The sequence below is a fragment of the Haliotis cracherodii genome, unplaced genomic scaffold (assembly GCF_022045235.1).
Source record: "Haliotis cracherodii isolate W230 unplaced genomic scaffold, xgHalCrac1.p SCAF_7, whole genome shotgun sequence".
Classification (NCBI taxonomy): domain Eukaryota; kingdom Metazoa; phylum Mollusca; class Gastropoda; order Lepetellida; family Haliotidae; genus Haliotis; species Haliotis cracherodii.
In genome coordinates this window covers 34357698-34501876 of record NW_027266330.1, presented here as the reverse complement: position 1 = coordinate 34501876, position 144179 = coordinate 34357698, and the positions used below count along the sequence as shown (strand labels likewise).

Genomic DNA, 144179 nt, shown 5'->3' with positions numbered 1-144179 from the left:
TTAGTGGTAACCATCGATCGTTCATTCCAAGCGCTGCTTAATACCACAACACGGTTTTCATAATTGCGGTAGTTTAGCATCACTTTTTTTCTACACGTTCTTATATTTATAACATCGGTGTGGCGTGGAGAAAGGAATTTTGATTGTGACGTATTTCAATCACGTGTTTCTTAAGGTCTTCTAGTCTTTTGGTATCGCTCGATGGTTTCTTTTTCAGCTAACACGCAGTGACATAGCTAAAATACTGTTAAACTTTGCTCATCCATCCATTTTATATACCTGTGTATTACCCACAAGGGTAGAATGATCATGTGTAAGAACTTTTCTATATATGCACATGTGCATTTTAGCGATTCTCAATGCTGATTGGTCAACTGAAGCAACATGTCACAGCGATTCATTGTTAAGAACAATACGATTGACGTCATCTATTGTTCGCGACGCCATAAATTTATTACATTGAGTTATCTGAAAAATAGGCAGCCTTTAGTGAAGTTTCTGTGTTGGACTGATATTTCATTCGTTTTTCTTTATTTTGTCTCTATAATGTCCAAAATATGTCTGTAATATGTAGTCTACCCTATTCGAAACTCGGAACAACGGATTATCTGCCCTCGTGAGTGAATGCTGTAAGTTGCTCACCAATGGCTCAGGATTAACGCCATCCATTCAATCAGAACAGATAATCCGTAACTCCTTGTGGCTTGTAATACCACCACGACTAAGCATCAGCAGTTCAATGTGATGCAGCGTTTAGTTTGATGACCAGAACGAAACAGTTCCGCACTTACTGTACAGAGCCACTCATCTGAACAATGCACTCATGCCAATGCGAATGTCCAAACACTATAAGCAATGAGACCTAGAGCCTAACATATTATCTGCGGAAGCTTGATTACACGAAACATTCTAATCGTGATATCACATTGCTCGCTTGATTTATCAACTTAACTGCGGGGCAAAAGAAAGAATACACAATGGGATTTGACCAACAACTTTCAAACCTGACTAAACTGAAAACAGTCTCCGACTTTAACACCCGTATTCAATACATCACTATCCACTGACCATTTCTTGTTTGTTCCGTATATTTTCTTTTACCCGACAGTTTAGATTGGTCTGATTATATTAAATGCAGTCCCTCAGTCATATTACTTCAGGCATCAAAACGAGTACAAACATTCTACAAATTGCTAATTATATTCGAGAGCTCTCTATTATTCCAAAAACATGCTGCAGCCGTCAAACACACCTGCTGCACAACGTTGGGTTATTGTCGGACACGGGATATTGATACAGATTCAAAGGCGATAATAATTATTAAATGTTCAATTACACTTTTCACAAACAACAAGAAGTAACTATAGTAATCAAAGTTAATACATTCCAAAGACGGGGTAGCTCCAAAGACAGACGAAGGGGTGTTAGGGTAGCCCCAAACACAGAAGAAGGGATGTTGGGGTAGCTCCTAACACAGAAGAAGAGGGGGTGGGGTAGCTCCAAAGACAGAAGAAGTTGGTAGGGGTAGCTCCAAAGACAGAAGAAGATGGGTGGTGGGGTAGCCCCAAAGACTGGAGAAGGGGCAATGGGGTAGCTCCAAGCACAGAAGAAGATGGGTGGGGTAGCTCCAAAGACAGAAGAAGATAGGTGGTGGGGTAGCTCCAAAGACAGAAGAAGATGGGTGGGGTAGCTCCAAACACAGGAGAAGGGACTGCGGGGTAGCTCCAAACACAGGAGAAGGGGCAATGGGGTATCTCCAAACACAGGAGAAGGGACAATGGGGTATCTCCAAACACAGGAGAAGGGGCAATGGGGTAGCTCCAAACACAGAAGAAGGTACTGCGGGGTAGCTCCAAACACAGGAGAAGGGGCAATGGGGTATCTCCAAACACAGGAGAAGGGACAATGGGGTATCTCCAAACACAGGAGAAGGGGCAATGGGGTATCTCCAAACACAGGAGAAGGGGCAATGGGGTATCTCCAAACACAGGAGAAGGGACAATGGGGTATCTCCAAACACAGGAGAAGGGGCAATGGGGTATCTCCAAACACAGGAGAAGGGACAATGGGGTATCTCCAAACACAGGAGAAGGGACAATGGGGTATCTCCAAACACAGGAGAAGGGGCAATGGGGTATCTCCAAACACAGGAGAAGGGACAATGGGGTATCTCCAAACACAGAAGGGACAATGGGGTATCTCCAAACACAGGAGAAGGGACAATGGGGTATCTCCAAACACAGGAGAAGGGGCAATGGGGTAGCTCCAAACACAGAAGGGACAATGGGGTATCTCCAAACACAGGAGAAGGGACAATGGGGTAGCTCCAAATACAGAAGAAGGGACAATGGGGTATCTCCAAACACAGGAGAAGGGACAATGGGGTAGCTCCAAATACAGAAGGGGCAATGGGGTATCTCCAAACACAGGAGAAGGGGCAATGGGGTATCTCCAAATACAGAAGGGGCAATGGGGTATCTCCAAACACAGGAGAAGGGACAATGGGGTATCTCCAAACACAGGAGAAGGGGCAATGGGGTATCTCCAAACACAGGAGAAGGGGCAATGGGGTATCTCCAAACACAGGAGAAGGGGCAATGGGGTATCTCCAAACACAGAAGAAGGGGCAATGGGGTATCTCCAAACACAGGAGAAGGGACAATGGGGTAGCTCCAAACACAGGAGAAGGGACAATGGGGTATCTCCAAACACAGGAGAAGGGGCAATGGGGTAGCTCCAAACACAGAAGAAGGGGCAATGGGGTATCTCCAAACACAGGAGAAGGGGCAATGGGGTATCTCCAAACACAGGAGAAGGGGCAATGGGGTATCTCCAAACACAGGAGAAGGGGCAATGGGGTATCTCCAAACACAGGAGAAGGGACAATGGGGTATCTCCAAACACAGGAGAAGGGGCAATGGGGTATCTCCAAACACAGGAGAAGGGGCAATGGGGTATCTCCAAACACAGGAGAAGGGGCAATGGGGTATCTCCAAACACAGAAGAAGGGGCAATGGGGTATCTCCAAACACAGGAGAAGGGACAATGGGGTAGCTCCAAACACAGGAGAAGGGACAATGGGGTATCTCCAAACACAGGAGAAGGGGCAATGGGGTATCTCCAAACACAGAAGAAGGGGCAATGGGGTATCTCCAAACACAGGAGAAGGGGCAATGGGGTATCTCCAAACACAGGAGAAGGGGCAATGGGGTATCTCCAAACACAGGAGAAGGGACAATGGGGTATCTCCAAACACTGGAGAAGGGGCAATGGGGTAGCTCCAAACACAGAAGAAGGGGCAATGGGGTATCTCCAAACACAGGAGAAGGGGCAATGGGGTATCTCCAAACACAGGAGAAGGGGCAATGGGGTATCTCCAAACACAGGAGAAGGGGCAATGGGGTAGCTCCAAGCACAGAAGAAGGGACAATGGGGTATCTCCAAACACAGAAGAAGGGGCAATGGGGTATCTCCAAACACTGGAGAAGGGGCAATGGGGTATCTCCAAACACTGGAGAAGGGGCAATGGGGTATCTCCAAACACAGAAGGGGCGATGGGGTATCTCCAAATACAGAAGGGGCGATGGGGTATCTCCAAAGACAGAAGGGGCAATGGGGTATCTCCAAACACAGGAGAAGGGGCAATGGGGTATCTCAAAAGACAGAAGAAGGGGAGGTGGGGTAGCCTGGTTGTTGCCCCGCTCGGCCGTCATACGGAAGGCACGGGGTAATTTCCCAATTCAGTTACAATGTGCAACGCCTATGTCTGGTGAAATACTGATAAAGGCGGTGTGAAACCTCACTCACTCACTCGCTCACCGTCACAGGAAAGCTGTTCAAGCGGTAAGTACAGGGAGGGTTCTAAAACTAAAAAGTGAAGCAAATTTCAAAATTTAAACAAAAACAAAATTTAACAAAAGCTGCAAATCAAACGCTCACGCAAAGACGCACACTAAGACACGCAAACACCCTCATACACAAATACACGCAAACACATACACACACACTAAAACACACACGTACATGCACGTACGGGATCTGTTTTGGCAGACAATCGAGATTGATTATTCTCATGCGTTGACGGTATATATGTGATATAAATTTATTGTCTTTGATTGATAACTTCCAATATATTTTTTTTATGTTTATGCATGTATACGCCCTATGGATCAGGTATTATTGGATGTTGCCCTCTGAGGAAATCTGTCTTCGTTGATACATAATACATTTCGTAACTAGTAAAATCAAAGCTGAAACACATTGGCATGTGCAACGTTGTAATGGCTAAATTACAAAAGCCTTTTTGTCATGATATTTTTGACAGAATGGCTTATTCTAAATCCCTAGCGTGATGTTGTTAATTACCACAGACAGACACGTTTCATAAACAATATCCATCTCACAAAATGGTGAGAAAAAAACCAAGATCAATATCCGATCTCTACCAGATTGAGTTAGGCATGGATTTGCTTTGAGGAATCTGACTTCAGACAGGGACGAAATATCAGGCGGAAATGAGAGGCCAGCCCAGTCGATGGTTACCGAGTTTGTGTAGTTATTTACGGAAATGCAACGAATTCAAATAGCACGAATCTTTTCTCCCCTCGAACAAAGTAATGAGGGCTCATTTACTCTATAAAATAGACCTGTCTCCCTGTGTTATCTTACAAGAGAAGACAAGTGGGGTTAAGCGAAGTGAGAGCGAGGCTACATCCGGTTTCTAGAACACTGATTTCCGGTTAGGGTGACTCAACGTCCATGCGATGATTTATTGCCCCAGTGTTTGGTAATATTGGCCAAATGAAGTCCTTTCGTCATCCTTGTCGACACAAGATGTAGTACTTGTGTAAAGTTGTTCCATTGGCAGCTTCTCCTTTAATCGTTGTGCCAAAACGAGTTCCTCGATTACATGTACACGTTTTATGAAACGAATAGCTTACAACACCTGCGAGTTTAACTTCGAAACCGTTTTGGAAGATTTTTATTCACTAGAATATATATAGACGCGGCAATAAAATGACAAGGAGGTCTTTGGGGTAAACTAATTCAATCTCCATGTAAAGTTGTTCCAGTTGCGAATCATTTGATCTTCTTTATATCAACGCTTGTCACTCAAAGGCAACAGAATAGATAGATGGGTGGATGGATGGAAGGATGGATGGATGGATGGATGGATGTATGGATGTATGGATGAATCTCGGTTTTGACAGAGACTGGCCACAGCATCGAGAGGTTCTGGGTTTCCAGAATTAAAATGGGACGTGTTCTATTTACATCTGTTTTATATTCATTCTACGATTCTTAGAGATGTTGTTTTTTTTGCAAATAGAACGTATGTATTATGATATATTAATGTTCAACTTATTTTGTTGTTATATCACATTTTTAAACATTTTTTTTCAAATATCCATCAGTATGTGTTTCCAAAACACAGAAAAGTAATAGGGAGAGCTTCTTTTCATAAGGCAGATGTAACGATAAAATGCCAATTAAAGTGTCTTAAAATGCAGCAAAAAACTCATACATCACCTACTGTAAACCTATCTAATAAAGTAAAGCCGGCACTTTGTAAAAGTTAGGATGAGGCTCAGCGAACAGCTTCTTGTGATAATTATCTTGTTAACATCTCATCACATACATCATTGACATAAAAAAGTGTAAACTGTTCTTTCTTTGCGTTTTTCTTAAAAGAGTTAATGACACATGATGATGTTATGAAGTGTTTTACACACAAGAGGAAGTTATACCGTAACGCTTGTCAACACCTCAAGTGTGAGAAGAAACAAGCATTCATCTTCATTTATCAAGATTACATACAAAAACTTAGGCACGGCCGAAACATTACATTGTTTTATTGCTTAAGTTAACCCGAAATAAACATCTTAATGTTTCCTTTGCGGGGATGTTTCAACTGATTTTCTTATTTGTTTTATTTGTTTTATTGCTTCATTCTGACTGTGTTTATTAAAGGCAGGTGCATACTAGTCATTTCAAAATGCGAAAACGAAAATCGACAATTATGACTTTAGGACAGTGGCTAAATACTAGTTTCTCGATGTTGTAATGAATGAAGGTAGAATGAATACATGTTGGTCCTTTCGTTGTTTATCTCCCCAGTTGAATACTGCGCCAGACTGGTACTTCATAACTAGCCACTCAGTGGCAATATAGAGTCAGAGCAGATTGACACAGAGAAAAGGACATGAAACAAAATCGACAAAAACATTTAAATAATCATAAGAAAACTCTGCTAAAATTGTGCGATTTATAAGTATGTGTTCATGAATCGCTATCAAATACTGAAGATACCACGTTTATGCGATAAGATGAATGTATCCTTCCATCGGTGGCACCCGTCACAAACACATGCAAGGGCAAACAAATTTCAACTTTGACACGCTTCACCATCAATTCCCCACAATAATTGCACCAACATGTTTACCTACCTGTCTTCGCTGGTATTATAATTGCTATAAGGCATTGTCAATCTCAAATAAGTAATTATGCTATGGCTCATTTATTAATTTTGCATCTTTCTTTTCATGTTCAGCCCAAAGGTGGTGGTACAGTGGCCTTGTGGAAAATGTGTTAGCCCAACAAGTCGTGTTTCACCTGTAAGGCTGGAACAGAACTAGGAAGGTTGGATCCGTTTACTGCCATTCTCTACACGAAGGTCACAAGATTTGATGAACGAAAAATCACAACCATTAGAGTGGGTGCCGTGATGAATTCCAGTTCGTGTTTTACGTCAAATATCTGGTTTGGATTCCCTACATGGGTTATGGATCGGCAATTTAATATTCATGCGCGACTGCGAGTGTGCGTGCATGCCTGCGTGCCTACGTGCGTATCGGTAACTGCGTGTCGGTAACTGCTTCAAGACAACACATGTTAAAGGATCCGTTATATCCCCAAACAATGTCTTATTTTGGAAAAAAGATGCACAATTATTTGTTGCAGTATTTCCCATAATAAATTCCAGCCCTCCCAGCCAACCCACGCCACCTCGAAACCAAAACGAACCTTCCATCCCTTACACACTGTGCTGATCCACGGAGACGCCATCACGACTGTCTATTTCACCAAGATCAATCCAACCACAAAAATCATTTATTTTGCCACCACAGTTTCTCACAAATGTGTGAATCCTTTTTTAATTCCACGAGTCATAAAAAAACTTAGCTACAACGCAACTGTGAACATCACACATTCACCCCTCTTGTCTTTTTAAAGAGTGCTTGACAACCCACCTTCCCGTTTGTCTAATTCTAGATATACCCCGCTTGGCATGGACAGTTCATTTATCACAGCCCCTTTAGATAAAAACAAACTACCCCTTTAATCAGCATATCCACCTTGCACTGGACGGGCGGATTAACTATGAGATTAAGGGATTATTTATAGCATACCCACAGGGTCGGCTTAGTCAGTTCATGTGATTACGTCCACGACATGCTGGTGATCGGGATCCAGTTGAAGGGTCCTATCAAACTGAATTAATAAATGTATATATCGACTTATGTTTTGTTAATGTGCTGACAAACGGGGATCACGTGACCCACTCGGGGTTTAGTGATAAGGCTTAAGAGAACACTTCACTTCTAGTACATTTACTCCCATATTGCCTACTTATATGATCAGGACATTGTATATTTACTTTTAACCCGTGGTAGGAGGTCAGGTTTCATTTGTGGCATTGTGGCAGAATTGCCAAACCGTAATTAACGTTCGTAACAGATTTATGTTAATAAGAATTAGCGACTATAACATGAGCCCACGGCCATATATTATTGATTTCAGGCTAGAACGAAGATAGTGGACGGTCAGATTTGTTTACTGTATTTGCTAGCATAGAAAACATGTATAACAAATGCTGAGAAAGCGTTTCATTGTGTTATTGTACATACAAGCGAACCGCCAGCCTTTTAGTAAGCTGTAGGGCACTACACATCCATGTTTGGCTAGAATTGAAGCAAACAAGAAATGATGATTTGGTGGGGATATATTTGATACTGGCATCATAGTTGTGATTTGGACCTGAAGTTTTTATCGCCGACTGTTTTCAACCTGTAAAGGATTTGAATCAAATCCGATTTTCAAGAGTATATTTTGTTTTGTCCCGCAGTTTAGTTTTTTTGTTTGTTGTTGTTTACCGATGCACTCAGCAAAAGTCCAACTATATGACGGCGGTCTGTAAATAAGCCAGTCTGGACCAGACAATCCAGTGATTGATATCATTAGCATCGATCTACGCAATTGGGATACGATGACATGCATCAACCAAGTCAGTGAGCCTGACCACCCGATCCCGTTAGTCGCCTCTTACGACAAGCATGGCACGGGTTGCTGAAGACCTATTCTTACCCGGACCGTCACTGGGATTGTTATCATGATAACCTGACACAATAAGGCAATAGCGTAGAGAGTTTGTTTGTACTTCAAGTCTTTTCGTTACAAAATGATGGGAAATCAATGAATGATCCTTGCTTGTCTTTGTCTTCAGTGTTAATGTAGCACTTCTCTTGAAATATTCTAGTATATTTGTTAAGACTGACCCTTGCAATGCAGATTATAGAGAAAGTTTGTTGTTGGAAATATAAGCAGAGATCCTCTTTACTACCTCATTATTTTGAATATTAAAATATTTGCAGTTTTTAATAATCGAAGGTAATGACAGGGTGTCAACAACATCCATACGGTGGAATATAATCGTGTAAAACGCAGAAGTTTGAAATGCAGAGTTGCGTCCCTTAGGCACAACAATAACCTATGATCGTGGGTTCGAATCCAGATTCGCCCTAATTATATAGGTAATATCTTGGTTATACGCACCATGCCTGTGCTCGTGGGTTTCACCAAAGCGGTGAACGTCTAAGACCTGCTTCACTGTAGGCTTTCGTACGACAGGAAACAGACACGTCCTGATGTAACTGAAATGCTGTTGAAATCAAATTCCTCACTCATCTTCACACTCGGTAACAAGTACGCCATTTCAGATTAATGGTAGCCTCGCAGTTAAAGCGTTCGCTATTCACGTCGAAGGCCCAGGTTCGGTTCCCCCACATGGTACAATACGTAAAGTCCATTGCTGGTGTCCCCTGCCGTGATATTTGTGCACTATTGCTAATAGCGGCGTAAAACCCAACCACTAACTCAAATAAAGATTCTACTTCTTGTCGAGTGACGCTAAGAAGACCAAATGCTATTCGACATAATGGAAACACAATGTGTGTTGTTTTACTTCGCTATATACCTTATTCGACAACACCGGATTCGATTTAACAAGTAAAGGTGTTAAGTTCCGACAACGCTGTGATAACATTCAATGTCAAAATATATCCAGTAATCCTTTCCAGGTAATAACGTAAAGGCCTGAGACATATTAACCGCCTTATCTCCAGTGAACGTTATTTTGGTATATGCCAATATCACATATTTCGTTAAGATCCAACAGATGATGTTAGTAATATTAAATGGATACATGATTGCGATAAGGATATGTGATGCGTGGTTATATATCACTGGTATGTATAGATGCGTCTGCTGGACCGAAAGAGATTTGATAACAGGTATGAAGCTCAAGATAAGGACATAGTTATGTACATCGTGCACTGAAAGGCTTCATTTAGCCAGCTTATTTAGTATGTAGGACAATCTTACAGCCCAGTCTATACATGATACTGTAACTGTAGCCTAGGCGCACGTATTGGTGACCAATGTCAGTGTAGGTCTAGACGCTTGTCAACACTGTCTCCGTGCCATCACTTACTAGTTTCTCATTAGTTGTATCTACATCGACAAACAAGAAAAGTGTTCTCTGAATGACTTGTTACAATTCCTTGAAACTCTTTTAGATTTGAAAATGCATCATATTAACACTCTCTCAATGAACTAAACAGCAAGGCAAACGAAAGTAGACACCCATGATTGATGGTGGCTAAAGATGAAACAAACAAGAAATGGTTAATGTATGTGATACGGGTGTCATAGTTGTGTTTTTTGGACCTTAAGTTTGCAATGTTTCGGGCCCGTTTTTAGACTTATTGTTTCGATAACGTTTGTAATTTTGTCACCCAATGTTTTTTTGTGCGTGGTTATTTTCTGCCTGGCAGTTTAAGAAAGGTTTAAGTGTGCCTGTTCAGCAGTCGTATTCTTCATGTACATCCACGACATACTGTAGATATATACTGATGAAAAATAATACCGGAAGATGTAAAAGGAAAAGTAGGAGCAGCTTGTCGTAAAAGGCGACCATGCTTGTCGTAAGAATCGACTAACGGGATCGGGTGGTCAGGCTCACTGATTTGGTTGATGCATGCCACCGTATCCCAATTGTGTGGATTGATGCTGATGATGTCAATGACTGGATTGTCTGGTCCTTACTCGCTTATTTACAGACCGCCGTCATATAGCTGGAATATCGCTGAGTGCGGCGTTAAGCAACAAACAAACAAAACAGTATGTGACCTTTAGGTGTTACCTGAAAAAAGGTTAAAGCTTTGTTAATTATATATATACACACACACAAAAAAAACAAACAACAACAACAAAACAACAACAACAAAAAACAACAAGAAAGACACACAAAAAAACAAACACACACACATACACACAGATATATATATTTATAGATATATATGGGAAATATGTTTTGCCTTTATGCACATAGGTTTTCATTTCCATACCCACATAAATGTTGAAAATTGTGAAATCATTTCTTCATAGCAACCTGCACGTTTAAATGCAACAGTAGAAAGTACATGCATCGTCTTGGTGTACACTGACGGAAATACATTAACTTCACCTAATCAAAGTCATGTGAGAAGTGAAACAACTATGATAACGTACATGTATATATAGTTCACTCCCAACTGTTTTATAGTCAGAGTTGTTTGGGTATCAGAGGCCAAGGATCATGCTGAAGCTAGTTCATTTCATTTTGTAGCCACAATTGAAGATAAAAAACACTGACATTCATCGATTACCTAACCACAGAAGATACAGCACCATATCGTAAACAAGCATTACCTGAGCTAGTACTGTTTTGCAATCAGTTTCTTTAATGACATGAGGAGCAAATGGGAATTTAAGAACATATTAAATGCTACTCTTGGTGGATACACGGATACTGAAAGGCTTCCTCGAGTGCTTAATTAACCGATTAAAACAAAAATAGCAGTTTCATGGACGAATTTGATTAAAATCATATAAACTTTCGTTATGTAAAACCTTAAAGCTAATTACCATCCGGATGCGAGTCAGTAGTCGGGGTAATGATGGATATAACGCTAATCTTAAAGTAATTGTCTTTGTTCTTATCCGTTTAATTATGATCATACGACTGGAAGTAATACTTGATTAAGATATATCTCGAAGATATGAACTCCTGTTTGGATGGAAGGGTGAGGTGGGTTTTATTCGCTGACTGATATTGATATGTACAGGATGTTATGAGTGAGTGAGTGAGTGAGTGAGTGAGTGAGTATGAAGTAGGTGAGGTGAAATATGGTCGCGTTCAAGATTATTGCAATTACATAGCTACGTGTATACACTTGTACGTGTTTGTGTGTGAGAGAGAGGGTGTGTGTTTGTGTGTGTGTGTGTTTGTGTGTGTGTGTGTGTGTGTGTGTGTGTGTGTGTGTGTGTGTGTGTGTGTGTGTGTGTGTGTGTGTGTGTGTGTGTGTGTGTGTGTGTGTGTGTGTGTGTGTGTGTGCCTGTTCTACTCCGCTCTACCACTAGGCCACGGAGGCGGTCGACTATCTAACATCGCATATATTCAGTGCGCATAATTTTCGCCCCGTGTAGATCCGGGTTAGAAGAGGTCTTCAATAACCCACGCTTGCCATAAGAGGCGACTAATGGGATCGGATGGTCAGGCTCATTGACTTGGTTGATCCATGTCAGTGTATCCCAATTGCGTGTATTGATGCTTATGACATCAATCACTGGATTGTCTGTTCCAGACTCGATTGTTTTCAGACCGCCGTCATTTAGCTTGAATACTGTGTAGGTGTTAAACAACAAACAAACAAATTTTATGAAATTTTCTCGTTTAGTTTTATGAGTCAGCCATGTAGCTCGCAACATCCGATGTGCTTTACATGACAGGTGTTGAAGGTGTATTTGTTTTTGTTCATGAGTCTATTGACATAGTCTCCACAACACCCAGGTGCGTGTGCTGTGTTATACTTCCTACAAAATTCAGTATTGTTCTACCGCCTTAATGAGATATATATCGAGTGAGTGAGTGAATTACATCGCGACGTGGCATACTGTCGAATAGAGAGCATTATAAATAGGAACGTCTCAGTAGTATAGTGGAAAGAGCGTATGCCCAGGGTGAGGAAAGTTGGTGGTTCGATCCCCAGTCCTTCATACCAAAAGATGTTAAAATGTGCTACTTGTTGTTACGCTTCCTGGCGCTCGATATAAAGGGGATAAAGCAAGACTGGTCGGTTCGGACTCAAGTATAACCTCAAGCGAACACTTGCATTGTAGCAGCTGAAATTGTGAATTGCAATTTACATAATGTAATTGCATGTTCAATTCCTTATCAATCACCTTGTCATTTAATTTTCTAAGTAACCCCTTACATAATCAGTCGTGATGAATCGTTCGTATCCTTGAGCTATTCATTTACCCAAGATTTCACCGAGAACGTATTCAAATTATTGAACAAAACTCTGACATATCATTTTTTATTCATTATTTCGTGAGTTTCCTTTTCAAACGTCAATCAATCATTGTTTATTTAAGACCAAACAGAATTTGAAATGATCCGAAATTTCTAATTACATAAAACATTCGACCTGGGGAAAATAGAAGAGACACAATTGAACCAGATATTTTTTTCAGCCTAATACATAACAACTATAATACACAGTGTGTAAAATACACAGTAAGCCTAATACATAAGAAGTATAATACACAATATGTATAATACACAGTAAGCCTAATACATAAGAAGTATAATACATAATATGTATAATACACAGTCAGCCTAATGCATAAGAAGTATAATACACAATATGTATAATACACAGTCAGCCTAATACATAAGGAGTATAATACACAATTAAAAAACCTGTAAAATACACAGTCAGACTAATAAAAAAGAAGTATAATACACAATATGTTTAATACACAGTAAGCCTAATACATAAGAAGTATAATACACAATATGTATAATACACAGTCAGCCAAATACATAAGAAGAATTATACGCTATATGCATAATACAAGGTCAGCCCAATACATAAGAAGTATAATACACAATTAAAAAATATGTAAAATACACAGTCAGCCTAATATAAAAGAAGTATAATACACAATATGTATAATACACAGTCAGCCTAATACATAAGAAGTATAATACACAATTAAAAATATGTAAAATACACAGTCAGCCTAATATAAAAGAAGTATAATACACAATATGTATAATACACAGTCAGCCTAATACATAAGAAGTATAATACACAAATAAAAAATATGTAAAATACACAGTCAGCCTAATACAAAAGAAGTATAATACACAATATGTATAATACACAGTCAGCCTAATACATAAGAAGTATAATACACAATTAAAAAATATGTAAAATACACAGTCAGCCTAATATAAAAGAAGTATAATACACAATATGTATAATACACAGTCAGCCTAATACATAAGAAGTATTATACACAAGATGTATAATACACAGTCAGCCTAATACATAAGAAGTATAATACACAATATATATAATACACAGTCAGCCTAATACATAAGAAGTATAATACATAATATGTATAATACACAGTCAGCCTAATGCATAAGAAGTATAATACACAATATATATAATACACAGTCAGCCTAATGCATAAGAAGTATAATACACAATATGTATAATACACAGTCAGCCTAATACATAAGAAGTATAATACCCAATATGTATAATACACAGTCAGCCTAATACATAAGAAGTATAATACCAAATATGTATAATACACAGAAAGTAAAGTATTCCGTTCGACAAGAGGAGTTCTGCAAATTAAGGTTATCATACATTCCTGTCTGTTGGTATACGAACGCATTATGTTAAGCTTTAAAACGACTGCGTGAGGAAAGATTTATTCTTTAATAACGTTATACATACCGGCCTAGCGGGACCGTGTTCTAACTTCGAGATATCAGGACGTTAAAATTGCAATGTACTCTTATAGCGATGTCAGATGATTGTGTCCGGAAAGGAAAGTTTGGGCCGATATCAAAGATCGAGATAGAGCTATGTTTCCAATTCGAGGTAAGCGGAATCATTTTGAATTATATAGTGAGGCGGTCGGGACCGGAGATGATATTATTAATCCGATATGAACACCGTTTTAATTTAAACATATTGTATTCTCAAGAAAAGGTTTGGGCAGAAACTATCACAACTTACCTACTCGCCTCTCCTACAGATTTACAGGTATGGTTATTTCAAAGACATTAAATGACAGACATGAAAGATGTGAAACATAGAAAGGTATGTACATTAACATTGCTCACTCAACCTATTTGTTTTCTTTACATAGGTATCCCTAAAGAAGATGTTTTCGTTGACATGATTAGCTAAAGCTGCAGTGCTAACTACCATCAAATTGATTATCATTACAGCTATTTTTTTACAATTAACAAATGAGTTTCAATTCGTTTCTATCTAAATGAAACAGTGGACCTTCATTGAAAACTTGATGAGATCCCTTGGCTTCTACATTGGCATTTTTTATCCTATTTACACGTTTTCTAAATAAATAATTCCTGTGCACTATTACAATATCTTAATTTTGTATATAAAAGTGATTTTTTCTGAGACCATATGAGATGATGCAAGTAAGTTTCTGTATACTCACCGTCCTTATTTGCATATGATATGGGGGTCTGGGTAGGGGGGCACAGGTGGCCAAGTCGGCTGAGGCGCCGCGATTCACTGTGCAGAGTTGCGTCCCTTGGGCACGCCAGAAACCTATGATTATGGGTTCGAATCCCGGTTTGCTCCGATTATGTTTCTAGGTTTGTCAGCACCATACCCATGCTCGTGGGTTTCATCGAAGTGGTAAACGTCTGAGACCTGCATCACTTCGGGCTTTCCTCCCACAATAAGCTGACACGCCGTGATATGACTGGAATACTGTTAAAAGCGGCGTTACTCACTCACTGCATATGATATGTACATTATTAGCCCAACACATGTTTCATTTAAGAGGGGCTGGACATGGCCTAAATTGCATGTTTGAATCTAGTCATTGGAGATACCACTTTCCCCGCCTGATAACACAGCCTATAAGATATAACTAGAAGACGCCGCAACTGGTCACTCTATTTACGTAGAGACATTGTTTCAATTTCACTCAGGGAACTAATTACAATGTCTAGACCTGGATGGGAAGAGGCAGCAGACTTTGGGGAGAACTAGTCCTTCTTTCAACCAAAGTGAACGACATGAACATGTTGATGACGGATATTTCGCCTGCATTGGATCCATTCGAAATGTCTGAAGCGAAAGGTCGCATCTTTATGGACAAAAACGTCTTGATAGAAAAATTAAAAGTTCTTTCTAAGAAAGAAATGCATTGATTTTCCATTCTGGTTTATGGTCATAGATTAAGAACCTTAAGTTCATTGTCAAAAAGCAGTAACGTGCATTAAGGATGGGATAACGCTGAGTGGTTGATGGATAAACATGAGATGCCCAGAGACACTAAACACATCTGCAGCATCTGAACCGTCCAGGATGCTGAGGAACACACCTTGGAACTTATGAACTGCATTAAATATGATCTCGATTAAACAACATGTTTGTGAATCTGTTATCAGGACGAACCAAGAGCAAGAGGTTTTCATTTACGTCTGCCTAATTACAAAGAGCTATCTGTCCTGAAGTAAATTCTCTTCGCGTAAACCACACCATGAAAAAACATATAAAGATCTATTTTGCCACCAGTTTACTTACAAATTACTTTTCAGTTTATTTAGACGCGTAGTTTGATAAGGCCCAAACTGATAGATGAATAGGTTCTTTGATACCAGACGTATGGTTGATATTTAAAAATGGTTTTCAATGTCAAATTATCACGAAAAGGGAGCTGAAAGCGTGCGTGATACTGATAACTGACTTATTCAAAACTGCGTTATTCCATCATTTATTTTACATGGATATCGTTGATCTGTATGGTATCTGTTTTGTATATAAACCAGATAAACACGTATCTCTACCTCACGGGTATAATTCATAGAAGAGGCATATTTCCAACAATACCACAATGTGTTATTCTGAAGGACCGTTATTATCTTTGTGTTGAGTTTACGAGGTGCATCGCATCTCCGTATTACAACGCCACTTTAAAACCAGAACATACGTTGGATACATCACTGATTCACAATGCGCATTGTTATTTGCAAGATTGAAAAAAGAAATAAAGAAGAAATAAATAAATTGAAAGTCTCAAATACCCGAGCCTGATCCTTGTGAAACTGGATGTAGATTCTGTGTGACATTGAACTTTCATCTGATATTAAAATGACACGTCACTCACTCACTCACTCAGTCGCTCGCTCTCTCGCTCACTCACTCACTCACTCACTCACTCACTCACTCACTCACTCACTCACTCATTCACTCACTCACTCACTCACTCACTCACTCACTGTTGATACATGTAGCTTTGTTTGATGGGACCAAGAGACCAGTTCAAAAAAATTAATTCCTTACGATTTGAAACAATCACCCACCCCCCACCCCCCCCCCCCCCCTCCCCCCCAAAAAAATACATAAAAATGATAATAATTCTCACATTGTTGTTGAATTTCCGAGTTCAGTGGCCTCGTCATCTGCCCTGTATTTGTGGAACGTTTATCGAATGTAGGTTTACTTACCAGGTGTTGCTTATAAGAACATATTAATGAAATATTATCGGTTTAGTTAAGTTTCTGTATAAAACATTGAGAAATCAGGTAACTTTCTGTAAAGCACATCAATTATTGCAATCTACATAGCTGAGTCATGAAGCTAAATTTTAAGATATCATAAAATAAATGCTACATGCATACATGCGTAGGATATATGCAATGTTACTTCATTGCCACTTCAGCGTGTCCATCGAACGTGTTTACTATGCTTTAAATGTATATATATCTCCGTTGCGATGACTATGTACATATGGAAATCTGTATTGACTGATATACACATGTGAGACTTGCCAACACATTCTCCCAGCATAATCGGATAAGGTTGTGTGAAATATCCTGGGTTGGAATTCACTCGCATGTCAGCAAACATCTACTTTCTAGTGTGGAGTTTCAGCGGTACAAAGGAGATCGACATATGTAGATAGGCATAGTGCTCCACGATCGAAAACATTGACTAACAATGTCCACGAGCTTCGTTAGGATGGATTAGGGATGGATTATGGAAATGTGCCAGGGTACCATATTGAGATATTCGTGTTTCATAAGAAGAATATGTGAAGTTACATTTTGTCTGTCTTCATAGAGTGACAAAGAGAAAGAAATGTTGGAATGATTGAGGAATATTTGCAGTGTAAATAAAAGCGAACATTTCTTTCCATAAACTTTTATTGTACGAATCCGGCTAGATTATAAGCATGTGTTTATGTAGTTCTTCTTTCTAACCTGTCGTTTTGGCTCTTTTAAGTGGGACTCTACTCCCAAATGCAGTCTATGCAAATAAAGACATAACCCTCTCCATATTCACAAGAAGTATCTACCAAAAGCAAACTCGACTGCACGATGTCGTATCGATGCGCGACTGTATCATGAGCATGTGTTATGAATCACTATCAATTAGTGATGATACCAGGAGTTCGTGAAAAGCTGAGCGTATCCTGCCCGACCGGTGACTCGGTCACAAACACATGCAAAGGCAAGTGAAATGTTCACTTGAATAAACACATGAACATATGATACAAGTCAAAATATGTAATTGCATCGGATATAATTTTGGTCACAGTTTACTTGGAAATGTCGTCCACTTGTCCTCCACTTTTTGATAGCTTTACCAAGGCCTCGAATGTTCTTGTAACCCTGATCAAATAACATTTGAGCACAAGTCATCTGACTAAAGCGACAAAGTTTCGCCTTCTCCTTCCGACTTGGATTCACCCTGGTTATGTTTCTACGTTTGTCAGCATCATAAGCGTGCGCTTGGGATTCACCAAAGTGATAAGACGCTCAGACCTCCATCTTTGCGTGCTTTCCTCCCTCGTCAAGCTGACTTGCCGTGATATGACTGAAATACTGTTCAAAGTATTTCATATTGCATAAGCATATTGCAGTGAAGCTGATGTCATAATTCCAGCGCCAAATATATTTATGGAAGCTATTACATTAAATGATACCAATTTGACATCATAAAGAATTAATGACATATCTAGGCAGTATTATCACGTATGGGATAATATGAAGACTGTGCCTTTTTACCAACGTTTGATAATGCATGTTGATAACGGTACACCGTATGCGCTTTGAGACCTACACGAACGTACTTTCTCATTTTCAGAATATACATGCATATACTATATATTCTTCTCAAACTAAGTTAAAAAGAACCGATTCTGTCATATTAAATTTCATGTTCATGGCATGAAAGATTAACTACAGTAATAAGAAAAACAAGTGTGTTCTTTTTAGTAATATATCTCGTTAAGAATTGTCTTTTATGTTATATGCATACAGAAAACATTTTCCTCTTATTGCGGTTCCAAAAACTGATAAATATTCGTCTTGCAATGTCAGCTTAGAAAGCAAGGGAGTGTCACACTGTCCCCGGTGATCTGTGAAGCTTGCAGGTTAACTAATGCCAGCGTCGGATGATGTACGTACGTTACTCGAGACGAGTGATGCATCATTCTCATATTATTCATAATTCAGTTGCCTACACGTTTTGCCTAGATACTGGCCGCCATTTATGCCACAGGGAACTGCTTCTGTTACAGCAAACCATTAACTAGCACCTGACAAACGGCGCTGCGTTGTCGGAAGAAAGTAATACATGGAAATTAATTGTGTTTTGTTAGGCTTTCGTTAGTTTTCTTTTAGGGATATTTTATCACAAACCCCTAAAATACTTTGCGCAATGATAACAATGTACTCAATTCAGGATAAAGTTCGTATTTGTACTTCGTCAGGTCGAGCTTCATCATTGTGGAGCTGTAATTCGAGAGCTGTTGTGGAAGGATAGATTAACAGTACTATTGCAGCTAAATTATTTTACAGAAAGAGCAAAGCTGAATCAGACGCTACTAAAAGTGTGAATTGTGTCTGAGCTACTTTTCATTTTTACAACAACGGTAAAAGAAGTTAAAAACTTGGCCCCATTTGTTGGATGCATTTTGTCAATTTGAATTTTGAATGTGAACGAATGTAAATGCTAAATGTGCGTGTGAGTGTTAGTGTGAGTGAGGCGGGTCTTGGCTCCCTTGAAGGGTTATTTAAGTCGGAGTGTAAGGCTGAAGTAGGATGAAAGTCCCCATTGATACAGACATTCGACGTAAGACCATGAACAAGGGAATGATACTAACAAACCTAGAAACACAATTAGGTCGAATCTTGGATTCGAATCCACGAGTTTGTTTCTGGGACGCCTACGGGACGCAACTCTGCACGGCGCCTTTGACTTTACTTCCTGTGCACCTTGATGTGCCTGTGGCTGCGGCTCTGGATATGACTGAGAACGTCACAGGATGATATTGGCACACAGGATTGTCCTTTCACAGTACATTTGCAAGTTGTCATAATTTCTGCCCCAGTTGTAGTCGTCTCATGCATTATGGTAGGGCATAACGAGCTCATCTTGTCGTTATTCATCTTACCAAATTTCCGAGTGATAAATAAACTTAAAAAATAACATCCTCGCAGCATCCTTGCATAAACGGTAGTTACAATTAATTTCAACACAAATACATGTGATAATTGAAAGCATTACAATAGGGTGACATATTCTTTCTGTAATGTTCTTTTAAAAGAATTGACCATGTATTGATGGATGCGTTCAGGGAAAGCTAGCGGAAAACCGTATTGTCATCCATCACATTGAACAGGGCTGAGATACAACATTCTCGCACAATTAGTCGTAATTGGATAAAAACTGATACTAAAAATGTTTGCGTTACCATGACGACACTTTATTCAATGTCAATTTTCACAAAGAAATTTCGCTTGAATCCAACTGAATTGCGAGATTTTAACGAGATAATGACAGCGATTTAGCGGTTCAAGAAAACACGACATCGATCCCTCAGTAATCGCAGGTACAGCGACTGGGCGGAGGCAAAGATAGTGATTTAACAAACCGCTGGATCTAAGTCATTAAAGAGAGGGATTTCGTTGATCAAAGCAAATTACTGATACACTTGTTAACTATTTTTTAAAATGCCACAGGGAATCGATTAATGTTAAAACTGATAACGATTAGATACACAACGTTTTTAACGTTTTAGCCAAAATACCAAATCGAATCTTCTTTGTCAATCATTTGAAAAGTGCTTTTGAATATGGTTGTAATAGTTATGTGGCAGCTCAACTGAGGAGACAAAGTTGTGCACGAGCATATTATTTACACAACGTTACATAAAGGAGTCCACGTATTACATAACTTGCAATATGAAGTGTTAATTTGGATCATACTCTTAATTAATTGGATATATATTGATATGTCAAGGAACCATATCTTATGTTGTTTTGTGTTGCAATATTCCAGCGAGTCTGGACAAGTCAATCCAGTGATTGACATCATGAGTTTCAACACGATGACATGCATCAACAGATTCAGCGAGCCTGTCGCCCCGATCCCGTTAGTCGTAGGGGGTTGCTGAAGAACAATTCTTACACGGATCTTCGCGGGGAATCTTATATTCATAGCAAATGTAATTAACTGCATGAGTCCCAGTATATTTAAATCAATGGCACGGAGACAGGATACATCTTCGTGGCAGGTATTCACCAATAAAATTTAAATTTAGCCAAACATCTGGTGAAGGTAAGCAACGTTGGTCGCTGTTATGTCTCCTCAGGCAAGTAACTTTGCTCGAAATATGCCTCTGTTTACCGAGCAGTGAATGGGTACCCGGTAGAATGAGATGGTGATGTGACTGTTACCTTTCCATTGACCGGGGTGATAATAATGTACCGCCATGGACTTTCACTTTGGAATTTGGTGTATTGAGAATAGACTAATTATTAAAAAGGAGGATCAGTTTTCAACACCCGTCTTTATCAGTAAGATAAGAGTGTTATATAATACACTGTCCTAAGCACATATTTGTATTGGAAGCCAAATATACCACGCACATGATCTACAGCAAGAGTCGAACCCGACCTTCAAACTGAAAGTGATCTTACTTCTGATCCACCATATTAGTTAACAGGACGGACCAACATGCATGCTTATCATTATCAGAGGCTGTCTGTGATAGAAGCTAAATAATTCCTTTAGAATTATCCTGGTGCAATGTCCATGGCGAATTGAAAAGAAGTTTGAACAAATAGACCATTTCCCGTATGCCACAATGACGACAAGAACATGTATGAGGTCACATGACCTAATACAAAAAAGAGAGTCAAATGTCGAGATATTCATGTTTCATATGTTATTACATCATCTTACAGAGTGGAATGAAATGAGTATGACAAGCTCTTGACAGTTATTAATTATACAGGCTGATTAAAAACTTATTTTTAGATTTAGATTTAGAGAATTGTCATGAAACGAAACCTCTTCCGTTAATGAAGGGGATTGTACCAGGTAAATGTGTCTGAATCTGTCAAATGGACATACAAATCTGTGGAATATGTACATGTAGTGTTAGAATGTGAGCAGATCATTTCCAGGGAGCTGCACAGCTAGATAGAACTGCAAGGTCGACAGTAAATTAACACCGCTAGCAACGGTAAGTACGAAGACGCTGATCATCAAAAGGTAATACACGTGTTGATTGCAGATCATAATGAAAAATAGCATTGTCTTCATTTGCCATCTAAAATACAAAATGTCATTTGTCAAGACGTTAGAATTTTAATGTGTATATCAATGATTTCGTGCTTTTGATATTTTAGATTTCAGTGTATTATCATTTCTGATTGAAGTTTATTGAATAAGAATTAAAGTAAAATCCGCTGTCCATCATCAATGGAACGTATTAAAATCGTAGTACCTTCTTCATTGGATGTATTAAATCCACAGTACATCCTCAATCATTGGAGGTATTACATCCAAGTACATCAGCAATCATTGGAGGCATTACAACCACAGTACATCCTCACTCATTGGAGGCATTACAACCACAGTACATCCTCAATCATTGGCGGCATTACATCCACAGTACATCCGCAATCATTGAAGGTATTACAACCACAGTACATCCTCAATCATTGGCGGCATTACATCCACAGTACATCCGCAATCATTGAAGGTATTACAACCACAGTACATCCTCAATCATTGGAGGTATTACAACCATAGGTACATCCTCAATCATTGGAGGCATTACAACCAAAGTACATCCTTAATCTATGAAGGCATTACAACCACAGTACATCCTCAATCATTGGAGGCATTACAACCACAGTACATCCTCACTCATTGGAGATATTACATCCAAGTACATCCTCACTCATTGGAGGCCTTACAACCACAGTACATCCTCAATCATTGGAGATATTACATCCAAGTACATCAGCAACCATTGGAGGCCTTACAACCACAGTACATCCTCAATCATTGGAGGCATTACAACCACAGTACATCCTCAATCATTGGAGGCATAACAACCACAGTACATCCTCAATCATTGGAGGCATTACAACCACAGTACATCCTCAATCATTGGAGGTATTACATCCTAGTACATCCGCAATCATTGGAGGCATTACAACCAAAGTACATCCTCAATCTATGGAGGCATTACAACCACAGTACATCCTCAATCATTGGAGGCATTACAACCACAGTACATCCTCAATCATTGGAGGCATTACAACCACAGTACATCCTCAATCATTGGAGGTAATACATCCAAGTACATCCGCAATCATTGGAGGTATTACATCCAAGTACATCCGCAATCATTGGAGGTACTACATCCAAGTGCATCCTCAATTATTGGAGGTATTACATCCAAGTACATCAGCAATCATTGGAGGCATTACAACCACAGTACATCCTCAATCAATGGAGGCATTACAACCAAGTACATCCTCAATCATTGGAGGCATAACAACCACAGTACATCCTCAATCATTGGAGGCATTACATCCAAGTACATCCTCAATCATTGGAGGCATTACAACCACAGTACATCCTCACTCATTGGAGGCATTACAACCACAGTACATTCTCAATCATTGGAGATATTACATCCAAGTACATCAGCAATCATTGGAGGCATTACAACCACAGTACATCCTCAATCATTGGAGGCATTACAACTACAGTACATCCTCAATCATTGGAGGTATTACATCCAAGTACATCCGCAATCATTGGAGGTATTACGTCCAAGTACATCCTCAATCATTGGAGGTATTACATCCAAGTACATCCTCAATCATTGGAGGCATTACAACCAGAGTACATCCTCAATCATTGGAGATATTACATCCAAGTACATCCGCAATCATTGGAGGTATTACATCCAAGTACATCCTCAATCATTGGAGGCATTACATCCAAGTACATCCTCAATCATTGGAGGTATTACATCCAAGTACATCCGCAATCATTGGAGGTATTACATCCAAGTACATTCTCAATCATTGGAGGTATTACATCCAAGTACATCCGCAATCATTGGAGGTATTACATCCAAGTACATCCTCAATCATTGGAGGTATAACATCCAAGTACATCTGCAATCATTGGAGGTATTACATCCAAGTACATCAGCAATCACTGGAGGCATTACAACCACAGTACATCCTCAATCATTGGAGGCATTACAACCAAGTACATCCTCAATCATTGGAGGCATTACAACCACAGTACATCCTCAATCATTGGAGGCATTACATCAAAGTTCATCCTCAATCATTGGAGGCATTACAACCACAGTACATCCTCAATCATTAGAGGCATTACAACAACAGTACATCCTCAATCATTGGAGGCATTACAACCAAGTGCATCCTCAATCATTGGCGGCATTACAACCACAGTACTTCCTCAATCATTGGAGGCATTACAACCAAAGTACATCCTCAACCATTGGCGGCATTACAACCTTAGTACATCCTCAGTCATTGGAGGCATTATAACGAACCGCAAATCCTGAATCATTAGAGGTATTAAATCTACAGTCCATCTTTAATTTTTTGGGCAAACAGAACATCCGCTAGCTCTCAATCCTTGGAGGTGGTAAATTTATAATCCATAATCAATCCTTAGGGGAAATCCATATCTATTCTCAATCATTGGAGGTATTAAATCCATATCCCCTCTTCAGTCCTCAGAGGTATTAATGCACAGTCAATCCTCAATCCTTGGAGGTGTTAACTCCGCAGTCCATCCTGAATCCTTGAACTTATTAAATCCGCAATCTTTCGTGAACCCTTAGAGATATTTAACCCGCAGTCCACCCTGAAATACCATGCTTGTCGTAGGAGTTGACTGGAGCTATGGTCTGATCACTGCGATATTGTGGCTCGCTGCTCATGTTATCATCCACTAGTTGGCCTCAACTGTGGGTGTAATAGTGGGATTCAACGAATCCAGTCCACCCCACCCGCTGGGCTAGCCTAGTGCGTGCGTCGTGATCTAACGAAAAGTGCCACATGACTCACTTCCTGAGAAACTTACCTTCCAATACCAGTACCTATATTTTATATCGTGCAACTATATATTTTCTTATTTAGTTGCAAACCGGACCAGCGAAGATTTTGTACCCGCCATTGAGATCAGGAATGGCGGCCAAAATTCCGTACCCTCTCAATGATTCCACCGATAAGCGCATTGAACGTTGCTTCATCGGAAATATATTTACACCTATTTCAAGGCAAGTGTTTCAGGAACCAAACAGTGTTGCAGTTTTCGTGGGCTTACAATTCATGTACATTATAACAGCGGTTACATTATAACAGAATCTATCAGGAAAACACTTTGAACAGACCGTACAACAGTCTAGCAACAACTCGATGTCAAAATCGTAATAGGCCGCAGCACAGAGATACGTTTAAAGCAGATAGCCTCGTGCATAAAGCGTTCGATCTGGGTTCGATTTGCCACATGAGTACAACGCTGGAGGTCCATTATGTTGCTGGAATATGCCTGAAAACGGCACCGACGGCTTTTACAGACACGTAACCGTGCCCTCGGCCATACAGCAAGGTCCACTGTACGATACCGACTATATCATTAGCGTGTTTGTTGTTTGAACCACTATCAAATTGTGATGCCTCCAGGTGTTCGCGAAAAGTTGAGCGTATCCTGCCCCACCGGTGGCACCTGTCCCAAATACGTCCAAAGGCAAGTCAATTGTTCACATAAACAAACACAGTAAGACATAGTACAAGTCAAAATAGGGAATTGCATCAGATATCATTTTTTTCACTGAAACGTCAAATTTGGAAATTGTTCCATATGTCGATCATAAAAACTTTCGAAAGTCTTACAAAGGCTTTGTATGTTGTAAGGCACTGAGATTATATTAAAAAAGATAGGTTAGCTATTACAAAGATATCCTGCCATACAATAAAATATAAGTTTTTTATAAATATTTGTGTTTGTACGACATTGCGTCTGTAGATGATTGGGATATAAGCACTTGATCCATCTGTAATGCGATGTTAATGGTGATTAAGAGTGTTATTGTAAACTCCACTTTACAACATGGGCCGCAATATTTGGCATTTACGATAAGATTTATCATTCCGTGCATGTTAACATGTCCCTGCACAGGATGCGCAGCCAGCCAAATCAAAACCGGCACATGACAATAATATTTTCATATCACAAATGTAAAGCATCACTTAGTTATGTCTACATTGTTATCATTGCATTATTTGCACGTGCAGAATGCGCTATTCTCGTGTGCGAGAACGAGATGACGTGAATGCCACGAAGGAGAAGCGAGGCACTTCGCTATGCAATGTATACATACGCGCGGAGAAAACATGCACTTAGGCCCCCTGTTGGTTGTGACATTTCACTTGGGCGACAAAAGGTGTAGTCAAAACAAAATCATACTCATAAACGTGAGGATCCATGACAACAAAACCACAGACGAGATATCGCTGTTGTTGTTGTTGTTGTTTACAAGCCGACCGCAACAGGCACTCATTTACACATTCGTCACATGCGACTTCTGCTTCCATGTGGAAGTCATCTATCTCCCTCCCAAAAAAGTGCTGATTGTATACATTCTTAAGGCGACTCTCCTGACATGTAATTGCGGTGTTTGTAAATAAACACATGCATTTATGTTAATTCTTGAAAGATATGTCACTGTCTTTGCCATCAGACAATACACAAATTGCAAGCATGCATTGAAAGCTCACAAGTAAAACAATGTAAAAAGTGATAGACATACCTCGCTATAACGCCCCTGGAAGTGAGGTGAGGTGAAATGGGGTTTTACGTCGCGTCCAAGATTATTGCACTTATATAGCGACGTGCATGCACGTGTGTGTGCGGCTGCTTGTACTAGTCCGGACTGATGACGATTTATAATGCAAGCCCACTCCGATACCATGCCGCAGTTTAAAATGAATAAACCACTCAGACACAGTATACTGACTCCGAGCCGACCAGTCCTTGTTTTAGCCCCTTAATGTCAAGCGCCAGACAGGGTAACAACAAGTACCATTTTTTAACGTCTTTTGGTATGACGCTGCCGGGAATCGAACCCCGGACTTTCAGCTCTCCGGGCGGAAGCTCTACCACCATACCACGGAGGCGGTCGCACCCGGAAGGAAAAAATAAAGAACATAATTCATATTCACAAAAAGCATGCCAACAGAGCGTTGCATCAGGTGTCCGGTGCATAAGGCCATTATGTACCTACATTTTAAGATGCAATAAAAACGCGACTGGCATTATTTGCTTGTTATGGAACAATTTAGGATTATTTTTTTAATGTGTAGTTTATTTTTCTCTCTCTTAAATTAACTTTGATATTTCAGAACATCATCGTGTTTTAACCTAAACCACAATTCCTCTAAGGAGGCGCATTATATACCTCTACAGACTTACGAGAAGTTATAATTTTATATAACTTCTCGTAAATCTGTAGAGGTATATAATGCGCCTCCTTAGAGGAATTGTGGTTTAGGTTAAAAAACGATGACATTTTAGTTCGCTTCAAAGTTGTAAGCATTTCACAAATAATAGAAATAATGACGAAATGATGAAAAAAACCTTCATATCATATCACAACAATTTTCGTTGTACCATGATCTAATGCAATCGAAAAGATGGATAAAGTTCTAGCTATATTTGAAACGTTTACATTTGAACTCTGTGTGTGATTATTTTCTTATATGAATAACGTCACAGGGAAAGATTCTTGCGTAAATATACTGCGTTTTTTTAACTCTAAAATATCGGAAATGCCCGGAGCTTTGACGAGTATGGTCCGGAAAGTGTTTGACTGACGTCATGTGTTTACACCGATTATCATTAACTCTTGTTTACTTTAGAGGGCCGAATAATAAATCGTTACGTCATGGCGTGCAGCTGTAATATACTTCAGGGCGAACCCGCGCCGACACGTCCGGTTTTTAACACACACTAAATTAACCGGATCAGCGATTGTCGTAACTATTAAGTCTCCATGAATTGGGCGCCATTAAGCAGTACTCGATAATCCGCGACAATTAACTCATTCTCTGCTATACTCATTAAAGATTAAAGGGAAAAATATTATGAACTTTCACTACTAAAGACATCAGGCTTAGCTACTTTAGTGACCTGATCGATAGGTTTAATCAGCTTGATGCATTTAAAGAAATGAGTTTATCTTGTTAACAATGTTCGATTAATTATATAAGTACAGCTTGGTGCAGTATATAGGTTTACGAACGAAACAATATCGATCGTGATCCTTCGATAATTCACTTTACGTATTCTTAATTTTTTTATGATTTACATAACATATAATTGGGGATTAAGTCCAGATAGCAGGGGGAATAAAAGAGGGATTACTATTGGGGCCTGGCTTTGTAGTAATTAGTCTGGTTGGTATACAATACTAGTACAACATATTGGAACTATAGTCAAATGTACGTTATGGATAATTCACGATAGGAAGGAAGGAAGTTTGATTTTGGTGTTCAGTGTTCCGGATCACTTAAGACTGTGAACACGGCTCAGCTGCACAAAGCAGCTTCCACTTAACTTGATCGTAAGTTTAGTCTTAGTGTCGCACTAATTGCCCTTACGCGAAGCCTCCTGGTAAGGTGATCGTAAGTTTAGCCAAAGTGTCGCATTAATTGCCTATACGGGAAGCCTCCTGGTAAGGTGATCGTAAGTTAAGATTATTAAGTTTGGTTCTACCTAACCTGAAGGTACTCACGGATTGAATAAGCAATTGAACAGTTTACCAAATAAGCGTAAGCTGACGATGACATGAGTTAAAATCAAGATACATGTAAGGCTGCTTTGTGAAGCCTAACCTTTATAACTTAGACTTGGGTTATCTTAATGTTTACCTAAATGGCTAAGGCTGACCTTAGCTAAAGTTTTGTTTTTTTTTGCAAGGGGGGCGCTTTACACTGGTTACGTGTGACTGGGAAACTTCGCTGTCCTATTACTGGATCGTCTGGTCCAAACTCGCTATCACTGGATTGCCTGGTCTGAACTTGATTGTTTACAGGCCGCCATCGTGATGATGGGTGCGGCGTCAGGCAATAAACAAACATTTACGTTTCAATGGAATATGTGTGAGTGGCGGGTGGAACCGGCGGAGGAGATGCTTACTCTTTTTGCAAACATATGGCGTCATCAATGATTCTCAGTGATCCATTCATATAATCTATACCTCAATTTTGACTTTAATTCATATGGAATCAGATTCGGCAGAAAATTGAGACTGACTATTATTCTTGCATTGGCGTTTTGAATTTATTGAGACACTCCTGTGGAGATTGCTGAGCAGAAGATGACCAGTGAGTGAGTGAGTATGGTTTTACGCTGCTTTTAGCAATATTCCAGCAATATCACAGCGGGCGACACCAGAAATGGGCTTCACAAATTGCACCCATGTCGGGAATCGAACCCGGGTCTTCGGTGTGACGAGCGAACGCTTTAACCACCAGGCTACCCGACCGCCCCCGAAGATGACCAGGATCTGGGGATCGAGTAATTCCAATATGTCGACTGACATGGAGCGTTGTTCATGCAGTCAACCATTCGTTTATCAGGTCCATTTAATCTAAAGCGACTCTGCCCTATTTCCCATATGTGTATACAATAAATGGATGAGTAACTGTTGAACCATTTCTTGGTATATTTTGAAAACTACGGTTTATACTTCCACCGAACTGACACAGTATTCGATAATTGAATCACACCTTTTCTCAGGATATGTTTGCAATGAAACAACGCGGTTGATACGAAGCCTTTATCTACACCGCACAGCATGTCGGTTTACTATGCAGAGACACGCCGGCTACACATTGTCCCGGTGCTACCGCCACTGCTGTAATCACTCCAGTGTATGTGGTGCAATCTGAATTGTCTGTGATGTCTTGTCTGACTGTAGGAAAGGTCAAAGGTGGCTGTGACATGTCTGAATCTGCTTTATTCTATATTTACTTTCTGATACTACAGATACTTTTGATTTATTGTATTGTCAGTATGCTATGAGTCTGGGCACGAGGTGTCTCAGAGAGAGAGGGAGAGAGAGAAAGGGAGAGAGACAGGAAAAGAGAGAGAGGGGAGGGAGAAAGAGGGAGAGGGAGGGAGAGAGAAAGAAAAAAAGGAAGAGAGAGAAAGAGGGAGAGAGAGAGGAAAAAGAGAGAGAGAACGAGGGAGAGAGAGGGAGAGGGGGTGAGGGAGAGAAAGAGACACAGGAAGAGAGAGAAAGAGAGAGAAAGAGGGAGAGAGAGGTATGAATGATTTAGAACATAACACATGTTTATCTTTTACCTATCTATATATTCCGGAAGGTCATCAATAAACTATTTGTTTCTTTGTCATATATTTGAACATATATCAAATGTTAAATCTTGCTACATGTATCACAGTTTGTAGCACAATCGATCAGAAGCGTTTTTGGAATCCATGTAATTTTTGAGGAAAGGAAATGTTATGCATAAAACTGCACTAAGTGAAGATCACTGCAGCAGTGAGGTGATGTGATTTAGGTCACTTTTATACATATATAGCAATATACATCTGCAGTAACTCATGTCATCCACAAACACATGCAACACATGCCTCCGACAGACACATGCCACCCGCAAACACATGACACCCACAAACACATGCCACCCGCAAACACATGACACCCACAAACACATGACACCCACAAACACATGCCAACCACAGACACATCCCAACCACAAACACATTCCACCCACAAACACATGTAACACATGCCACCCACAAACACATGCCATCAACAAACGCATGTCACCCACAAACACATGCCACCCGAAAACACAAGGAACAAATGCCACCAACAAACACATGCCACCCACAAAAACATGTCATCCATAAACACATGCCTCCCACAACAAATGCCACCCACAAACACATGCCTCCCACGAACACAAGCAACACATGACACCCACAAACATGAAACACGCGCGGCCCACAAACACATGCCACCCACAAACACATGCAACATATGCCGCCCACAAACAGATGCCACTCACAAACACATGCCACCCACAAACACATGCCATCCACAAACACATGCCATCCACAAACACATGCCACCCACAAACACATGCCACCCACAAACAAATGCCATCCACAAACACATGCCATCCACAAACACATGCCATCCACAAACACATGCCACCCACAAACACATGCCATCCACAAACAAATGCCACTCATAAACACATGCCACCCACAAACATGCCACTCACAAACACATGCCATCCACAAACACATGCCACTCACAAACACATGCCACCCACAAACACATGCCACTCACAAACACATGCCACTCACAAACACATGCCACCCACAAACACATGCCATCCACAAACAAATGCCCCCTACAAACACAAGCAACACATGACACCCCCAAACATGAAACACGCGCCGCCCACAAACACATGCCACCCACAAACACATGCAACATATGCCGCTCACAAACACATGCCACCCACAAACACAAGCAACACATGCCACCCAGAAACAAAAGCAACACAAGCCACCGACAAACACATGCCACTCACAAACACATGCCACCCACAAACACTTGCCACCCACAAACACATGCCACCCACAAACACATGCCTCCCACAAACACATGCCTCCCACAAACACAAGCAACACATGCCTCCCACAAACACATGCCTCCCACAAACACAAGCAACACATGCCACCCACAAACAAATGCCACCCACAAACACATGCCACCCACAAACACATGACACTCACAAACACATGCCACCCACAAACACATGCCTCCCACAAACACAAGCAACACAAGCCACCCACAAACACATGACACTCACAAACACATGTCACTCACAAAGACATGCCATCAACGAACACAAGCAACACATGCCACCCACAAACATGCAACACATGCCACTCACAAACAAATGCCACCCACAAACACATGCCACCCACAAACACATGCCACCCACAAACACAAGCAACACATGCCACTCACAAACACATGCCATCCACAAACACATGCCACCCACAAACACATGCCACCCACAAACACATGCTACCCACAGACACATGCCACCCACAAACATGCAACACATACCGCCCACAAACACATGCTACTCATGACTTTGCAACACAAACCACCCACAAACACATGCCACTCATGACTATGCAACCTACGCCACGCACAAACACATGCGACCCACAAACACATGTAACACATGCCACCCACAGACACATACCGCCCACAAACACATGCCACCCACAAACACATGCCATCCACAAACACATGCTACCCACAGACACATGTCACCCACAAACATGCAACACATGCCGCCCAAAAACACATACCACCCACAAACACATGGCACCCACAAACACATGCCACTCACAAACACATGCCACCCACAAACACATGCGACCCACAAACACATGCAACACATGCTACCCACAGACACATGCCACCTACAAACACATGCCACTCACAAACACATTCCGCCCAAAAACACATGCCAACCACAAACACATGCCATCCAAGAACATGCAACACAAGCCACCCAAGAACACATGCCACCCACAAACATATGCCACTCACAAACACATGGCATCCACAAACACATGTGACCCCAAAACACATGCCATCGACAAACACATGCTACCCATGAACAAGCAACGCATGCCACCCACAAACACACGCCACTTACAAACACATGCCTCCCAAAAACACATGCCTCCCAAAAACACATGCCACCCATGAACATGCAACACATGCCACCCACAAACACATGCCACTCACAAACACATGCAACACATGCTACCCACAGACACATGCCTGTCACAGACACATGCCACCCACAAACACATGCCCCCCATGCTACTGTTCAGCGCTCGAACCACGTAGACTACGATTATCCCAGGACTCTACACACACGGCGTGTCATAAATTACTTCTGGTAGGACGTGTTGCGTTTGGCAAGATGCCATCGTAATTACAGGCCAAATTATACAGTTTAACAATACCATGATACCACAATACTCCATGGTTCTGACTGGTACTTGTAATGTGTAGGGCATAGGTATGTAGATGTTAGAAACAGTAGTCCTTGAGCTCACTATGTCCTTACCATGCTTACATGCTTTTTTTATCCATATGACAAACATTTTTCACATCTTGCTACCTTTATCAATTATAGGATAAATTCGTCACGGTAGGTATAGGTGCCAGTGAATCAAGGGTCTCTGTGACAACCATTGCAACTGCCATGCATCTATGTCACACATACTGTCTGTCACATGTATACATTTGTCATGCCTCCATGTCACACATACTGTCTGTCACATGTATACATGTGTCATGCCTCCATGTCACACATACTGTCTGTCACATGTATACATGTGTCATGCATCTATGTCACACATACTGTCTGTCACATGTATACATGTGTCATGCATCTATGTCACACATACTGTCTGTCACATGTATACATGTGTCATGCATCTATGTCACACATACTGTCTGTCACATGTATACATGTGTCATGCCTCCATGTCACACATACTGTCTGTCACATGTATACATGTGTTATGCATCTATGTCACACATACTGTCTGTAACATGTATACATTTGTCATGCCTCCATGTGACACATACTGTCTGTAACATGTATACATTTGTCATGCCTCCATGTGACACATACTGTCTGTAACATGTATACATTTGTCATGCCTCCATGTGACACTTACTGTCTGTAACATGTATACATGTGTCATGCCTCCATGTCACACATACTGTCTGTAATATGTATTAATTTGTCATGCATCTATGTCACACATACTGTCTGTAACATGTATACATTTGTCATGCCTCCATGTGACACATACTGTCTGTAACATGTATACATTTGTCATGCCTCCATGTGACACATACTGTCTGTAACATAGAAACATTTGACAAGCCTCCATGTTACACATACTGTCTGTAACATAGAACCATTTGACAAGCCTCCATGTTACACATACTGTCTGTAACATAGAAACATTTGACAAGCCTCCATGTGACACATACTGTCTGTAACATAGAAACATTTGACAAGCCTCCATGTTACACATACTGTCTGCCACATGAATATATTTGTCATGCCTCCATGTCACACAGACTGTCTGTAACATAGAAACATTTGACAAGCCTCCATGTTACACATACTGTCTGTAACATGTATACATGCATCATGCCTCCATGTCACACAGACTGTCTGTAACATGCATACATCTATCATGCATCCATGTCACACATACTGTCTGTAACATATAAACATCTGTCATGCATTCATGTAACACATACTGTCTGTTACATATAAACATCTGTCATGCATCCATGTCACACATACTGTCTGTTACATATAAACATCTGTCTTACATCCATGTCACCTCGTTCTGTCTATGAACACTACTCCGTACATAGCTTAAAACGTCACTTTATTTGTGAGATAAAGTAATGTTTACATATTCCGATTTGTAATGTCCCGGGACCAACGCAGCATCATTCTCTGGATATAGTATATTTTCCTAAACATTAATATGTTGTAAAGAGAATGTGGCTAGAGTGAGTGAGTGGTTTTTCGCAATACTCCAGCCATGTCACGGTAGGAGACACCAGAAAACAGACTTCACACATTATACCCATGTGTGGAACTGACCCCGGTCCTTCGGCATGACGAGCTGACGATTTAACCACTAGGCTACCCGACCACCCTTTGTTATGAAGCGTCATTAGTGGTTAACTGGTGCACAGTATCTCATTCTAGCTTCAAATCATAGTTTTCAGCATTTGCCTATCATATCCCTAGCTTGATCAGTTCATATCTGAAGCAGTGAATGCTTAAGTTGTATGTACTCAAATCCTAAATGAATTATGTACATGTTCTTAACATATAAAATAAAAACACCATGTCGTGTTACCAATGTGTTGAATAGGCTTACCGTCAACGATGACTACTAAGGATCAAGTGATTCCTGTGTGTGACCTTGTTATTTTGTGTGTCACTGTCTCCTGTCGGTAAGGAATGGTTTCATTATGTTAACCATTAGGTTGTCGAAAGCAGGATCGGTTATTTGCAGGTCGCTAAGATATTGGTGGAATATTGTTGACGACGGTGTGCGGAAAGAAACATTCACTCATGCACTGTTTTTTGTGAGAATTGTGACATAAATATTGAAATGATTTATTCTTGACGACATGTGGTGGCAGAAGGTTGAAAGTAGGCCTTTATACGAATAATATCCTATTATATTACATGGCGCTGATGACATTTCCAGTGTTCTATCCATTTTCAATCATGAATTGAATGAAAATGAGATCAGAATCGAATGACTTTTCCTTTTTACTTCTCTTCTACACATAAATTCCCGTTTGAAGAGACATCTGTAAAGATCAGTTCAGAGGTGTTTGTTTCCCCCACGTTCAGATCCGCGATGAATGCAAACAAATTGATATTTCTAAATTGTTGTTTCGTATTGAATACCACATAAAATGTAGATTCCGTATTGTCACCATTGTGCAGTCGGGATCATTCAGAATTGGTTCCCACTAACATATTGAAGAAACATATTGTGAGTATCATATTCGCTCTTTGGTTGAACTATTGCCAAGACGATGTAAGATGCTCTTATGTGTAAACGTTATGGACTCAGGGAAAGACTTCCCGGACAACCTCATTGTAAAGATGGCCTTCTTCTAGCCGTAGTTGCGAAACACAAGGGATAAGTACACCAGCAAAGCATTCCTTTCATGCATCACGTTATATCTGTGTGCAAAGCTGTCTGTGAACTATCGATGCTCAGCCTACACAATGAAGTCAAACAACGTCTTTTCGGCTTTTCAAGATTTCAAAATGCATATTGATTAAATCCTCTAGACGACCATCATGATCTGAGATGAAGCTGAATCAATACAGAATATGAATATTCTAGCAATCTTTTGTTCCGCTTAAGTTCACATCTTTTTTTGAGTTTTATTTTATTGACCAGTTTGTTTTTTTATATTTATAAATCCATCTATGTACCTTTTCAACTTTATCTTTTTTTATACGGAATTCGACATATTTTCCGAAGGCATATATCGTTTATAGGCAGTTAACTGTCTTAGTGTTATAACTATCTTATTTATATTTAATCAAAGACAACTAAAAAGGCATTGTGGTTTTTTTTCAAGCTAAATGGCATACAAATATAGAGCGAATCCTTGAATAAAACATGTCCTTTATTTTTGGAGTTTTCATAATCGTATTTTTGATATTTTTTGAAACACTGTTAAATCAGAGTGGCAGTAACAAATTCATGAAAAACAAACAAACTAGAATCAGTGTAAGTATTGACACCAAGTTTTGGAAATCTGGAATTAATAATAATTGATGTTACATACTATAATGAATATTTTTACACTTACGCGAAGTTATGTTTGTCTGCAGTTTACTGTTAATGCCTTTATGTCCATATATCATGACACTCGTTCACACACCATCTATTTAAAGGGGGACCAGGATTATGGCAGTCCCAACAAGATTGATTGAGGTCATTCAAGGCCTCTTGGTTTATCTCCTGATTACAGTTTATGAGATACACCCATCTGGCAGTCAAGGAAAACATTGTACATATTTACATATACAACATTCAAGGCCTCAGCAAAGCCTTCATAACGTTTAATGGTAGACACGTGGACGGCATTTCCATCAGTGACAAAAATGATGTCCGATGCAATTACCTATTTGGACGTACCATATGCTCCCGTTTTTATTCAGGGTAATACTTCACTTGCCTTTGCATGTGTTTGTGACCGAGTCCCTGGTAGGGCAGTATACGCTCACCTTTTCACGAACACCTTGTATCATCACTAATTGATAGTGATTCAAAACACATGCTCATGATACAGTCGGCATCGTGCAGTAGAGTCTGCTTTTGGTAGATACTTCTTGTGAATATGGAAAGGGTTATGTCTTTATTTGCATAGACTGCATTTGGGAGTACAGTCCCACTTAAAAGAGCCAAAAAGATAATCGTTTGCCTACAGGTTAGAAAGAAGCACTCAGCTCTCGTCTTCACGATAACAATGCACAGACCCATTTTAATTAATGTACATTCACACGTTATGACCTATTGTTCCGGTATCGTGTGGCAATGTCACGCCAAAAAGACGTTAAAATATTCTTTTTGATACCCTGCTTAATGCTCGGCATTAAGGGGATTGGTGGTTTGAAAAATAACATGTGGTGCATTCATGTTAAACTTATCACATGCAGCATAGAGAATATTGCACACGAGGCACACTATATACTGTATATTGCAATTGATATACCTTATACTGCATGTGTTTGTGGGTGGCATGTGTTGCATGTGTTTGAGGGTGGCATGTGTTTGTGGGTGGCATGTGTTACATGTGTTTGTGCGTGGCATGTGTTTGAGGGTGGCATGTGTTTGAGGGTGGCATGTGTTGCATGTGTTTGAGGGTGGCATGTGTTTGTGGGTGGCATGTGTTACATGTGTTTGTGCGTGGCATGTGTTTGAGGGTGGCATGTGTTACATGTGTTTGTGATATACGGTAACTTCAGAATGGGATCTCAGTGAGCTTGCACTGGTAAAAGTCATGACAAGTTCAAGTAGGCAAACATATATATGCCCGTCGCTATGTAAATGAAATAAGTTTGAACGCCAAACCCCGTTTCACCTCTTTGGAGATTATGATACCTGGTGTTCAAGAAAGGAATAAACCTTTCTATGCCATCAGATACATAATACACGTGACCCTAGCATAACAACCACGTCCTTTGGACGCTCTCGGTGTTTGATATAAAATACACAACTCTTATTCTCGACGGTTGTATTACGTGAATGTGTGAATACATTTATTTCATACATGCATGCGAGCTTTTCTTTTTGGTTTCATAAGTGAATATGGGGTTACGCCGCAATCACACAAGAACCTGTAAATTACGAAAAGGGGCCGGGCACACCAATAGTTGATAACATGGGTGGCCCAGTCATCTAAGGCGACGCAATTAGCTGTGCAGAGTTGCTACCCTCGGACACGCCAGAAACATGATGGTGGGTTCGAATCCCGGTTCAGCCCGATTATGTTTCTAGGTTTATCAGCACCATACCCTTGCTCGTGGGTTTCACCAAAGTGGTAAAAGTCTGAGACCTGCATCACTTCGGACTTTCCTACCACATCAAGCTGCCACGCTGTGATATGACTGGAATAGAGTTCAAATTCACTCACTCACTCAAAATGATCGGTTCACAATATAAACAGATGAGCTAAAGCATACTGCATACCAACAATTACAGTAAGCTGTGTGGATGTCTGTTCCGCAGAATAGCTTCCCAGTACTCGTTCCAATGTCCTATTTTGCCTTTCAGAGTAGTGAAAACATATTTTACAGCTGACGACCGAGCACGTGCATGCTATGCTATAGAGCATAATGATACATCTGAAAGTTTGAGGCTGATCAAATGTATATCATCACATCTTATCATACAACATTTGTAATCATATACTTGTATACGTGCAATGAGATAAATCCACCATTCCGCTGGAGGGCGTCACGCCTTAAGAGCGCCCCCCTGCATGGATAACGAGCAAAACGAGCAATTCACTGTCGGGCTGATGATAGTCACTGCGCATGCTCGTCACAGGATACTGGTGTGTTTATGTCGATGGGTTATCGTTATCAAAATGTATGGGTTTGTAAATGAAATATACCGGGAATATTATTAAATATAAGAGTGAGTGAGGTGGTCTTAACGCCGCTTTCGGCAGTATTTAATGTTAGCGGTGCGGTGGGGTGCGGTGTGGTGAGGTGTGGTGAGGTGAGGTGAGGTGAGGTGAGGTGAGGTGAGGTGAGGTGAGGTGAGGTGAGGTGAAATGTGGCGGTCATTTTAATGTTAAGTGTCAGGTCATAAATGTTTACCACTTAACCCTTCGAGCATGGGTATGGTGCTGACAAACCTAACACAAATAAGGACGAACGTGGGATTCGAACCCAGGATCGAAGGAACCTGGCACGATTTAGCGACTGTCATTAGTGCCCCAAATAATTGAGTGAGTGAGTTGGGTTTAACGCCGCTTTTAACAGTATTCCAGTTATATCGCGGCGTGTCAGCTTAATTGTAAGGGGAAAGCCCGAAGTGATGCAGGCGTCAGACGTTTACCACTTCGGTGAAACCCAAGAGCATGGGTATGTTGCTGACAAACCTAAAAACATAATCGGCGCATACCGGATTCGAACCCACGATCGAAGGTTTCTGGCGTGCCCAAGGGACGCAACTCTGCACAGTGAATCGCAGCCGCCTTAGACGACTGGGCTACCCATGCCCCCTGCCCCAAATAAATATATGTCAAACTTTAGTATGAATTGTCATGCCCAACATCGTATCATGAGTTGTTTGAAGTACACAGGTATCCAATTTAGTAATTGAGAAATCAATTATACCATACGACAAGATGTTCACTTCATGATATGAGCAATGCTATTAGTGGAAATTGATTGGGTTATTTAAAAGAAATGGTAATTGATTGAGTAATGAACGCTATTTAAGGAAATTTGGTTACTAGGATTCAAACCCACACTACGTATACCGGATCCTGTCGGGTAAGGGGCGTAACTCTTCAGAGATATTATCGGTGTTTAAACCACTTAAATACATTACATCTTGTAACAGATACAACACAGTACAGCTCGGTATTAAGGGGCTAAAACAAGGACTGGTCGGCTCGGAGTCAGTATAGTGTGTCTGAGTGGGGTATTCATGTTAAACTGCGGCATGGTATCTGAGTGTGTGCTAGCACTATAAATCGGCATCAGTCCGGACTAGTGCAAGCAGCCGCACACACACGTGCATCTTGGGCGCGATGTTAAACCCAATTATACGTAAAGTCCAATGGAATCTGTTTCAGCAGCTAATCCAGACTGATAATTCTCTGGCGTTGATATTATATGTTGAATGTTAATATAATTGCAATGCATTGTACTTCCAGGTAACGAATCCGAAGCAATACAAGATTTACAAATGAGTAATAACATGTCGGTGATCGTTCTTAATTAATCAAAACACAATTGCCATGAACACGTTAATCGTAGGCTTCAGTTACAAACATATACATTTCAAAAGTATTATATATGGCCTAATCAGACCAGTAATGATGTGGAGTGAGCTTTCTTTTTAGTAATTCATATACTCTTATTGTCAATATAAAGGTTAATGACATTTTATGATACTTAGTTAATGATACCCTCTCTTGCTGTATGTCATAGAAATAGAAAAACGGTAACTACAGTTAGATTGTTCGTAATGTTCAAAGAGAAAATCAATACTTATCTATAAATATATCCCACCAATACACACAAAAGGATCATATGACATTGTATTATCATGGATAATGATAATAAAGATGAATGGAATAAAAATCCTATACCACCCGTCTGGAGTCGTGGTGTGTAAATATGCAAATTTTGTACAGATGCTGTTGTGGATGAAAGCCATTTCCGACTTCAGTGTTCTTTAAATGATGATATCCGTCGTAGTGACCTCCCGACCTCATTCAGTGATTGCTCTGCTACTAACTTGAATATTTTGCTTAACGATAATACCCTAGGCCCTATATTAGGTACAATGTGCTTTAAAATGTTCACCCATGGAAAACATTCTATCCTCCATAATTTATATAAAAAATTGTTTATATCTTTTATTAGTTTTTTTTCATGCATTTATTTATTTTATGTATTTTATTTCTTGGACTTGTTCCTCCTCTCTGGTGTAAACAAGTTCTGTATATATACTCATATCTTTTATACCATATGTGTATGTAATTTTAATGTTTTTATCAAGAATTGTTCTTGATTTTACTGTCTCTCATAATCCGTTTGGGTGGCGTCTGTAATGTGTTTTAATGTATCATGCATTTCATCTTCTTTATGTACAAATGGTGTGACAACAATATTCCTCTTTGTATTGCATTGTTGTCTGAAGTTAAAACTTACCGACCGAAAAACCCATTTGTCGTGCGAGTTCTAAACGTACACAAATTTGCAGTATTAATTGGATTATCGATATAACGCCCGTCTGACTTCAATCAAGTCTTCTAACGTCGAGTACGATGATAACCTAGCACACGGGGACGCCCACACCAGGTAGGATGTCACGTGTGCCTCCCTGGGACCAATTATACCCCGATATAACGCCGGTTGGCGGCACAAGCAACACCGACTGTAACGAACTTCAATTGACGAGAAAAATCAGTTCGTTGTATGCGAAATCATTTTTAATGTGAACAGTAATGTTAGTTTCCACGCCTTGGGATACATCGTTACAGTCAATATATCATCCGAAGTTCGATATTCAGATGGGATACATTGGATCGTTACAACCGATATATGAAGATCCGGGGTAGAATAGATCTTCAACAACCCATGCTCGCCGTAAAAGGCGACTGTGCTTGTCGTCAAAGCGAGTAACGGGATTGAGTGGTCAGGCTCGCTGACTTATTTGATGCATGTCATCGTATCCCAATTCCGTGGATCGATGCTCATGATGTCAATCAGTGGATTGTCTGGTCCAGACTCGATTATTAACAGACCGCCGCCATATATCTGGAGTATTGCTGAGTGCGGTGTTAAACAACAAACAAACAAACTCTAGCGTTACTCTTCTTAACCTGTGATATAGTCACATGTATGAACCATATATTTCAAGAATGATTCCTGTACACTAATGTTTAGTATAAATAAGAAAACGCATAACAACCACCATTATCACAACTCAACTGTGTGCACAAGAAGCTCACGGGGTGCTTCGTGAGAATGCGCTTTAATTCGATAACAACGGGGGCGGTCGGGTAGCCTAGTGGTTAAATCGTTCGCTCTTCACGCCGAAGACCCGGGTTCGATTCCCGTAATGGGTACAATGTGTGAATCCCATTACTGGTGTCCCCCGCAGTGATATTGCTGGAACATTGCTAAACGCGGCGTAAATCCATACTCACACACTCGATAACAACGTATCCCGGACGTTATTAAATTTTATATAAGTATTTCAATAATCAAAACTCTCTCTACGCATTGTTCTAATACCACGATGCCTGCGTGGCAATATTTCTCTGTTAGACGATAATGTCATATTGTCCGATATTCTGTAATAATAACACTCGTTATATTATCGATATTAACTGGATATAGAACCAAGGAAGTCTTCATTTCAGTTTCAGCCTTCTCAACTCGTAAAATGGCATCTGATAGCAAGGCAAGGAACAAACTTGATGGATAGCCGCGCAATAGTCGGTTTAATTACTCAGTTCCTGGTTCTACGTTTGTACCTGTCATCAACAATACCAACCCGTCCTTCGTTTAATATGACATCCTAAACGTGTAGTCTGTGTTCATGGGCTAGACAACATCGGTTCCATTTCGGATATAGCATCATCGAAAGATGATCAGGCATCTCTCAAGAATGATACTAATTAAATCACAGAATTCACTGCACATTCCTGTCATTTTATATAAATCAAACGAAAGAGGTACGGTCGCTCTGTTGAGTTGCGTATGTGGTAATGCTACAAAACATATACAGCTTGATATTGTGTATATATTCATAACCATAATATTTTCTAAAGTTTGGAGTTTGTTTTACTTATATAACGGTTTGAACCAAATTGACCCTCCGTCCGTAACGATCTACACAAACACAGGCATGTATCATTGCAGCGATCAAGGTATGCGGCGAGTAGTTTTTATGCCCGGTCGCGCTAGGTAACCACAGCGAGCCTCGCCGTATCGTTCCCTATGTACTGTGTATGGTTAGCAAGCATGAAGCGATTAGACGTCGTATACAATAAATCATGTATGGTTGTCTACAGATTCAGTTCGAATAGTCGCGACGTAAGCGTTACATATCTGCTCCATAAACTTTTCTAAATGAAAGTATACGTTTTAATATAACCGATTCATGATCACGCGAACAAAGAGACGTGATATACATACATGACGTTCCACGCGGTTTCTCGCAAGCACGATATTTTCTTCCCAGCTTTGTCGTTACCCATGTAGACCTATTTTTGTTATTCCGTATACATGCTAGCTTCGAAACAATAGCTTGACGCCTATGCGCTTACTCACGTCCCACGTATAATTACTGATCAATTCTCCGCCACTGGCTCGCGCTCGCTTCCATGTTTCGCCTTTCCGATTGGTCGCCTGAAGTCACGTGGTGTGTATTATTGTAGGTACCGCGAGCGACTCCACGCTTGAGAGGCTTTCAGTGAGAGGAGAGTAAACGATCACTGCTCTCACAGTAGTCGGTCAGCTAACTTGGGTCTCTCTCCCTTCACGGATTACACACGGGAGGATATCGCCAGATTCAACTCAACCAGCTGACGCTTCCTCGTCTATTCCAGATTGATCCCGCCTCAGCCGTTGAGTAGACCGGCGTTCGCGCATGTAGAAGCGTTGGATTGACAGAACGCGGAGAGTAGGCACTAGCGTGGCACCAGAGTACCATGACAGATCGGGACCCCGATTCTTCCAGGAATTTGTTGGAAGGCAAACAGAACAATCTCCACAGAGTTAACAACTGCGCCATGAAGTCGGAAAAATATCTCGAGGACTATGAACGCTTGAGGTCCAAATTGGCCCAAATTACGTGCTATCTGTACGGTTTAGCAGCGGTTGTTGTAGCCGGTATGTTGATCCTCATCGTTATTGTAGCCGTATTGTATGGAAAACTGAGTTATGATGTGGCGCACCATTCACACCAGCCCAAGGTGGGGGAACAGATCGCCAAAATTCTTGAACGAGGAAAATTATGTTTACCGTGCAATGAACTCAGATTGGGACCAAGTCCCGAGGAAGAGAATATGCTTAACAAGTTCACACGAGAAGAACATGACAACGTGGAAAAGTGTTGTGTTGAAACCCCCTCACAACTCTTAGAATTGCTCGAACTGGTAAGTCTCATTTATATGAAATACATCTTTCATCCTACACATCCACACATCCAATGTTACAACACATCCACTGTCACCGAACACCGCACAAGCATCGGTATATGTACTGTAGGAGTCCCTTGAATCCCTATGAAATACGCCTGGTCGTATATAGAATCGCGTTAACTCATTTAGATTATATATTGGCGTATGTTCTGTTTGGGGATTTTGACAATGTCGTTCTGTTCCGACACAGTTGGACTACTGTTCCACTGTTTCAATTCCAAGACGGATTCATGTCATGTCTGTGACGCATACGTATATCATGTTTCACATATGTAGGTTGTCTGACAAGGCTTGAATGTAGACGCGGTGGTGGAACTGATTTTGTCCATAACACCGTCCGCTTTCATTCTCCCATGGAACTGCTGTGCTCCCGGTGTGTGCATCTGTCCATTGCAGGAATTCCCTGCTGAAGGCGCATTCTTCCACTCGTGAAATACGATAACCGGAAATGGAGCATAACAGCCAACATGTACTTCAAACAAATTTTGATTTTAATCACTATTCGTTTCGGGTTATCCCGTTAGGAAATTGATAACGTGCTGACTGAAGCACAGAGCTAATATAATTTCCAGTGTTAGACCAGATTGAAAAATGACACTTTTTTCTCATCATCCGTTCGTCCCGTTCTACGCGCCTTGTCCGCGAATACAATTGGCATAGTATAGTTGGGTAGCGTTTTAAATCATTATTGGAAAGCCGTGCTATTTTTGAAGGTAAAATCAATATAAACAACACATGCAAGTTGAGAGCGTTAGGCTGACTGATAGAAGTGACGTCGACTCAATGCTATCGGAATGTGTTTGAGAGACTCTCATCAATTATTGACAGCAATATCGGTAGGTAGAGACCACCTGGTACGATGGGGACATGCTTCAGGACCAATGTCGACATTTCAACACGTGAAACAGTATCAATGCAATAAGCGAGGCTAATTAGTCAAGATGGGGACTGAATACATCAATGGGTGACAAGGCACATTAATATTTTATTGCGCGTTTTCATCGATATTATGGAAATAATTGCCACAACGAAACTTCTATCATTGAAGTGTTGAAGGGAGCAGGTTGGTCAATGCGGCGCTCTAATCGATAATGTTTATCAGGGACACATGTGATTTTATAGATGTTATGATAAGTAAAAATGAGAGAGAGATAGAGAGAGAGAGAGAGAGAGAGAGAGAGAGAGAGAGAGAGAGACCGAACATTATGTACGCTACATGCGTGTATTATATGAAACTAGAAACAGTTTTGAGGTACATCAGACACTATTTCTACACAGAAACAAGTAAACCACTCAACCCACCCAAAATAAACAACAGCGTTGTCCCTAACACCCATACGCTCGAATTACAATGGTCAATGTATCCGGTTAAGAAGTTATTCTTTAAATCCCTGACGGTCAGAGACGTAATTCTTACTGAATACATGAACTAATCCGAATGTGACAAAACAGCTGTCGCACCCCAAACAAAGAGTTACTAGCGATCACTACAAAACTAAATGGGTAACATCAGTGTCAGCGTCCGGTGTCATGCCAAGACCCGAGGAACCCATCAACTGATCATAAGAGCTTCAGCTGAAACGCATCTTCTATGGCTCCTATGTCGCCCGTAGCAACTATTTTGGTGTGTTATCTTCATACCTTGCATAACAGTATCTGATATGGGTATAGTCACGGAAAAGTTAGCTGACATTCGTTTATCAAACAAGGAAATTAAATAGGTGGCATTTTAACCACGTAGAACTTATTACTCATGCAGGGGAGGATATAGACGTGCCTGTTTCGGAAATGACTGAGGCCTAGCGTTGGTGCAGCCCACAATGCAGTGTCTACTATTGGTATTTTCGCGAAATAGTTACATGACATTCGTTTTTCAAATGAGGATGTGAAATAGTGAATTAAACAATACCTGGAAATTCTTACTCATAATTTGGAAGGATCAACGTGTGACTGTCTCGGATGTGAAATAGTAAATTAAACAATACATGGAAATTCTTACTCATAATTTGGAAGGATCAACGTGTGACTGTCTCGGATATGATTGAGACGTAACGTTGTCACAGCGAATATACATGTGTGTCATTCACGTATGGGCAAGTTGAATAAAACACATCACGTGTGTTGTCAGTGTCGCAGTAGTCTTAACCTGGACCAGGTGTGTTTCTTGTTGCCGGGTACTCTTGAATAGAGCGCACTCCTCAGGCTATGTATATGACTGAATATGATAGTGTGGGGATTGTTAGCAATACGAGATAGTATTGATACTTGACATGTATTGAATAAATACTCTGTACATTCGTAATTCAGAATGTATTGCCTAGGGGTATATATAATTCGTAAAAACGATTGACGTTATAGTTCAAGATTAGAACTGAAATTCAAACATCCCTTTTTTGTAAGTAGCTGAGATTTGTTTTGGACTGGATTTCAATTCCTCCGCAAAGTGTCAACAGATGTAGCCATGATTATAGCGTTATTTCCATATACAAACACATCCATGGGATATGATATCAACCGAGAGTACTTCAGCCCACGCCTACACACACTTTTTAGGATCTGTGATGCCAAATTATTCACTTTGTCCAACAAGTTTGAAAAATAGTAAGGATATTCGTTATGGTAAGCAAGTTGTAGCCTTGGTTTTAGAATTATAACTTAATGTATAGGTTTTTAAAAAAGTATGAAAGTTGTCCGTCTCGAATCAGCAGCTCTCCCTGTCCCAGTCCCCTCTGATACCCGCTGCCCACCTGCTAGCTTGTTCCCGCCCATTGACAGGTACCTGGCGATGGGTGACACCCCTCCTGTGGGAGGAGGTTCTGTGATGACGACTATCAAACGTCACGTGACACAGGGCGGGACTAAAAGTCCCGGACAGTTGCAAAGCCGCTGAAGACATCAGTAAATATTATGGTCTCGCAAGGGGTGACGTCTAACGGGATAGATTCATAAAGGCTCACATTATTTTCTGATATATTCTAGTTACAGAGGTTATTTTGTTAAGGGGGTAATTAAAATATCTTAAATCATATCAACGAGATAGACAATTTTGTGCTGTTATTTATATTTGGTTGGTACTTTCTTTCAAAATATGTCATTACGCTGCCATTGTTTGGTGTTAATGGAATTATCAAGGGGTTGGCAATTTCTGGATCTTTATTAAGGATGATTGACAGCGTCTGCTTGACCACAAGGTGTTGTGTGGCGGACACGCGAATGGATGACCTTTAGTACCCCTGACCGGTAACGTGACACGGACTTGTATCACCGTATTATCCCAATGTCTGTCATAGTTTATACTGATTAACTCTTTCATGTCGCGGTTCACAGTTCACCGTAACCTTATACAAGATCATCTTGCTTATAGATCGAATTCGACCTTCGCACTTTTTTTCTGACATTTTCATGACCACGAGGGCTTCCGATCGTGGTCATGAAAAATTCAGTTAAAAATCAATATTTTTTTAGAAAGCAAATTAAAGAGCGTGCGTTTTGGTAATAATGCTTATCAACGGCCCTTGTACTTTAATTAACAGTTAAAGTTACATTATTTATACTCGTTGTTAGGTTTATATGGGCAGTTGAATAATGCATCCCACAGAGGCTCTGTATCTTCCGATCCATTCATCGTTCTTACAGCAAGCTCACAAGCTCTTGTTTGACCCGATCGATTTCTCACTCACAGAAAGACTTCTTAGTCAAGGGCTTTTCAGTTGTATTTTGTTATCTTCTAGACTTATTACAAAGAAGAGGCAGTTTATTTGATTAATGATAAGCTGTGAGGGTGTTATTGAATTATCAATTTGGGAATTCCTCGTTCCCTGAGACAGCTTGATATATGTCACACATCTTCGTCAAGATTTTAAGGATATCTAAAGTTGTTGTATGGAACACAGCGCCAACTACAAGACAAAACGACGCTTTGAATGATAAGAAAAAAAATTAGACTTTTTTCACGCTTGTACCGGTTGTTGAAAACAGGTTGCAGGAAACATGTAGACTTGCTTAGTTTCTCAAGATCTATTCCTAAACCAAAAATAATGTAAACTTAAAAAAGGAAAACAACCGAAAATGTTAAAAACCGCATCCGTTTTCCTTTAAGAGAATGTCATCCATCTAAACCTGCAAATTACAAAAACCGAAATCATATGTTTCTTTTTGTTGTTGTTTTGTTGGGGGGGGGGGGGACTTGCAGCAAGACTAGGCGAACTATGTATTATCTTATCGTATTATGATCATTTCTAGTTTCTGTTTTTTTACATTGTAAGATCTGTGTGGATAATGTCGGGTATTGTTCTTGTCAACTCAGTGATGTGTTCCTGTAAGCAGGAAACGATTAGTGAGTTACGAGTTTCGAGTTTAAGCCGGGTATTAGCGTTCCAACTTTAATATGCTACATTATTAATACGGCGGTTGTTGGCTATGTGTGTAGATTCCATCTCGACAACAGCGCAATGAATGCAATGTAATTAATATCACTTGATCCGATTGATCGTAGGATAAGTGAAAACCCGGCTTCACACGCAATATATACGTCCTGCTATTTTATCCTTATTCGTTCTGTTCTTGACATTCCTTTGAAGAGTAGGATAAAATATGAAGGGCTTATGTTAGGTTTTCTTTGTAACGACAACGACGGTTACAATGGATAGTATTTGCATAATTAGTGTTTTGCCTGGCAAACGTTAGTCGGTGTTTATTATTCCCAGATTGTCGTAAGAGGCGACTAACGGGATCGGGTGGTCAGGCTCGCTGACTTGGTTGATGCAAGGCATCGTATCTCAATTGCGTGGATCGATGCTCATGATGTCAATCCCTGGATTGTCTGGTCCAGACTAGATTATTTACAGACCGCCTTCATATAGGTGGAATATTGCTGAGTGCGGCGTTAAACAAGAAACAAACAAACAAAATATGATTCCCAAATGTTGATGTTGGAATACCTTAAAGCCCACTAGACAACCATAATCTGATGATCGGGGTTCGGATCCCAGATTCGACTCAAACTAATTATGATCCTTGGTTTGTCAACGCCATAGCCATGTGTTTCAATTCTTAATGAATGATCCAGTTGTCTGAGGTGACAGAGCCTCCTTCCGTGGTCTACTGGATAGGGCGTCTGCCCTGAGAGAGGAAGGTCGGTGGTTCGATCCCCGGCCGTGTCATACCAAAAGATGGTACAAGCTGTTACCATGCTTGGAGCAGGAGTCAGTGCAACGTGTCTGAGTGGGGTATTCATGTTAAATGCGGCATGGTATCGGTGTGGGCTAGCACTTTAAAACCGGCGTAAGCCCTGACTTGTACTAGCACACACACAACACCCACCCACACACACAACACACACTAAACACACACACTAAACACACACACACCGAACACTAAATACACACACATACACACACACACGCGCGCCTTAAAATGCAATGAGCTTGAACAAGGCGTTAAACCCCATTTTACCTTACCTCACAAGACTAACATCTAGTCTCCGAAATGAACATATTTTACAGAAAAAAACAGTTAAATTTTAGTCATAAAATATAATAAAAAGGAACCCAGAGATTTTCTTCATTTTCAGATGATACTGCAGTAATCTAGACATGCCAAACATTATAGACTTGCATGGGCTGTAATGGATACATTTATTTCAGGGTCTGTATGACAGACTACACACCTCCCCTACAACGCCATAATGTCGGGTTCGAATCCTGAATCTTCGCGTTCCAGTAATGTACGATGTGTGAAGCTTATACTGCGTGTCCCCTGTAGAACGTCAATACAATGGTGCAAAAGCTCTCAAACACTGCTCACCCATCCATGAACCGCCTCATTCTGTACTTGAATAACACCAGCCTCAAACATGCATTCCTCCTACATTCGGTTGAAACTCTTTAAACTTGAAAGCAATCAGTCCCAAAATAGCCCTGCTTGTTCTAGCTTGCTCGTCGACGCAGCACAATTTGATTGATTTGCTGTATGAAAATGTATTACAGCCTTGAGGCCGATCAATGAAGCGAAACGGGTCTCACTCAGGTAACGCGTGGCGTCATCTTGATTCTGTCCTGCTCAATCTGTCTCTTGCGGTATCTCATTACCAATTTTATAAACAACAATACAGGACTATCCAATATATTCATTTTGATAAACACTAAATCCTTTCGTATCTAGCTTCACATCGTCATAAAATAGACCAACATTGATATTCAATTCATGCATGGTCATATAGTCATTCAAGCGTGACTCCAGTGTACGTTTTATCGACGTCCGCCCCTGTTTTAAGGCAACACAGAATTCTCTCTCCCCGTGCCTCGAATATTGGGAAATGTATCGATCTGTGTAAATATTAATGTGTTAATTCAAAACAGGTAATGTTTGTTGGTTGTCGCCACCTTCATATCCGCGTCAGGAAAATGGATGTTTGAATAATATTTGTCAGATTTGGAAATATTAGCATTGAGATTAAATCACAGCATGTTGCTTTTCTAGGTTCATTTTGTGATAACAGCCCGTGTGTGACATAGTTGTGTCAATGCTTATATCATTTCAATAATTACTTTCATATACACAATCCTGTCCGCGTATTGATTTTAATAAACATTACAATATAAGCAAACCTTAGATTACTGCGCTTGTGTTAAAGTTTGTGACATCAACCGGACTATATCCATAATATATCCATTTCATTTGTTTGTTGTTTTACGCCGCATTCAGCAATAATCCAGCTATATGACGGCGGTCTGCAAATAATCGAGTTTGGACCCGACAATCCAGTGAGTGATATCATGAGCATCGATCCCCGCAATTGGGATCGATGACATGTATCAACCAAGTCTGCGAGCCTGACCATCCGATACCATTAGTCACCTTTAACGACAAGCAGAGTCGCCTTTTACGGCAAGCATTCTACCCCGGATCTTCACGGGTCATATTCATATGATTTAACAAAGAATGGTAAAAAGCGTGCGCAGTAATGCTCAATATGGATGTGTTAAAAATGCCCTTAAGTCTGAAGTACGTGTGTGGATGTGTAGAAACTATGTACAGCGTTGAATAAACACACCTCCGCATGTCCCACAATGGCGGCTTAGCGAGGCCTTTGGTATAACACGATATGATATAACGTGCGGTATGTCTTTTTCAATACGTTTATTCACAGTGCTCTTAAAAGGATACATAAAGTCACTCACCAAAGCAACGACATGTTTTATACACGGTAATATATACTTTATGCTATTTTCAACCCCTTCAAGTGATATTATAGTATACTATACAAAAGAAGTTACAGAAGACCCGATTTTTCATACGACAATAGTTAATCTGTCACAGCTGGTGGTTATAGCTACTGTGGGTTTCATGACTTGTTTGGAGTAGTATATGCTAACAGCTGCACTAAAGGAAATAATTGTAAAATATCAACAATCTCATGTTTTCCAAGTGGCAATTTTACTTTGAACAAAAAGGAGTACGTCGAAATGGTATTTAGCTTTCATTATCAACTTAAAAACCTTTTGGAATGTAAGTTTTTTATGTGTATGATTACTCCATTTTAAACGTGAGTAGAGACTATTATGCATTAGCTATTGACCAAATGGGAGTGTCGCGTGACAGAGGAGTGTCTGTTACTTCGCGGAGCTGTTTGTGACAGGGTTCCTCAGACAGCGTTCCCCCCAAGAAGCTTAAATAATACAACTCGGGATAAATGACGCGAACACCTGGTGTCTTCACTGATGCTCAGTGATCTTTTCCCACGTTTGCCTCCCACTCCCTATGAAAATGTGTTGACAGAAACCCGAAAATGAGTATTTTCTGGCGTTAGCGTTTTGAATCCACTAAAAAATTAGACATGTCGTCAGAATCCGACGCCAACTTCTTGAGAAGACGTTTGTTTAGACGTGACGTCTCATCAACGAAACCGACGTTAGTGAGCGCTGTTAGGCACGCCATTACTCCTGTCATTTTCTATCACGACGCCCATCATTGTACATAATACAGCTTCATTGGTGCTACATTGTCTCGTCACAGTGCTCTATGATTTGGCTCATAGCTGAAATCCTCTTTAAGTCACTTTGTATTTCGTGATTCCGTTTCCTTATGACTAGTATAAATCTGGATTGCACGTAACATGAATAATAAAACATTTATCTCTGATGTTGGTATCATGTTAATTGCTACAATGATTTAAACATGTCACGATGAGAATGAAAAATGCATGGAATAAAGAAATAAGACTTGAACTACGAGTGTACAAGACGTTACATGTACATGTACGAGGATAATAAAGGATACTTCTGTGTCCTGGGATGTCACTCTAAAATGTCACCTGTCTCCTATGTCGGGGGGTAGCAAAAGTTTATATCTATACGCATATATACTTTATTTCTAACGAATTGTAATGCGAATGTTTATACCGTTATAATGGCTGCACCTGATGGCTACTAAGTACTCATTGATTCAGTTGAGCTGATAAACAGAATGCCCATATCGCTATGCCAATAAACAGCGAATAAAACAATGATGCATATTAAATTTATAGAATTGTATATCGGAATTATGCATTTACTTTTCTGTCGATTGTTGTTCTACGTCAATTGATATGAGGCCCAAAAGGAAATATTTGTTTTCCGGTAAATCAACCGACCATCACTGCACTTGCGACCACAAAATGGTTATCCCTTATCATCCAAGACAGCTCATAAAAGCGACGAAAACCTTAACATATTCATAAATGTGTTTTTTTTATTTGTTGTTTAACGCCACACTCAGCAATATTCCAGCTATATGACGGTGGTCTGTAAATAATGTACCAGACAATCCAGTGACAATCATAAGAAAAGTCGATGGTACGATTCCGATTATATTATGAGCATGTGTTTCTGAATCGTTATCAAATAGTGATGATACCAGGTGTTCGCGATAAGGGGAACGTATCCTGCCTCACGTGACGTACCCATCACGAACACATACAAAGGCAAGTCAATTGTGGATATAAACAATTAGTGCAAATGTGCATGTCCAAACTGCGACCCATTCTTCCAGATATGTTACCTGAAACAGAAATATTTTATTGTTTGGGCCTGAAATGCTAAACACATCACACGAACAGATATAATATTACTCTCCCGTAACCTGTTTTAATTAAACACGCTCCACGTGTGTGTATTTATTATCACAAATAGTCTACAGTCAGTGGATGCTAAATTACCTCAGTCACATCTGGTTGTGTATTGCTATTGATATGAAAAGGGATGCTGGGATGAGTTGGGATGATAGGAAATGCCTGAATATGTGGGAAAATTTTGGGAGAAACATTAATAACTTGTAGCAATATAAGCCTGGAAATATGATTGCGAGTTGTTCAATAGGAATGCAGACAGATGTCGCGAGATTGAGGTCAGCCAGTCACAATAACTACTGTTTATAAAACAATGAATGCTCCACGTTATTGCCAGTCATAATAATACACAAGAGTACCATCATCATAACACAACGTATTTCAGCTATTACGCGTCGTCATCCCTCCTTCTCTGGAACAACAGATATGTAGACTTGGTCCTATTTCAAAGGAAATACATGTAGATTTGATCTAAATTATGCAAATATATGTACGATAAATTGTCATTAATTCATTTTGGGAGCACGGGTGGCCCATTGTTTAAGGCGTCACAATTCGTTGTGCAGAGTTGCGTCCCGTGGGCACGCCAGGAACCTGGGATCCTGAGTTCGAATCCCGGTTCGACCCAATTATTTTTCTAGATTAGTCAGAATCATACCCGTGCTCTTGGGATTCATCAAAGTGTTAAACGTCTGAGACCTGCATCTTTCGAGCTTTTCTCTCTCCGTGATACTGGATTACTGTTCACAGCGGCGTTATACTCCTAACTCACTCCCTCACTCACTCATTGGCATTGACACTTCCCTTGTCTCGAACAAAGGAAGAATCGAAATATATTATATGGTATCTACACTTTCAGTTTAATTTTATTTAAAGAGGTTTCGTACTAACAATTGATGCCTCGTTTCCCATTCTCAAATACAGCTGTGAGTAAAATATAAAAATGTTTCAACACTCGATAGTCCATCCTTTGTTGATTAAGAGCATTTCAGGAGAATATTCAGTATCTCCTTTTAAGTATCCCCCACATCTCGACCCTCACACGTTGAGGACGCTAGCATCTAAACACACAGATACACAGACTGGCAACTCACCAGATTGACCCCGGAGGTGCTTGGTGAAACTTTGTTTTGGGAGCATGACATCAGATGCTTTAGATATACGAACTCTTCATTGAAGGTGTCTTGTTTTGTTGACTGTCATGTGACCGTTGGTTGGCTCAGAGCATGTCATGTTTACTGTAACATGATTTTTGATTGGCTTACATCATGGCATGTTTACTGTTGTTGTCTGCTTAATTCAGCCTTGGCTAGGTGGCGTCACGATCGTTCCTCACGGGATCAGGCACATGTGCGCATCTAAATCTTCGAGGACGTTTTTACACTGAGACTTTGGATAAACTGGATACTGACGATGAAAATATAAAATTAACTTTTAAAGATCAATAAATCCTGTTTTAGGACCAAAGGTAGTTGCTTGAACATTAAAAGGCTTCTAAGCCGATCAGTCAGAACATATGTTGTCTCATTCTTAGAGCATTCTTTGTCATTACGCACAAAGCTTTAAAAGGGTTTGTTCGTCTTGTATTCAACGTAACTGATCATGCTACTTAAGTGTAACTCATAAACAGCTTCCTTACGTTGTTAACCCTCGTACCACTTTTGTGAATTATTTCACCTAAATGTAAACATATTGTTGATATGACGATCACGACTTTCCTTAGTGTTCACCAGCTTTTAAAAGTGCACATGAAGACGTGGCTATTTTCAAAACAAAACCCAGAATGTGGGTCACGAATTTCACATGTCACCTGACCTCTTGACATATGACCTTCGACAGGCCATTGTTAAACGTCCTTGAATCACGTTTTCCCGGACAGGCCAACGACCCACGCGGTACTTCAACTGAAGGTCATATGCATAATCATTGACGTGTTTCGTTATTTTGAAAACTTACAAATTAGGATGGGTGGGTAGCGGAGTGGTTAAAGTGTTCGCTCGTCACACCTCAATCCGGGATTGTTTGCCTACATGTGCCTATTCTTGGTTTTTCTCCGCCACTATAATAGCTAAGAGCAATACTTCCATGTTACCTTCACAAGATATTATACAAAATACACCGTCGTCGGTTACTATGGGCAAGAAAACGCCTCATTATGATATTATCACCCAGAAGATCCATTAACAGAAATCTCCAGATTGACATCATATGACTGTATAAGAAGGTTTTTGCACCCTCCAATGCGAGCTGCAAAAAATAATAATATGCCTGCATAGAAATTTTGTCAAACTAAATATTGAGTCACGCTTAATGATGGATTAAATTATTACTTTTGACAACCCAAGTTTTAAAGCGGATGAGAACATTTCTTTGAAGTGAAAACGATGAGTGGAGTTCTCATAGTAATCTGTAAAAGCTGGTTCGAATCATCAATAGGCCAACGTCAGACCTCGAGCTACAAGATGCAGGCTATTTCAACACATCAGGAGATCAAAACACAGTCCGCTATTCCTACATGTAAAGTTGTACAGAGAAGATGAGTTGGACAGAGAAGATAGCTGGAATCCCTGGTTGACAGAGAAGGAGACAAGGCGTACCGCGTGTCAATGGCGGAGCTCGTTTGATGTCGAGGTAGCAAAGGCGCGATGGCGCCGGTCTGACAATTGTAATGTGCTCTTCATCTCGTCTCTGATGGTACAGGCGATGGTGGCTATCGCTACAGTCGACCCATCATAAGTTTCATATTTACATTCAACCACTTGCTGAAGTTTGTCAATCAAGATTGATATGTACTTTACTCTGCATCCGATGAAGTACATAGATCTGAATCCACGTAGAAATCATTGTTTCGATTCCTTCTGAAAATGGACATCGTGGTACAAATTCATTTTGAAGGCATTCCGGGCATGGAAATGAAAAAGTTACGTTAGTTTGTTAATCATTATGTTCCACGTAATCAAATGATATTCACAATTTCTAGTTCTCTACAGCTTGAAAGCTTACTATATTTTCCTGTCATATTAGGTGACCAGGCCTTTGAAACATGAATACAATGCGTTAATTAGCTATTGAAACGACACACATGCTATTCAATTCTGGCTCGTTATGCAATTATGCCAGTTCAATTTGTAGGATCATTTGCGAGGGAACATGGCTCGTGACATTAATTATCCAAATGAAAAGAAACTGGATGAAATCCTGTTTCGAGTCTGTACCAATTATACATCCATAGTACCTACTCACTGTAGGACCAGGGAGGAAATAATGAAAATTAGCCTTTGAAATGGTCAGCTCATAATGCCTAGCTCATGGAATTGTGGGTAATCGTTATCTAGTTCAAGCCCTTCGCTCTAGACTGTACCAATCCAAACAGAATTAACCCAAGCGCTTGTTCCTCCTACAAAGTGTACCATGTTGAAGACTCCAATTCCAACCCGGTGCTTGTCCTCCCGTGGAGGTCTATTAGTCCTCATCGATTCTGTCCTCCCGTTTAAGACTGGTTATTACAATCCCTTGACGGATTGACTTTGCAGGAACCATTGTTGCGATGGTAATTTTCAGCTTCCAGAAAAACGAAAAAATCTTTGGAGGAAGTAATGGATCGGCATCACCGGTGTCATGCGCGCGTAACGACGTGGTCATAACGAACATACTCTTCTACAGCCTTCTGTAGCAGTTGGTGCAGCAGCGATGCTTTTAGTGGTGGACAGATAAAAAGGAAATGCCAATAAGTAAAGGTTTACTATCCTTTGAAGGGGACGTAGATCCTACTAATGTTCTTAGACTATGACAATTCGAGAACCGAAACATTTGGTCTATGGTGGAATGTGTACTAATATAGTACCAGCTCGCCCAGAGCTGTTTATGTCTTGACTAAGGCCATGTCATTAACAATTACACGGAGTACACCTTATTCTATATCAAGGAAGATAAACGATACGTGTGTTGCTATGCTGCAGCTCTGGTATGACTTGGTATTAAAGAGACACTGGGCTGAGGCAAATTGGTAGTGCCAACTAGTTTGTTTTAAGTCACTTATATTCCATTTTGTTTATTATTTATAATAAACCAGATCGTTGTTTATCCTATTCCAACAGATTCACACTGGGCACTGATTACAAAGTCTACACGTAGATTGAAAAGGGATATGAACCTTAGATCCTTACCTAATAACATAAGGGCATGCATGTGCCGTGATATATTGCGATATATGAAGATGTTTAAGCTGATTAAAGTAATTTGGTCAGGCGATGAAACTACTCTATTGGGTGGTATTATGGCGAAGATGCTCGCTCGAAAACATTGATTCTTCACTTGAGTGCACTATATTAAACTCATTTTGGTTTCGCCCTTAGAACATATCTGTAAGATTGATAACCGATTAATATTGAAGCCACGAAGGTACCTAACGCACACCCACTACCAAGTTTGGCTACTTACCACCATATTCGTGGAACACGTCCCTTATGGTGCTTTCATTATTATATAACATGTGAAATATGTTAGGCAGCATCTTTCACAACACTTGATAATTACTGGCCATGAGAGCATATCCGATTGTATGGCAACAGCAGACCACGTTAGGCAAGTCTGACAATGACATCATGCTGCGCGCGCATATGTTATTTGCATAAGAACACGTGTTGCGTGGTCAAACATTGATTATTAAACAGGACGTAGATGAGATGTGATTTGATTTAGATAATGCATGTTAGTTTGCTTGTAGAGATATCATCAAATGTACCTCTACACCTGTAAAAACAAAACATTCATTTGAACATTCCAAGATACGCATGACGATAAACAACTTAAAAATAGAAAGAACACTATGGCCCTTTTTATAGGTAAAGAAGTGTCACAGATGAATCACACAGGCTAGCAAATTATTTCTGTTTCCAAGCGCCGGAGTATCGAGTTTATTCCAGATGTACTTCGTTTCATGTCCCTTTTCTTATCACTCTCCGATACCAGAGCTGTCAGTATCTACGAGTACAACCACGATCGCTTGTCCGTTTCTAAGACGCCGTGGAGGGTATGGCATAACACATGTTACAGATATGTACCCGTTGTAATATATCTGTCACGATACGGATATACTGTGACATATGGCATTACACAATGTGCATGTGGATCTGCTCTACGAGAATCCAATGTCTGCACAGTGATATATCCTATCAATACTTACTTCTGCGTACAGGGTGCCTAGCAATTGGTAAGAGTAACGGGGGAATAGTGGCACCCTGCATAACCACTATTTAGTGCAAAAACAATTCTGTAAAGCTTTGGCGGTTAATGATCCAGATAACACGTCCCATGCAAGCAGATGTGACTAAGTGCTTAAATGATTTGATATTGCACAGATCCAGATTTACGCGTATGTTCGATAGTGGCTACTGAAAGGTTAACAGGCACAATTAGGAACAACTGTAAATAAGTCGATATTGGATAACAGTACTTATATCGGGGTAGTATCACACAAAACAGTCCCTTAACAAATAACAATCATATTATTTTTATCAACATGAAGTGGTATTACACACAACATACACACAACGCGAAGTCATAACAGTTATAAATATCGAGGTGGTATAACACAAAACACACACAGTACGAGATGGTATAACACCGAAGTGGTATAACACAAAAGAGACGCATAACAAGAAATTATCAATATGGACGTGGTATAACACAAAAGAGAGACACAACGAGATTGTATAGCATTTATCAATATGGAGGTGGTATAACACAAAAGAGAGACATAGAACGAGATGGTATAACATTTATCACTATTAAAGTGGAAAACACAAAACAGACACACAACGAATCTTACATTTTTCAACATCGAGATGGTATAACACAAAACAGACACATTTACGAGATAGCACACAGCAAGAAGATATATGTAGAGATTGCTCGGCTTCAAACAGACACATTTAATGATGTACAATCGTTGCTACGACATGACATTAAGAAGCTTCACTGAAAGGCAACACAGCTTCTGTAAACTGCTGATACGCTTACTGATGCAATGTTAGTAACAGGGTCCGTTGACGACTCTTAAATCTAGAGGCATAAAACAGGTATTCTGTAACATTTAGATATCAGTGAGTTCACACGTGTGACATTTACCACAAGCTCTTAGTTACGCCTCCCTTTACCTTTCATTGCCCAGTTCTCCTGCAACTTGTAACTAGACATCTTATTATCATTTTATGGGCTAGGTCCCCCTCTACAATCCCCAGTTCTGTCTGTGTCATGTTCATCCCACTATTTGGATTAATGGCCAATTTGCCTCTATGAGACAGAATATTCATTGCCCATTAAAACAAGCGCTTATACCATTTCTGTCAGACTATGGGTTATGAGGGCTTCCCGAGAATGTTAACATGTACAGCTGGTGGCACCATTGGTGAACTAACGGGGAGAATTGATGCATGAATAATTAAAATGGTCTGGGAATTTCATGACTCTGAGGCTAATCATGTTCATGGAAGTTGTATGACTTTCGTCATGTCACGTCAAGTTCCTGTACATTATGTAGAGTTAATATTATCAATTATTCACGTATGTAACTTGAAAACATTTGGAAGAAGCTGAGGAACTCATAAACTACAGTACGTTGCAGCGTTAAGCAATAGACAAATATGTCATGCCAAAGGGAACTGTACAGGTGAAAGCAAGTATTTAATCCCGGCCCCTGGTCTCAACCATTAACTTATGTTGCAAACAATTTGAAATTGATCTCCTTGAAGATGTAATACTGTAAAATATCAGTGGATATACGTATACATAGCTTGCTTTAAATTGTTTTGAACCGAACAAAGCCTGGCTGTATGAAATAGAAGAAGTAGTTCCTGGAACATTTTTAAAGCCTAGAAACTTGCACAAGATATAAAAAAATATTTAAGATCTTTTAACAATGTTTAATACACCAATGTTCATGCGTGCCAAGAAGCTTCCCCCAGACGTTTACAGGGGTATGATTATAATGGCATCACCCTGTGTGCGATATCTGCACAATTCCCATGTTCGAGGATTCTGGTCTTCGTCAATGCTTCCGTTGAGACAGCAGTTACGACAGGTTTTGGCAACGAAGGTCAAGTTAAACTAAATTCAACTCGCCCCTGTTGTGCAACAATCGCTTTATGATCAACAGGGAAGGATGTATATGCGCATACCAGTCCCTTCCCATATGGTAGTCTGATCATCTCGCATGTTCTCCTGTGTTCTCGCCACAGGAGGATCACTAGACCACCATTTTTTGGCGTTAGATTCCGAGTACGTCATTTCTCATCCTCACGTTAACACATACAACAGCCGTCCTCGGTGTTCAACAAGCGGATGTATCTCACCTGACAGAACTATTGAAGTATTTCAGATTGCAACAAAACTTCAGAGACCTTGTTTTTAAAACAGCACTGGAAACCTAGACCCTCTTCTGGCGAACAGGCGTGAAGCGCGAAACCATTGTAAACAGCCAACGTCACAGAGTGCTGAACATGTATGGCTTTTTTCCAGGATCATTTTACGAAAAGTGGATTAGGATATTTTAGGACCGAGTAAACATTTTCCCGTATCTAGGTTGTGTAAAATCAAAGTAATTGAAAGTATGGTTCTGCATGTTTATAGTTCATTCCGAGTATGTGAGAGCAACACGAGTCTGTCATAACATATCGCCTCGATGTGACGTCAGAGCACGGCTGTCGTAATACAGGCGAGGGCTTAATATACATGTCTAGATGGAGGGGTCTTGTGTTACCAGCACTTCGGCCAAACTACAAACATGATTTTCGTAAAAGCATGGCAAGTGCATATTTATTTTGATGTCGGAGTCGCGGCAGAGATTAGACTTCCTTTGCTTTTAGTCTCAGTTTGTACAAACACAAATTCCGCATTCAGTTCATTCAAACAAGATACGAACCAATCTCATCTCATTGCCAGATTAAAAATGTTCATTTTCTCCTAAAAGGAATAATGTACTTGTATTTCATTTTGTTTGTTTGTTTGTTGTTTAACGCCGCACTCAGCAATAGTCCAGCTATATGACGGTGGTCTGTAGATAATCGAGTTTGGACCAGACAATCCAGTAATTGATATCATGAGCATCGATCCACGCATTTGGGATACGATAACATGCATCAACCAAGTCAGCGAGCCTGAAAACCCGATCCCGTCGCCTATTGTGGCAAGCATGGGTTGCTGAAGACCTATTTTAACCCGGATCTTCACAGGTGACTTGTATTTCATAGCTCGGAGACAGCGATAGATCATATACGGGATTTATTATGTCGTGATATGATATTCGAAACTGAATTGATACCAAGACTATTAATCACCCACACAGCCATCATGTTCTGTAATTAAATCCATCAACCGACAAAATGGCTACATGCACACTTAAGGCAAAACATACTGACTCTGTGTTAGCTTGAACATGTAAAACGGTTTCCTTCGCGGCATGGATAGAATGTTCAACAGTCGTTTCAAATTATGGCCGAAAAAATGATCAAAGGTAATTCGTCCAGTCGGAAAATACATTTGCTAGGATATCACTGCAAGTCTCAGAGAAGTCTCTTGATAGTTACCGAGGTGTGTAATTAAAACCCAAGTTTCCTTGTGCATGTTCCTTGAACACCTTGTACATAATACAGCAGAGATTTGACCACTGAGGTCTGACACCACTGGTGCTGCACTGTAATTGCCGATAATGGCGGACAGAAGCGCCCTCTACAGTGTTTCCTTCAAAGGTCGGCCTATGCATGTCTGTTCTCCACAGGGAGCCAAGTCGGATCGGTTGTAACACAAGGCATTGATTCGTAGGTGAACCTTATTTCCATGTCTTGTGTGGCAATTTGGCAACAGACGCAATATAGTAACTGAAATAAGGACGGTCTATACATCCTTACAGTAGAATGTGTTGGAATTTGGTAGTTGAATACAAATGATAATGCATTCGGCTTTCATGCATGGTTGGAATGAAAAAAAAATACATTGAGACGTTTGAGATCGTGTAATTTGCAGGTCGGATTATTAACTAGAATTGTGTCCGGGTTGGCTGGTTGGTGTGTCAATTGGTTGATCAGCAGACTGGCCATTAGATTTATCAGTTGGTTGATCATGCCCATGGTCTGTGTGTTGACTATTTGAATGATCAGTGTGTTTGTCATAGGCGTCTCTTGGTTGTAGAGAGTTCCATGTTCAATTTGATAGGAATGTAACCATCAATCATTTGTACCCTTGATTATTTTTTGGGTCCTTGACTGTTCCATTTGTTGATGACATTCTTCAGTTGGCGGTTTCCAAGCGGCCAATTTGTGTCAATAATCTATTACTTGTTAATATCACTTAATGAAACAGTCAATACGTTGGTGATTAAGCTGTCTTGTTGCGGTCAACCTACATATACGCCTTCCAGTCACTGTCTTAAAAGAATATGTGAGAGCAAGGGAACTGCATATGAGATATGAAATGGTACAAACATTTACACGCTAACTATGGTTTCTTGCGACCCTGTATTTCAAAACCCATTTATCTTGATCAAATAGCGCAAATGCGCGAACTGTACTAATTAACCGTAACGTGACTGATGAGAATCTACTAAGATATTTAGCTGAATGTTTACAATAACCAGATATCCTCTCAAAAAGATAGTTTTCAAAGACACCCTGAGGAAATTGGCTTGTATGTTTGGACAGCTAGGCAAGGAGGTTCTGGTTTGCTTTTGTCTGAAAGTGGGAATTAAGGGCTGGCGTTTGACTTGTTTAACAGCGACAGTAACTCCTGCTCTCAATCATTACCTGGTGTTACTGTCGACTTGGGCATCATCCCCCACACCCTCTGATCGACCGACTGATTGGTGATAGGCCCAAGGCAACAGCCAATTAGTGGGCTCTAACACTTGCGAGCTCCACAGCAACGCGTGGTGTTGGGAGTATGTAATGAGGGCTGTTTTGGGATGAATGTATGCCCCATACATATACATTTTTTGTTAACAGTACCCGAAAATATTTTCTTTTAATCATTGGAATGATAAAGATAGCCAAATCACAAGTCTGTTTTTTGGACTAAGATGCCTGGCAGTATTTGCCTACATTTTCAAATCTATGATGCTTCATGAAATCATCTTCTTCTTCCTCTTCTTCTTCTTATTATTAACAACACGTTTCATATCAAGACAAAATTCAAAATGATAATGATAGTTGTTTTGTTAATCACTAATTGCAACTTTGTCCAACTAAAAAATTATAATCACTGGTTTATTTTGTCAAGATTCGGTTATTTACAGGCCATCGTTATGTAACAAAAATAGCATACCGAAAATATCCATTAACGTGTTCAGGGAACAGTTGTAGTTTATACATACATTATTCGCTTTGTGAACTGCATTGGGGTAGAAGTTATTCAACCCTTTTCGCGAACACCCGGTGTCTTTACTGAATTTCGGTGGTCCATGATATAATTTTCACAGCTATTTCCCCCTTTACGTCAAATGGAATCTGTTTCAGTGGATAATCCTGACAACACACTATAATGGTTTATCATAATCTCATGACGTTATACTCTCTGGAAGGAATGTCTCAGTTGCTATATATAATGCTAGTCATAGCCTGCTCCATTCATGTTACCAATGGGATAGACGCTCACATGTTCAGCCCTATTAACTACTGTAATGACAAATAGTTTTCTTCAATACCGTTAAGTCATGCTGTTGCGTCGTCAAAACACAACTCCAGATTTACTGCTAACATTCTGAGGCTTTAAACGCCTAGCAATGGCGCTGCAAATGTAAGAACAGACATGCACGTTACACCAACCATGGCAGTAAGCGTACTTTGAACCAGCTGTTTTTCGTCTCTAATCCTTTACCTTATACCCGGTGTAATGTCGCCTGCCTGCTTACCGTGTGTGTTCCCGGAGCTCCTGATAGAGGAACGTTGAATAGGCGAACTCTTATCAGACTCCTTAAATAAATCCTTGAATGAATCTTATCAGTTTAATCATGGCTGTTTCTTAAAAGAAATAAGTAGTGGTTGAGCTTTATTACCCGACGTGCGTTGAATGACATACAAATGCTGTCAATCACAGCTGCTAATGTCTTCTCCCAAACTGTATGACACAAGGATTTGTAAAATGTGGAGCCAAGCTCATTTGACTGCTATTTGCAAAATGCATTCTATTTCAAACAAACGACAAACACAGTGCATATCCTAAAAGCACAACAACAAGCATGTTTAGTTAGTTTACGTCAGCATTAATGACGTCATTTTTTTATGATTTGTAAGGTAACCTTCAACTTCAGTGCCCTGTTTGGGCGATGACATTATAGCTTTTAGGTGATTAGAACATTGCGACACGTATGAGATTTGAACCGAACATCTAAAAGATTTGCATTGGGTGAATATCTTGCATCAATAACTGTTGATGATCAATTTCTCCTCTGAAAAGGAAAACTGTGTTCGGGATATTGTCAAAAGTACTTTGTACTAGGGACACGAATTTTGACATTATGTCTAAAGTTGAAGTCACATTAGTTCCATCAGGTGTAATCAATACAATTTAATTCCGTTGTCTATCAATTAGGCCTTCCAACGAGTCAGTTCACTTTTGGATGTTTCACCTGAAAGACCGACCCTTTGATCTATAAGTCGCTTTTCCATCCAGGTAATTTGTTGCAGGTACTCCAGGCCGTATAATCGTGTTATTAGGTCCAGTAATTGCTAAGTACTTTCAGAAAGACCAAACCTATACATACATTCTGTGGCATCATTAAAAAAGAAAAGACTTAATTTATACTTCATCTTGAGGTTTTACCGGATGGTCTTTTATCGTGGAACTAGATCTCCAGACCATTAGTTTAAGTCATTATGATCCGCAGTATATTAACAAATTAAGAAGTAAGCTACCCATGATACTCATGGCGGCAGTTTGTTGTTTCCGAATAGACATAAGTCGATGGCTGATTTAGTAGATGCAACAATATATCTCATTTGACCAAAGATTGGTTTGAAGGTATTAGTTGCAGGAGGATCATTGGGATTATTAAGTAAAGGTTTTACTCGATGTTGTGTTTTAGGTCCTTGGTTAATGGCTTAAGAGCCCACAAAGCTGATGTCGATACCTAAAAAATGTCAGAAGGATGTGAATCGATTTGGCTTCCAGACTTGTAATGGAATTCTGTAATTAACGTCCGCCATACGTGAACACAAGACTGAATCGGATTTGAAAACCTATAAACAACTACGTAGCCTTAATGAAGTCTTGTCCTTTAATCAAAGGATCGGAGAGACGTTCTCGTGGTGAACAAATCTTCTTGGTTAAAAGTTGTAGACGATTTTGTTTGTCTCACCAAGTTTAAAAAAAAAGAAAGATAAAAATACATAAGAATTAAGAACTGCATCTGTGACTTCTGTCTCGTCATATTATTTGGGCATTCGATCTCCTTGAACGTCATCATCATTTATTATACACGTTAAGGGATGTGCTTATTTATACAAGAAATCGTCAATCGAATGTATATTTGGGTTTTGCGTTTGATTTGCAAATCGAATATTGACTTGAAGGTTTTTGCTTTAAATTTGGGATAAGAATAAAACAAAAAGCAATCTGAATCCGCCATGCCATTTCAACAACACTTATTTAGATTTTCTCGCGACAGTTCTAAACACGAGTAGACGTATATGTCCTCACTTATTTATTACTTCTTCATGGCTGGAACAAGTATAGATAACTTTGAAGCCTAACGTTAGACCTTGGAACTTGGCCAAGAGGAAATATGACTCGTTTCCTAGAACTGTTGTTGCGCGACCCTTTTGAATATTCAGCCATGTCTTTTTGAATGCCCCAGAAGCCATAATGAAACATTTACACTTTGTTTAAATGGAAACCCGGTACTGTAGCGAGTGTCGCCATTGTATGTTCTGCTCATTAGGTGCATCTGCGGTATTTGTGGTTACAGTGCCTGCGTAACGTCCAAAACCTTAGTCTGCTCGCAGCGTATATGTATTCACCAAAGCATCTTTGACGCCCGGTGTAAGCTCGTTGGTGCTCCGGTGGACATACATGTCGATGCCTCTTGATGAACGATGTCTAGCAGAGGGATTTGAATGTCAGTAAATGAGCTACTGGAAGAAAGGCAATCTCAAATAACAGACAGTTGAAACAAAAGCCAAATGCATGGGCACAGATAATAAGATTTTGTTCAATGGAATCCATGAGAATGCCAAGCATGAATTGACTTTTAAGTAACCTTATTTGTCCCAATGCATATACATACACATACATTAAGATGTTTATCTAGTTCCGATTGCTCACGGGCAGTTACAAGGGAAAGGGTTAAATAGTCAGGCAATAATGTGACCACAAATGAGAAGACTGTTCTCTCGCGTGTTAAGTTTCATTTTCCATTAAGCAGCTTCTGAAGTCAATCATGTTTTCTGTATTGTGCAATTTCCCCCAGTGCTGAAAGTGGCGAAACTTTGATGAACTTAAGCCATTTCTAATTCCAAGATTACGATGTTTTCACGCATACTTGGGAATATGTTTGGTAGAAATATTTTCCTTTTTCCCAAGATAAGCTTAAAGACTTCGCACTAATCCAAGTAAAGATACTTCAATTACACCGGCTACACTAATCAGGACTAATAACCCAAGAACCCAATTTCACTCATAAAACCTCTCCCTTCGCGCCAGAAGATATTAGTGTATCTCTACGCGTCACGTGTTCTGCGTTAAATGCCCGGAGATCACTTCTTTCATAATTGTATTCGGGAAAATTTCTGTACAATTTGATCCGTGAAATTCGTTTAGCTCCGAATCGCAAATCCTAGAATAGCCACACATGCAGCCTAATTAACCAAACCATCCTTGTACAACCAAATAGGAGATGCTTCTTGTCTAATGATGCCCTGGTGATCGGGATCGAAATTCGGCATGGAATTATTTGATCCATTTGTTTACTTCTGGGCGAGAACAACTCAAATACCAATTCTGGACATCGCACTTCTCAGCATGATGAACACTCGGATGAGAATGGTAAGGCTACCTGATGTAACTAAAAAAATACCCACCGTCCTCCTTTGTATTTGTCTTTCTTTGGGGTCGACAGCGAGTGTGATGCTGGGCAGAGGGTGTAGACATGTTAATTGAATAATAACGGTGAGCCAGCGATCACCTAGACACTGAAGAAAGTTCGTGTCCTCTAGTTTCTCGTTGAATGGTTGCGGAAGGCTCACGCGTTACAGCCATCTGATACGATGCAGCCGCAGACAGACGTAAGAACTATTGATCAAAGTGCAACTCACTTAGCCCAGGACTAATTACAACTCTTTCGTGACTTCTTTTTCGAAGTATCTCGTCACGCATGTCCATTATGCCACAAAAAAGTCCGAATGTCGTGCGGGCATAAATGCTTTTCGCCCCTTTCACAACATTGTGTGCGTGATAGTGGCTTTTACTGTGTTGAATACACATAGTTAGGAAAATATCTAAATTTAATTCTAGAAAAAGATCAATTCTGGCATATTTTGGCACTGTTGCTGAACTGGATGAGCCGCGAGAATGTGCAAATAGGCCCACGTCTCTTGTTCCTCAAGAGGGTGTCTGTTCGATCGTCTTTTTCGACTTGGTCACTTCTTTTACTGATCTATCGCCACGTTTGCCAACACAGATTACGACAGTCGTTAAAGCTAGATCGAAGCGACTACCGTAATCGGGTCGTGCTTGTCGTAATCGGGTCGTGCTTCCCTTCTCGTGCCTATTGGTGTCGTAATCGATTATGTATTACTCCTTCAAACAGCTGCTAATGCCACTTCGATCCCTGGACCTCAACTCTGCTTGCCAAACTTTACCCTCCTCAGTATTAGGATGTCTCTGTCGATGGCCATGTTAGAATATTGACCTTCCCAAATGTAACAGCGACTCTAATTGGTCAGATTGTTCTCAATCCGCCTGGCACCATGGAATCAAACTGGAGTTTAGTTTCGTACTTCACTTATCTGATTTCCCTTCAATAATGACTCGAGAGCTTTGCGTTCCGTACGTAAGGTATAGGGTTTCGAGCTCTCTAAATGCTGACGAAAACTACAAAGCAAGTATTGATCAGTGTTCGTGTCCATATCTGTCAAACGTCTGAGTCATACCGAGGAGGTTGGGAACCTCAACTCACTGTGTCGGGGCTGAATATCTAGCCAGGCAGAAACATATCTTATCCATAGAATCTCCACTCCTGCTTTTCGTAATTTGGATTCTGTAACAAACCATCCCTACATGTACATGTAGTGCGCCCCCTCCCACGAGAGATAGTGAAGATTTCTAATAACGGGATTTCTGCATGGGTTGAGGTTAAAGTGACCCAAATTCAGAACTGTTTTATTTGAGACAAAGCTATCAGATGTTTGGGGGTTGGGGGTGGGGGAGTAGGGGGGGGGGGGGGGGGGGGGGGGGGGTCTTGCCACATGCATTCAAAATTAGTCTCTGTAAAAAGATAACAAGTTACTAAATACATTTTACTTGTATTTCTGGAAACGCTTATAGATACTTGAGGATGCATGCTTCGTTGCTTTCAGACGTGTTAAGACAAATGTTTCGTTTTCAAAGAAACATATGCCAGTGATTATAGATGCTGTGGGGTGTGATATAAATGAATGTTTATGTGTTAACATAGATATCGACATGTGGATATATTTAAGATATGAATTTCATATATACACTTTATTTTTAGCTGAAATATCGCCGTTGCCTCGTTTAATATTTACCCACTCACTCAGATGCATATAGATACATGGATATTAATAGAAGCCTGTAGATATAGAAGCAGATAGATGAATATTCTTAGCATATGATAATTCATGTATGCATTATGTATGTAGGTTTTAAAATACATTGTGCATGCCTACTGAAATCCGTATACTTCGATTTGGATTCCATTTTAGGGGAGATATGTTGATGTAATTGTCTAGCATGACTTGATGATCATACACACATGTAATAGACACCCAAATCTCTGTCCGTGCACTCAAATGTCGATTGTACGAGAGCACCACGACGACCGCCGTTACGTACATAACCTCGGGCAGGGCCTGTGATCGATAGAGAAGGGCCCTTCTCAAGCTACCAATTCACTAATTTCTGTACTCTCTGCATGCAGTTGATTTGAGAGTGTTTGATGTCGCAGCAGAAATAAATGATACGCTTCAAAACGACAGGTTTATATTTAAAACCGATAGGATCCATGTAAGGTCAATTTCTAGACGAGAGCGCAACCTTACATGTTATGATTATTGTACAACATATTAATTGATACGGTGATTGCATGACTAGCCGCCTGGTTATTACCGACGTAAATCGAAGGCTTAACTTGCGTCCATTATGGATAATTGCTAACAGTATTAACTGCAAGAAAAGAATATTACATTACATGAACGTCAAACGAATGGGAAGGGCATGCATATTTCATGCGTGTTTTTCGTGTACTTGCACCATGTACGTCTAAGCTTATGGTGACAATGGCGTAATTACTTGCACATGATTCCATTCTAATCAACTATAAACCATGTCTGAAATAAACACCATTTGACATTGAAAAAACACAATTTGAATATGTGTATTCGGCTGTGTACGTCAATAAAATTCAACTGTTTACATACTTTAGTCACATTTGTTAAAATATTCTGACAAAATATTTATGTTTCATTTCATACAATATTCACCATACCTAGACTCTATACATACTCTACAATTAAACAAAACTTGACCCATACAATATAACACATTATATCTACATTCATTGTAATACGTCAAAGTCTCATTTCATGCCGATTATATTCAAATTTCATGCATACGTGCATTCCATTTATCATTTCTGACTTGTGTGACACGTTTGCTGACTGATATTTTAAGCGTAAAGGATTGTGCAAGAAAAGTATTTGGCCTTTTATCAATGAACCGTAGGCATAGTCATAAAAAAACTACAAACCCCTAGTAAAACATACATATAAGGTGAGGTGAAATGGGATTTAACGTCGCGTCCAAGATTATTGCGCTTATATAGCGACGTGCATGCAGGTGTGTGTGTGTGTGTGTGTGTGTGTGTGTGTGTGTGTGTGTGGCTGCTTGTACTTGTCCAGACTGATGCCGCTTTATAGTGCTAGCTCACTGAGATACCATGCAGCAGTTTAACATGAAAACCCCACTCAGACACAGTATACTGACTCCGAGCCGACCAGTGCTTGTTTTAGCCCCTTAATGCCGAGCGCCAGACAGGGTAACAACAAGTACCATCTTTTAACGTATTTTGGTATGACGCCGCCGGGTATCGAACCCCGGGCCTTCCGCTCCCCGGGCGGACGCTCCACCACTAGACCACGAAGGCAGTGTTAAATACGTAATAATACATTAAAGGAATGCTTGGGTACTCTCTATGCATATCCACTTTATTAATGCTATAGTCTACACATTGTATCACTGTAGGGTTCTTATGCATACAAATATGGGCGAGCCGGGCTTTTAACCTGCCCCCTCCTTTTCTATTATAAGAGATGAAATGTTACAAGGTTGTTTCTGTGTCGGCTGCAGAAAAGCGCACTCACTGCATCAAGCGCAAGGTGTGCAAGCAGCAGATGCAGCGTTAGAGATATCAATATGCGGCAAATATATATATTTTTTGTGATATCACATCGATTTTACCTATCAATGCATGTTACACTCTGTTAATCCTTCGTGAAATTCCCATTTGCCATAAACTCTTTTGGTTATGACAGTTTCACCTTGAACTGATAAATGAATGTGGGTATTTGATAGATATCTGGCAGTTTGTGTCCCTGCCTGCCAACACATATGGACGTGTATTGGTCGACCCACACCTTTTGATCAGACAGAAGCAACATATGGTGGTTATAAGAGAACATATGCTCACAATGTGAGATTCATATCACGGAGAACGGCGATGTATTGATTTTGACATCTTGATGGAACAGGTCTGTTACCTTGATTTAATAAATATCGATATAGGTTGTGCGCTGGTTTAGAATTTAATTGATGATATGGTCACAGAGGGACAATCACAATAGCGTGTGCGCACTTGACGCATTTTGTGCACAATACGAATCAATATAGCGTTATAAAGCATGCACCTTGCTTGCTGCATATACACGACGTCGGTGTAGTGTTATACAGGAAGCTGTAGCAGAAATTTCGGACGTTAATATTTATTGACTCGTTCTCTTTCTCTCTATCTTCTACTTATCGTCCCCTCTTCCTGATTTTTCCTCTTTTGCCCGTCACTCCCCTTTCTTCGCATCTTTTGATCTTACCTCTTCTTTCCTTCCATCCCCGTAATCGTCGATTTAATCTTCATCTTGTCCATCAATCCAGCTTTTATCCTTCCCTGTCATCTTCCCTCCGCCCATCTGTCTCTTCAACTTTTGCTCGTTCCCTCCCCCTTTCATTCAGCTTGATATCTCCTTTCTTCTGTTCTTCTCATCGATCTTCCCGGCGTCCTTTGATATATTCTACATATTCTACATTCATCCCGCCTTCTTTATTCTCTCAATCTTCACGCTCTATGCCTACATTCCCTTTCCTCATATGCTCTCTTCTCTCTATCCCTACATCTAACGCTTGAAATTCTTCATGTCCCCGCCTTGATATTGTTGGGAATACACTGAAAGCGACGTCAACTAATACCCACTCACTCAACACTGTATGTACCCCTGACACTATGTCAGTAAAACTTCGTTTGAAAGTGTAATAAATGCTACAGACGCTTTTTATTCCACAACTGTTGCAATCCTAATGACATGTATACATATTCCACAACACAACCTACTTTCTGACCTGTTGTGACACACGAATGGCGCAAAATACTTCAACAATTATGAGGACATTTTCTAGCCGGAATTATGACAATCATCTCCCGCTCTTTGCATAATCACCGGCAATTCGCGTTCAAGATCGTATCCTGTTTGCTTTACCAATGGGTAAATATCACAAATGATTAGCAATGTGGAGATGGCTTGATTAGAACATGCTTTTATCGGTTACAGACGCAGTGCAATTATAGGCCGCGGTGTTAACTGTTTATGTATTAGCTTTATTGCTTTATGAATAGTTAATCACCCGATCTTCTTTTTTGCAGTTCATCGAGAGGACGTATAGAGAAGAAATGGCTAAAGGTAAGTAGTTTGATTGTGTTCTGACGTTATCTTTTCAGACCGTTGCAAATACAGTAACCTTGAATTGGGCGTCTTCAAGGTACATTTAATGTGCAATTTATTCAGACATTAGAAATAACTACTATTCACTCAGTTCCCTTAGAACTGGAAGATTAAGAAACCGGAAGTAGAGAACGATAGATAAACATTTAGTCAATAAGCTCCTGTATTTATATCATTGTTATTGCGTATTTGAATAGCGAATTTTAGATAAGTCGAATGACCAGAAGTTGCTTATTAGTTGATTGTATTCGGAACTGGGATGCTCAAAAGGATGGGTTTGTGATGGGAAGAAGATGGTGATTAACGGTATTAACGTAACATCCATCATCGTAAGTCACTGTACGTAAGTAAGATATTGTTCTGAAACTGTAAGGTCGCCTTCTGAAACGGCCACAGGTGGAGCAACGATTGAGGAATTCGAAGTATTGTGTCGAACAGTTTAATCAGTCAGTTTATGACTTGTCTTTGCATGTGTTTGTGACGGGTGCCACCGGTGGAGCTCACCTTTTTTGCAAACACCTTGTATCATCACTATTTGATAGTGATTCATAAAAACATGCTTATGTTATTCAGGGATGTCTTAAACAACAGCAAAACCTTATTAACCTACCTGCCAAGACATTTTGAAATAGTTCCCTTGATAACTTCAGACTGTTAGGATATATGGCCATAAGTATGATCAAATAATTTGTAATGTTTTGCCGAACTCAAGTACAACTGTTCATTATGATATAGGTTTCAAGCTGTACACACTCAATACCCTGCACGGCATTTAACGTTATGTTGTTACCGACATAAAACAACACGTCTACAACTGCGGTTACACACTAGAAGAAAGCTTTTTCTGAGCTCTTTTCAAACCGAACACAGCCTACCAGGGCTCTGAAAGGTAAACCTGGCCTCGCCATTGTCTACCTTAGGGATACGGTGGTCTCGAGTTCATGACCGCCAACTGCCCGTAATACAATAGTTAACTCGACCCGTAATAAACTTGCAACCATATCTGCTGGCAATTGTGGTTTCTGAATATATTTATAAATAGATCTTTATAGTGTTTACTGTTTGAATATTCTCCTGTATACTCAGTATGTAAAATACAAAATAAGGATTGTCTTTATCAAGTATACATATTTACATATAAATTGAAAAAAATATAAAACCTGTTCCAAAATCATACATGCGTATTTCAGTTGCCGTTGTAGTGAAACGGTGCGCAGAGAGTTTTGGAATAGGATATTCTAGATTGTGGCCAGAGATAATTACAAACATGTAAATTGTGTAATCCTGTAAATGTCACATACGTGTATGTTAACTAGGCGTGGATTCAGATCAATATATGAAGCTTCAAAACATAGCTCAACATTTGAAAAACAAAAGTATAGACGCCATGCTCGCTGATGCGAATTGAAATTCTCCTTTTTGTATTCTGTTGCACGAGTAATGATTGATTTTTCATGAAAGCTATAGTGTTGAACCGCAGTGTGATATGTTTTAGCACAAGTTTCAACAAGCTTGTGTTTGTTGTTTTGTTGACGGGATTAGACCGTTGAAACTAATACGACATGCCTTGGGTTCGGTCATGACCTTGGACACAGTATTGACTCGACTTGGTAAGAAGGTTTACAAATAAATATATGTGACAACTGTAATGCTGTATTGTACTCAACGCCCAAAAGGTTATTCAGCTCAACTGACAACACCTGTACATGCCATCTGTTTCTCTGGTGTTTCTAACGACGTATCAGACAGCTGTCTCAGCGTGACCAGATCTCTGAATAAGTCCCCGAAAATATATGTCTACCCGTGTCTCGATATGCCTATCTACCTTTGCCCGAATATGTTTATCTACCTGTTCCCGAATATGTCTGTCTACCCTCCCCAAATGCGTTTGTCTACCTGTACACGAATATGTCTGTCAACCTAACTGAGTTGTCCTTAAATATGCATATTTTTCTGTCTCTTAGCTATCAATCTGTCCAGTATGTACATCTTCTTTGCCTGTATCTGAACATGTCTTTTTACCATCCAAAAATGTCTCCAACAGGAGATATCGCTCGGGTGAGATCAAGCGATATCTACATTGTAGATTGTAGATATCGCTGCAATGAAATTGCATCACAATGCCTTGCAGACCATTGTGACGTCATTGTTACATGACGTCACAATCCAATAACATCACTAATGGCGCTACTACTAAAGCTGTTAGTAGTACATTTTACACTTAAGACACTGTTATTACTGATGATAAATACTGGTTGGATGATAAATAAAATCTCACCATCGTGTCTTTTGATATCAATTATATATCAACGAGTGTTGATATATTTAATATCAAAAGACACTCGGGTGAGATTCACTATGTATTAGACTCTACCGACTCTCTATGTCTGACTGTAATGTGTGTAACAGTGGGCAGTAAACTGTGTGGTGAGCAGGTTGACGCTATTAGATGGATCATGTCGGCATTCAGCAGCTATGTAAATTTTCTCACAATATCGCTATCTAGTTATTTATCCATCAATGTATGTATACAGTATCCATCAAAATATATATCTGTCTCCCTGAATATCCATCTGCTGATGTATCTGTGACGATACTATTGGACTATGAAAATATTTCCTCAAGGTACAGGGGCGGTGGGGTAGCCTTGTGGTTAAGCGTTGGCTCGTCACGCCGAAGACCCGGGTTGATTTCCATCATGGGTACAATGTGTGAAGCCCATTTTCCGGTGTCCCCTGCCGTGATATTGATGGAATAGTGCTAAAAGCGGCGTAAAACCACACTCATTCAGCTCAAGGTACAGCAGTTCTCATTCCCTCTAGAGATCTTCAGCAACTGCAACAATCCAACCATATAGTCATCCGTTCAGCCGTGCATGCAACATCCATTCATCCGGGCATTTATTTATCCATCCGTACCTTCCCCATCAATCTATTTTCCATGTATCTAGGAAAACAGAAGCTGCTTTGATTACGTCATTTGCTATTCTCTTCACCCCAAAACAGTCTGGATTTTGAAATTGAATTATACAGTAAGCTTCGTGAACAAGTATATCCAATGTTCTCTCCAATATACACGCCAATGCATCTTAACAGCCATTCCACCGAGACTCAGCTGATGACATTGACGTTGAACACTGAGTCGATGGATTAAGTGCTATCCCCCCTGCAAATAGATAAGTACTTTACCTGTATTAAGACAACACACAACATGCCGAGGCCTCCCAGGAGAATGACCTTTTGGCATCAATGAGTTTTCTTCCTGCTGAGCACGACTGGCGGGGATGCTTGTTTGTAATAGGAACTGTAGGGGCCACCGAAGTAGACGGCATCATATATGCTTTAGACTTTAACTGTAATAGAAGCAACGCACGCTGCCTTTATGTGTAAACAATCTGAAGTATTTATCATGTTTGATGAAATAACTGCCACGTCAACAAAGGAGAAATGGCGGTTGTTATGTCAATATTTGTACAAGGCATGTTCAGAATACCATTCTCGCACGAATCAATCAGATGTTTCGTAAAGGAATTGGGCAAAAGAGTATAAATCTCTTCTAAAGATCTAAGTGCCAACTGCACGTGTTATATAGTCTCGCGAGATCTCGCGTGGCAGATTTCCATAAGAAGTGACGCGAGATCGATATTGTGTGGCGATCCGTCTGCGGCGTTGGGAATGTACACAGACAACAATGGCCTCCTCCTTTCAAAGTGACCACCTTTGAGGCTGTGCACACTGTTGTGTTTGGACTAATTGACGGTCAATGCTCGGCACTAGTGGTCGGTAGCCTCAAGAGGTTGTAGTGATTTACAGCATTGTGATAGCTGTTAGTGTGTGTTGACCTGGCTGGAACGGTCATCAGTCCTGGAGAACAGGACTATCTATTGCTCTCAGCTGGATGGAAATGTTCCGTCATTCCATACCCATCTGTTTTGACCATAAAAGTGTAAATACTGGTTGTGAAGGTTGTAGTCCCTGCTGATGGCGACGTTAACCGACTTAGGCACCACATTTCCCTCCCCCATTGACATAATTTGTTTGCGTGTGTTCCAAAAGAACTGCTTCCGATTTTTACATATTTCGAAAAAGTTCCCATGTGATCTATTAATAATGAGAAGCGCGTTTTTAGTTTTACCGTTGGTTTTGAAACTATATGCCTGTTGAGATCGGGTGGCTGTACTACGAAGGTACATTCTGATATATGGTCACAGGTTGGCTGGACTGACCCGCATCATAACGAGATCTTCATACAATATGGTAGCTCAAACACTGAATACAAGAAGGTTATCATTCCTCCCCTCTGTGTTGGAACATAGGATGGTAATAAGTTGTACGCTTCCCTTTATTGTCCAATGGTATTGAAAATAGTTGGTGGTACCACCTCGCAGCTGATATAACCACAGCTGATTAAGCTACACTACAGCTGCAACTGATTTAGCTATATTTGATATGGTTTCAGCTGATACAGAGCTACAACTGATATGGGTGAGGTGAAATTGGGTTTAACGTCTCGTCCAAGATATTTGAAGTTATGTAGCGACTACAACTGATATAACTATTTGTCATAGATAGATCTGATGTAACAACATTTGATAAAGTTACAGCTGATATGTCTTCAACTCTTAATAACTAAAGTTGATACTGAGTGCGGCGTTAAACAATATATATATATATATATATATATATATATATATATATATATATATATATATATAATCTGATATAGCTCCATGTGACTAAGGAACATAACTCCTGGAAAAAAACAGCTCCACAATTTCAGCTGGCAATCTAAAATTGAGGTATCTTAAACCAAATCGTGTTTCAAGGTTACATCGATGTTACCCGAGTGTTCCACGTGTAAAATAATGCTGGCATAACGACTAATTACGTCACGACAGACGTTATTGTACTTGCATTGTGATTCAGCGTGAAATTCGTCTATGATGTGTGTACGTTCTATTGAATTCTTTCAGAACAAACACATACTGTTCTGTAGGCAGCGTTTTGTGTGAAGCCTTCGCAGAAAAACACTGATTTGTTGGCGTCCCGCGGTTTTAACACATGCTGAAGTTCGCCGCAGCTGTTACGGTGAAAGAAAAACAAATACAATTCGTTGTTTCCTACTTACAAGATAGGTTGTCGGTGTATTTTATCGTCAAGGGATTTTTGTAAACAGCCGCCATAGCTGGAATCTAGTTATAAAAAGACTGCTTTTTATTCGATTATTTAGGGGCGGCGGGGCAGCCTAGTGGTTAAAGCGTTTGTTCGTCAACCCGGGTTCGATTCCTCACATGGGTACAAGGAGTGAAGCTAATTTCTGGTGTCCCCCGTCGTGATATTGCTGGAATATTGGTAAAAGCGTCGTGAAACAATACTCACTCACTCACTCACTCACACGCTATTCGATTATTTAACTTTACAGAATCAGCACACTCATTTTAAGAGAGTTATCATCATTCATATCAAACTGTCTCCCTCTGCTATCATACCCTTGCCCTCATCTCGTCTTCTTAACTTGGTGTTCAATATTTACCCGTTATTTCCATGGAAACGGTTAAAAAACAAGGAAACGAAGCATTAGGGTGCCGGAAATGCCCCTAAGACCCGTTTCTTGGAACTTCCCGCTGGGATGTTTCTCCAATCAAGTTTGAGATTGTTGTAGGTGATGGTGTGACAGGCCTTGACGGACGTCGATTTCTCACATTGATGTTAGTGTTAATAGCTTATTGAGGTACTTTTTTGTATTTTTAAGTTCTTTGCTACTTTGTCAAAGAATCTTAGAGCAGGATTGGGCAGATTCTTACGTTCGGGATGATGGAGAGGGAGGGTTTAATCTTTGAGATCATCTGAAATTTATGGAGGTCGGTCTCCTTCACGATGATGTTGAGGACTTCGCGAACAGCAACACCATCACCTTAACCTTTCATCCTCACCGACCGTGGACGTGGTGGTGAAATATTCGTTCTGGGCTTCTCATTGGAGTGCCCCTAGATGTAACAGAGGCGTCAACATTGGTACCAGCGTCGGCTACAAGAGGGTCGATGAATGAACAAGTTATTAAATATCGGTGTTTCAAAATCGATAAATCTTGTGAAGCTCTACAGCACTACCGGAATCCATTTGCTTGGAGGAATGGGGTTGATGTTTTATGGAGCAGGGCACATCAACCACCATCAGCAACGGCCACTGAAGAGCCGTAGTTTATGAACATCGCCGACGATAAAGGCTGTTGAAAACGTCCCTGGCAAGTTTAAAATGTGTTGTTTTTGGAACCAGTTTTACGCCGTTGAATCTTTCATGTGCATGTCGAACAACAATGAATGTTTGATGCAGCATATTTATGTCTATTGAAGAGCGATATATTACTCGGGATCAGACGTTTTCATGTATAGTAATTTTCAGTTTATTTTCGCACAGCGATGCTCATCGCCCTTAATCATGCGTAAGGAAAAACGAGTAGTTGTCGTTATAGCACTCTGATCCTGTACGCTGTAGACCTCCTCTGTAGAAATATAATTCGTTTCTGTAAGTGTTGTAATATTGACTGTAATAACAATTGCAAGTGTCCCTGTTTAAAAGGCATATGGTTCGTTTTGCCTTCAAGCCTCCCAATAACCTAAGATGTTTGAAATAAGGACACATGGTTGACATTTATACCAAGCTGGGATCCATAGCAAGCTAAAGATTCATTCACAGGCGGAGTCCTATAAACGCCTTGCCTTCATATATCCACGTTGAACCAACAAATCCTCCTTGTAATGAACCCGCATTGATCTTTCGGCAACGTCTGTATCTATCTGTATGGTGCTGAAATTTGATATAGGTCAGAGCTAAGCGGAATTTGTTTAGTAAACCAGATATGTGAAAGTCACAATTGTTGTTAACTGTATGGGTGACCTGAGCAGACACTATGCATAATACGGCGTTAGGAAAATAGCACATGCGAGGATGGTTGTATCTGCTTCCGATGCATGTGCAATCCGTGTTTATAAATACCGTATCTGTTTCACGAATCGCGTGGAAGAGGAAACATGTACATGCATAACGCTAGGAGAGTCAATATTCCTTGACATTATGCAACATTCCATGCACCTGGGTCGATTTGAGTCGCATATAACGAAATATCGGATATAACGAACCAAAACTCCGAGGCGGGGTAAGGAAACGAGGAAACGAATGCCGTTGAGTTTCGACAGAGGGCATTTGCATATTCATCTGTGGCTCATCTTGGCTTCAACCAGCACTGATTTTATATTATCTACATAGCTATTAATTTCGACATAATATCTTTTCGAGGTACTATATGTCGACTATATGTAAAACACAAATATGTAAACACAGGATCGGGTCTGTTAGAGAACGTAGTACCTTATTAAGTACTGCCCTGGCTGGCTTTGTGTAAGTTCGGGGACAAATACTGATACACATCACAAACAATGTGTGATGATTATACAAATTCTACTTCTGAAGCTGATGTATCGATTTATGTGGACGAGGGGCACATGTGTTTGTCATACATACGGTGAATCCTTCTTTATAGCCGGGATTTCGCGCATTCACTATTAATAGTGATTTACACGTACAACAGGTGGCGCTATCATATATCTTTTTTCAGCATGAATATTGATATCATGACAAAAAACAGATTTGCAGAAGGTTCGGAGCCGGCTTCCCCGGAGACAACCGTATTTAATATGTGTGATTAATGTGAAAAGAAACACTTGTCACATGGTCGATTTGACATGTTCTTATCGGCTTGTTTAATTCCATTAACTACCACTATCATATTTATATTCCAATCATTACGTTTTTTTATGGTATATCCGTCTAGATACCAACACATGATAATAAATAATTTTCCTAATGTCAGCCATATGTAACAGACTACACTATTCTTACTATCCCTGCAGCCAGGGAGGCGATCAAAATTGATTGTTTTCTAAATCGTAGCAAATCATTCCTTTCAAATATGCCATCGTCTTTAGTATCGTTTAGCTGTGACACATGCTTTTGCAGTTATCCCCCTTTGTTTGGGTAGATTCTATAGAGCAGCGTGAGGAAGAAGTTGACGGATGCACTCAGGTCCGGCCTATTGATTGCTTTATATTGAATACTTGATTGTATGACCGATACGCTAAAACACTTTCCCGTTGTAACAAAACAGTCGATAATGATAAACTGTATTTAACTTCTCACTTGGCCTAATGGGGAAAATTATGTCTTGTCTCCATGGCAACGGATTGCCCGGGCATCAAACCTGAAGCTAAACTCATTTAGCCACGAGTCGCTCACTTCCGGCAAGTATCGAACAGGACATTTTGCAATTTGACCGTGTTTTGACATCCCTGCAATAAGTACCGACAACAACGACTTGGAAATAGAAGAGATGATAGTCCCTGGCGGCCATTTTGGTCCACTTCCGCCATATCATGCCCTGATTGCCCGGATGTGTGCGTGTGGAGGTCTAGTAGGCAATTTGCTCCATGTTTGGTTCCTCAAGAGACTCATGATGGCTTGTTACCGAGACTCCCGGGGATGATTGCGTGACCAGAGAGTCTGGAATGGGAGGACGCTGCAAAGTGGTTGGAAATACCTCCCTTGTAATATTTACATCTGGGTAAAAGCTCGGACTACTAGTCATCCGATGCGGAATCCATCCCCCGAGAGTCACGGAATTTACACCTTCATACTTATTTCAATATACCAGATAATTTCAAAGATGACACACTTTACTCCGGATCTCGATTGAAGATAAAAAAAATTGTTTTTCAATACAACTGTACCTCGCTAATCTGAACTGTTTGTTTGGAGAACCTGTCCAGTTTGGACGGGTCTGTGGGGCATGATCTTTCTTTGGTTTGATTTGAACACATTTTATTCACTTAAAGTGAAAATGATTAGGTTCAAGTCATCACAACTTCGAATACCCACACCTCAATATATTTACAATCATGTATCACAAAAAAAGATTTGACAGGAGCCTGAGAACTGAAACACGGCAAAAAGTAGATATTTTCAGTTAAGGAATCATTTACGGATCCTGAGTTTTGGACAGAGAGAAAATTGCATTCATTATATGCATGAGAAAGACCAGCCTTGCCTTATTCAGATAGTTGTAGATCGATTTCAAAGTCACCATCACTATTAAACAAGGGTCAAGAGCAAGCATAGCCTTCTCTTGTGTCGCGAAATGAAACACTTGAAAAAGAATAATGATAGATCTCGCAGGCTGAACCATTTCCTATCTTTTACTCGGGACTATGTCCTCAAATAACTGCATAGACAAATCCGAACCAATCCAAACCATTTACTCATATAAATTCGTATCATACTATCCCTGTTCCCATTTGCTATTTGTTGAGAGTATTGTCGTGATTGTCCAGAGGAGTTGTTTCACAGTAGGCCTTGCCACTGGACATTGTGTTTGGGTCATTGCAACACTCGTACTTCTTTCACACGGCTTCCCCGTGATGGTCAACCAGGCGACAAATCTATATTAGCTTCCCCCAGAGGCTAGCCACACGAGAGAGCACCAGACTAATGGCCCGTGTGGAGCATGCAGTGATATTGGCGGCAATAGCCGAGTGAGGCTGATCTGATGGCGGTCGGGAAAAGGCGACTGTAACACCATCACAATGGAAACCATTTCCAGTACGGACTGTATTAAACATTAATATGGGGTCGGCGACTCGTGACTGCCGAATATATTTATGTAAATTTGAACGCAATAATGAGTAACCAGTTCATACACGTACGAATGCTGAATAGCAGTAACCCTCTTGGCGACCCCAGTCGCCGTATATATTATATGAGAAATAGGTTCATAGGAACGTCCACACGTTATTGCCAAAGTAATTTATTACTTTTCCAGGAGATTTCATAAGATGAAACCAGAAGTTAAGGTGACCTATTTTGAGTAACATGACATGAACTAATGGAATGAGAGTTACTGATGGTCTTAGGGTTTCCGGATGCTGGTTTTTTTTCTATTCAAAGCCTTGAAATGAACATGTAATGTACATAAACGCTACTTTTGGACCCAAAACCGAGTCACGTAGCAATTGTAGCATCACTTTGACAGTAAATAACTAATGCGCATAACCATTGCACTGGCACCCTACTAAGTGCCAAAGGACGAAGCTATGGCACGTACATGTTCCATGTTCAGTATTCCAAGCCACGTCCTTACATCTCCTGCTGAAAGTCTTAAGACATTTATCTGCAGTTAGACAACTGTTCAACTAGGACGGAACACCTCACATCAACACGTACCACTACACTGGTACAACAAATAGGAATTACAAGAAACGTTCAGTTTGACCACAAATCATATTCGACCTAATTTGTGTTCACATTATGAGCTTAGCTGATCGGTACTTTTGTCAGAAGAAACTGGTCGATATGATTCTGTAACATTAGATTGTGTATGGACGCTTTGCCAAGGCTGTTTAATCCAAATATCAAACATATCCAATATCAAATATTGAAGGTACGCGGCTGTCCTACGCATAACGCTAACGCGTTCGTAACAGAATAGAAATCAATGGTTTGAGCGTACAGGGATGATTACTTGACCCTTAGATACTTTCTTTGTCCTTTTCTTTTCCTCTGCATTCTCTCCGCTCTCTCATTTTGCCATCCCTCAAGTCAGATTCACAGCTTTCTGCTGATCGATTGTTTGGGAATCAAGCACTGACCTCCAGTGCTTTAGGTTACCGTCAATTGGGACTGTTGCACGGCACCTGACATAAACGGAGTCGATCTGTTCTCGCAATTCATGCGATCCCGCGAGAGTTGAATCCTGGCAGAGCTGCATGTGTTGCGAGCATGCCCAGCAAGAGTAGAATAAGTGGCGAGTCGAGGGCAAGAGTTATCAATCAGAGCTTGCCCAACAGGACTGACCTCAGCTGTCGCGAGCATTGATTGGTCATATACGGACGATGTTTTACGGCATTCTCTGGTAATATTTTCTTGCTAAATGTTCAGATGATGGTCTCTCGTCTGATCCAGTATTTAGCCATCATATTAACACAACAATAGACCAACTCGAGTTGTTGGATCTAGCGGATGGACCCTGATTTTACTGTCAACGAGGTCTATAGCTAGTGTTCATCACCGCCAAACATCAAAAAGACCTCCTTTCATTACCAAGACCTGGTGTTTGTTTTTCATCAGTCTCTATACAAATCACTCGTCAGGGGAATTAATGAATTAGAGTATCTTTAATCACAGTTCCATCAAAACCTGAATTATATAGATGAGCATGTCGGTTAGGGGAGAGGTTTTGGCACGAGCTTTTAGATTTACTGGGAGTAGGAACGTTGGCAGAGACAAGAAGGCTGAGGGTTCGTGTAAGTGCATGAATGGGTGATAAAAATGAATATTCTGAGCCCACCCTATGTGTTTTTTTTTGTTTTAAGCCGCACTCAGCAATATTGCAACTGATGCTGGTCGGTAGACAAACGAGTTTGGATCAAACCATCCAGCGATTAACATAATCAGTCACGATCTACAGAATTGGGATATGATGACATGCAATCAACCAAGTCACGAAGCCTAACCAACTGATCCATTTTGTCGCTTGTTACGATTAGCATTGGTCACCGAGGACCTATAGTTATATCCGGAATGACCACGGTTTATGACGTCACATTCTATCACTGGTGGATACGTGTTAGCATCTCTACAGGGTTCTCTGTATTATATATACTACTTGTTGCAAACCAATTATTGTGGGTTCGAATCACGGTTCGCCCCGATTATGTTACTAGGTTTGTCAGCACCATACCCATGCTCGTGGATTTCACAGAAGTGGTAAACGTCTGAGACCTGCATCACTTCGGGCTTTCCTCCCACATTAAGCTGACACGCCGCGATATGACCTGAATACTGTTAAAAGCGAGGTTAAACCCAACTCACTCCAATAGCTCATAGTGTACCATATCTGTGTTTGTGTTATTAATTTACCACTAGCAGAGACCATATACCGATATATGGTCTCTGTCACTAGCAACGGCGTTGTAATGTGTATATGTTGTTTTGCAGTCTCGCTTCAGACAACATTGATTACGTAGTTTGTAATGAGGTATATCAGATGATGACATCACGGACTGCTGGCAACATTAAGATATACTACATGTCATAAACTACTTTCACCATTAATAATGCAAACGTAATGTGACATTATATAAATGACGGCGTCGGTGTCTAAGAATTAATAATTTAACCAAATAGCTCTCTCACAATAGTACTCTGTAGGACAATAAATATTCACTGGAGTAGGTATCGTTTCATGGTAGGCGTTACTGGAACGACGCTATGTACATTGTGTCGTCATAACAGCACCTATATAATAAGAGGCTATTAGGCACCATCTGAAGCAGCAAGATGCAATTATTTGATGTACCACTAAAGCATCTTCCGACTGAAGGTTAATCATGCTGAAAACCACTGAACGTCGTTCACAAACATAAGACCCACCTGAATACTGACATTTCATCAGATAATACATTGCATGCAGCATGTTTTTATGGTAGGGATTACTCCAGTGTTTGGTGGGCATTTTATGACCATCGGATCAAATCTGATCACATGCTTGAAGGTGCGAGTGGTAAGAATTTAATTTTGAGTCAGAATATAAAAATGAAATTAAAAACTTAAGTCGTATCAGCAAATTGACACCACGACGAAGCGTGTCGCTATATCGTTTTAATGACCTTCTGTGCTGCTTCCAAAGCAACAATTTTGCATCTTTATAGTGTATGATATTTCACGTTGATGTGATTCCTTTGTTGGTGTTCCTAAAACCATAAAAGGTTTCGATGTGAGATTAATCTGAAAAGTTACATGTGGCGATGTAAGCGTCCAACGCCATTGTGAGTGTATTAACGTTATCACGGAACAGCAGGACTCTTCTAAAGAAATGGACTACGGTTGTCTGGTCGACCTCATTTTATATAATAATTATTGTCAGATTTCATCGTTTATGTTGAAGGCTTCTAAGATTCGGCAAGGATTTTATGTTTGTATTATAATTTCTTCAGAAAGACGGAGATTGCCCCATTCAAATAGAACCGACACTTCAAATCATGAGGTAGTACTTATATTTGCCCCTCATCCTCGCTTATTGATTCGTAGTTCCTCATGTAATGTGCCCTGTTTAATTATGTAGGGATCTTAACACTTCTATGTAGAACAAGATTGGTATCTTCCGTAATGCCTTATGAGAATAGTTTGATACTGGAAGATACGATGCACGCCCGGGTCGATTCCACTTCTCAGACAGATAAGGGTTCGGTACAAAAAGCGAGAATCTCAATAATAGATTATTTATCTCTTGTAGCAGAGGCATTCAAGCGAACATAATATAGAGGTTGATGAAGGAGACTCTAGGTTCTGTATAATCCCGCCCTGACAGGCGTGCGTCACGACAGGCCTTTCACCGCTTGTGGTTTGAACCAGAGTTTGTCCATGCTCTTAAACAACCATTACTTTTCAAGAAGACAAATTTAAGGCAGTCGCCTACTGCACTCCCAGTTGTTACGTTGGGTGTTTTTCATCGTGCATTTCCCATCGAAATGTTGGTGGAAAAAATAAGTATTGAATTGATATTGATAACGTATTTCTTATTCTGTTCGGCTAAATCAACCTTGTATCGCTTATGAATTATCCATATGATTTCTCACATGAGGATCAGCTTGCGACGTTTTTGCTATCAATCACCAAATTCTATGAATACTCTATGCTCCTCTTGGCATGAGGTCCGTCCTGTTATGTATAGCTAGATCAGCCTCTGTCACAATGCAGTCTAGCTTGCCATGTAATTACAATAAGATGTCTCCGATAAAACTGTTAGAGTATTAATCCAGACTGTTTTTGTCGATGGAATGAAGACTCTAAATACTTAATACCCCTAATGGCTGAAGCGTTTATACCAAATTCGCTATTAGCCATGGTACCAGGAAGACAAAACAGATCCGTTATGCTTGTGTTTGGTTAGAGTATGGCTTTTATTTACAAGTATGACCTGATGACTGTGATCAGTATTGTGCATAATGAGAGAATTGCATATCAATAGTAATGTTTACATATGATTAACGTTCAATCATTTTGCCTCAAGCGCTCATCTGAGAGTAAGCACTCAGTCATCCTACAGTGATCCGGATCCAGGTGCCACGTGTTTCCTTCCCTCGGGGTATTTGCATATTTAAACATTCAGTGAAGTTTGCCACCCTGAAGCGAGATATCTTCATTCGTGTGCATACACGGAACCCATTACTTCATGAGGCGACGTTTAACGCTACGAGGTGATCTGGTAAATGTCCATGCGTCATGTGGCGTTTATATTTGTCAAATAAGGACGATTACTCACAGTAAAATTGTACATTATTTTGTCATGAGACCTAGAGTTTCGACCTTGGTGCTTTCCCCAGAGGACCGTCATGTCGTGCTCTTTGTTTCATCTGTAGACGAAACCCAGTCAGGGACCGACCCGTTATTAGTGGTGTGGCTGGTTATTTTTTACAGACACAAATTTGATGGATTTTTCCAGCGAATATGTTTCTCTTCTTTTATCAATCTGTGGCAAAAGGTGTTTATGGACAAAAAGGGGGCACGGGTGGCCCAGTCGTCTAAGGCGCCGCGATTCGCTGTGCAGAGTTGCGTCCCTTGGGCACGCCAGAAACCTATGATTGTGGGTTCGAATCCCGTTCTCCCCGATTGTGTTTCTAGGTTTGTCAGCACCATACCTGTGCTGGTGGGTTTCGCCGAAGTGGTAAACTTCTGACTCATGCACCACTTCGGGCTTTCCTCCCACATTAAGCTGACTCGCCGCGATATAACTGGAATAATGTGAGTGAGTGAGTTAAAATTTAACGTCACCTGGAAACCAAACACACTCACTCACTCTGGACAAAAATCGAAAGCCCCCCAGGCACTCCCCTGAATATCAAATGGTCTGTCCCTAAATTGTCCATTTCATGACGTCAGTGCTGGTACTCTTTCCCATGCCAGTTGTGAGGTGAGGTTTACGACTTTAAGCCGAGGATGCTCGACTATCCAAGTGGCGGGTTTCAAACTGCACATCATTGTCTCAGCTCTGTGGTGTGTCATGTTTTGGCGGACACACATATCCGAGCACTGCAACTGATCACTGGTCTCTGTAGACCCAAACTTGGCTCCCAGAGATTAGCAACCAAGCAAGGATCTCCGGACTGACTCCGAAACGACATTTCATCCAACTAGTTGACAGGGAAATGTATTCCAGGACTGACCTTCGTCTTAACTAGTTGACAGGGTAATACGATTGAAGACAGACCCGCGTCCGTTCTGTCTGACCGGCAAAACGAATCTCACTTTCGACGTAATTGGGACATTCTCGGCGTTGTATCTTTGATACAGAATTAGGCAGTTCTGCGTTGATACTTGAGCATGACGTGGAATCCCTCCCGAACACAGAACAAACATGTTATTAGGAAGTGGATTGACGCAATGAATGTCAATTTTAGCCACAATCAGGAATAGTATAGCTACGCCGATGGGTGACAGTATGCGCAACAATAATGCTGTCGGTATGCGATGGTCAAATCGGTCACATGTAAACACTTATCCAAATATACTACATAAAAGAGGTTAAAGAACACCATAGTCTTTCATATTACTACAATACACCTGTCGGGCATAGTAATATGAAAGAATCGGTTCTTTTTAAATTTCTTTTGAGTAGTATATTGGTCGGCTCTAACGGTAAATACAGGGCATATGGACCGATTCAACCCTGGAATTCGAACAGAACGACATTAACTAAAAACACTGACGTTTAAAGACGCGATAAGAGTTATGTTTGAAATTCGTTCACAGACAGTTTATCAAAGAACATAGCGGTTGGAAGCCTGTGAAACATGAGCGGTATGTATTTGTTGACACACGTACATGATATATGTTAATGCTAGGAAAGAAAATGGTTATACTAAAGTTTGTAATGCTCTCAGTATTTATACTCTGAGGTTACAAAAACAGCGTCTCGCGAAACACTCTGCTCCGTTTGTTGATTATTGATTAATAACGATATTACAGGTAATACCCGCTATCTACAACGCCGTTGAAAATACTTGTAAGTTCCTCGTGTTCCAAAACAGATAAGCCTTTCAGAGGCGAACAATAACACAAACCCACATAAAGACGGCTTATCGAGCCGTATTTAGAAACACGTTACGTAACGTTTGTTTTTCGAAAACCCCATGTGCTTGAAGCATCTTTGAAGTACTCTGGTGATCAACTTGGGTATCGGATGCTAAGTAAAAACCTGTTTACTCTGGAGTAATTCATTCATGGTTGCAGTCGATACTCCCGTCGGTCTCGATATAACGTTAGCAGCGCCGTCGGCCATTGACGCGTGAAGCACGTACCGCTTGGGAGAGCGGTCCCTCGAAGGATGAGAAGGAACGCGATCTGAGAGAATGTGTTTTTCGGCTTTTGAAAAAAAACATCGTGTGAAGTATTTTTCAAAGGTTAAGTGTAGCTCTAAAAAGATGGTTAATTATAAAACAAGGGCAGCTCGAAAATGCGAGACAATTGATGTTGTGGATTTGTAATCTTAAAGTACAATTACAAATATCTAAAAAGAATATGGCAAGTGTCGAATTCTATTCTCTTCCGTGCATATCGATTAACAATGGGCTCCAGTGTTTTACAGAAATAGTTTATTCTGAATGCATGTAATTTATCAAGTTGGGTGATCCAGGATTGGACGTGTGTTGTTACTTATAACTAACGAGACACCATCATACATCTCTTATCTGATCAGGGAATTTGTACGGAGATGACCAAGGAGCGACATCCTTCCCAATCAATGCTAAAAACATCACGTCTAGGTTGCCGATATTGGCGAGAACCTCGGTTGACCTTCCTATTGCCCACCTACGAGATATCCGATTGACATTTTTTGGTTTTGGTTTGGCGAATGTGTATTAACTGACCTTATGAGACATCGTGGTTGTAGTGCAGTCGTGTTTTGATAAATTAGACCAATATGATCATTATTAAAAATGCCTTAACCCGTATGATAAACCAACAAAGAAGATCATGGCTTCGTGATGTTTTAGAAGTGTCAACCCATTAATCTAGGACTAATCTGTCTGACACCGGTATCAGCCCTCCACTACGACCTCAGCAGCAGGGCGTGTTATCATGTTAGACAGATTAACTATGGACACAGATGGAATCAGCTGTAAACATGGCTCCCTACACCTCACTGCCGCTCAGACTCGATTACCTGGGCCAGCGAACAACTAAAACCATCAAACGCTTGGAGGGTAGGTGGTCGTCAGTCATTCACGTTTATACCGCCATTTTGTTTACTCAATTAAGCAGACGACATGATACACGTGTTTGTCTGAGCTTCCCGTCGTCAGGGAAAGATTAGTAGAGATCTAGTTTCGAGAAATCTAACTCGCCGTACTAGAAAGCACGCGAAATTTGTTGTATGTAACCATCTGACAGGACGATTGACGTCTTCTATCGTTGATGTTATCGTCTGCTAGATGTGTATCACGTGACCTAGGCACGCGGGAAGAAGATCTGTTCGCCACGAGTCAGGATTGCCATGCTAGGGGTCCAATTACTACATATCTTAACTCATGTCTCGCAGGTCCCTGCAACACATCGCAGATGCATTTGATAATAATCCTTTCTATAATAGGAATCTCAGCAGCATCCCGTGCGACATCAATACGTCATTAGTCTTCATTCAAACATACATGTATCCCATGTCAGCGGCTATAATTCTAACAATGATTCATCGTTCCTCATGAAGATCGTTTCGCGAAAACTTTTCCACTTCGGTCGTAAGCATCTCACTCCATCCTTTAAACTCCTTCCTCATCTATTATAGAAAACGACTGCCAAACCCTCGCCCTTGTTAGCAGATAAGCGCTATGTATAAAGCATTTGAACCCTTCCAACTTTTCACCTTACCAGCAATGTCAGACAAACAAATTCTAACTTACCGACAACTAGGAATGTATGCCTTCCGAGCATGTGCAAATGTCCATCAACAGCTTATAATAAGCTGGGAGGAAGATGAAATTGGATACAATACAGCAAGGAAAGTTGGATTACAGTGGTCTAGGCCTATTACTGTTTGCAGCTCAGGTCATCCCTCAAAGCAGACCCTGTCTTGAAACACCCTATCGCATGTCTGGAAATAACCCTCTCGAATAACTTGGCCTTCTACAAGGGGATATACCCGCACTTATCTTTTTCATCTCTGCTTGTCTTTAACACATCCGAACGTTTGTTTGATTAGCGTGGGGAGATTGTTGGGAGATAGTGTGAAGTTAGAGGCACTGAAACAGACGCATTAGCAGGCTTTACAACAAATAATTTGCTCCTGTAGACATTTATAAATTTGTGATTGTCAAGATTGCTTATTCTGGACAATACGAAGAGTAGAGATTATATATACGATGTGTTGCCTCTACCTTGTGTTGAGTGGTTTATGGGAACCACAGAAATGAATAATTTAACATTTAAAGAATCGATATTTTCTTTTTAGTAACAAAATATACATTCTACATATAAAACACCTTATCTGTGTACTTTTGAAAATTTAAAAAAATACGTTATCTTAGGATATTCTCATACAATAAACTATTTATCACACTATGTAAGAGATACCTTCTCATATGTCTGCTTCTCACAATAAAACTAACTTGTATTTTGCAAGATATGAAGTTTGGCACAATAAGAACATCATCTTGGCAAACAGTCAGCCTGTTGTTTTTTTGTCCCAAAATACTGCGACACTTTCAGCTTGTAATTTAGCTTTCCATGACGCGTACGCTTTCATGCTAACGATGCGGAAAGTAATCGGTCGTTATCACGGTTATCTTCGATATTTAACTCCCTGCAGCGACTTATCGTGTGTACATGCGAGGGATGAGATTACACACTGTTCCGAGTTCACCCTCATCGTCTTCTCGCTCAATCTCACGAGATGAGACTTATCTCGCCCGATCTCACAACGTTCGTACTGAGAACTGCTTCTCTGCAAATAAGATGGCGTGTGGCCTGATATGCTCAATATGATGCGTTTAAGCGATGTTGTAAATAAATCAACCTTCTTTTAGCAACATGCTCCTTATCCGTTGCACCCATGTGTGTAACTAATGTTATGCTTTGAATACGAGTATGTTATAAAATAAATATATTTAGCATTCATATGGAGAGAACTGTGCTCTATTTACATACGTATGATCATGCGGAGGTCCTGTGATACATAGATATTCGATTGCATCCTCATTTCCATGAGAAAAATACACCCGTGCATCTGGCTGAGGTAATCGTGGCATATGAGGAGAAAGTGTTGTCTAGGTAGCTTATAGTATAGTCAGGTTTGCACCGAATCCGTTACAAGGAGTGCTTATGGGTGTTGCGGAAACCAAATGGTGAAAGCGTTCGGTCTTCAAGTCAAAACCTTGGGTTCGATTCCACACATGGTCACAATGTGGGAATCCCATTCCTGCCGTCCCCATATCACAATTTGCTGGAATATTGCGAAAAGCCGCACAAAACTTCACTCACTCACTATGAACCTCTTTCCTCCCAGATTAAGCTGACACGCCGTGATATGAATGGAATACTGTTAAAAGCCGCGTTAAATATAACTCACTCACTCACTATGAACCTGCATGTCTCACTTAGAGGAATAGACTAAGACCTAGTCTCTGAAGTGAAAAGATTTTACAGATGAATAATAATTGAAATAATTATCGGAATAAACTGTAATAAAAAGGAGCCCAGAGAGTTTGTTCATCTTCAGAAACTTCAGCAATCCAGATTTGAATGGGTTGTACTGGATATATTTGTTTCAGCGTCTGTATGAGAGACTAGTAGAGTTTTGGTTTTGGTTTGGTTTGTTGTTTAACGCCGCACTCAGCAATATTCCACCTATATGACGGTGGTATGCAATAATCGAATCTAGACCAGACAATCCAGTGATTGACATGATGAGCATCGACCCACGCAACTGGGATCGATGGCATGCATCAACCAAGTCAGCGAGCCTGACCACCCGATCCCGTTTGTCGCTTGGATACTTGTATACAACAAACATTATTTAATCCGTACGGCAATGTTTCCACCGAGAGAATGGTACGCCAATGCGACATTACAGCTTGGCAGTGGTCGAATTTGGACCAAAGAAACCATTGGTCAAACCTGTGAGCGATGCATCACAAAGACCCAGGATCATGTCATACATTCTTAGTGTGATTCATACTCCTGCAACAACCATGTTGATCATCAGGTCAAGCTGACTTTTACAAAAATGAGACTTTTAGTCGAATATGGAGTCCCAAAGCAGAAAAGTGCTGGGAACGATTTGCAGTGTTGTACCAGACATCTAAAACTTGGAAGTAAAAAAGAAATGAAATAATTTATTCCTTTTAGGTGTTAAATATTCGTGAAACTTCAGACAAGGTCATTTCGTTGAAGATAAGAGGAGAATGCCTCGGGCAAGCAATATCTGTTCAGGGTACAATTAGCATAAGTGATTCTGCCAACATGTTCGGGGTTCTGATTAACTAGAAAACGAGGATAATCTAATTTGTGTTGCTTAGCCATGAGTTATCGATTTTCTGCCACGGACTGTGTTTGTGAGACAATTTGTCTGAAAAACAGTTTGTCAAAAAACCTCATTCATCTATTCTACCACAGCAGGACCAAAACTTGACACTCAATGTCGACAATATTCACCCGCCCGTTATCCCATGCTTGTTATTATACACAGACTAAACTCTATTAGATACCCGTTTGGGTTTCTAAACATATTACAGTTATGACGATAAATAGGCTTAGGGCATCGTCTAGGAATTATCTGAAAGTAAACACGGAGCAATTGGCGATCAATGCAAACTAGAAGGCATGTACTACGAAGAAGGTTAGTAAGTCAATGAATCGAAGGAGATCAAAAGGAAGCTGAGAGGCTCCTCACAACGCCTATTCGGACAGCTATTTTGGTGTTGTGATGACTGATAGGACCCCATGCCAAACAACGGACTAGCAATCACCTTCAGTAGTGCAGAAAACGGAGCACGGATCGTTACTGCCGTAAACGCTTCGTCTTAGACCCGAGCTGTCCAACAGCCGCCATCGGTACTTCTAGGCTGGTGAGCTCCTCTGGAACAAATGTGAAAGCAATGAAGGGCGAATGTTCCTGTCAGATAACAATTTGGGATTAATGCTGGACGAATTTTTTCCGAAAAAATAAACGAACGTTGACTTGACCGTCAAATGTTTGTGCCTATTGGTCCAGAAGACTAGCAGCGACACAAGTGGAAAACGCTGGATAAATAGTTTGCAGCGTAGACTGGGATCCGTCTTGATGATCAATTCAAATTGCCAGAGCAAACCCTTTGTCGCTCGAATGGAAATAACAGTCTTGCCAACGCTTACACAGGGCGTTGCTGTATCATAAAACCACGATGTTAATGTGTAAGCGTGGATGACATGAACATAATTCTTCAAAATAATTATAATCAAAATGCCTATTTACTGTAACAAAATGCCTTTGTATTATAGACTGTCATCGTCTTGAAGATCAATCGAAAATGCCTAAGCTAATCATAATCTCATTCGTAGAGAAAAAAAAAGCTGTTGCGCGAAAGCTTGATAATAGCGTGTCGTTTATGACACCAATATAACCTTACAATTCATGTATAAATGTCAATATATTTACTACTGTAAAAATCAGGCCATACATAATATACAGAATATTGTTTGATTTGAAAGTTAACGGTAGAGGTAAAAAACTGACACGCGTCAACAGTGACCAGTTGTCAATTGTAACGGGAAAATCACACCGCAAGTCTCCAACTCAGTGTTATTGCATTCCCTGACAAAAACGGATAGGTAAATGGTAGTCACTGTCTCGTTGAGAGCGTCGTCATAGTCAGTAACCCAGGGCTAGGTCCTGGGCAGAAAACATAGAATTAATAGAAACGACCTTTTGACATTATCCTCTATGAGCTTGAAGGGAGTCCTTTATGTGATATAATCTGTGTTACACATTTGGAAATATAATGACAATTGAATGGGTGGGTGTCGGATTATGAAATGAATTTTAATATAGATTTAAATATATGAGACTTGTAATGATAATTGTCTGAAACGTTAATGTTTATTTCGTTATGCTGACTCGTATATCCGGCCATATGTCAGAGTATTAAATATCACCTCGAGGTCGTGTGTACATTATATATACGTCGCAATTCTCGAGTGTTAATATGTTATTGTTTCTGGAAATATTATATGTTTCCTTTAATCTAACAACGCAAATTGAAAGACTATATTTCCATCAACGTAACTTGAAACATTTCATTAACTTTGTGTTACATTACTGTAGGTAATTTATCAATTTTATATCAAGGATTGGTTTTCCGTGGCGAATACTACCACCAACGTGAGTCAGAGCGCCTCTGGCATGTGTCTATTCAAAAAGGTTCAAAATAATCACAGGTAGATCCAGAATACTGTATTGTGGCTACAGAAATACCTACCACGCCAAATCAACAAGTGGATCAAGATAACCTATTGTTCACAGCAGGGGTTGTTTATACGTCGTTGTGTGTTGCTAAGTAGAAAATAGCAAGACATGTAAGCTAGAGGTAGCCCGCCACGATTAACGTGATAAAACGCAATCAGGTGGAACGAAGGTTTGACAAAATTCTAAAGGTATGCATAGCAAGGTGGATATGTACGTTCTCAAATACGTAGCTGGGTGTTATTAAACGTGCGCACAAGTGTAAGAAAACCGGACTATATAATGTCCATTCTATTTTTACAAAACAAGTGACCATACATATTTTTCTATAACTTCTGAAACTATTACATATATTTTGATTTACGAAATAATATTTAGTGATTCATTATGACAATATGTAATTTTCTTCATGAAATAACAGACAATGTTACGGATAACAGTTGTTTCGATTTCGATTTGAATACCAAATAATATCAAAAAATGTCGCAACCTCTGCACATTAAGCGAAAATAAGGAGAAATGTCTCCTAAAAGCAGAAGAGTCCATTGTATGATCCGTCTATATTAAACGCATATGTTTATGAATCACTATCAAACAGTGATGACACCAGATTTTGCGAAAAGGTGGCTCTCGTCACAAGCACATGCAAATGCAAATCAATCAAAATAGTTACATCAAATGTATGTATCGTCAACGGAAAAGGCATAAAGAGAAATAACTGATAAACATAGTCACAAAGGCTCTTTACATGTTTAACCAGAGTATGTTAAATATGTATCAGATTTTTCGCCAAGTCTCCGTCCTTTGTTGGGGGTTTTGTACTTGTGTGTTACGTGTTATCGGTGAAGGAACAGGACGACTGGGTTTTCACTGAGGTTTATCAATACGGGAAGGTTTATGCTTTACGAGTGCCTGTAGGCTAGTGCTGGCTTTATTGCTGTTATATTGACGCTGGCTACAATCTGAAATCGCTACACACAAGCATAAAGGCTGACTTTGTGTTTAACAGTTCCCGTGAGACAGGGTGCATTGTTGGAAGGATATTTATTATGTGAAGCCCGCTTTCATCTTTGTTTATTAAGCCGAAACTATGTGTGTGAATCAGTTTTGTAATTTGTACGTTTTCATGATAATTAAGATAACAACATGAACGGTTATTTATAATAGCAATATATTTCAATAAGGCCTGACGTGAAATCGCTATCATTATCCGGCCATCATTTAAATTTTGTTTAATGTAATTCACTAAATTGCAACATATTACAAACCTGCATAAGAGTCTATTTTTCGTAGAAATGTTTGAATTATTTGTGCTTTTGTTTGTTTAGTGACACAATATTACGATTTGAATAAAGAGATTAAATATGTTTGCATTATCAATTTGTCAATTTAAGGGGGGGGGGGGGCTGTCAGCTTGAAAATAACCCCTGTGACAGAATTCAGCCAATCGTTCTTAACGTAGCGTTAAAGCTCAAATGTTGAGGGGGCAGTCGTCTGAGGCCCCGCGATTAGCTGTGCAGTGTTGCGTCCCTTGGGCACACCAGAAACTTATGACTGTTTGTTCGAATCCCGGTTCGCCCCGATTATGTTTCTAGGTTTGTCAGCACCATACCCGTGCTCGTGGGTTTCACTGAAGTGGTAAACGTCTGAGACCTGCATCGCTTCGGACTTTCCTCCAACATTAAGCTGACACGCCTTGATATAACTGGAATACTGTTAAAAGCGGCGTTAAACCCAACTCACTCACTCACTCAAGTGTTGATGTCTGACGAAGGTAACACTAAAAATAGCTATAAAGACGTCTAGATCTGTTATGAAGAGATTACTGAAGGACAGTTACCAAGTTCACATGGTGTATAAATCCTGTCTTTTGACGGTATATTGTGTAGTTCACGACAGGCCAGTGAGCTACAATACGTAAAGTGAATAGACTAAGTATCGCCACACTGACTGTTACAAATACACCTTTCATGTGATGCACTTGTCTCAGAAGCACAACGCTAGGGCGTGGCAGGACGGATAACAAAGATAGGGAGGATAAGGGGCGAAGAAGGCCTCATTAACAATCAAAGCAAGACAAATATTTCCCCCTCCAGACTGTCTTTCTTCAAATTGTTCAGCCGTTTGTCACCTGAATTTTGGCTGACACTAGCACTTGGAAACCTTTGTCTGTTTGCGGAGATCCCCCTTCTCCGCCCCTTTAGAGACCCGGCTTGACCCGCCTCTTTTTCAATATACCGACAGCTCTTTGTAGGATTACAGATATACTGGGGGATTGTTAAAGATCAACATAGGATCCCCCGACCTGATGAGCAGCTTCAAATTGACGGAAAGTGTGAGTTTGGGGGTATAATGCGTTCAAAGCAGCACTGCTGGCTTTAAAGGTTAAACGATGTTTGCAAATCATGAGAGGTAAACGAGTCGTTGTGTGCTGCGCAAACATGAGTACAAACACGACTGGCAGTCCACTGCATACCTTAAGTCGTTGTTTTGTTTCGTGTGTATATCCATGTTTTCTTCATTACATCATCTTATAAGGTTGAAAAAGTTTGTATTCTTCGTGCGAAGAAACAACTTGATGTGGACTTTCTGTATTTCTATAACATTTCAAGAAGTTTTCCTAATAACTTGGTCATAGCAACCACGTGATTATTATATTTTATGCTCTACTGAGGTGTCTGGTTCTGGTAATTTAAGATGTTAACACACGGAAGCAAACTCAAATGTTCTTTTTTTCTCGTGGACAAACCATGAAATAGTGATGCATGGACGGTTGAGTGACTGAACGACTGTGCGCCTAATCATGAACCTCTACAGTGTGGGATTCAAGGCATTCGCCGCAGTTTTGTCCGCTTCTTCAATTTGCGTATGTGTAATTTATGACAGGCAAAAGCTCAGAAGAGCTTCCACATCTACCATCCTCCTCTGAAACGCGAGGCAAAGTTTCATAACGAAGCGCCAGACATTCCTCATCTGGAAAAGGCTGTCTACGATAATGTAGGATGAGGGAAGTTTATGCGAGCCTTTTCTTCTGAGTTTGGATATAATGGGAGTTTGTTCACATTGCCACTGCTCCAACACTCGGTAATATGTCACAAACAACCGCTTTTGTTTGCTGTATCTCTCCAGGAGGTAATTATACCGGCAACATCAGTCAAGGACCCAGCCACAAAACTGTTCACTGACTGGAACTTCAGCAATGAATCTTAATTATCTGTTTCAGTTGTCGGTGTCTTGTTGAATAGGCGCTGATAACTCCGATATGGGCGTGGTTTGAGTATTTGTTTTCATTTGGGAAGTGTGATCCTTTCAAGATCTTTCCGACTGATGCGGATTGAACATTGGAAACTGAGCACAACCCACATTAATTCTCAGACTTTAGTTAAAGAAATCGACGGTTACCGTTTCATTTTCGGAAACACATACCTCAGCATTAAAAAATTATCCGGCTGCCAAACAGTCAAATTCAAAACATAAATCTTCATTATTTTCAAGTTTAACTCGTTTGTGCAGAGTGATTAAACAATTTTAAAAATCGTAGTTTAATCATGAAGTTAATTGTGGGATGTATATCCATTACTCCTGCGTTAGCCGAGAGAAGTAACCAGCATCTTATGAGAGTAATGCACTGGCGTATATCCCGCGGCTCAATTACTCTTAATAGTAACTGATCCTTGTCGTAAAGCTGTTTGACTTACTCCCAAGCTGAGCGTTCTCTGGCTCAAACCGTATAATCACTCCAATTGCCTTAACTGTTAACAGTCTTAATGGACAGGAGAACTATAATCAAGGGTGATAAATAATTCACTGGTAGCTGAGAGGGATGGACAAGGAGAATGGACTGATTGTCGAGCTCATTCGACTAATATCTAAGTTGAATGGATGAATTGAAATAAAATATCATATGTGGTTATACATCTACGAGGTTATCTGTGGGATATGGTAGACTTCCCGTCCCATTTACTGTTTCATGTGAACGCATTTAAGATGTTCCCACTGTGATGTTAGAAATGTTGCTATTAATGTTCGTCCACGCGCCTTATCTTATGATGGTATTATATGGTGTAGAACAGGGTAATAGGTGTTCTTTTGATTCGGTCAATAGTTTATAGGTATGGATAAAGTCTAGCAATTTAACGAATGTATGAGTTTTCACGTTCCATTGCTGATGTCTTCGTATGCATATATTAAGTACTGTTATAGATAAGGTCAACAGTTAGCTTTGGGACAATGTGTCACGTAGATAGACAAAGGGGAATTACAATGGTGGATTTGCATAGCTGGTACGTGACTGAAAGAAAGGGTTTTGATTTAAACGTATTTATTCACAAGAAGTGAACGGGATTGGGGGACAAGTTCTTGCAACTTACACTACGCTCCCCCTGGTATTTGTAAAATTTCACAATTTCAAATTCAATATATATGCATACAACACTGTAGAAGAGACATAAAATGAGAGAGAGAGAGAGAGAGAGAGTTTGTTGAAGGGGAGAGGTGCATTTTGAGAAGTATATTTTAGAAGTTATTTATGTCTTATGAACCCCCGCAATGTTCCAGCAACGTCAGGCGGCTTATAAATAGTAGAGTGTGGATCAAGCAAACCGGTGATTGACATTATGAACATACCATTCCGTCTGGATACAGGATGCTCAATAAAGTCACCGAAGCTGATCCTCCGACTCTTTTAAACGCGAGTTGGCAGGGAATATTCTAACTGGGAATTACCATTTGGAGATTTTAAGGTTATGGTACCAGACCGATACAAAGAAACAGAACACAAATGAGGAGATGAGAGTGTATAGAAGATGGGGAGCAGTCAATGAAGAAGACACTGAGAGATATAGATACCATCTGTATCAACGTAAACATCTACGCTGTACCGTACAACCCCATAATAATGCCATTTTGTTTCACGTTCCTGTGTATCAAAATTGGCCCGCTCATATTTTCTCCCCCAATCCCCTTGGGGTGTATCCAGGTGGATGAGTAGAGGTGACTTAGAAATGTCAGAGAGTTTACTCGAGCCGTCTTACCCATTCTTTCAACTCTCGAGAACTTAAGAGTCGACCTTTACCGAGTGCTTAAGTGCTGCACGTGCTGACAATATGCGTGTGGTAAGAGACGGCATTGTGCTCTCGCTGGTACTGAGAATAGACTCAGTCTTACGTATCGTGCCTTGCATCTTGGCCGATCTAGTGACAGACGCGGGAGCTATGTTGAGGAAGCATATCGGTTTGGGTTTAAACATTTCTCTCCTCTCTTCCAGTCTATATAGCTACGGTAGAGAGACACCATTCTTCCTTCGCACGTGGCCGCCATTTTGTGAAGTGCGCGTGGCTCTCGGATTGATACGCGCCATGTGTTTGTGATTTGGATGTAAACAAAATAGTGCACGTTTCGCCGATCGCTGTCAATTAGGAATGAATACACTTTGTATTTATACACTTTTACACATATGGTTAAAACCAATCTGTCAGGACAGATGACGTTGAGAAATAAATCATGGGGGCTGGGGAAAATAAATTTCCCCACTCCACAAAAGCAAGCTTATGTATAGGAGAGGTACCAACTAACATCTGTGCTACCAGTAACCAGATTTTACATTAAAACTAACGAAGATTTATATTTGTAATATTCTGTTCAATACTTCATCTCGGGAAGGCCTAGGTCAGAGTTATGGTGATATTTCATATTTCAACCCCAATACACGTTCGGTTAATAATTCTCCAGCTAGCTCCAGCTTCATCAACTTGTGGTTTCTTCTAAGAGGTAATGGGGTATATTGATTTATTGTCATTTCTCATCGCCGGTATACGCAGCTTCAGAATGAGTTTTTGCGAACTCCATCGCGAGATATCGTCGGGGAAGCAGTGTTGAAAACACATTCGCGAACAATTTGCTGATATGATCTGATGCCAATTTGGCTTGTTTGTCAATGCCTATGTTAACACATCTCCATGTACCAGTTAAACGTTATTAATACGCAAACGAACTTTTGAAAGTTAGTACATCTTTACGGATGCTCACAGCGTTGCTTAGCGCGCCGACGTGGATCACTGCTCATGATACTGATCACTGGATTGTCCGGTCCAGACGTAATTGTTTATAGGTCGCCGTCGTATGGCAGGGTTTTGCTTGATGCGGCGACAATCGCTTTTTTATGAGTGCCAGATCTGTTTTGCATTTTGCGCTTTGTGGATCTATTTCGGCAGGTGGTCAAGTTTACTGTCCTTTGAAGATCTTTAAGTCATGACTTGAGCCATCAATGTAATCACAGAATGAATGCTGTTGAGTTAACTGTGGGCTCTGTACATTTCGTCTACGACCACTGACGGAAATTTCGACGAATCAGTACAATATCATGATCCATAACATCCCCTATCTTTGTATATTCCTCTCAAAACGTTTCTTGAAAGATTGTGGTCCGGACTCGATTACTTACAGACCGCCATCATATAGCTGGAATATTGCTGGCATTAAACAACAAACATAAAAGATTCAGATCTGTTACATGAACAGGTTGTGGGTACTTCTGATAGTTGAAGTACATTATAAAGAATAGATGTGTCATAGTTGATAATTCATCGAATACATCAATGTATCGTAGCCTTCTGATGCTCTACAGCAAACGGAAACCCATTGTGTGGGCCACTGTACTGTGGGCGAGTATCGGTGCCCGGCATATACAACAGTGAGCGCTGCGGTGTACAATACACAGAATGAGATATATTATGCAGCAATCACGATGGCGAGTCCAGAGCGTTGAAGACTGCATAATGCCAGCCTACCAGAGCCAGCGCTTAGGCGAGACTTGAAGTAGATGAGCAGGGTGGCGTGAGTGGAGCTAAACCAACATGGCGGAGTGTCATTTTCCATTATTCATGTGATTCATGTCTCTCTATCAAAGTGTTACCTGTAATCAATCACTGCATTATCGATTACCTCACAGGTAGCGTTTGGAGTGAGATCTAATCTACAGGTAGAAATTGCATTTCTTCGTTCATACAGGCAGTAAGAGACGGCCGCTCAGAAGACAAGGAAATGGCCTTTTTGTCGTTATGATTAATTTTGTAGGAACGTGGAGCAGTCCTTTGTTTCTAATCTTAGCCGGACAGACGGAGGTTGTGATTCATCGATGTTGGAAATTTCGACATATTGGTAACGTCGATAGGTAGCCAATAAGGAAGCGTGCTTGTCGTTACTGGGTTCGATTGCACATAGTTGTGAATGGTGTACAATCATATTGCTGCTTTAAAGCTGTATGGCCTTAAACGGTGTCTATTTCTACAAACTCATTTTATACAGACAGGGTGAAACAATGGGTTAAATCATGTTTATTAAAAGCCCGTACGCGGATTGAGAGGGGAGAAGGGGTGAGTGTTTGTACAAGCATGCGCACCCCACATTTTGAAGCATTTAAAAAAATTCCTTTGAAATTGATGAGGTAATTTTCCGGATGGTGATAACAAAATGCTCCCCTTCGTTTTTAATAGCGTATCCAGGCTTGGTGTGGCTATAATGAATCGGTTACATTTGCTGTTTTTCTTTTTCAAACTTCCCCGATTTTCTGTTTTTATGTATCCATTAAACCATCATATCAAATGTTACTCTCCAACCGTCATTACTGCATAACTCAACACTAAGTCAATACATTTTATAATTACACCACCAGCACCCTGTCGCTGTATTGTCGTGTTCAAACACACAATCCCATTACGGAGAACCATTTTCCCCAGTTGGAAAAAGATATGCTATGTTTGATTATTTCAAATATCCCAAATTGGAGTTTCTCAGCAGGAGCAATGGTGCCTGTCACCGAGTCCTGACAAGGAGAAATAATCCCGCAGCATTTGAAATGTTTACTTGTTGCAGAAACATGAATTCTCACTCACAGCGATAGCTCAAATTTATTTCAAAACCACTTGAATGAACATGTGTCATTTCTGATAGATTGGCTCCCGTGCCACTGTGGAGATGTGGAGTGTTGGGTTTCTCCGTGTTATCCCCTTGTGGAGGCCGGATTACCTCTGGGATTACCAACAGCACTCGAGCTGAAAGATACGGTTACTTTAGTCCGCATCCTCTGTTAGGTGAAATCTCAGACAGGACCATTGCTCGGTTAATCAGTGACGTTGAGTTGGAGTGGGTTTTGTGAGCTTGGTGTGAGTTACTTTGAGATAATGGAACTCAAGTTCGTCATCGGTAACGGCACTGTTTGACTGAGTGGTTGTCGCAGCATACGCTTATAAATCAACACATTTGTAGTGGAACGGTCGGTGGAAGTGGTCTGCCTCTTGTCGCTGTGAGGTTCGACCATTGCCTGCGGTGGTCGAGGTTCGAATTCCAGATCCTTGTTTAGTCAGGGCGATGCCCGTGTTCGGAAGAAAACGTGTAGAAACCTTGTACAGTAAACTACGTTTATAACGAACACGCTTATAACAAACTGACGGATGTAACGAACTTACTTTTTTGTCCCGACTATTTGCTGTAGTTGTATGCTGTATATAGGCTGAAAACAGTCTTCGAAACACTGCAAGGCCCAAAACATAACTATGATACCAGTATGAAACAGCAATTTCTTAGTTGTTTTATGTTTAGTTACCATCAACCATGGTGTGTACTTTATTCTGCCTGGCAGTTTTTACCACAACACTTCTGTTAAAGGTGTTTGTTTTGTTTGTTCCTTGTTTAACGCCGCACTCAGCAATGTTCCAGCTATATGACGGCGGTCTGTAAATAATCGATTCTGACTAGACAATCCAGTGATTAACACTATGAGCATCGATCCACGCAATTGGGATACTGTGACATGCATAATTATGTCGAAAGAGGCGACTAACGGGATCGGGTTGTCAGGTTCGCTGACTTGGTTGATGCATGTCACCGTATCCCAATTGTGTAGATCGATGCTCATGATATCAATCACTGGACTGTCTGGTCAGACTCGATTATTTACAGACCGCCGTCATATAGCTGGAACATTGCTGAGTGCGGCGTTAATCAAGGAACAAACAAAACAAACACCTTTAACAGAAGTGTTGTGGTAAAAACTGCCAGGCAGAATAAAGTACACACCATGGTTGATGGTAACTAAACATAAAACAACTAAGAAATTGCTGTTTCATAATGGTATCATAGTTATGTTTTGGACCTTGCAGTGTTTCGAAGACTGTTTTCAGCCTATAACATTTTTATTATACTTTCTTGTAATTTTGCCATCACTTTAGCGGAAACATGTTACATAGACAACATGACTATTGAACTAACAATCATTATTCCATTGAACTACTAACCCGTGCCGCCTTTGAACTAATAACCTGTGCGTGCCGCCCATGAGTCTATAACAAACTTGGTCATATTATAATGTTTGGCAGAAGTCAATAGTACGATTAACCTAGCACCAAAATTGTAATTACGGGCTAATCAAAGCACAACGTTGACAGCTAATATGCACTGTCCCTGGTTCGAGATTACACCGCAATGAGTGGTCACGTCATCATTATCTGAGCACACTTAATCTCATCACGCCCCGAGAGCAATCTGCATCTTTTTCACTGCTGAATGGCGGTACCGGTGTATTAAATTTGTGATTTTGATTGAAGTCGGAAACGACAGGGACCGAGACTTCTCTATCATGTCCGAATTGTATTCAAACTCACTGCCGTCCTTACTTTTCCGTGTCTCGTAATGTGGTGGAATGATTACAGCCGTGATATTCACTTATCTCCTTGTGCTGAAAGGTCTCCGATTTCAATGCGTTTGTGTAGCGATGATAGCCAAGGAAAGTGGACGTGGCATTGACAGACACAGCGCTTTATTACCTTGAACCAAACTACCAAAGTAAGGTCAAACTGAAACGTCTGGCATATAACGATTTTGAGATATAACATGGATATAAAATGAATGTAACATGAAAGTATTAAAAATCTGTTTGTGTTATTATTATAAGCCCGTTTGTTCCAACTAAAATATATATTTCCTGAAACGGTTCTAATTTGAGGAAAATGGTAGTTAAGTTGTTTCTTAGTCATAACTGTGCATTGACTGTCCCTGCACCTTCAAACTCCATGTTAAGAGAACACTTAATGGTTGCCTTTATTCGCTCACGTGCCAATTTTCAGGAGAGGCTGTGTCTCCTTATGTTGACGCAATAGCACGTGAAGGGTCTTAAAATAAATCTAGATTAAATTTCTTTTCCACTTTGCCACAACCCTGATTGCGTCGCAATTTAAAGTCACTTGTCAAATTCTACGAGGGTATTTTCTTTCGCCGCGTGAAGTCATTATTATGCGGAGGGAGAACTTGGTCATTAAACTTGCTGGCTGCACTTGTTATAATAGCATGTCGGTACGGATAAATACGCAAAGGCGAGAAAACGTAATTAAGACTGTGTGTTTTTGAGAGTTTTGTCAGAGAATAACGTTCGTCTGATTGTGAAATTACCCAGATTCCTTTGCAGTGTGTGAAAAAGTGGTTGGAAATACAGCATTAGCACATCGCTGTTAATTGCCTTCAGGGAAAGTGAATACTCTATGATTGCATATTATAGTGAGTAAACACGCCGGCATTGCTCTAAGGCCAAGTGCTCTGATCGCGGAATGTAATCATCAAGTATTGATTGATCTATCGATCTCTCAGCTGTCGATCTTACGCCAATACATGTTAGTTTTGTGTAATAATGCCAACTTTAATGAGTGCCAGTGCTGGTGCTGATTTGTTGATTTAGCACTTTCCCAGTGTCATAGTTTTGTTTATTGCGGGGCATTTGCAACGTTCTGATAGAGGGATTGTGGCATCGTTCAGGGAAACTCCGTTGTGAGGCTTCTCTTTGTAAAATGAGGAATTGGTTGCCATGGATACTTCATGGTTTTATTCAATTTTAATGCAGGCATTGGAAAGCTCTCAATTGATTCCAATCTCAGCCTGTTGTACTCGTGATTTGATGCGAATATAATTGATGGCCTGTATTTATTTTTAACAAAACATAAAATCTTTTGTGAGGCACTGCCTGTCTTATTCGTTTGTATGAATAATAGCTATGCACACAAACCGCTCCTTTTTATCAATATCAAAATCTAATTATCTAAAATAAAACCATTTGCCTTTTTGATCTGCATTAATAAGGACTTGACTTTATCATCTAAAACATAATTTTGAATTAATAGCATATATGCAATAATTCGCATAGTGAACAAGGAAATTCCATTTAATTTCCTATATTTTTTCCTGTCCCATAAGTCAGTCATTTCATTTCCGTGTGGGGGGCGGTCGGGTAGCTCACTCAGTTCCGTGTGACAAAACAGTCTTCAGTCACAATGACTCCTATTAAGGAATCAGAGATAAATTCATAAAACGATTCTTTACAATCCAAATCTGACGTAAAAACCCAATTCCACGGAGGATAATTCATTATGACGAACTGAATCAATGTTGAGCGTGTTGTTTGCCAGACTCCCGGAATCACATCATCCAATAGGAACCCAGTATCCCTTTGGGAGTCATTCAGAACAGCCAATCATAGGCACGCTCCCTTGAGATTCAAATCCGAGCAGCCAATCAGATGAAGCGATCTCTGTAGATGGCGAGCAGGGAGGTTAATGATAAGGTGTGATCGAAGCAGTATAGCCGACCTCAATCTCTGCTGCCATAGTTACATTTATTGCACATCAATGGCAGGATGTTTGGCAGCTCAGGGGAGACAACAACAATCTATGTACAGTTGAACCTCGTAAATCTGGATATCTCTAATCCGGTTTTGTTTCTCTGACGCGAGGACGATTCACGGGTTAGATATTCATTTGTCAAGATTTGTTCTAAAGTTCGGGTTTTCTTCATCCATCCTGTGCTGATTCCAGCTGTGGTTCTTATCGTTCTCTAATACAAAATACAATTTCTTTGTTTGACGAATTGCACATTAAATGTAATAACTTGTTTTAGTTCCCTTATTGTGAATGACATAAATGTATACTTGATGTCTGATCGAGGCTGGTAAACAATACAATTTCTGGATTGCATGGAAATGTAAATTAATATTTTGTATACAGTTCATAACTGTTCTCGGTTTCGCTGTCAGGTGATACACTGGTACTGATCGATATTGTTGTAGGTGTTTGCCGTTGGCGCGAATAGCTGAAAAAATGCTGATGCGGCATTAAAACATTTTCACTTTCTCACCCGTTACCATTATGCAAATTAAATATTTTGCTAAATTCTGTGCATATGAATGGATATTGTCAACAGTAACTGTTACAAACATTGTTTTCAGAGCGATCAATACGTTTAGTGAATGAGTGAGTTTGGTTTTACGTCGTTTTTAGCAACACACATTGTACCCATGTGGAGATTAGAACAGCAGACTACCACACCACCCCCATTACGTTGAAGTTGATGTTTTAGGTTGAAGTGAACTTACGTTTTTCTTTGTGTTTCAGGTAATATCAAGATCCCCAGCAGCAGCATGGGGTCCGCCACAGACGTGGACAGGCCTGCCGCCCATCTGATGGGGGATGTTCAACGCATGGATCAAACCCAAGGTAAACAGCCAAGTGTTGTCCCGTGTACACTGGGTGGTTGAGGTGTTGAAATTAGGTGACCTGGAGAGTTTCAGTTTCAGTATTCAGGAAATTCAGGCTGTGTCTACATGGAATAGTTCCTTTTGATTGGATATCATTCACTGTAATCATGGGATGATTCTGAACACTGGCATGTGTATCGTTTGAAAGGCATTTCTCAGAAGATGACGGATGAGGCACAACCTTAATGGATAACATCTTCTTTATCATACTGTATGATCGACGTCTCGGTATAGATCCTTCTACATGATAATAAAACAAGTTGTTATCCATGAAATTTGTGTCCACTTTGACCGGCATGTGATTGTTAAATGAATAGTTATGCTTCAAAGTCGTCTTACTTGGAACGTGCAGGCTCGAGAAAGGTGCACTGAGTCGATTCCTCTATTAGCGTGTTTTTCCTAAAGTGTACTATACAAACTGGTATTATTTTCTCTGTTGCAATATAAGAATTATTCTGTGAACTATTGTAACCAAAGCAAATTCCTTATGCAATCGGCGTGTTTCAGATAAAATAGCATACGTAACAATAACGTGCCAGTGAAAATGTTGATGTTGATACAAACAAAATAAACTAACATAATCAAGTTAGAGTTTAAGCAGAAAAATGCTTGTTCCCTGAAAATATGTACTTTTGATGGAGACAAGCAATTACATTAATATTATAAATTGAAAAGGTAGATGGTAGATGCTACAGTGACGACATCTGAATGTACTTGATACTCGTGGAACAAACTATGGCCTGTGAGCCAAGTCAATTATAAGTTGATGTTGAATACAATCACGTCAGAATAACAATGGGCTACACATATTCTTCCTCTTCAGTTCCAGGCAAGCAGTTCCCCATCTCGAGTTGGATCTATTCCACAGACCTTGCCTTCAGCGACCACGTCAGCTACCGACATGGCCGCATCGTGGTTCCCACCGACGGCCTCTTCTACGTCTACAGCCAAATCTCCTTCCTCGAGGTTTTCAACGTCCGCAATGACGGTAGCAGCAGCTCCTACAGCACGGAGTCCCCCTCCCTCTCCCACTATCTCTACCGCTACAACATCATTTACCCTCACGGCGGCGAGGAGACGCTCATCCAGAACTCCATCACAAAGTGTTGGGGACAGAACAAGGCCTTTGGGGAGTACACCAGCTACCTTGGGGCTGTGTTCCATCTCCGCCAAGGCGATGAAGTTTTTGTGAAGGTCTCTAACATCACCATGGTCTCGAGGGACCCTAAGTCTAACTATTTTGGCCTGTTCAAGCTCTGAGGTTGAATATGACTGTATGCTACGTCTGTGAGTTTGCGTGAAGCTACTTCTGAATGGCGTATGAGTGAATGAATATGTGTGTGTGTGTGTGTTCGAATTGAATCTAATTCTGAGGGATGCGTGAGATATTTTGAAAAAAATGCTCTATTTCTAAGTGATCTTGTCATCGCTATATGCATGTAAAAAAGTGCAAAGAGTTGACGTTCGTTTATGAAAATATTCGAATTCGAATCCATTGTAAAAATACCATTGTTTCTAATAATCTATTATGTTGTTGATTGTTGTTCTGGTTAGCGGAGGACTAGCTAGGAGTAATACATCCTGTGTAACGTTGCCATCAGGGCTGCGGCACTCGTCAGCGTCAATGTTACAGGTCTTTGTTGAACAGGCGTTATCGTAACACAAAGCAAGGACGTGGCATCTCAAGTCAGTCATTACATCATCCCCAATCACGCTGTCTCGAGAGTATGAAGTCTAAGTCTTCAATGGGCATTGGCCAAGGTAAGAGGCCGTTGCTAGGCATATAGAAGACGGTCATCAGATTCTAAGTCCATTAACTGCTGACAATGGTGCTTGTTACTCGTTCCCAGATCCCTGTTCACATTTCTGTCTCCACTCTGCCAAATTACACCAAATTTGCAGGGGGATCCTTTGTCCTCTATTTTGTCTCCGTACATTTGCCGGCTACCGACTGTCTGTATATTTTGTGGACGTATTTATCAGCTTCGTTAGGTCCGTGGTTGACAATGGTGATTCCTGGTTAGAAGTCCCAGCAACCTATGCAGGTCAAAATAGGCGACAAAATGGATCGGTGGTCGGGCTGAGTGACTTGGTGGATAGTGTGTTTTGCTCCCCGATAATTAGTCCAGTCATATACCTGGAATATTGCTGAGTGTGGCTTTAAATACAACTAGTACGTGGTACATTGTGTACATTTTACCCCAACGTCATTGCATTGCAGGGGGACACATAAGGATACATCATCGACGTGTGTCTAAACCTACCTCCCCAATCTGGCATTCTATTTCACTAGCGGATTTTAAGTTAGAGTGAATGTTAATTATTAAGCGAATGATAGTTATTAAGTTCCTTTGTTGGTGGGATCTGGCGTTCCTAATAATATTGGTCGATAAGATTTCTGAACTGATCGGTTAAGACATAATTCCACATCTGTTTCGAATCTACCGATGACCAATTGCTATATCGGCGCTGCGGAGACTGTGTCCACAACACAATCTCTGAACTCATTTTACCACTGGCAAGAGTCACTCCATCTTCTTTGACCACGAATGCCAGGTTAGTTAAGGAAATCACCATGTTATCGTTAAACATCAGTCTGAATCTCCCTTGGGGCATCTGTTCACATTACTTGACACACGTTAAGGTGACCTCAATCCCCTTTTATGACGGAGAAGAAATCATGCTGTAATTTGTTAAGGCAATTCGCCCGTTCGTTGGCTTTCCCTTGTCTCTGGTCATGTGTAAACCTTGGACGGTACAGCATGAGGTTCATGTCCTTAACGAAGGTAGTTTTTGTTTTGTTAACGTCAATATGTATTGTTATTTACATACTGCATTATGCTGTAAATCAGTGATGTACTCTCAGCATCCAATAGTTATCTGTATTGGCTGAACTATAATGTATAGTGTGAGTTGATTTTTTTTAATAAAACATGTGTATCATTGCTCATATACAAGTTTAATTTGCCCATCGCTGCATCATCACATGCCTAGGAAACAGCGATAACGTATTGTATTTTATGAAATTGTTGACTGTGTATTGTAAATAGATATTTTGTGAAATGCTTTAAAATTTGCATTTTGGTCAAGATAAAAAAATAATATATTTGAGTTGGAAAATGATTGTTTGTTGAACCTAGAAGCTGCTTGTTTATAGAAAACAATTGTTTCCATAAAAAAACTATTAACTGTCATGCCCAACATTATTTAGTGTTTATGATTATGATATGTATCGACCTCATTTTTGGTCAATTTGGTAATTAATCAATATTTAGATTAATCATACGTAGAACTAATTAAAAACGAGAAACGCATAAAAACGTCCATGGTATACCGAAGCTTCGATAGCATCAACATTAAAACTCTATATCAGTATATCAAAGTATTCATTTCATTGGGGATTACTTATCAATGGTGTTCAAATTGATATGCACAAGTATTCATTCATCTAACGTGTTCTTTGTGTGAATGCTGCCCTGTATGTGTTATTAACGTTTTTATTTTATAGTTTTGTAGGCGCCCAACAAAACCAATGAATCTCCTTGTCATAATAGAATGCTAGTCTACCTATAGTTCTCTAGGTGATATTTATATCTCTCCCATTCTATTGGTTGCATTGCTCACGTGACCATTTACCTTGACATTGTAAATAACGTCGCTTCATTTTCTGCCTTGTGACGTCATATAAGATCTCCACAATGGTTGCAGTAGGGTGTTCAGAAAATTACATTCCAGCATCCTGCTCTTATAATGTGTTCCAGAATTGCTTTTATTCATGAAACCATTGTATTCTCTAGTATGTGTAATAATGGATTTATTTTGGCTACTATTCTTGTGTTTGTTACTCTAAATCCCCTTGATAACAATAGTAAGGGGTCGTGGATGTTTCTTACTGCCCATTACGCATGATTTTGGTTGTTCCAAACCGTGTGTGAAATAACTATCTTTTAAAGGATTCCACAGACGGATGCGATAGCGTTCTGATTACGTTGTCCTTTTTTCTTCACGCGATTGATAGTAAAGTGTAAAGTTAGTGCTTGAGATAACTTGAGATACCGTATTCGACGTAATAAGCGCCCCGCTATAACAAGCGCCCATGGCGATATTTGCTAATATATTTGCTAGTGAACAATCCCAGTAAACACCCCTTATTTATTCGTGTATAATACGCACTCGTGCGTTACATGCACTTTATTATGGGCAATTAAATTCTGGAAAATACATATGTCGTGTATAATACACACAGACTTTTCTTTTGTATCATTTCAGGCTGTTAGCATAAACCACGAAATTTAAGATCTGTTTTTTTCTCACCAAAATTATATTCTAATACGAGCCCCCTATTTCTAATTTTGAGAGCGCCCTGGGCGCTTATTGCGCCGAATACGGTAAGTTGTCGTCAGTACTTACATGGGCGACCATCGAGGAAGACTTGTGACGTACTTGTTTCACAGTCTCTGTGTTGTGTCATGTTATCCTGGGAGTGTCGGCTAGCTGAAACAATGCTGAAACTAACGCGTAATACCCCAGACTAAAACTGTGAAGTTACAAAATTGTTTGTCATTAAAGTGTATATCTATGCTTTGCCTAGTTTTGATGTTTTTTTGATCTGCAACATTTGTCAAAATGTTAAAATTGACATGTGATATTTTTGTAATTAAAGTCTTTGTGATATAAATCGCTTATATGTGTTTCGTGTTGTTGTTAAGAACGTGCTTATATGTTCCTGTTATAGTGTACCATGTGTGCTCTTGGACATTGCCATGGGTTTACAGTGAAGCGTGTCCATCGTAAATGTCTGGCTGCTGTTACTGCTACCAGTTTTTCGGAATTTTCGGATTGCGTCCCACTTGTGTCCCTTGTCCAAGCCAGGATCCGATGGCAGGGGTTGATTAGGTCTTCAGCAACCCATGCTTGCTGTAAAAGGCGCCTATGGTTGTCGTTAAAGGCGACTAACAGGATCGGGTGGTCAGGCTCTCTGACCTGGTTGATTGATGTCATTGTATGATAATCCCAGTTGAGTGGATCGATGCTTATGATGTCAAGTACTGGATTTTCTGGTCCAGACTCGATTATTTATAGACCGCCATAAATTAGCTGGACTATTGCTGGGTGCGGCGTTAAACAGCATGAGTCAAACAAACACAGCGGTCATGATCTCAGTGTAACAGCACCATTCCCGTGCTCGAAGGTTTCATCAAAGTCATAAACGTATCCGATCTGCGTCAATTTAAATTGCCCAATTACTTTGAGCAGACCACCACAGGTTGTGTTTTTTTAACCACTGGGCTACCCAGCCGCCTCTGGCCAAAGGGTAAGAAATTTGGGTATGATGCGTACGCTGCTTTTAAAAAAAAACGTGTGTCAGTTATTCATGGGTGTGTCAGTTGAACAAATCCCTAAGAGATGCAGGCCTTGAACGTTTACCAATTTGGAGACACCAACGAACACGGGTATGCATAAGGTGCTAAAAATACAAGAGTGTGTGAGTGAGTAAGTGAGTGAGCATGGATTTACGCCGCTTTTAACAATATTCCAGCATTATCACGGCGGGGGACACCAGACACGGGCTTAACACATTGTTCCAATGTCGGGAATCGAACCCGGGTCTTCGGCGTGACGAGCGAACGCTTTAACCACTAGGATACCAGACCGCCCCTTAACAATACGAGAAGCAAAATCTGGGCATACCTGGCATTCGAAGCCAGCATGATTCAGGCACAGCGTGAGGTTCCCATACCTGGCCTGTCCCGCTTCATCCCTTTGTTCAAATAAAGGATGCTTCAACAAGTCTGATGTCACTAATAAGGGGTGTTTCAAAACCATATACGACTAATTGTGTTTCTTGGTTTGTCTGCACCATACCAGTCAGTCTTGGTCAGGCAAACCAGTGTTTGATAGTATGAACAATGATCCACGATGACACGCAATAAAACCATATTAATATTGCGCCTGTTTACACACTGGGTTATGTAGCGTTACATTTGTACCCTGGTCAACGTGTCAAGGTGCGTTTCAACTGTTGTCTCAGCTCCCCGGGGAGTATTCAATTCTATTTGTGTCTTCTCGTACCAGAAGCATGGGGTATAGATATGGATTTTCTCAGTGTCAACAGATTTCGATCTGTAAGTAAAAAGTTTGCTGAATATTCGCACAGCAATGTTTACATATTCTACTGTTCCTCAGTCCTCTCATCCTCCGCCATCCCCTTGTCCTAGAACGGGAAGCCCACCTCACTATGATGATTTCTTCCCAGAATAGACTGCTTCTGACTGTGGATCTGACCTGACCCCAGTTCGTATGCCCTGGAGGAAGAAGGAGACACAGTGCGACGTGATGCCCCTTGATGGGGATCTGTCTTCCTCTGGATGGTATGCTCTGGAGGAAGAAGGATGCATGGAGCTGGAATGCCCCTTGATGGGGATCTGTCTTTATCTGGTTGGTATGCTCTGGAGGAAGAAGGATGCATGGGACAGCGTGATGCTCCTTGATGGGGATCTGTGTTCCCCTGGCTGGTATGCTCTGGAGGAAGAAGGATGCCTTGTGTGAGCTGGAATGCTCCTTGATGGGGATCTGTCTTCCCCTGGCTGGTATGCTCTGGAGGAAGAAGGATGCCTGAAGCTGGAATGCTCCTTGATGGGGATCTGTCTTCATCTGGTTGGTATGCTCTGGAGGGAGAAGGATGCATGGGACAGCGTGATGCTCCTTGCTGGGGATCTGTCTTCCCCTGGTTGGTATGCACTGGAAGAAGAAGGATGCCTGGAGCTGGAATGCTCCTTGCTTGGGATCTGTCTTCCTCGTGTTGGTATGCCCTGGAGGAAGAAGGCTGCCTGAAGCTGGAATGCTCCTTGCTTGGGATCTGTCTTCATCTGGTTGGTATGTTCTGGAGGAAGGATGCATGGGACAGCGTGATGCTCCTTGCTGGGGATCTGTCTTCCCCTGGTTGGTATGCACTGGAGGAAGAAGGATGCCTGGAGCTGGAATGCTCCTTGCTTGGTATCTGTCTTCCTCGTGTTGGTATGCTCTGGAGGACGAAGGATGCCTGGGGCTGGAATGCTCCTTGATGGGGATCTGTCTTTCTCAGGTTGGTATGCTCTGGAGGAAGAAGGATGCATGGAACTGGGATGCTCTTACTCGGAATCCGTGTTGGATCAAACCCCAGGATATTGGCCCCAATGGCATCATACTTAAATGGAGATAATTAAAGTACTGCATTTGACGTCTTTAGTTTGATATGTATTCATTCATCTAACGTTTTCTTTATGGGAAGGCTGCATGTGTTATTAACGTTTTGATAGCTTTGTAGGCGCCAAAAGACTTAAGTAAAAAGAAGAATTAGTAAAAGAATATATTCAAAATCGTGTTTTTGTTTGTTACAAAAATGTTACTGCTGACGACTTCCCGTTTGAACTTCTAAGGGCCATGTGTTAAAAAGTGTACATTGTTATCACATATTCGCTTCGAAGAACAATTAAGTTTCTGCTGCTGATACAATGGAACCATTTCAACAACTTCTGTTGTTAAACGACTCGTAAAGATTTTGAAAAGTTACAACACAGCTCTGAAGTAAATCAGACTTCTTATTCACTGCAGATTAGAAAGCATTACACGCGTCTACGTCTTTAGGGATGAAAATTAAACAGCAAATGACGGCAATGGCGTTGTCGGAGATCAAAGGAAAGTTATAATAATGTCACAGTATTGTATTCTGGTTTTCAGTCCTGTTCCAGGCAGTCTGTGTTAAGAATTAATTACCTCATGACTGAGGCATCAACCCTGACGTATTTTGATTTACTCTGACCTTACGTGGAGATGGTGTGCGATCGCGACGGACACCGTAGCTTCCTTACACACCGAAGCAATTAGTTTCCGTCACTTCATGAAGTCATGTGACTTATGACGCACGCGCAGATGCGACAATGGTACTCGAGGCAGTGATATTTTAGGATCGTTTTTTGACGGTAATGTCTGGCATGTCTTTTTGTAGAAAGTGGAAGAACGAATAAATGAAAGGCCTCGGGTGCTGAGTTTGTGCTCTCTGCGTCAGATTACTGCTGGAGGTCGATACAACAAATCTGGACGATAATACATCTTTTCTTTCAAAAGGTGATCAGGCACTGATTAGATATTAGTTACTATTTTGTCTCAATTTTCGTCTGGTTGTGAAGCTAAAGGGCAATGTTCACAAAGGAAAATACATTCCAAGGGAAAAAAGCTTTTTCAAAAGATTTAGTTTTGTTTGTGAATCGAATTAAGCCGAAAGGGGTGATGTTTTACAATGATGTAGTGCCACACAGGACTGTGAAGAACACATTAACATGAGAAACGCGTAAACACACTATTTCCAGATTCCAGATTCGTTTAAATAAAGCGACAAAGCCCTTTCCATATCCATCAGAAATCTCTGCACGAAGCAGAGTCGATTGTATGATTCCGACTCATGAGCATGTATTTGTGAATCACTATCAAATAGTAATGATACCCGGTGTTCGCAATAAGGCGAGCGTATCCTACCCAACCAGTGGCACCCGTCACAAACTCATACAAATGTTCACCTGATTAAACAAGGTACAAGTAAAAATAGTATCGGATATAATATATTGTCACTGATGCGTCAAATTTGGAAATGCCTACCATAAAACTTTACAAAGGTTTACTGAGGCCGTGAATGTTGTAACATTGATCAAACGACTTCTGAGCTAGAGAAGTATGACGAAAGAGTATGCACGACTGTATCTCAAAAGTTGTGAAATTTAAACGCCAAAGGTTGGAGCTGCTGGAATATTGCTCGAGACTGGTCACCTTTGCTTCTTGTTCAGGTGTATAAATCAGAGGAAGGGAATTGTCTATTTGATTGTTATTGAACGACATCAGATCATCGATATACCTGAAGAAAATGTTAAACGTCTTGGCCAAATTACATTGTTATGACTTTTCCAATCCGATTCATATGCATAATGAAACAGATCCGCAAGAAGGGGAGAACATTTGGTGCCCATCGGGAATGCCTACTGCTTGCCTAAATGTCTTACCCCCAAAAATGACGTGGATGTTTTCAATTAGGATGTCCAGCATTTCACATATTGCTTTCTCAGTAAACTTCAGATGGCATTTGCTTTCATTTTTCACAAATAAACCTGATCCTCAGAACATAGATACGAAACTGTATCTGTGTTCAACACGTTTTGTAACAAAAGCCCCATGGATCAAGGAATTAAGGTTTTCCTTAGGTTTGTCATGTGGGATAGTGGTGTACAAAGTTAAAAAATTAAATGTTTTGAGAGAATGGAACTTGATTCTCTTCTGAGATTGCAAAAAGACAAGCAAGGCAAGTCATAGAAGGCATGTCAAGCAAGGCATGTCATGGAAGGCATGTTAAGCAAGGCATGTCAAGCAAGGCATGTCATAGAAGGCATGTCAAGTAAGGCATGTCATGGAAGGCATGTCAAGCAAGGCATATCATGGAAGACATGTCAAGCAAGGCATGTCATGGAAGGCATGTCAAGCAAGGCATGTAATTGAAGGCATGTCAAGCAAGGCATGGCATGGAAGGCATGTCAAGCAATGTCATGCAAGGACTGTCATGGGAAGCATGTCACGGAAGGCATGTCATGGAAGGCATGTCATAGAAGGAATGTCAAGCAAGGCATGTAATGGAAGGCATCTCAAGGAAGGCACGTCATGTCAAGCATTTCATCGAAGTCATGACAAGCAAGGCATGTCATGGAACGCATGTCACGGAAGGCATGCCAAGTAAGACATGTCATGGAAGGCATGTCAAGGAAGACATGTCAAGCAAGGCATGTCATGGAAGGCATGTCAAGCAATGCATGTCAAGCAAGGCATGTCGTGGAAGGCATGTCGTGGAAGGTAGGTTAAGCAAGGCATGTCAAGCAAGGCATGTCATGGAAGGCATGTCAAGTAAGGCATGTCATGGAAGGCATGTCAAGCAAGGCATGTCATGGAAGGCATGTCATAGAAGGAATGTCAAGCAAGGCATGTCATGGAAGGCATGTCAAGCAAGGCATGGCATGGAAGGCATGTCGTTGAAGGCATGTCAAGCAAGGCATATCATGGAAGGAATGTCAAGCAAGGCATGTCATGGAAGGCATGTCAAGCAAGGCATGTCATGGAAGGCATGTCATGCAAGGACTGTCATGGGAAGCATGTCACGGAAGGTATATCATGGAAGGCATGTCATAGAAAGAATGTCAAGCAAGGCATGTCATGGAAGGCATGTCAAGCAAGGTATGTTATGGAATGCATGTCAAGCAAGGCATTTCATGGAAGGCATGTCATGGAAGGCATGTCAAGCAAGGCACGTCATGTAAGGCATTTCATGGAAGTCATGACAAGCAAGGCATGTCATGGAACGCATGTCAATCAAGGCATGTCATGGAAGGCATGTCAAGGAAGGCATGTCAAGCAAGGCATGTCATGGAAGGCATGTCAAGCAAGGCATGTCATGGAAGGCATGTCAAGCAAGGCATGTCATGGAAGGAAAATCAAGCAAGGCATGTCATGGTGGACATGTCATTGAAGGCATGTCAAGCAAAGCATGTCATGGGGAAGGCATGTCATGGAAGGCATGTCATGGAAGGCATGTCATGGAAGGCATGTCATGCAAAGCATGTCAAGCAAGGCATGTCATGGAAGGCATGTCAAGCAAGGCATGTCAAGCAAGGCATGTCATTGAAGGCATGTCAAGCAAGGCATGTCATGGAAGGCATGTCAAGCAAGGCATGTCAATTAAGGCAGGTCAAGCAAGGCATATCAAGCAAGGCATGCCAAGCAAGGCATGTCAAGCAAGGCATGTCAAGCAAGGCATGTCAAGCAAGGCATGTCATGGAAGGCATGTCATGGAAGGCATGTCAAGCAAGGCATGTCATGGAAGGCCTGTCATTGAAGGCATGTCATGGAAGGAATGTCAAGCAAGACATGTCATGGTAGGCATGTCAAGCAAGCAATGTCATGGAAGGCATGTCAAGCAAGGCATGCCATGGAAGGCACGTCAAGCAAGGCATGTCAAGCAAGGCATGTCAAGCAAGGTATGTCAAGGAAGGCATGTCAAACAAGGTATGTCAAGCAAGGCATGTCATGGAATGCATGTCAAGCAAGGCATGACTGCTTAGTGTCTGTACTTCCAATGGAGGACCAAAACGACGTCCCACAATATCATTGAGAGATATACTCGTATATTTGTGTTCAATCAAGACCGCAAATATATACATATATCTCCTATTGACAAAACTTGCGTCCTTGATGGTGTGGACTATATCTCTTTTTGACCTGTGTTCTGTCAAATCTATTTGTTCTCGGGTTCCGACAAGTATGTTTGTTTCTGTGTTCCATCATGTCCATTTCGTTCTGTGTTCCGTCAAGTCAACATGTACCTGTGTTCCGTGACGTCTATCTATTATTTGGTTCCGTCAAGTCTGTCCGTTCCTGTGTTCCGAGACGTGTATACTAGTATGTTCCTGGGGTCCGTCAAGTCTGTCCGTTCCTGTGTTCCGAGACGTGTATACTAGTATGTTCCTGGGGTCCGTCAAGTCTGTCCGTTCCTGTGTTCCGAGACGTGTATACTAGTATGTTCCTGGGGTCCGTCAAGTCTGTCCGTTCCTGTGTTCCGAGACGTGTATACTAGTATGTTCCTGGGGTCCGTCAAGTCTGTCCGTTCCTGTGTTCCGAGACGTGTATACTAGTATGTTCCTGGGGTCCGTCAAGTCTGTCCGTTCCTGTGTTCCGAGACGTGTATACTAGTATGTCCCTGGGGTCCGTCAAGTCTGTCCGTTCCTGTGTTCCGAGACGTGTATACTAGTATGTCCCTGGGGTCCGTCAAATCTGTCCGTTCCTGTGTTCCGAGACGTGTATACTAGTATGTTCCTGGGGTCCGTCAAGTCTGTCCGTTCCTGTGTTCCGAGACGTGTATACTAGTATGTTCCTGGGGTCCGTCAAGTCTGTCCGTTCCTGTGTTCCGTGACGTGTATACTAGTATGTTCCTGGGGTCCGTCAAGTCTGTCCGTTCCTGTGTTCCGAGACGTGTATACTAGTATGTTCCTGGGGTCCGTCAAGTCTGTCCGTTCCTGTGTTCCGAGACGTGTATACTAGTATGTTCCTGGGGTCCGTCAAGTCTGTCCGTTCCTGTGTTCCGTGACGTGTATACTAGTATGTTCCTGGGGTCCGTCAAGTCTGTCCGTTCCTGTGTTCCGTGACGTGTATACTAGTATGTTCCTGGGGTCCGTCAAGTCTGTCCGTTCCTGTGTTCCGAGACGTGTATACTAGTATGTCCCTGGGGTCCGTCAAGTCTGTCCGTTCCTGTGTTCCGAGACGTGTATACTAGTATGTTCCTGGGGTCCGTCAAGTCTGTCCGTTCCTGTGTTCCGAGACATGTATACTAGTATGTTCCTGGGGTCCGTCAAGTCTGTCCGTTCCTGTGTTCCGAGACGTGTATACTAGTATGTCCCTGGGGTCCGTCAATTCTGTCCGTTCCTGTGTTCCGTGACGTGTATACTAGTATGTCCCTGGGGTCCGTCAAGTCTGTCCGTTCCTGTGTTCCGTGACGTGTATACTAGTATGTTCCTGGGGTCCGTCAAGTCTATCCGTTCCTGTGTTCCGTGACGTGTAAATGTTCCTGGGGTCCGTCAAGTATGTTCGTTCCTGTGTTCCGTGACGTCAATATGTTCCTGGGGTCCGTCAAGTCTGCCCGTTCCTGTGTTCCGTGACGTCAATATGTTCCTGGGGTCCGTCAAGTTTGTCTGTTCCTGTGTTCCGTGACGTGTCTATGTTCCTGGGTTCCGTCAAGTCTGTCCGTTCCTCTGTTCCGTGACGTCTATCTGTTTCTGGGTTTCGTCAAGTATGTTCGTTCCTGTGTTCCGTGACGTGTAAATGTTCCTGGGGTCCATCAAGTCTGTCCGTTCCTGTGTTCCGTGACGTCAATATGTTCCTGGGGTCCGTCAAGTCTGTCTGTTCCTGTATTCCGTGAAGTTTGTCCACATCCTAGGTTTCTCCCCTTCGAACGGCTGTACGTAATTCAGTGGTCTTCCGGATTTTGACACTTGTAAGGAAGGTATATCAAAGGCTGTGTACCATTATGTCTGTCAGTGTCTGTTATTGATTCCGTTGTGATTTAATACTTTGTTTGTGTATGAACATTCGATGCGGTGTCTGCAACGCGCGGAGCGTCTACGGGCTACTGGCTTCGTACTGGCAGAAGTCAACGAGCAGTGGTCAAGACGTTCAATGACTCACCTCGTCGAGTGAATGAGTGTTTGACAAAAGGTGGCTGTAATACGCACAACAGATCCCAGTACGTCAATTTTGGAATTTCCCACGTTACCCATTTCGTGGATCGTTGGCGGTCATAACATCTACTGATATTTCACTATCAGTTGTACACAATTGTACCCAATTCGTTCATCAGTATCACATAACTGTTAAGGTGAGGTGAAATGGGGTTTAGCGTCGCGTCCAAGATTATTGCACTTATATAGCGACGTGCATGTACGTGTGTGTGTGTTTGTGTGGCTGCTTGTACTAGTCCGGACTGATGCCGATTTATAGTGCTAGCACACTGAGATAACATGCTGCAGTTTAACTTGAATACCCCTCTCAGACACAGTATACTGACTCCGAGCCGACCAGTCCTTGTTTAAGCCTCTAAATGCCGAGCGCCAGACAGGGTTACAACAAGTACCATCTTTTAACGTCTTAGGGTATGACGCGGCCGGGGATCGAACCCCGGACCTTCCGCTCTCAGGGCCACATAACTGTTACCATAAAGTAATATAATTTTGGAACTTTTTAGTTATTTCCGAGCATACCCTATTTTTTAAGTGTATATGTATTCATCCAAAACATACATGTTAAAGACGTTTTCTACGATGGTGAAACTATGAGTAAGGGGATAGTGCAGGCAAACCAAGACCTATTGTTTTTTGTCACAATAAAGGGACGCAACACAGCGAATTGCGATGTCTAAATAATCCGGCAGTGCCCAAACACGCTTCTAAATGTACGTAGTACCTCATACAGGTTCCATGTGTGGCCATACCAAGAACGCATCACATAAATGACGTCGCCAACAACGGCAACTGCCGCTTCAACACCGTAGAATGTCAGCTTTTTTATCTAAAAGCGCCGACAAAAGAAACATCACTGCTCGAACTGGTCACTACTGTGAAAGATATGTTATGCTCGTAATACCTAATCTGATCTCCTGGGCAGGTCAGAAGCCTATATGGTCATGGTTCCGAATCCCGGTTCGCCCCGATTATATTTCTAGGTCTGTCATCACCATACCCGTGCTCGTACGATTCACCAAAGAGGCAAACGTCTGAAAGCTGCATAACTTCCGGCCTTCCACCCACATGAATCTGACACACTGTGATTTTACTGGAATACTGTTCAAAACGCAGTTAAACCAAACTCGAACACTTTCATCGTCTGTATTTGCGTGGATCATGGTGATCACAGACGTATTTTCTTAACACTGCAACACTGAAGCGGATCGACCATTACAATCACGAAATGTCTTTAGTTAATTAGACGGCAAAAAACAGCCTTCCCATGCTACCAGACCGAAACACGTGGATTTAGACAGCGATCAATGATACACACCAGCTTTCTGTTTTTATGGCATTTCTGTCCGAGGACATTTCAAGGGCGGGAAGACAACTATCTAAAATACATCCGTAGTGACAAAAATACCGCAGTACCCCGCACACCTGGGGATGTGGCTCAAGAAATACAATTACTATTGACGTGATGCTCAACCATCTAGCTAGAAGGACCTTAGCTTGGGATAGCCAATCTATCTACAAGTCTATGTCAATCAGTGTAAAATGATATTTTACAAAACCAAATATATTCTTATAAGGCCAAAAGAACTGCCAAATTACCAACAGATTGAGGTTTTGAACTACAAAAACATACAAACTTTAATTTTTTGGAGTGCTTTTTGAGAATTGCTTTGACATTGATCATGTTACGCATAGCATGTTTCCTATAGTTATATTGTCAAGTTTTCGGCATCCGGGCGTGTGAAAATGGTCGTTCTAGGACCGTTTCAAGCTGTTGCCTTGAACTTGAAGGTGACACATTAACGTTTGACATGTATTTAACGGAAAACTTTTAACTAAATGTTGTTGGAAGCAAGGTCAGAACAAAAGGCGACTTAATGAATTTGGTGGCCAGTATCGGTGACTTGGTTGTTGGCGCGTCGTCGTTCCAAGACAACGTGAACGCTGCTCACAATATCAATCACTGGATTGTCTGGTCCAGACTCGATTACTTACAGGCTGACTCGTGAAGATTCCGGGGTAGAATAGGTCTTCAGCAACCCATACTTGCCGTAAAAGGCGACTATGCTTGGCGTTAAAGGCGACTAACAGGATCGGGTGGTCAGGCTCGCTGACTTGGTTGATGCAGGTCATCGATCCCAATTGTGTGGATCGATGCTCATGATGTCACATATTGGATTGTCTGGTTCAGACTTGATTATTTTACAGACCGGCGTCATATAGCTGGAATATTGCTGAGTGCGGCGTTAAACAACAAACCAAACCAAACATACAGGCTGTCGTCATGTAGATCGAATATTTCTAAGTGCAGCGTTAAACAACGCACGCACGTACACACGCACACACGCATACGCACACACTTATGTTTATATTGCTATTGAAAATGGTTGTCAGACATTTGAACACCTCTGATATATATTTAGAAACGATTTAGACTTTGTCTTATTTTGTGGCCCAAATAGGGCCTTGTTCATACCATGTCCCATCGCAGTATTCTGTACCGTGACGTTTCACCCCATCTCGACTTTGGACAATGCGCCATCAAATGCCATGATGTGTTTGTGAATTTGTCTGACTTTGCATAGTTTAGCCAGTAACACTGACACAGGGAAAATCGACTGGGACATTGCGAAACACCAACCAAGTCTTATGTTTGAATGATGCATGTAGCGTGCAGACTGCTCCAGAAACTGCAAGTAACAGGCCACGTCGAAGCTAATCTTTCGTGGTGCCAAGATCAGAACCAAAGTGCCAAGGTCACGTCAGGATGCAAAGATGCATTGGCGTCAAGTTCTTACAACCGATGAGTTCATCTATACGTTCTGAGGAATTCCGGTGATAGACGCGTGTGGCACCGACCAACAATATGGCAACTGCACGGCAGTAGAACATGCAAGGTATGGCAGCGTTCCCTGGAGGCGGTTAGATTCACGTTGTTTTCACTGCCCCATAAGATTGTGCGTCATTCATTAGATGCTCCCCAGTTATCAGGGTGTTATCGTGCCGACAAGTCCGACTAGATTAAGACATTTCTGTGACGCCTATCTTTGCTTCTTTCCAAATGTTTGTCGCATATGACCACCCACTCGGGTAATTTGTGACTGAAGAACAACGGACTGCGTTCGAAAAAACAAATGCAGAAAGGCAAATATTTATGAGCTAACCAGACACTTCTGTGAAACATAGCATACAGCTGTCGCGGCTTGTCACGCCCGTACAGAGTATTACAGAGCTGTAATGGTTGGTCACGCTCATATCAAGTATAACAGAGCTGTGATAGTCGATCACTATCGTACAGACTATTACAGACCTGCGATATTTGGTCGCGCTTGAACAGGTTTTTACAGAGCTTTGATAGTCAGTCGCAATCGTACAGAATGTTACAGAGCTATGACGCTCGGACACGATCGTACAGAATATTAGAGTTATGATATTCGATCACGTTGGAACAGATCTTTACAGACCAGTGATGGTAGATCATGATAGCACAGAATATAACGGAGCTGTACCAGTCGGTCACAATCGTACACTCGCGTATTACAGAGCTGTGACGATCGGTTACATACGTACAGAGCTGTGATAGTTTGTCACATACGTACAGAGCTGTAGTAAATTGTCACATAAATACGGAGCTGTGGTGGTTTGGCACACCAGTACAGAGCTGTGGTAGTTTCTCACATACGTACAGAGCTGTGGTGGTTTCACACATACGTACAGAGCTGTGGTGGTTTTTCACGTACGTACAGAGCTGTGGTAGTTTGTCACATACGTACAGAACTGTGGTGGCTTGTCACATAAATACAGAGCTGTGATAGTCGGTTACGACGTATATAGTGTGACAGCTATGAACCACATCATGCTATGCAAACCGAAATAATAACGAATTCCCAAATCACCACCGCGGCTTACATAGTGTCTGCTAAAATTCCGATATTGAGATGTTGAGTGTCAAGTTACATTAACCGTTGTCAGTAAACAGTTAGCCGAAAGGAGCGTTTCCAGCATGTCTATATACTTTTACCACATCCTATTGACATTTCAAGAAATGGAAAATGTTTCTACAAGGCGATACACAATGAATATATTGGTTTAAGAATTTACATGTATATAAAAAAATGTGTTCTGTATTCCGAAAAACGCTTTATTAGATGGAAATTGCTCCAAAGTAAGTTGCGGGTTACTTTAAACCACATGAACGTTATGGATAGAATTGGCAACACATCAGAACTTCTCCTAAATGTCAGAAGGTGTCTGGCATGTGACTGCTAAACACTACCCTATATGCTCTCTCAGTTTCCTGCAGTCGATTGTGTATCTTCAGGCGACGATCTAGCAGGAGCTCGGGCAATCATGTAACAGTAACATAACTCCTAAAATATTGCAGTGCAAAAATCCATATTCGTCTGAAAAGTGAATCAATGTCATCCGCTACACATTCTGACACACACACTGGGACAAACATATGGGCGAAGTATTAAGACAGACTGCTTGTCACACAGTATCAACACAGACAGAAATTGAATAAAACCTCAGTCCAGACTGTGCACACACGTCCATTATGTGACTGTATACTCATGCAATATACTTATATAGCACTCTAAGTGCATTATCCATGAAGGCACCACATGTGGTGGCAAGGTTATCTTATTGCCTCGGGAACTTTCGGGTCATTCCGTCAGATGTCACCGGTTCCGTGGTCTAGAAGTAGAACGTTTGCCCGGAGAGCGGAAGGTCCGGGTTCGATCCCCGGCTGCGTCATACGTTTTGACGGGCTGAAACAAGGACTGGCTGGCACAGAGTCAGTTTATTGCGTCTGAGTGGGGAATTCATGTTAAATCTCATAGTATCTTAGTGGCGCTAGAACTATATAATCAACATCAGTCCACACACACACACACACACACACTCACACACACACACACACACACACACACACACACACACACACACAAAAAAAAAAAAAAAAAAAAAAAAAACCAAACGTGCATGCATGTCGCTATATAAGTGCAATAATCTTGGACGCGACGTTAAACCCCATTTCACCTCACCCCCGCCAGATATCATTCAGAAGTATTTACTGTGAGTATTGTCTGGTTGCGCTGGATTATCTGACAAGAGAGATCGCGAAACATATCCTAAATCCTTTTTTTTAATTAAAGTGGAAGCAGGATTGTTTTCAAGGTCAGACAGAGTCGTTGCATACTAATATCTATCCAATCGTCAATTTTCCGTTGATATTGAGCAATACACCCTCTTCATCTACAGTGGTCTATTTCTACAATTAACACGCATCAGTGACCCTTCATTTTGTTTGTTTCAGCAATGTCTTCTTGCGTGTCCGGAGATCTTAACCGAATATCTTCCGAATTTTAACACGCATCAGTGACTCTTCATTTTGTTTGTTTCAGCAATGTCTTCTTGCGTGTCCGGAGATCTTATCCGAATATCTTCCGAATTTAAACACGCATCAGTGACTCTTCATTTTGTTTGTTTCAGCAATGTCTTCTTGCATGTCCGGAGATCTTAACCGAATATCTTCCGAATTTTAACACGCATCAGTGATTCTTCATTTTGTTTGTTTCAGCAATGTCTTCTTGCATGTCCGGAGATCTTATCCGAATATCTTCCGAATTTAAACACGCATCAGTGACTCTTCATTTTGTTTGTTTCAGCAATGTCTTCTTGCATGTCCGGAGATCTTAACCGAATATCTTCCGAATTTTAACACGCATCAGTGATTCTTCATTTTGTTTGTTTCAGCAATGTATTCTTGCGTGTCCGGAGATCTTAACCGAATATCTTCCGAATTTTAACACGCATCAGTGACTCTTCATTTTGTTTGTTTCAGCAATGTCTTCTTGCGTGTCCGGAGATCTTATCCGAATATCTTCCGAATTTAAACACGCATCAGTGACTCTTCATTTTGTTTGTTTCAGCAATGTCTTCTTGCATGTCCGGAGATCTTAACCGAATATCTTCCGAATTTAAACACGCATCAGTGACTCTTCATTTTGTTTGTTTCAGCAATGACTTCTTGCATGTCCGGAGATCTTATCCGAATTTCCTTTGCATGTAGTTTGAGACGGGTGCCCCCGGTGGGGCAGGTTACGCTCATCGTATTGCGAAAACCTGATATCGTCGCTATTTTATAGTGATTTCTGAACACATACCCGTGGGTAGTTGGAATGGCACACTGAACTCTGCTTTTGGTAGAGCTTTCTTCTGATGATGGGGAAGATAGATAGCAAATTGTAAAATCATTAAGGGTGTGAGGAGTGTTTCACATCGCTCTTAGCAAATTTATATCCATATCTAGGCGGTGAAAGCCAGAAACAGAATTCACATATTGTACACATGCTGGAAATCGAAACCGAATCTTAGGCGTGACGAGCCAGCGCTAAAACCTCTTGGCAAATTCCGCCTCCGCGGGACAAGGTCTTTCAACAAACTTTTACAACCATAAAATCACAGAGGTAAGCCAAATATTTGATCACGAATATGACATTATTGGTTTGATCAAAAGTTGTAACAATATTTTCAGTTACAAGAACGCAGCGATAACCTGCAGATTTGACAGGCATGTGTACGTTGTCAGCCGGCATGCTCTACTTCAGGCTCAATAACCAAGTTTCTTGAGATGAACTGTTATCTTCTAAATATTTCTGCCGTTCATAGCCTTATCCGTTGTAAATGTCCTTAGATAGCCTCCTCCTCCTGAGATGAGCACGTTGAGTGCCCTACGACTCTTCCGGGCGTTTGCAGCGGTCATCCACTCCTGTTGACGTCAATAGTCTATACAACTGCGCCAGTGGCATATCCGACCTCCTACTGGTCTGGAGAACTTCTTTCTGTACACGACGGCTGAAGACGCTTCCTGCTAGCTGAGCCTACAGCCTTGTACACGGTTATAATGTCGTCATCCTGAAGAAAACCAAGGGAGAAAACAATTTCCTACATTTGGACGGGCGACGTTTTTTTTCAAGAACCAAACGTTAGTAACCTCGACCTTCAATCGAGGACCGTGTTACTTGCTCTTGTGATTCCTTATAGCTTCCATTTCATTTGACAGAGATGAGAAATATTTAAAATGACAAAAGTGGAGAAAACCTGGAAATGCTTTTCCGATGATGACTGCCGATATTTATTTCAAACAAATGTCACCACCAAGGATCATGTACATTGTATAGAAAATGTACACTGTATGAAACATGTACATGTAATGAAAAATGTATATTGTAAAGAAATTTACATTGTATGGAAAATTTACATTGTATGGAAAAGGTACATGATAATGGAAAATGTATATTTTATGGAAAATGTATATTGTATGGGAAGTGTACATGATATTGAAAATGTATATTGTAAGGAAAATTAACATTGTATGGAAAAGGTACATGATATGGAAAATGTATAGTGTATGGAAAATGTATAATATATGGAAAATGTATACTGTATGGAAAGTGTACATGATGTGGAAAATGTATATTGTAAGGAAAATATACATTGTATGGAAAATTTACATTGTATGGAAAAGGTACATGATAATGGAAAATGTATATTATATGGAAAATGTATATTGTATGGAAAGTGTACATGATATGGAAAATGTATATTGTAAGGAAAATTTACATTGTATGGAAAAGGTACATGATATGGAAAATGTACACGATATGGAAAATGTACATAATATTGTTTGTTTATTTGTTGTTTAACGCCGCACTCCAGCTCTATGACTGCTGTCTGTAAATAACCGAATCTGAACCAGACAATATAGTGATTGACATCATGAGCATCGATCTACGCAAATGGAATACGATGACATGCATCTACCAAGTCTGACCACCCGATCCGTTAGTCGCCTCTTACGACAAGCATAGTAGCGTATATTATATGGAAAGTGTACATTGTATGATATGGGAGGACAACATTCAGTAGAGCTTGTGTTATGAATAAAAGTCACGAAGAACGAGTGCTGTTTCGATGTTTGTATGCAAGTCCGTAACCAAAGAAGCCATCTAAATAATAATTTGTGTATTCAAGTGAGGCTGAAACGTTCTCAGCATACCTACAAACGATGTACAGCACATCTGTAATATTTTAAATGTATTTAGTACAGTCTATTATTATAGGCTGCATTTGAGACAAATACACAACCAGGTAGCATATTTCTGCAGGCATCAAAGTGACTTGATATTCTTTTGATAAAAATGGACAAACTCAGCTACAACGCTGTCATCAAGTATCTCCAACCGAAGTCACTGAAAACTCCAACAGTCATCCGTACGGGCATTGTATCAACATTAGGAGATGGTGCTCCTTCCTTTGCCTCGGTTTAGACGTGGTCAAGGGGGGAAGTTCAAGACAGAGTTCAAGAGGGAAAGAGAGAGCCTCGAAGATGATCTAAGATGAGGAGACGAACGGCCACCACTTAATAGTGAATGGAAAATGTTGATAAAATACATGATATGATTATGGACGATCGAGCTCATCACACGTCACATAGCCAATAGAGCAGGCATCTCTCACTATAGAGTTGAGAACATTCTGAGGAATGAACTGGTTTTAAGACCTTTGGCCATAAAGCTTCTGGATCCTGACCAGAAATGCTTCGGGTGCATCCTCTCTTGTTCGAATTGACGTCGTTTGGAAGCACATCGAGGTGATTATTGTTGTGCATTTGCAACCATGGCTGAGTCTTGTATTCGCCACCATTAGACAGAGACTATACACCAGTCAAAGCAGTGGAAACATCTACGCCTCCTCCGAAGAAGGCAAAGTATCTCCATCAGCTGGCAAGGGGATGGCTCCGGGTTTCAAAGGGATCCTATTGATGGACTATCTCCCGAAAGATCATTAATAACCTGATCTGTTTAGGCAACTGCATGAGAAGGCTAAACGACATGGAAACTAACTGAAGATGTGTTGGTCCACAAGGACAATGCGCCTGTGAATAAGTCTGTTGTCGCCATGGCCCAGTGCATGACTGTGTCTTTGAACTCATTGAACATTCTCCACAGTCACCAGATTTGGCACCGTCAGATTTCCACTTGTTCCTAAACTTGAACAAAAGAACTGTCTGGCATATATGCAAATGGTGATGACATCATTTCCACTGTGGAACACATTTTACTTCACCAAGAGGAAGCCTTCTACACCAGTGGGATCCATGCAATTAAAGGATGAAGTACAAACAAAAATATATAATCTCCCAACTCGTCTTCAGTCACACAATTACTCACTTCCAAAACACGCTAGCTAGTGGCCACTTGACACATGATTATATTATTATTCTGCTATACGACGACGGCTTTAAATAATCGATTGTTGATTAAACAAAACAGAGGTTGATATTTAGAGCAATGACACGCAATGAACGAGACACCGAGCTTGACCACCAGATCCATTTCGTCGCCTCTGAGGTGGGGACAAATTCTACACACGAATGTCCAGTAGTGGTCATTGCTTTTCAGGACAAAATCTTTACGGTTTACCTACTATGGAAATTGTCAGTTCAAGATGGTCAGAAGGGTCCTTAGTATTATCTTTATGAAATATAGACTTGCATATGTGTCTATAATACATAGGCAGACCAAAAACATAAAATAAAAATCGGAACAGCGAATTCACGAAACGAAAGTTCTGAAATGCCATTTGATGTGTCAGTGATCTTTTTACGCCGCTGTGAACTGTATGTTAGTTATATCACAGCGTGTAAGCTTGATGTTAGATGCATCGCTGCTGATGTTTCGTAATGCATATGAATTATAATTGCTGCTCGTATTGGCAAAATCAAAACAAGGGGATTTGGCCACGAGGTGTAACTTTAGCTTCAGGTATACTGGTGGTATATTAATATGTAATAAGATTCAGATTGACAATAGGGGCGGTGGGGTAGCCTAGTGGTTCAAGCGTTCGCTCATCCCCCCGAAGACCCGGGTTCGATTACCGAATGTGTGAAGTCCATTTCTGGTGTCCCCCGCCGTGATATTGCTGGAATATTGCTAAAAGTGGCGTAAAACCAAACTCACTCACTCACTCAGACTGACAACAAAGTATCCACAAGACTGAATGATAAGAGGGATGACTTCAACTTTTCAGTAGTCTACTTCTTCCCCTTAACGTTGATCAATATTCCAGCAGCTCCAATTTGTGGTGTCTACATTTCAAACGTTTGAGGTACAATAGAGCATGCTCTTTCTTGAACGATTTCAAAGAGCGTCATGCAACTATTGCTCAAACTTTTTCAATTGGGGTTACAATCACGGCCTCAGAGAGGCTTTAAAACGTTTATGGTAGATATTAATAGATGTAACGAAACAGTGACCTAAATGATGTCCGATGTAATTTTCTCTTTTGACTTGTACCATATTTCCCGTGTTCGTTCATCCGAACACTTGCCTTGACGTTGCATGTGTTTGTGAGGGATGGGACAGGAACACATGGTATAATCACTAGTAGTTCATAAACACATGCTTCTGATATAGTCGGAATCGTTTAACCGACTCTGCTTTTAGCAGAGATTGTTTGCGTTTAGGAAATAGTTTTGTCGCCTTTATTTAGACGTTTACCACTTTGCTGAAATCCACGAACTCGGGCAGGGAGCTGACAAACCTGGAAACATAATACGGGCGAATTTTGCATTTAAACTCGCACAAATATGTGTCTGGCACGAACATACTCATCACATTGTCTGATGCGTTGGTAGAACTTGAGATAAGATCCCCATGTGTTGAAACACGACACGTTACAGTACACTCAAATAGCAGTTATACGTTATGGCGTTGAAGGTAACAAGAAATAATTGTTTCTATTTCCCTCATCCTCGTTTGATGTCTACTAAGAGCAATATAAACCAAGATTGATCTCTACACAGCAGTGTGCTACATGAACACCTTGATGCGTAGAATGGTTACACTTGCAGACATGTAGCTTGGATGCAGCAGATTAACATTTGTATTGACACTATATGTGTAATTATCATTTCTTATTTGTCGGTCACAGTAGTCGCCCATACATCCTGTAGCAGTCACGGGATCACATTGGCGTATGTTATGTCGTCCAGGTTTAAGAGTTACAGTCAATATGTTCCCTTGATTACTAAGAAGGGGTATAGTTTCAGCCACGTGAATGGTAGGTCGTTGTACTGAAAATATGGAGTAACATCTAGTCCCTGCAATAAACTTATTTTACAGATATAAACAGTTGTTAAATTAAAGTTAGGAAATATAAGAAGAATGAGCCAAGAGACTCTCTTCATTTTCAGATACTGCAGTAATCTAGACTTTTTTGCCAACTATTATAGACCTGCATGGGTTGTTTTGGATATATTTGTTTCAGGCTCTGTTTGACAGACTACTGAAAAAAGGGAGAATGGAATATACATTATACTGGGTTATAGATATATTAACGTTAGTTTGCTTACGTATACATGTATATACATATTTAAAAATTGCATGTGATCCCATGGCTTTTGATTGATTAACCAAGCAATTTATTTTGTGTTCCTGTTTCAATAAACACTAGGCCAAGCCCCTAACGTATCGTCGTTTGCAGTTGTTTATGTCAAAGATTAAATAGCAATCTGTGAAGGTGTTATTGTTGACTTGTTTATTTATAGAAATTGACTCAGCTACGCAGCTTGACAAAGAGTGAACATCGATTGTTACGTTTGCACCTCCATAAACGTCCATTCTAGAGTTATCATCGTTCATAAATTCTTTACGCTGATTGGATATCACGTTAAAGAGCGTACCGTGTTATCTCCCATTGTACATGTTTATCAATGCTGCTGAAAAACTAAGTTCCAGCATGGCGGAATCTTGCAAAAATATACAACGGAATCGTTCTCGGAGAATCAAGGAAACGACACGCCATGCCTTAGAAAAGATTATTGGTTCTTCGTCATATTTGACATTTTGCAGAGGGCTGTATTATAATGATGAAAACATAAATGTTTGAAGTCCTCACCCAAAACATCACACCGAGAAAAAGGCCAGAGCTGCATGCAACTAATAATAGCTTTTGATGTTGAGAGGTGAGGGTAGGAGGAAGCGGCAGGGAAAATATACAATCCCTGCGTACTTCCTAACCCCGGAGAGAAATCCTCAGGGTAATACCTTGGGGTTGTTTCAGACATGATGGGGGAGAATGTGGATTTTTGTGTATACATCTTACTTACTCCGCTGGCATCGTGCATGTCTTTGTGACTTGGTTGTAAGACTTTATGATTATATCAGGAAAAAAACCCTTCCTGGTATATCTAATATATCTATGGATGATAGATATATCTCATACACCACACATGGAAAAGAATAACATTCTAGTTTATACGATATCCAGCTTTTACATTAGGCGGTTGGTTAGTCACATGACCAATAAACTAGCGTGTGATCGACATCCAGACGTTTCAGTCGTTCTGTCGGACTTTTCAAGTTTATGTGATCGTGGAATCGTCTTGGTAAATCACATATTAGAAATTAGTATCTAAACAATGAGACCGACACTGCATGACGCTTGTGGCTATTCTGCAGTATATAAATCAGACATGACAATGAATGCTCCCTGGCCAAGATATACGGGTTGCTCCCCGCCGGTGGAAAATACTATTTGGTCCTCACTGTACTGCATGTGTACACATTAAGACCTCGTAAAGTATCCTCATGTGTGCGTGCGTGCGTGCGTGCGTGCGTGCGTGCGTGTGTTAAAAATACGCTTAAAACTGCACATGAGGACAACCGGTAATAGTTTTTATGATGTGGGTTCGAAGTTGAACTAGAAACTGAACACCACGCAGATATAATCACATTTAGACAACTAAATCCAAAAAGCAAATATAGTTTTACTTGGATAACTCCAAGTTAAACATGTTTTTTCTGGGTTATCAGAGGTAAAAGTAATCGCAAGGGGAATACATTTTTGCTTCAGAAAAAATATTAACCAATTATATAATGTTTGAAAGTAAATAAATCGTCCCTTTAGCCATAATATTGAACAAGACCTCAACACTATTTCCCAAGATGAATTTTTGTGACGACACAAAGCAAGGGGTTGGCCCGCAAATACTGTTACGACCATTGTTTTGAACTATTGTTTTTATTACTAAGTTTAACTCAACGTGAGGAAATTACATGTGGTTGATCTACCAATGACTTTCAATATATATTTTACTTTATATAGACCAACCTTAAATTTTCAATTCATCCTCCATCATCAATTATCAATGTATCTCTATACGAATCAAATTCAGCAGTCTGACAAATTGAAACTTATGATAACCACCAACCACCCACTCATGTTAATATTTTCAGAATGTTTTTCTTCTTGGTGAGGGTTGATAATTAGAAGCCTCAAGACCCGAGGGCACTCATATTTATATATCTATCAAGCATAATAAAAGGGACAAATTCATCACCCACACTCGGGAATCTTCAAAAGTAGCCATCCCTTATAAATGCAAGGGGCACATATATAAAGTCAAAATGTTAAATATTTTACCATAAGAAGTTCTTGAGGAAAGACGTCTACCATGGTACTTGCCAAAGACGAAACGTCATATAGCTGGAAAATTGCTGAGTTCGGCGTAAAACAACAAACCAACCAACCAAAGACGAAAAGATACTTCTAGATTGCCTCATGGTGTTTTAAAAAAGAAAATCTTTTCACAATGTCCAACAATGGTTTTACCCAATGAAATATATGTCCAACCAGTTTGACGTGATACAAGATGAAAACGTAACTGTCTTGTATAGCACGGTCAGTTGTCGATACATGTTTACCATCGTGTCGTTGCCGTACACAAAAACACATCAAGATGTTTTATGATATTTTGGACAACAGAGGACACACTTATAGGCTCGCAAAGCCATATTCTGCATTACATCTGTCTCTAGGCTTTCTGAGCATTCAACAACATGTTACATTGTCACATCCAGTTTGGATCCCTGCATCACCCTGCCAGGTCTTCGTAAGCTTTAAGTGAAAGAAACATGACAACCCTTCTTCTGTTGAGACACTTCTCTCACACATGTTGTCAACTGCACCAACATGACATATCAGTACGGAAGATATATCCCGTGTGAATTAATTTTGGAATCCAATTGCCCTATAATCTGTAATTTCGAGTTTGATTAGGCAACTCCAAAAGCTACTAATGGTCTCCCCATTGCAATTAGCCCACAGCAACCTGGTTGCAATTGGCGAATTAATTAACAGGGCGGTCAGGCTCGGATGATTGTTTGACACCGCTAACCGACAGCGAGGATCGTTGCTCGTATATCAATCACTGGATTGTCCGGTCGCTATTTGATTATATACCATCGCCGTCACATAGAATAAATTTTGCTGAGTTTAACAACAGTCAGACAACTGTATTGCATTGTTTCTGTTGAGTTCAGTAGACGTTCAGTGGAATATTCTGTGATGTTCAAGTGACACTGGACTGATCTGGCATTGTGTTGAAAGTTCTGGATATAACTATGTCAGAAGCTTGACCACTGTTGCGGCGAGGTGATAACTATTTTTATCATTGTCATTTCCACTGCTCTCACATTTGATACTGACTATTGTACTAACACTCTAATGTGTTCTGCAATTGTAATTGCAGTGCGCTAATTTGTATGGGTTTTTAAACCTTGTTAATTTTGTTAAAGCGTTTGGTTTGGTTTGTTGTATAACGCCGCACTCAGCAATATTCCAGCTATATGACGGCGGTCTGTAAATAATCGAGTCTGGGCCAGACAATCCAGTGATTAATAACATGAGCATCGATTCACGCAATTGGGATCGATGACATACATCAACCAAGTCAGCGAGCCTGACCACCCGATCCCGTTAGTCGCCTCTGAGGACAAGCATAGTCACCTTTTACGGCAAGCATGGGTTTCGGAGGACCTATTCTACCCCGGAATCTTCACGGGTTTGTAAAAGCGATGTTGATTGTATATCATTTGTTGGTTTGTTCGTTTCACTCTAAAATCTTTTACGTACAGATTTCTGGGTTGACACGTAACATAATGTAATACTTGTGTACAGTATAAACTATTATGAAATCGTCGGTTGTTTCTTGGGAAAATAGATAAATGCGATGAATCCCTTTCCATAACCGTACGATTGTTTGTTCGTTTGTTTGTTGTTTAACGCCGCACTCAGCAATAATCCAGCTACATGACGGCGGTCTGTAAAATAATCCATTCTGGACCAGACAATCCAGTGATTAACATCATGAGCATCGATCCACGCATCTGGTATCGATGACATGTATCAACCAAGTCAGCGAGCCTGACCACCCGATCCCGTTAGACGCCTCTTTTAGATGTATCTGCTAAATTCTGAGTTCATTCTACGATTCCAGCCATATCATGAGTATGTGTTCTTGAATCATTATCAAATAGTGATTATACCAGATGTTCGCAAACAGGTGAACGTGTCCTGTCCCACCGATGGCAAACACATGCAAAGGCAAGTCAATTGTACACGTGCCGCGGGTATATCATGGAACAAAAGTAATTTCTTCATTCAGCCATCGCGAACACATGGTATTATCACTATTTGGTAGAGATTCATAAACATATACTTAGGAAATAGTGGGAATCTTACATTGGACTCTATCTTATGATTATGGAAACGGTATGTGTTCCTTTAATTTATTTATGCAACGAGTTCAATCAAGGGGATTATCAAGGGATCAGCGGCATGCAGTATTTGAGTAGAACGTCAATCTTAGTTTCACAGAAACCGTTTGTGTATTTCCTCCACACACACACACACACACACACACACACACCCCAAACCCTCATCATACCCCCATGTCACAGATTTCATCATTCGGTAAACACTCGAATGCACTCACACACCTATAGCTACGACTGTAGCAGTTTTAATTTAGGCACATAAGACCGAACATTATTTTAATTCCTCTAATGAAATATCTAATTGATATTAAGAAGCTTTGTGGCATATTAGATACAAATAACGTCTTGTTTGTATAACAGAGGCTATGTTTGTCATAGTTTCCACACCAAATAAACTCCGTCTGGGGCTTGGCCTTAATTCATGGTAGCATGCACTGTACGGAGTTTGTCCGACAGCGGACAAGCACCACGATGAAGGAAGATTGCGTCTATCAAATGATATGCCACAGGCTCCGCAAGACTCTAAGTGGATTAATCCCGGACGACACTTCCTAGAGCGGATAATATAAGTTATTTAATCCTTTTACGAGGGTACAAATCTAATTTCTATACACCGCATATGAATCAATGAATACCACCAGAAGCTTCCTACATGGCAAGTTAGACAAGGAACAAGTATTCCCTCAGTGAGTCACTTTTCAAAATTAAGACTTTACCAGCGGTAGTGCTTTAGCCACTTAGTCTGAAAGTAGGTGGTGGGAAAGGAGTCTTAGAGACTCTTATATTGGGCGGAACGGTTAATTTGCACGTGCAAAATCTCCCTGGGATTCGTGACGAGACTCTACGAGATGTCAAGCGCCATTTAGTGCTGAACTGAGATTTCAGGAAATTTGCCGGATCCGCTGATGTAATTGTATTAAATGATTAATTCCACAGCCAATTTTGCCTTTGCACTCTAATCCTGTGAATGATCCTTCACGTTTGCGAGTCTGATTGGTGGTAAGTGCTTTCAGGCACATATTTCGTGCCGAAGTAATCCCCCCTGGCCTCGCGGTTCTTCCAAGGAACGATAGAAGCCTATTGGTATAAGAGTGCATAAAAAGAGTTGGACTGCAAAAACATTTAATTAAGTCAGTAACAATCACATACATTCTCTTTCAGGCGTTTAGAAGTGATTAGCGTCTGGGATTAACAATTCCATTAAAATAGATATATTAAACATGAAATTAGAACATGGATATAAGTAGCACACACTCTTTCCACATCTTGCAGAGTCAGTAAATCACAAGGATGTGTGCATTAGTCAAAATGCAGCGAACAAGCGTCGAGGATTATTAATGATAATTCATGCACATCGTATGGTTTACACACAGATTCAGAGAAAATGATAATATAGGATGAAATATTAATAGAAGGCCTCAAATCACCATCTTGCCGTCAGCAATTTCTTGCCCGTTGTGTACAATTCCGAATATATTGTGAGAAAATATCAGAATATCATATAAGCAATCCCTCGAGCCGTACCTAGACACAAGATATCAGATGTCAATGTGAACACATATTACGGTTCCAATATGTTCAGAAATGACCGAATATCATTTTTCAACAATGCCACAGCTGAGATGAGTTTGTGAAAGTCTGTTGCCGTGTTTCAAAATCTATTACAAAGCGTAGATCTGATAATCATCCTATCGTCTCCAGCCATATGCTTCCGCCATTACACTGTTTGTGGCTTCACAGGGCACTCGACGATAGCGATCATAATAGCTCTACCAGCTTTCTTCCTTTGGAACAACAATACTATCTTCACTTTAAAGAGAGAAAGATGGAATTATGAGCTCTTTTTAATCTATTTGGGGTTAAATTTGGCAGCTTCCGTCTTTCATGTAAGCAGTTATGTATAGTTATTACACAATCAGTAAACAGTTTGAGTGTGTTGTATAATACCTATTTTCCATAATTTATTTTTGCAGTAACAATAGCCCTCAAATAGCGCCTAAGTTTGTTATCATTCAGTTTATCTTTCAGAAGTTTGCCAGATCGTCGAGTTAAACATATCTTGAGAGAAGGGGTTATTTGTTTAGGTGCATGGTTGTGTTTCGTGCTGCAGTCGACTGACCTCGCCTATAAAACTACGTTACCGTAAAAGTGATTCGGATTTGAGTGTAAACGAAATGGAAAGGAAACAAAAGGAGTAATTATTCTCAAGGTTTCCATTTGCAGTTTCCTCAACATGTTCATAATGCCCATGACTAACACTATAAATCGGACGTCCTTTATCACCGTATAAACATTCGTGACGTGTATTTTAGAGTTTTTGACAGTCCATTACTGCCGTTATTATTATTCATTAAGTAAACGTTAAGTTCACAGTGCCGCTTGAAAACATACAAATCACGTTTACGACCATGGCATGCTCAAATACACTTTAGGAAATACTGATAAATCGAGTATGATTATAACCATTTGTCATTGGGATTCTTTCACAAAATTAGTTGTCAAAAGAAAACCGTTATTTTGGGTTATTAGCATGAAGGAGTTTGCGATCAATATCGTCTTTCCCTGTCCCTCTTCTGGGACTATATTATCGGTTACGGATTCACTAGCAGCTGAATAATACAACAATATTTTACAGACATTTACAGATTGGTGTATGTTAAAAAATATGTGTTTCGGCATAACATGCCAGAGGGAAATGTAAAGTGACATTGGTTATATCAAATGTTAAGTCATCGTCTAATGTTTGCATTGATGACCATTTTCGTCAGGACCTCGCCTAGCGTTTGTGAAAGATTTCACTTCAATCCTTATTCAGATTCGTATTGCCATTCATGGCGTTTTGAACTAAGTTGGTCACAAATACAATTGTTATGCTATTCCACGTCAAATATTCGAGCCCCGCATATATTAGAATTCGCATTACTAGAATATCTTGTCGTCCCAAGAACTTAACATTAACATTACATTTATTCCAAACATTGACAGTTATTTGTAGAATTTCAATTTTACTGACGTTAAATATTCACATTGAGGATTTTGGCAAACAGGGAATATGATCTTCAAGTAGATTTGGCGTGGTTGGGTACGTAGTCAAGTGGTTCAAACGTTGCCTCACTACACCAAACACCCTAATTCAATTCCCCTATGTTGGTACAAAATTGAAGGCAATTCTTGGTGCCCCCTGTCGTCATATAACTGGCATATTGCAAACGACCCACACACTCACTTAACCAGATTCGCCAAAAAATGGAATAATATTATGTTCTTTAAAAGTTTTCTTTTTCAGACGGACATAAAATATAGATGTAAACCAATGTGATAATGTGGCAAGGTGTGAAGAGCGTAAAGGCGACACTTGTGATTGACACGAACCTTTTGTTTTGTCCTAGGACTTGATTGTCACTAATTGTTTTCTTTGTGTGGAGCTTTGAATATCAACCTTTGCTGTCCACAACTCCACCGCAGGCATGGCCATCCGCTAATACGCCCATGGTGTCTTCGTGACTGCGGAGAGCTTTGGTTGACACCAAGAATCCAATCTTGTCCTGAGCTCATGCAACCATTTATTCTTTAATCAAATGTCTAGCACCTTGCATGTACGTCCCCTCGGCTACAGGCTACTAGACCGTACGGTCTATTTGATTTTCGTTTTTAGACAATATGCAGTGTTATTGAATGTTCACGTCCATGCTAAAACAAAGCACAATGCTTTAACATAGTGATGAGATACTAAATCATTTATGCCTCCATATGTCGCAGACGGGCAAACCATCTCCGTCAGAACAGATAAATCTGTCCCTTTCTCCGCTCACAGGGACATCATCCTTAATTAGCTTAAACCAATCTACCATCTAAAAACACCTTTGTTTTCTTTGTGTTATTTATGGGATGGAGGCATTAACATTGATTGTAACTGTCATACAGATAAGTGTTGCGAAGAATGTGAAATTCAGCATAAACGTTGGCGTTCGATCGCTTTTAAAAGTAATTGGATACCTCGAGTATGATGGCTTCTCAAAAAGCATGTTTGGGAGCTCAATTCTGTTATGGATAAAATCTGTCTGAAATATTACATAACTAAATTATTTGGAAGTTGTTGGTCTTTGAAGAAGGAGAAACGCATAACAAGGACGCATCTATGTCTTTAAGCGAATAACATAGCATATGTGACACCCTAGTCACTGTAAGCAAGCTGGAATATTTATGAATGCGCCGTAATACAACAAAGGAACAATGCCTATTCAGAAGATTTAGCTTTTGGCTGATCATCAGGTGAGTGAGTGAGTTGGGTTTAACGCCGCTTTTAACAGTATTCCAGTTATATCACGGCGTGTCAGCTCAATGTGGGAGGAAAGCCCGAAGTGATGCAGGTCTAAGACGTTTACCACTTCGGCGAAACCCACGAGCACGGGTATGGTGCTGACAAACCTAGAAACATATTCGGGGCGAACCGGGTTTCGAACCCACAATCATAGGTATCTGGCGTGCCCAAGGGACGCAACTCGTCACAGCGAATATCGCGGCGCCTTAGACGACTGGGCCACCCGTGCTGCCCCCCACTGATCATCAGGAAAGGAGGCTACTTGAATACTTTTGAAGGTTAAAGTACATCCTTGTGACCTGGTCTCTTTTGACTCTTGCATGTTGTTTAATGCCGCAAGATTAACCAAATACACACACACATATACATCCTACCGAAGTGTTAGGATCACACACACTAGTTAGTTCGGTCGAAGCAAACATTTACAGGAAAAATACAAGGCCGCTTGATCAAGACGCCCAAAGCACAGAACTCTGAATGTTTGTTTGTTGTTTAACGCCGCACTCAACAATATTCCTAAACTAAATGACGGCGGTCTGTAAATAATCGAGTCTTGACCAGAAAATCCAGTGATTGACATCATGAGCATCTACCCACGCAATTGGGATACGATGACATGCATCAATCAAGTCAGCGAGCCTGACCACCCGATCCCGTTAGTCGCCTCTTACGACACGCATAGTCGCCTTTTACGGCAAGCATTTGTTGCTGAAGACCTATTCTACCCCGGATCCCTTGCCACCAGGAAGATATCCTAGGAAACGTCGAGTTACTGCTAGCATCATCCATGATGGATAATAAGTTCCGGGTGTAAGGAAACAACGAAAAGTCGGTTATATCGAATTAACCTCCCTTAGCTGTGGGGTCTTAGGGTTAGAATACGTCCTAATGTTAGAGGCGACCAAATGGATCGGGTTGTCAGGCTAGATGACTTGGTTGATACGAGGGCTGACTAATTTTCAGCTATGTGCCATAACAAAGTGAACTAGTCAATGTAGTACATTGTTTGAGTAGTTCATTGCAAGTGTATTTGGTCTGTTGAGGCCGTTTGTATATTGGTGACAGCCAGTTAAACGTGATAGGGGTCCAAATGGACACAGAAATGGAAACGAACAAGTACCAAGCAGTCATCAAGTGTTCTTTTTTTACTTTAGAGAAAAGTACTCCCCACGAAATTCATGTCACAAGTGTATGGGGATATGTGTCCTAGTTATTACACTGTTAAACTTTGGGCAGCTATGTTTAAGGCTGGAAGAACAAGCCTTGATTATGAAATTAGGTCTGGACGTCTGTCAACTTCCATCAATGGAGATTCACTTAAGGAGATAGAAAAACTTATTCTGTCAAATAGACGTATTACCATTGCTGAAGACACATGTCTAAGCCATGGATCCATTGAAAGTATTATTCATGAACATTTACATATGAATAAGATATCTGCTCGTTTGGCTGCCAAAGTTACTAAATTCTGATCCTAGGGGAAAAGGAAAAGACATTGCCAGAGAAAATTTGGAGCTAATTGAGGAGGATTTCGTTAAACTAAAAAAGTGATTAGTAACGGGTGATGAAACATGGGTCTACCACTATGTTCCCGAGTGAAAACGTCAATCCTTGGAATCGCACCATTCCATTCATCTGGCACCAAAGAATTCCAAGTCTGCAAGATCAGTGAAGAATGTTGGGGTCACTGTATTCTGGGATGCAAAGGGTGTGATCCTTGTTGATTACTTAGAAAGTCAAAAGACGATTACCGCTGCCTACTATGCTGACTTGCTTCATCGCCTGAGTGATTCTAGCAAAAAAGGCACCGAGGAATGCTGACTGCTGGAGTTTTACTATTTCATGACAATGCCTCTTCTGACACCTCTCGGCTAGCAAAGGCAATGTGCAACAATGTTGGTTCGAAGAGCTTCCACGTCCTCCATACTCGCCAGACTTGGCACCACGTGATTTTCACCTGTTTCCTAAACTGCTGACAGAACACCTTCGTGGAAAGTGCTATGACGATAGCGATGACCTCAAAGCTGCCGTTAATGGGTTCTTCAGGGCGGCTTCAGAAAAATTCTTCCTGACTGGAATTGAAAAGCTTCACTATCGATATGAGAAGTATATTGAAAAACAGGGAGATTATGTTGAAAAATATAATTCGAAACACTTTCACAATTGTTGGTTTTGTTTATTAGGCTTTGAACGTTTTGACCAGCCCTCATACCGTGTCCTCGTAGCCCGAATACGTGTGCCGTCCCTACACTATCGATCACTGGATAGTCTGACCCAGATTAGATTATTTACAATCCGCTGTCAAATAGCTAGAATGTTGTTGAGTGCGGCGTTAAACTACAAACAAACAAACACAAACATAACAGTGATGCGTAATTGTTCTCGTTACAATGGAATGTGAGATACGACGAACGCATGCCGCGGGCCCTGCAGAGTTGAGTATAGTTTAATCGTGATAAGAACACACTTATAAATCCTGCTGTAGTTCAATGATAAAGTGAGCTATTTATCCTTGTTACGACCTATGTAGCTTAGAATACAAAAGCTACAAGAATCCAGTTGCACATACAAATGTATTCCACAATTACGCCAGAGACCCGTGAAGATTCGGGGTACAATAGGTTTTCAGCAGCCATGCTTGCCACAAAAGGTGACTATGCTTGTCGTAAAAGGCGACTAACGGGATCGCTGACTTGGTTGATGCATGTCATCGATCCCAATTGCATGGATCGATGCTCATGATGTCAATCGCTGGATTGTCTGGTCCAGACTCGATTATGTACAGACCGCCGTCATATAGCTGGAATATTGCTGAGTGCGGCGTTAAACAACAAACCAACCAACACAATAACGCCAAGTGAATATCACATTGACATCTGATATCCGGATATTCGAGAACCGCAGCTGACGGCATTCAACATGTGATGCCATTTTACTGCTAAGTTATTGGCGAGCAATATATCTCATATTAACATTTTATGTCTTACTTTCTAATGTGTAACATACGTGTACCAATTCACATTTTTATGATATACACAATCGCATATTAATTGCTTGAAGGCACTAACACACTACCTACGTCAAAATCGCAGATAAATAACTCATACCAACAGGTGTAGCCGTCGTTTTTCGCACCAAATCTCACGAGCTGAGCTTCCCTGTGATATATTTCAGAAGATATATTTGATAGTACACAGGAATGTTAATGAGAGCAACAGATTGCTGTAAGTGTAAGCGATAATGAATTGAAGTGCATTTTCTTTCGAACACAGCAGACGAAAATTTAGTAATTTCACACTTCACTCGAATAACCGCGAACTTTCGCGGGTGGTCAGGCTCGATGATTTGGTTTGATGCATGTCATCGTATCCGGATCGATGCTCGTGATGTCAATCTCTGGATTGTCTGGTCCAGACTCGAATATTTAGAAATCGCCGTCTTATAGCTGGAATATTGCTCAGTGCGGCGTTAAACAACCAACAAATAAATCAACAAACAAAAACAGAAACACGTGCAAGGACCTTTAAGAAAGGATGATTTTGCATGTCCTTGTTTTTTTCTTATGGGCCGACAGTCTTAAATCATATATAATGTTTCAGACAATCGCTCCGCAACCGGCTTGTAGATAACTTTGAACAATA

At 40.6% G+C, this 144179-nt stretch overlaps 2 protein-coding genes across 2 annotated transcripts; both read left to right on the top strand.

Moving 5' to 3' along the window:
• Positions 1-2408: 2408 nt before the first annotated feature.
• On the top strand, positions 2409-3278 carry LOC139448830 (ribosome-binding protein 1-like). The gene has a single exon (XM_071230357.1). It carries the CDS (start codon positions 2409-2411, stop codon positions 3276-3278), a length of 870 nt encoding a protein of 289 aa, XP_071086458.1.
• A 39838-nt stretch (positions 3279-43116) lies between these two features.
• LOC139447544 (tumor necrosis factor ligand superfamily member 10-like) lies at positions 43117-111973 on the top strand. The gene is made up of 4 exons (XM_071228948.1): positions 43117-43815; positions 72099-72135; positions 107148-107249; positions 108114-111973. Exons 1-4 carry the CDS (start codon positions 43369-43371, stop codon positions 108548-108550), a joined length of 1023 nt encoding a protein of 340 aa, XP_071085049.1. The 5' UTR covers positions 43117-43368; the 3' UTR covers positions 108551-111973.
• Positions 111974-144179: the final 32206 nt, after the last annotated feature.

What these genes read in the sequence shown, in the direction of transcription:
- LOC139448830 (XM_071230357.1), top strand. Translation starts at nt 2,409, where the DNA reads ATGGGGTATCTCCAAACACAGGAGAAGGGGCAATGGGGTATCTCCAAA.
- LOC139447544 (XM_071228948.1), top strand. Translation starts at nt 43,369, where the DNA reads ATGACAGATCGGGACCCCGATTCTTCCAGGAATTTGTTGGAAGGCAAA. An exon ending in TAGAGAAGAAATGGCTAAAG is followed by an intron (nt 72,136 to 107,147) that starts GTAAGTAGTTTG and finishes TTTGTGTTTCAG; the next exon opens with GTAATATCAAGATCCCCAGC. An exon ending in ACGCATGGATCAAACCCAAG is followed by an intron (nt 107,250 to 108,113) that starts GTAAACAGCCAA and finishes CTTCCTCTTCAG; the next exon opens with TTCCAGGCAAGCAGTTCCCC.